This window comes from Panicum virgatum, chromosome 2N (assembly GCF_016808335.1).
Source record: "Panicum virgatum strain AP13 chromosome 2N, P.virgatum_v5, whole genome shotgun sequence".
In the NCBI taxonomy this organism is placed as follows: Eukaryota; Viridiplantae; Streptophyta; class Magnoliopsida; order Poales; family Poaceae; genus Panicum; species Panicum virgatum.
In genome coordinates, this window is record NC_053146.1 from 69,257,426 (window position 1) to 69,397,041 (window position 139,616).

Sequence of the window (139,616 nt, forward strand, 5' to 3'; positions counted from 1 at the left end):
TGGCAGGTTGGTTATCTTAGTTCCTAGATCTTGCCATGTTGGTGTATATTGAATTAAGGAATTATATTGTGGTGTTCAATATTCTACGACATTTTATTTGGAAGGTATCATCTTTGATCTTAAAATGTACCGTTTATTAACCTTTCGTATCGTACACGTGTGATTTTCCTATGAAAGTGTGAGATGAAGTACGATCTTGGATAGTATGAGTCATGTTTCTCGCGCTAGTCCGTCCCACCTAAAATTTTTGGCACCTAAAATTTTTGGCTAGCTCCGCCACTGCACGTAGGGACAGATGAAAATATAACAGTGCAATGGGATACTGCTACATAAGTACTCCCATTAACCTGGCCATCATTAAGTTCAAAAAACCTGGTCATCAATCCATCACGCGCGCGCACACTCGGATAAACAAAACCTACTCCGACAGACAGGTTAAGGTATCGCAGTAAACGGAGTCTGTTACCTGGTCCGTTACTTACGGATACGGACACGGAAACAAAATTATATTCCGAAACAAGATTAAAGGATATTTTACTTATTTTATTTTGGAATATTCTATTCTTATTTATCTTGTTTGGACTATTTTTATTTTATTCTGAAATATTAGTATCTTCAATGGATATGTGCGATGATATAACACGAAGTATATGGGATGAATAGACGCTCCCGGTTTGAGTAGATCCAATGCATTCATTTGGCTGCTCTTACAGCGAGAGCGCCGTGCCTTTGGTGCCCTACCACTACAGGTACACACACGGCCGGCCACGGCTCGTCTTTCCCAGCACCACACCCCAACATCTGATCATCCTCCGCCTCTCTTTCTTTCACCGCTTTTTCCGCGCACGCGCGGTGCCCCACATGACCTGAGCACCCCTCCGCCGAGGCAGGGCAGGGCAGGGCAGGCACCACGGTGCCCGTGCTCGTACGTAGTACGTGCCTGGTGTCCTTGTCCAGTTTCCTTGCGTCGTCTCCGATGAGCGAGCGAGCGAAGATGTGGATGTCCGAGGGAGGGAAGGCCGGATAATGCATGGAGAGCTTCCTTCAATTCGTTCCGAGGCGAGCTTGTGGTGGTTTCGTTTCGCCCGCTGCCGTCGATTCCATCGGGCGAGCTAGTTTGGCCTTGCATTTGTTGGGCCGGTCACTAGCCGCTAGCTAGGTCAGGTGCATGCACACCGTAAACGTATCGTACGCTTTCATTCATCTCGTTGTTGCGTCCACACCTTGTCGGATCATCGTCTGGGCGTCAGCGGAGGGAGCATCCAACGGATCGGATCCGGCACGCAGAGAATGATACTCTAGATTGTTGAGCCTGCCTGCCTGCCTTGCTGCTCCTACCGAGAGCTGCGGCCTTGAGCTCCAACAACGGAGAACTCATGATCGAGCGGCATGCAAACCATGCATGTTCTTCTGAACCTGCTAGCGTTTTCCTTCATAGTCGCATCGGCATCGCATGCCTGCCCAAAACAGATGAGGAGCAAACGACAGACGGGGTCTCCTCCATCGATCGTAGCACATGATTGATGTACTGTCGTATATTAAATTTGTCAGTACTCTGCTATCATGCCCATTCCCTTTGAGGCTTTGAGCGTGGTCTTTTTTTTTTCTGGAATAATGAGCATGGTCTTCAGTTGGGCTCTTCATCTATTAAATACTTATACCTTTGCTAAAAAATTTAAATAATATTGGCTAAAGTTTAGCTTATCCTATTAATATAACACTTCTGTTTAGATGAGCTAGATAGTGCTAAACTTTAGCTTTTCCAGCATTAACTTTTGGATCCGAAATGCCCCCAAAATCACCACCCGGGTTGCACTGCATATATCGTAGTACCACCAGGCAGATGATGCATGCCCCAAAATCACCTAGCTAGACAGATGGAGAGGAGAGATCGATTAGCAAGGTTAATTAGTTGTGCTGTATATATATGCTCGCCGCTGCTTAGCTTGGAGTAGTAAACGTGGGGCTGGCGAGCCCGAGTGGCCCTATGTTACCTCTCCTAGTGAAAAAAAAAAGAAAAAAGCTTGGAGTAGTAAACAAGCTAAAGCGCTTATGCGTGCGACACGGCACGTGTGGGATGGCTGCGCCATTTATGTGGCTGTTAAAGAGCGTGCAAGGACTGGTACGGTGGTGAACACAACACATGCATGCATGCTTTATGTTTAGGAGGAGGGAGCAAGCCACAGCAATGCCTCCGGCCGATATGTATCATCCTCACCCAACCCAACCCAACCCTATAAACTCAATCGCAAACACTAGAAACGTCTGAAAGCAACAGCACTGCCTATCCACTACATACTAATCACCAGGGGCTAAAAGCCTGCATATAATTAAGATGGTTTTTTAGTAGCTGGTAGCAGATGGATCATGCAGCCAGCTTTGGTCTTTGGGCCTACATGATGAATGTTGTTTTGCCTTGTCCATTCTGTTTGTTTGTGCACTTGTGCTGTGTGCCCCCCCCCCCCCCCCCCCCCCCCCACCCAAATCAGATGGTCAAAATAACAGACCAGGCAAAGTAATGTTGCCCTGACGGTCGGCTGTATCGCAATTGCAAGTTGCTGCAGGACCCCAAAGCAACACAATATGTATGATATGATGCATGCATGCGAAGTATGAATGCAACATGGCGTCTCCTCACATCGTGAGCACACCTTAACATTCTAGCACTCACTCACGACCCAAAACAACAGCATTGTCCAGCAGCGCTACAATCCTCCTACTAGCACTTAGGACAATGGGTGATTCCCACCCTCTCAACCCCGGTAAAAGGCTCAAAAGGTTTCTAGCAGGTGAAAGGGTGTTCCTACGCTCCCGCTACTTATGAAGACAAGAGGGGTTAAGCATATCTTAATTAAACAAGTGAAGCAATAAGGGAGAGTTAGCTCTAAGACAAAGAAAGAAGGGTAGCAATTTACCTTAAGTTCAAATTTTTAACAAAAGTAAATCTTAATGCAAGTGGTCCAATTTTATTTTTACCCACACCCTACTAAGCAAATTTTAGGTTCACTTTATGGAAACCTCAGCTCTGATACCCGTTGTGAGAACTGCCCAATTTGATACTATTTTAAACAAACCGCCGGTCATTATCATCCAGATGAGAGTTAACACGTGCTTGACGGAGAGCGTGCCACGTGTTATCCCACATCTAGAGACACGAATAACCGACATGTCATTCATCCAAAATAATATCAAATCCGGTAGTCCCGGTATGTGCTCCAACATACGTCCAGAATCAGCATATGCACATACCGTTTACAATTGAATACATCGCCAATAATCCACAAAGAGCAGTTTTACAAAAACAGAGTTCGAAACTTAATATTACAAGTTCAATATAGGTGGGTTTCAAGCTTCACTTACAAGCCTTGGGCTCACGAAAGTCATATTAAACAGAAATGTAAAATTTATTGCATTTACATACTCTCACGGAGCTCGATTACGATAAAGAATTACTAAAGTAATGATGCCTTGATTAAGGACATCATTACAGCCACCACGACCTACTCTTCCCCCGCATTTGGATCAGCGGGGTAGAAGTGGCCAAACACCACTTCCGGCTCACCTGCAACTAGGTTTAGAAAGCAACCTAAGTACAAAAGGTACTCGCAAGACTTACGCGATTACATATACAAGGATCATGCAATAGCTCAAGTAAAAGCTTTAAGGTTGAGTAATTATTGCAGATGCATTAGCTCTGTACACTACCACCTATCAGAATTAATTAATATTGCCCAAACCACCCAAACAATTTTAGTTGATTAAGAGAGTAATATAATCTATAACTGATCATAGCTGTAACATGAACCATTCCCATCATAATCGAAATTCTACGAGGAGTTCATGGGATAAAGAGCTTGCTCATAACCGAGAGTGCGGCAATTCGAATTGATTATAACCTTGCAAGGGTGTACTACTTTACCCACACGACGCAAGGACCATGCAACTCACCCAACCGGCCAAAGTTGGATAAGGGGGTACTCGCGTCAACCGTTTCCAACAAGGCTCAACCGTTGAGGGTACGCCCAGCTTGTGCGTGGAGACTTAGTTCCACCGGGGACATCTCTAAACTTTCCTACACATAGTTCCGCCCGGGGACACACTAAGCCTCCCTACATAGCCCTTGGCCACGTATCTGGGACCAGGCCCCAATGATCAAGTCAAAGAAGGTAATTGGCTCATCCGTACCATTATATTGGATATGTGGTAGTACGGAAAGATGCTCAAAACCGACGTCATCCACTCGGTCCTTAATCGATCCAAGTGGACTATGCCCATATGATTTCATTCTCTAGGCCCTACCATTCCTCTCGAATCTCGGTACTACTACTTCATCACCACCCAAACCGAACCAGTGCGATCAAGGATTATCGGTAAGTGTGATACTCCAAACCATTCCTTTCTAGCAAGCAATATAAGTATTCTAAGCAGGGCTAAGTATCTAGTCAAATTAAGTAGTTCATTTACTAACAAGTGACAAAGACATGGATAACAATTCAAGGAAGGATAGTGCATCAAAGTAGGTACAAGAATGCAATACATACATAATATATATAACCCAACATTACCCAGGTGAGATAACTAAGCTAGTCAAATTAGATAGGTGCAAGGAATTATGCTTAGCTGCTTGCCTTGGTTAACTTCGGGCTCGACCACGAACGGGATTCCGGGTTCAGGCTCTACGGACTCGATGGGCTCCACGGGTTCGACCTACGACGGTTCGGTCACTATAATGCATGAATGTGATGCAAGAATTAAGAAATGAACTAAACAACAAGAATAAATCATGAAATAATTTGAGCATGCCGAGAACATTTCAAAGAACTCATGAAAATTGGTTTTGCAGCAAAAGCATTTTCCTATAATTAATCATAAACATATTAGTTTTTAGCCACTCTAAACAAGGTAAATCAGAAAATGCATACAAACTTAACTAAACAAATACAAGAAAATTATCTTAGATACTAGGCATGAAAGAAAAGCTAACAAAATTAGTTTTGACATTTTATCACTTTCCATAAAGAAGTTATATATTAAACCATTTTCAGATAAAGCATAAGAAAACAAGCTAAACTTTAATAAACATCAAGGAAGAATGTGAACAAGTTGCACCACTGGAAACTACACCTCACAAGGAGTCTAACAAGATTTAGCTTGAAATTTTTAGAGCAATACTCAAATAACTAAGCATTAAACTCACTTTTGCAAAATAAAACTATAAATAAATCTACAGCAAAGTAACATGCAAAACAATATTTTTCTTGAGTAGATCTAAGCTAGAGGAATCCAACAAAATAAGTTTCATAATTTTCTGAGCTATACACAAATTTCTATGGATTTTACAAGATTGCAGACAAAATAAGCATCACAAAACCTAGCAAAATTGCTAGATCCACCCCGCAGAGCCGGCCCAGAGGCCAACAAGCGGGGCCCACGGGCCAGCGGCCCACCCAGGCAGGGTCAAGGCAAAGCCGGCCTTGACCACGGCGTGGGCGCGGCCACTGCGTCGCGTGGCGCGTCGCGCGATGCCGAGGATGGCCGGCGCGTGTCCCCAGGATGGCCGGCGACGGGGCGACGCGTGCGGTGCCGAAACAGAGCAAGGGGAGGGAAGGGGAGGCTGACGGGCGGGCCCGGCGAGGGAAAAATTTATTTCTCTTTTTTCTCTTGTGCTGTGACAGTTAATTCACTGAGCTAGGCCGTGTTTGGTTACTGTAGATGCAAAGAGAATCTTCTATGCATGATGTACGAAACGAAGTCTATTTGCAAAACCTTTTCACAGATAGATGTAATTTTGCGCGTCGAATCTAATGAGCCTAATTAATCTATGATTAGATACAGTAATACTACAGTAATACTATAGTACCAAGGTCAAATCTTTCTCTAATCGCACGGTCAAAACTCTCATAAGGTACAACTTTGCTACAGTACCCAAGGTTTTGTTGATGATTTTATAATTAGACTTTATTTAATACTACTAATTAGTGGTCAAAGATGCAAAAAGATTCACCAAATTTTTTCACCATCACAACCAAACACGGCCCTAATCAATTGGGCGGTCGGTCTGCATGCAGGAAACATCATTAACTTGCCATGAATGACGACCACAATTAAGTTGCCATGTCCGTAGACGCAGTGCATCTTGCCTGTTGGCCGTCTCTCTCTCGGTCTGGAATAGTTTATTATATATGCAACTGGGGATGATATATACTGTACTCCTACTTTGCTTGCAGCCTTGAAATCATCATGATACTAATTAATACGGAGCTTAACGATAATAACCACTGCGTGCATGCTGCACACATGTATAGTAGCTTATTGTGGACTCTGGTCGAATTATACTCCATTCATCTCTCGCTCGTTGACACAAGCAAACATTCTGTGGGCACACCCAATACTTATAATATAGTGTGCATTATTATCAGAGTTAGTAGTAGTGTTTGTGCGGCTTGCATGCATGCATTGCCAACCAAATCGATCCTGACAGCAGTCAGTTTTAGTTTAATTGATTACAAGTACACAATCTGTATATCCCTAATTAATCTCCCGCAATGCAAGGAACATGATATAGTAAGTCACAATCACAACATATTTGTATGTAATCAGCTTTGAAACTTTGATACTCCTTACAGGTGGTAATGAATCATGGTTCCAGTGGTCTCGTCACAATCCAACTTATCAATATGTTTTTAACTCAAAATTATATAAGATTAGAATCCAACTCTTTTAGAGCGCGGTCCTTAGATAATCTATTTCAAATTTTAAATTTATTTATTTACCATCCCAGCTCAACACCTTATCAATATAATCCTGAAGATGTAGACCCGACCCTGTTTGGGCGGGCTCCTTGGGCGGACCCATGCGAAGGCCTCCCAAACGGTGATTGGAAAATGGATTCGACGTCGAAGGCCCCTGAAATCCCTCTGATTGGAGCTGTATGATCGAGCTGGGCCACAAAATGTGGCTCCATCCGGCTCCTCCTCATCCCAAGTTCCTAGCAACATGCTTGCTATCTTTATCATTGGGATGGTGCAGCTAGATGGGTGGCGACGGGGCACGGCGGAGCACAAGGCGGTTGGTGGCGGGCGACAACAAGGCGCGGTGGAGTTTGAGGTGACCGGTGCCAGGCGGCGACAGGGCATGGCGGAGCTTGAGGCGGAGGCGAAGCAGCGGGAGGTATCGAATCAGAGCTGTTTTTGGAAAAGCTGCAGTCTTGCCAAACGGGTTCTTAGTACGACCTAGGACACTGCTACTTCAACAAGGCTTACTATATATGCCCTGATTGCCTCCTAACAAAGAGAAGATTTTTTTTTGGCGAGAACAAAACAAACAAACATAAGATTTGACGACTTGAGATGTCATTTAGCGACTACGAAAAACCTTTTCGTTCCCCCAACAAATAAACATCTTGTCAGTTTTATTTGTCATGATTTAATATATATATATATATATAGCAAACAGGATCCAAGTTACTAACTATTTCAGGGACGCCCCCGTACGTGATCAATTAAGCTTAGCCCTACAATGATTTTCCGCCCGTGAAATGCGCGGTATTATCAGTAGAATGACACGACCCGTACGATCGCACCTTTCTGAAAACCCAATTAGCTAGATAGCGAAAGCAGCTTTATTTCCAAGAAAAAGATGCTGCTCATCAACACAGCCAGAGCTGAACAACTCTTTGTTGATTGATACTCCTAAGTCCTAACAGTGTAGGTGTACTATAGCTGCAAGCCTGCAACGAAAATACTACACTACCAAGTATGAAGTATCAGCGCTGTGCATGTGCGTGCGTACATGGGTAGATGATCCGTATGAGTTCGTTGATGGCTGGCTAGCTGCAGGCTAGTACAGTGGTACATGGCAAAATTTCAGAGGCACCCCTGGTTGTTGAGGGATTGACGGTAGCAGACCGCGTTTGGCTGCGCCTTGTAGAGGTGACGAGACAGATTGTCCCTTGTGGGACAAGGTCCCGGTCACGGTCAGGACGGCTGCGCTGGAACCGGGGATGGGGAAGTCACAAAAAAAAAACGGGGACGGGGAAGGTGTTAGGCCCACCCGGCAGAGATACACAAGGAAATTGCCTAGTATGATACGTACCAGTGCTCCACTTTTGTTTTGAAAGAAAATACACTAATGGGATATAACACATTAAGACTAGCGGAGAAATAAAGTTCATATTTTTTGAAAACTAAATAAAAGTTTTTATGGGAGCAAGTTCTTACGTACATGTAGAGCCAGCAGGTAGTGGGACCGGTACAATAACCTTTCCCCCATTCTATGGCACAGTGAGGTCAGCTGCGAGCACGGGCTGTAATCAGAGATAGAGAGAGAGGGACAGTGGTAAATCCAAGAGGAAAACGGAGGCCGCACCGCATGGCCCCCCGGGCCCGGGATCCACATCCCGTCATGCAACCCAAGTGTGTTTAGTTGGTAAAAAAGTTTAGATTTTGGCATTGTAACATATTTCGTTGTTATTTGACAAATAATGGCTAATTATAAATTAATTAGGTTTAAAAGATTCAGCTCGTGCTAATCAGTTAGATTGTATAATTAGTTATTTTTTACAACTACATTTAATGTGTCTGAAGATTCGATGTGATGAGTACTGTGCAAAAATTGTTGGGAACTAAACATGGCCCAAAGAAAGAAGAAGAGAGGAAAAGCCGGGGAGAGCGGGCGTCAGTCAGCAAGCAGCGCAGGGGAGCGGGTGCTGTTCCTTTGGAGAGGGCCAGAGGGGTGTGACCGTGGTCCGTGGCCGAACGCCGAGCAACTCGTCGTCGTCCTCGGCTCCTCGCTTTGTTGTCGTTGCGGCTTCCCTCTCAATTGGCGCCTGCGGCACCCGTATCCAGTGCCAGTGGAGTGGGGAGTGTGGACAGCTGCAACATGGCTGCCGCGCACCCAGTGGAGTCACAGGGATGAGGGATTGATGGATCATGGATGGATCAAGATCACGGCCGATTCATCGGCATGTGACCGGTGTCAGGGGCTGCCTGCCTGTCCTGTCCTTGCCTTGCACACTCAGATCAGATGGCAATCATCCAAGTTAATGCCGTGTTGCTTCCTACTGCTAGCAATAGCAACCTATTGCTATGGCTGGCACCAACCTTACCCGGACGGGACAATTTCAGCTTCAATTTACGGCGGCGGGCGCGCGCTACCTTATCTACCTCAACGGTTAACATTCATTAGGGGAGGCTAGCTGAATATAAACATCCCTTTTTCTTAAGGAAAGAATCAAATTCATCGACAGAAAATACTATGTTTTATTGCAAGAAGGTTAGTATTTGATCCAAATGATGATGAAAACCCAACTGCATGCATAATGTGTTTGAAGTTGTGGTCGTACACGTACTGTACGCTTGCTGTTTGCAGGCTGCAATAAAAATCAAGCGGCGCTCATGGCGATCCTGACAAGCCATTGTCTGCAAATCCCAGACATTAAAACGTACGACCGTGCACGGGGGAGGCCCCATCAATGCTTTTACGACGGGTACCAAGGGGTGGAATCTGAGCCGAGCCTCGACTTTTTTCGAGCTTTCTTCGAAATCAATATATTCGTATTTATTATAGTCTCCCGCGTTGTTTGATATGTAACTTCAAATCGAGCATAACGAGCCGAGCCTGCCAAAATTGACTTTTGTTCCAAATCAACTAATCTTTATTTTAAAAAAAACGAACATAATCGGTGTAATTTTGAAACGAGCCACCGAGCCAGCTTAACGAGCTTTTTTTACCATACCATGCATGCCCATCTATCCGTCCGATTTACCACACCAGGCAGGGTGCCCGATCTCCTTGACGAGGGAATATCAATCACTTCACCCCCGTCTAATCATGCATTAAACATGTCCCTAATCCCCAGGCCATCATCTCCATCACTTGTGCACACGCCACAAATAAAGCAATGCCAATAATAATGTTTGCAACGGATCGGAGGACACCGTACGTGCTGCCCAAACTCCAAACCTTGGATTCGGGGCAGCGGAATCTATCGGGAACGGAAGACACCCATACCGTGCCGTGCCGCCGCAGCGCAGGGCATGGCGTTGCCGTGGTTCCCCAACACAGCTCGGAATTGACAACCTCCGATACGCCGGCGACAGGCCGCTTCTGTGAGCCCGTGAAGGGGAACAGGCATCTTCTTCTCTGGACAGAGGAAACAATCAATAGCACTCGGTCACCACGTAGCACGGTTTCATCCATCGATTCCCTTGAAAATCACCGGATTTGATTTTTGCTACATACTACTGTACTCATCAACGATGCACTCAGACACTACTACTGTCTCGGCCGAGAAGGCAGCCATGGCAACCCATTGCCATTGCCCTGCATGACAGCTACCAGATCGATCAACGCTATAGCTCCAAGCTATAGCGTTGCCTGTGGGTCCGTCACGGACTCGAGGTCAGGTCACTGGGGGCAGGGCAGCACGCAGCAGCAGGACATGGAGATGGGAATAGTAGGGGAACGCCCAGCCAAACCCCACCCCCTCCATCCCCATGTGGGTGGCACTTGGACTCTCGCAGCCGAAATTTTCGGGGAGAAACCACACCACCTCTGCACTGTGGACTGTGGATCTCCCAGCTGGAGTACATGCAGTGCACAAGCTAGTGCTACTGCATACGGGTCTTCTTCACTGATCGCACTATATCAAGAAAGCTACTTGGAACCAGCAGCAGCATCCATCTCAGCTCACCTGCTCCTGATCAACAAAACGTCAAGTAGTCTGTTGAAGAAAGTGCAAACGAGAAACACCGATCCTATATAAGGTTATATCTTTCTTTCTTCTTTTTTTGCAAAAGAAGAACTGATGATGATTAAACTTGGAAGGCACGAAAACTGTCAGTAAGCATTGATATACGATGGGTTAGAAATACGCTTACCTGATGCAGACAGGTTGTTGCCACCAGAGCTGTGGTCTGTGGAGGCTTTCAGGTAGAGGTGACAGTGCCTCCTTGCATCTTTCTCACCACTAAAGTAGTAATAAATCACCAGAGCGGTATGTGAATCACTCTGTTCGGCAGCTCCAGCAGTCTTCAGCCCAACAGTGTTTTCCTCTCATACCGCTCCAGCATTAGTTTCCAGCCACCAGCCAGCCAACAATATTTTTCTCTCATACCACTCCAGCCTCCAGCTCCAGCCTAGCGAACAGAGTGATTATAGTCTGACTGTCTCTCTCTGCCCTTCCTCTTTGAATAATACAGAAACAAATTAAATAGTAGGATCTGCTCAGGATCATCAGATCATATGGACCTATGTGTTCACAAATAATAATGTTGCCACTTGTTCTTGTCTTCATGCACCAGCTTTAAAAATTCATCCGAACAGGTAAAAGGATGCAAGCTTAGATGACATATGCAGACCACTAGCAGTACTAAAAAGCGGCTAATCATACTGAAAACAAATGGTAATCTGGTCTCTTATAGTATATGTTAATGCACTTGCTTTTTTCATACCTTAGTCCCAAGCTGGCAAGCATTTTGGGTTTGGATAAAGACGTTTTATCAGATTCTTTAACTGAAAAACTTGCTGTGAATTGAGATTTGAATGCTGCAACTTGGCCACACTGAGAAAGTTACCTCGGTAAAAGTAGTATATTTCTTTTTTTTTAATGGAAGTAACTCCATAAAACATTGCCCACTGTCAACCATTGCAACTGGTTTCAGGTATGCTAGTCATTTTTCTGCATCACTATCTCAAAGTGAGTGGTTAACGCTCTCTCGATAACGGTGCAAAAAGTCAAAGAGATTCAAGAATCATGAGAACAGCTGCTTTGTGTTCTGCACAGCTTTTGCTTCGACAGTGTTTTTAAATGTAGTTGTGTAAAAAGGTTCGGTCAAATAAGGTAGTCACTTTTCAACTGTATCTTGATTTCACGGCAGCCCAACTAAGCAAGCAAGAGATTAAAGACTAGTAAAGAGTAAGGTATGATGAGCTTAGATATCAATGGGCATCTTTCTATTTCCTTTGGTCAGTCTTTGTCTTTTTATCTTCCCCAGGGTAAGGTAACCTTATTTAAAGGGCCAGGATTCATGAAAAGAAAGAGGCACTCAAAATATATCTATGCGCAGGGAGTGGGTATGGCATTTCTCAAACCGTATTGCAGGAGCAAGAAGATCCTTTTGATACCCCTTTACACGTACGGGGAACTAACCGAAACAATGCAGAGATATGTAAAAGATGGTCATGTATTGTAGCTAAAAAATTGTGCATGGCAGAAAGGCATGTTTGTTCGATCACCATCCCCCCGCCCCCGGGCAAGCAAAAAGTAGATGCTACATGCAACAAAAGCGGGTCAGTGTGCATTAGTGCTACCATGAAACAAGGAGTGTATTGGTGTTCTCATATTTCTCACCTTGTTTAGTTAGTTCATGATTCATGATAGAGTTCATACATATATTAATTCGCACCTTTGGAACCTCTGTAGTTCATATATTCTGTTCCTGTATCATCTCTCCCCACCTTGTTTCGAGGACGATAGGAAGGACCAATTGGGCCATGCCAAGAAGGCCCAGGATAGTTGCGAAGATTTAACCTGAAAATAGCTAGCAACGAACACTAGCTAACCAACAAAAGATTTCCTGTTGGGCGCCAGCAGACTATGGGCCTAGGAGATGCACAGAAGTGACAGCTTACCTGTCGACAGATCGTGCTTGGAAGTTTTTCTTTTTTGAAAATCTGATCATGCTTGGAATGATGGGTCCATTTTCGTAAATTGTATGCTGTAACTGGATGGAGCTGTAGCAGCCTCATAGCCCTCATCAAGGCCCTTTTTGGTTGCTTGATAATCAAGTTTTCAGGCAATTTAGAAGTCCTGAAAAGAATGATAACAGAATGAAGAGTTAAGAACACACAGTTTCTTGATAGACAACATTTCAAAAAAAAAAGTCCTGGATACATTGTGATTTGCCCCCCTCAAACACGGGGAATTACACTGATGTGCCGTCTACAAATTCCCCCAGTATTGAAATAAATAGCTTGAAAAGGGGTAATTTCGGAACAATTCTGCTGAGAAAGTAGTAAGTACCATGAAGAAATGTTTTATAGAACATCTTGCAAATGATTATCCTCATAGAAATTGAAAAGGATACAACAGCAAGTAGTTGAACAAGCTATAGGATGGCCTCTGCTCTTTGGTATCAAATGACACAGAGCAAGCAGAGCACCGCGAAGATCTTGACATGATCGTTTTGTTTTCCAGCACCTAATAAGTTTGAAACAGGAATGGTGAAAAACATACAGACAGAGGATCGCAAAACAACTAGGTTAGTTGGACAAGATGAAAAACTGTAAATTGAGACTGAGGTACGAAGTAAGACATCTTTTAACTTCTGGATAAAGCAGGCTGAAAATAACTCAGGCGCAACATGTGACGATATTCACAATCATGGATGCATATTCTGGTACAAAACAAGCACTGATAAGGAAAAACGTAGTACAGGTTAGCTTAATCAGAATACGATGAATGTATCTCAAGTCAGCACTGCAGCAATTGATCTTTATATATTTGGAACATAATCTCTTACAACTAAAGTTTTTATTTACACTTGGCCAAGTAAATTTAAAACAAAAGCAGATAAAATTATACAGCTGAACCTGAAGCAACATGACTAAAATACAGAGTATACAGTATAGGTTGAATACTCTTCAAAGGGCCAGAAGAAGTGACTAAATAGGGTTAGCTCCATCACCCTGCATGTTACACATTGAATCAATTTGTTACACAAAGATGAAGCTAAACAACACTCCAGCACAAAAAAGGTAGAAGAATGTCAAATGACAAAAAGATTTTGTATTCTGACATGCTCCAAGGAAAAAAGAACACTTCAAATTTCCAATTTAAACCAAACTACATTTCATGTGTGCCATTGTCAGAAAGAAATACAGCTATGCTAAAGAAACAATGGTTCAGTGCCATTGTCGGACAGAAAATACAGCTATGCCAAAGAAACAATGGTTCAATGGAGTAATAGGAGTTGAAAACGATTCTGTATGTTATGTACAGGTCCAACAATGATGCTCAAGCTACCCAGGACAGGTCACAGATTATCTAAGCAGAACAACTAGGTGCCAGCTATATCCAAAATCAGATATATGCAGTAGTATTATGGTTATGTCTAGGTGCCAACTATATCCAAAATCAGATATATGCACTAGTATTATGGTTATGTCTGGTTAGATGGAAAACGCCGAAGTTTCTGCCTAGCTTTTGCCACAGCAAGTGAGGAATGCATACATTGCTTGCATAACGTATATCATGATGCTTTGATTTGCTGCATTTCAAAACAGTTTTTTTTTTTTTGGGGGGGGGGGGGGGGGGGCTCTGTTCAAGAAAACGACCAACTGTACAGTAATAGCCGATTTGATCCCTCAACTTTTGCCTCATGCTCAAATTCGTCCCTCAACTATGAAATTGTCCAATATAGTCCTCAAACTTTCTATTTGGGCTCAATTTCATCCCTAGTCCTATATGGCATGCCTAGTAGTCAACAATGGATGACCTAAATGGTTAATAGATATAAATAAACTCTTTAACCTCTGATTTTTCCTCACGTTCCATGTGTCGTAAAAAAAATAGTTTGATAGTCAATTAGAATGCACAAATAAACAAAAGAGTAACCTTTTATTCATAGGCATAAGATCAACTATAACTTATTTTTGCTATATCAAAGAATTATGGGTTAATTAGCAATTAAATTGATACCTGTGTTGAATTTGGTAACATACCAAGAACTTTACATGCACTTTGGGATGACTTGGCATGTCACGTAGGTGTGCCACATCACACCAGAGTTGAAATTGAGCTCAAATGAAAAGTTTGTGGACTAAATTGGTCTTTTTTGATAGTTGAAGCATGAATTTGAGCCTTTATAAAAAGTTGAGGGATGAAATTGCCTATTTTGCAAAAGGATATTATGGCACATGTAATCGCACATGGAGCAACGGGTTAGTTGCCCAAAGCCTTGTAGTATAGGCCTAGATTTATGTGACAACAAACTAAAGAAAACATGTAAACAGTTGTACATACTGATTTAGTTATCTGATGGTCATCTTCAGAAAGCATGTTCCAGTTGCTCTGCCAATTTGACATTCTCGTCACCATAAGACTGCTCATATACTTGCATTTCTTGAGGATAGAAAGGAGACATAAATAAGCTTGACATATCCCAGCATTCACTAGATGACAGTGTATGCTGCAAGTAAAGGTGATTGCAGAATAATTAGATTCCACAGACACATTGCATGCAAACAGTATGATTTCATCTATAAATGGAGAGAGCTCCAAAAAGTATCCATAAGATTTCATCTATAATCAAAGTCTTCAGTGAGTCTCTATAAACGGAGAGAGCTCCAAAAAGTATCCATAAGACTGCAGGTAAGATGCAAATAATCTTCAGTTTGATATAATGGAATGGCTTACACAGAAAGGATAAATAAATCACACAAGTATTGAAAATTTTCATGAAATAATCTTCAGATTTGATATAGTGGAATGGGTTACACAGAAAGCATAAATAAATCCCAACAGGTATTGAAAAATTTCACGAAATAAATTAGACATCAAATTTGGAAAATATACATAGCAATGCAAAACATATGCTGTTATCCAACTTACATTATCATATTGAGGAGTCCCTTCCATGCAAGCCTCATAGTTTCCTGGATTCAGAGACCATGAAGGCCTATAAGGTTCAAGTTGATCATGAGGCATGTACGTGTAGGGTTGTATCTCATACGAGTGTCCCAAACTCTCCAAATTATCAACATTGTTTTGGTCTTTGTATGTTGAGAAGTTCTACATCAGAATGCAAATGTAATTCAGTTCAGTATCATGAGGACTGATAAAGGTAAGATTTACTACAGATACATTGCTTCGCCTGAGAAGTATATTAATTTACCAGTCCAGACAATCCAGGAAAGTAGGAAAGTATATCCCATAAGGGATGCCAGATAACAAACCTCATAGTAATCTAACTTGTGAGAAGAAACTGTTTCCGGAGGCTCAACATGAAAATATAATGGCCGTTCACCAAAATGCTGATTGTAGCTAAGAATAGGTTGGGGCGAAGTCTTACTGTCTTCATTGCAAGACAAGAACTCCTGCATGTAATATTAAAAAGGTTCTCAGAAGCAAAGAAGTCTGCTGCAGCAGTTTGAAAGGTTCAAAAGTAATGGATCATAGGTTAAATTGTGTACAAAGTGAACTATCTAGCTCCTAAAACATAAAGAATGCTTTGTTTGTTTTGGCATTTCTTGGCTACTGTACTTCTTTTGACACGCCAAACTCTTTTATTTATTAGATAAGTAGTTTTTTCCCTATTGAAGATAGCACAAATCATGTGGTTTGGAAACAAATATGTATGTGATACTTTAAAATGGTTTTGTTAGATAGCAGGCAAGCATATGCCTAACGCGTTCAGTGACAGATGAACCAAAGTAATCAGCAGAGTATTTTGGTTGTTGTAGGTTGAGAAGTTCTACATCAGGGAGAAAATGTAATTTAGCTCATAATCATCAGGACTGATAAAGGTAAGATGTGCTACAGATACACGAGATTCGCCTCAAGAAGCATATTAATTAATCAATCAATCTAGGAGAGTAGGAAAGTTATGTCCCATAAAACCAAAATAAAACACAAAGCAATAGGTTTGACATATAACAAACCTCATAGTACTCCAACTTGTGAGAAGAAACTGTTTCTGGAGGCTCAACATGAAAATGTAGTGGTTGTTCACCAAAATGCTGATCGTAGCTAAAAATAGGTGGAGATGAAATGTTACTGTCATCATTGTAAGACAAGAACTCCTGCATGTAATGATAAAAAAAAGGTTTTCAGAAGCAAATAAGTCGTGCTGCAGAAGTTTGAACAAAAAGAATGCTTTGTTTGTTCTGGCACTTCTTGGCTACTCTTTTACACTTGAATCTCTTTTATTTATTAGACAGGACGACAGGTTACCTTTTCCGATTAAAATAGCATACATCACGCGGGGTGGAATGTGGAAACAAATGTTTGTCTGCTAGTTTAAAAATAGTTTTGCTACACAGCACTTGAATGCATAAGCCTAACTCGTTCAGTAATACTGACAGATAAATCGAACAATGTAATTGGCAGAACAGTAACACATAGTTGAGCTAAGCACCCATGCTATAAATCAAAATTACACACTCTTACTGATTACTCATGTACGATAGGTACCTGATGTTGATATTCCTCCCCTTTGTAGACCTCCTGGTAGCTCTGATTAGGAAACCAGGTTGTTTCATCCGAAACATCATAGGACTGTTCATAGGAAGGATCGTAGGAAGTGTATGTAGGCTGTGCATATGCGTATGTCCCCTCTTCTGCATTTCCATACCAAGACAACCCCTGTTTCCAAAACAAACAGAAGAGCAGAGGAAGAAGCCCTCATCCGTCAGTAACAAACTCAGGCGAGTTGAGAAAATTCAGAATGGCGTGGTGTGTAATTGCACACATTGCTCTGATAGTGCTCCTGGCTGGCGTCGTGCCACTCCACGGTTCCGGTGGCCGGCGGCGCCACCTCGACGACCACGGCGTCCTCGACGCCCCCCTTCCTGTTGGCGTAGACTGGGACCCCGAGGCAGTCCACCCCGATCCGGCGCTCCCCGTACCCGTCGGAGTGGCCGAAGAGGAAATCGAGCCCCCGCATGCACTGCCTCCAGTAGTCGCGCCCACACGTCGAGCGGCACGGCGCCCCCGGCATGAATGGCCACCCGCGGAACACCTCCGGCGTGGCGTAGATCGGCTGGTAACGCGGCGCATCCCCGTAGTCGTATGGCTTGGGCCAGTAGTACGGTTCCGCGGGAGGGGACGGCAGCGACGGAGCAGGCGCAGGCCGCTGAGGGTGTGGCGGTGGCGGCTGGGGAAGCGGAGATCGCGGCTGCGGAGCAGTGGGGGCGGGGACTGAGGCGCGCGAGGAGACGGTGTAGCACGTGGCGGGGGAAGGAGGGAGCGGGGAGCCGTAGGTGGCGAAGATGTCGTAGCCGCCGGCGTAGGGGTGCGGGTTGTAGTCGTCGAACTCATCGTCGTCTGGGTACTCGGCGGCGGTGGCGGCCATGGAGGAGGGTGGGGTGGTGGTTACGGCGGGGCGGGGTGGTGTTGAGGAGTAGGGGATCGAAGTGTGGAGAACCGAGGCTGGTGGCATGTTAACTTCGCAGCTTCGGGGGTGATGGCGACGTGCGCAGGAGGCGTAGTAGGCTGGAAGCGATTGGGGCGTCGCGGCAACGAGGCCTCCTCCCTCGCCGGGAAGGAGACGGAGGGCCACCGCCACGTCTGCCATTATTGCGCCGCCCTGCCGAGTGCGTTGTCTTTCAACTACGGATGGTGAGCAGGGTTTTTTTTCCCGACCGGTTAACCCAAACCGCCGGCCATGGGATGGATGCCGCGTGTCCACCAATTCCATCCGACGGCCAGCCTCTGGATTTGGCAAAATTTGCCCAGAGACACCGTTAAAAGCATGGCTTTGCCAAAGACCACTAAAAAATTACATCCCTACCGAGAGACACTGTAAAATCAGTTGCATTGGCTGGAAGACACCAGAACTAATATTATAATCAACTTAATTGGGAAGTGATAGGAAATGACACTTTTACCCTCCTACCTTATCCTCCTGTCCACGAGACTTCCTCCTCCCGTCCAACACAACATCGCAGGCTGCGGCCCTTCTCGCGGCCACACCAACAGGCGGACGGCCGATCTCCCCGGCGGCCGGCCCTTCGCCGGCAGCGGCCACGCCGGCGGCAGGCCTCCCCAGCACGCAGCTCTCCTCGGCACGCGCGACTCGCTCCACAGAGGCCCTCCCCCCTCCCGTAGAGTGCAGCTGCGCCACTCCGTCGCCGCCCCTTCTGAGCGGCCAAATCCGACGGCTGCCGCAAGATGGAGGCTCCACGATACCTCAGCGACATTTTCCCACAGGAGGCGGCCGGCCTTTCGTGGATTCCTGATGGGTACAGTCTTCTCTCATTTCCCTCTAGGGTTATTGCTAATTTTGAGCAATTGGACTTGTTATCGAACAGTTAGACTCATTTTTTCTAAATAAATCATATATATTGTGTGTTGATTGTACTATGGTTTGTGTCACTGTTTGTGTAGGATGGATCCCAATTCGTACTACAGGCTTGCTGTTCGTGTAGGCGCTTATGTTAAAATTAATGATGATGGCAGTCGTGAGTATTGTGAGGCTCTTAACATTGCTAAGATCTTAGACAGGGATATCTCGAATTGGGATGATATGCTAAATGAACTTGCAACAGACATTAACCTAGGGTGTAACCACAAGTTGCGTGTCACCTATTGGGACAAAATGAGTCGTAACTATGAAGAAATTACATCTGATCAGAAATTGTTGCATGCAATTGACATGTATTGGGAGATAAGAAGACTCTCATTGCAAGTGTGTGTTATCAAAAAGAATGATTCTGAATTTATGCATGATGTTGGGCGGCAGGAGAGCATGCCTTGTGTTTTACAAGGAAGCACTGATGCCCCAGCCAAACAAATTAATGCCCAACCTCCACTTGAAATTGCATCACCTCTTCTGGAGTTGCAAAATCAGAATAGTGCTGCAGTGCCTTGGGTGGATGATGATATAGAGTATGTCGGTTTGGATGATGAGGATCCTTTCAAAACTTTGCTTTCTGATTCATCCGATTCTGAAAATAATGGTGATGTGGAGTGTGTTGGCTTGGAGGACGATCTAGTTGTTGACGATGCATGGGGTTGTGAGACTATTATCCATGTGACTGACTTAGACAACCCAACAATAGCAGTTGGTATAATTTTTGGGGATGGTGATACTTTCAAAAAGGCTATTAGACAATATGCAATAAAAGGTGAATATGAAATTGCAGCTGCCTATTCTGAGTCGACAAGGTATCGTGGTTATTGCAAAGCTGAAGGGTGCAAGTGGAAGATACATGCTTCCAAGATGCAAGGTGAAAGTACATGGAAGGTACCGAAGCGCTAATTTTGTACTGTTTTTTTAATATTCCAAATCTGTGTTGATTGTATACTATTTTTTTTGTCTATTTGATGTAGATAAAGAAGATACCATTTGAACACACTTGTCACAGCACCGGAAAAGTTGAGAAGAATAGCATGGCAACCAACCACTGGGTCAGGGACAGGGTTCTTAATTGGCTTACAAAGGATCCTACAATTGGAGCTGCAGCATTGAAGAAAAGACTGGAAGAAGAGTATCACTTGCAGCTGTCATATTATGTAGTGTGGGATGGTAGAAATATGGCTTTAGAACAACTCAAAGGCAAGTGGGATGATAGTTTTGAGCATGCTTTCAGTTTCAAGGCTGAGGTGGAGACAACCAATCCAGGCAGTTTGGTGGATATTGAATATGAGCAAGTTGGAAATAAGATGAGATTTACAAGAATGTTTGTTGCCCTGAAATCTTGTGTGGATGGTTTCCTGAATGGTTGCAGGCCATTTCTCGGTGTGGATTCTACCCATTTGACTGGAAAATGGAAGGGTCAACTTGCATCCGCAACTTCTATTGATGGGCACAATTGGATGTTTCCTGTGAGTTATGGTGTATTTGGATCAGAGACAACTGAAAATTGGTTATGGTTTTTCAGCAGACTTCATCAAGCTATTGGATCACCTCCAGGTCTAGTGATCTCAACAGATGCAGGCAAAGGAATTGATTCAGCTGTTACACAAGTCTTCAAAAATGGGGTGGAACATAGAGAGTGCATGAGGCACTTAGTCGCAAATTTCCAAAAGCGATTTCGAGGTGAGGTCTTCGAGAAGCACTTATGGCCAGCATGTAGAGCTTTTCAAAGGCACAGGTTTGAAGAGCACTACGATCTGATGTATGAAGCCTGTCCTGAAGCTATGAAGTGGATACATGAAAACCATAAGCACCTTTGGACAAGGCATTTATTCTCTGAGGCAAGCAAATGTGACTATGTAACAAATAACATAGCTGAAACATTCAACAGCTGGATCAGGCAAGAAAAATCCCTACCTGTAATTGATCTTATGGATAGGATAAGACAGCTATTGATGCAGAAAATGTTCTTGAGAAGAAAAATTGCACGGAAGCTTAAAGATAAGATGTTGCCTAACATCATGAAGGATCTCAACTCAAGGAGTAGGGGGCTGAAATATATGTGGAGGTATTCACACAAAGATGGTGGTCAAAATGATGAGATGTTAGGTGAAGTCGAAGGTGTTACAAAGGATCTAGTTCATTGGAGGCATACTGTTGATCTTCAAGAGAGGAAGTGTACCTGCAGGCGTTGGCAAGTTACTGGTCTTCCATGTACACATGCCTTGTGTATTATCACCTCAATTCGAGGTTGTAATATCGAAGGCTATGTTCATGAGTACTACTCTGTTGCCAAGTTCAAGAAAGCCTATGAGAAGAGTGTGAAGCCAATGACAGATAGCAAACAATGGCCTAAAGTTGACCCTGGGTTTAAGTTGTGGCCTCCAATTCTAAAGAGGGCAGCAGGAAGACCAAGGAAGAGAAGGTACAAATCAGCTGCAGAAGGAGGAACTGTAAGAAGAACCACAAAATGCACAAGATGCAAACAGTTTGGACATATGGCAAAAACATGCAATGAATACGTATATGATTCTGATGCCCCACCACCTGCTCCTCCAAAGCCAAAGAAAAAGCGAGGCAAGAAAAGTGTCACTGTAGTACCATCTAGTGTTGTTGCCTCGCTGCAAGAACAACCATCACGTGCTGATCCATTGTGAGCTTTTTTAACTCAATCTTTTGTGAGTTTTTTACAATCCTTACATGTATCTTACATATCTAAATAACTCGCAGCGCTACACCAACTAGAGCCATCAGTTGTGCTTCTACACCAAGCCCTGTGACAAGAAGGTAGACCTTTAATTTGAATTTGAATATTCGTCTTTCTTCTCAAATCTGCAATTTCACATCTTTCTATCTTCGTGCAGCATGTCAAGGAAGTTGTTGGAACTAGAGCCATCTACACCAACTAGAGCAATCGCTACAGTTTCTACACCGAGCCCTATGACAAGGAGGTATAACTCTTCTACCCTTTATGCATTTCTATTTCTTATGTCTACTGTGTTGATATACTTTTATATCCACTTGCAGCCGCAAAAGGATACTAGAACTTGAAGACATCATAGAGCCAGTTGCTTCTCAAACCACATCTCCAGTTGCTATTGAGAAGGGAAAGGCAAAAAAATTGAAGGTTGTCAGGTCCAGGAAAAATTAGAGTGTGCTGAAAAAACATGAAGGCAATATTTTGGAGCACTATAGCTCAAATTATGTTATTTTCTATTGCTGCACTTGCTAGGGAAATGTGGCTGAAACATGTGATGTACTTGCTGTCAAATGTGGCTGAAACCATGTCATTTTGTATTGCTGAATCTGATACTTAAATATTGATGAACCATGTATTTTCTATTGTTGGATATGCTCCCGTTGCAGCTAATAGATCTATTTGAAGCGCAGGGGTATTCTTGTCCAGATTTATATGTCTTGTGACTTGTTTGAGGTGAAATTGTTATTATATGAGCCATAGTGTCTTTCAACAAAGGGATATGTATTTATAATGGCTTTGAGCAAAGACAAACATTTTTAGTGGTTTTCAGCAAAGTCGCGCTTCTAACAGTGTCCTATGGCAAATTTAGCCTCTGGATTTCCAGCGTAGAGCTAAAACAGCACCGCATCTCCCGGCTCCGAAAGCAGCCAGCGGCGAGGCTCTCGATCCCCCAGCGCAGCGTCCACCAGGCGGCGGTCCGCTCGCGAGGCCAGCGCCGCGCCGCCTCCAGCCTCCCCGTCCATCTCCTCGCTCCTCGTCCAAGCGCTGCCGCCGTACGCCGCCCCTGCGCCTCCCCGTCGGAGACGCCCCTTCGTCTCCCCATCTCCCGCATCCCGGGGCTCAAGCACGTCCGCAGCTTCTCTTCCGCCTCGGCGATCCTTCCACCGCTTCACGGTACAACGGTCTCTCCCCGATCCTCTTGCCCTGTCTCCTCCTCTAGATCGGTGTGCTTTGGTAGTTCTACTTGGTCTGGGCTAGGAACTAGGCCGAGGCGTTGAAGAAATGATGCTAGATCCACATTTTTTTTTCTATTCATAGATGACTGGGAGGTATCGTTTTCATGTAGATTTGATTGGTTTTGTTATTTATCTTGTCATGGTGCTGCGATTATGGGGATCTTAGGTCTTTGAGTGGGAATCTAGGGTGGTTCTTGGCTGCTTGCCTAGAATTAGCTAGAGAACGCCGTTAGTTACACCTTGATTACAAGCCGACTAAAATTTTGCCACATGTGCTGTCGTGGTCACCGTCCTTGTTCTATGACCATTCCTCAAATTCATATTACTGCTCATTTTTTTATGTAAACTTTCCTGTTTTAGGAATAGACGACTGGCTCATGTCCTATATATATATATGCTGGATGTGATTTGGTTTTTTTAGCAAGTGTCTTGTCTGATCATATCTTCCATGCCTTCCGCTGTGTCGGATTCGTGCAGTGAGCATCAAATTGCGAAATTCGAGCTTCATAAGACAACACATTAGATTGTTTACTGTGAGTGGTTGTGGCAAGGTATTTTGATTGGAGCTTGAAAATTTAAATGTATTCTTCTTTCAATTAGTGCATCCATTTTAAGATCCAATTGATGCATAATGATTATAATTAATTCAATAAAATAAGACTCAATGTACATTTTTTTTATAAAAACAATGGTTTGAAACAACTAGTAGTTGTAAAATGCTGAACTGTGGACCTAGTTTGTTAAATGTTTATAGGTTCAGAATCAATCAACACATTTATTATTCAGAAATTTTGTTATTACAATTTCAACATTTGAACATGGAATGTTGAACATATGTTTTTCTTTAGCAAATGATGTTGAACATATGTTAAAAAGTTGTTGAAGTAGATTACATAAATTGTTTAATCAATCATTTAAGATATTTGAAAGGTACGTATTATGGAATAACGAATTGCTGAACATATTAAAAGAAAGGTGTCTAAAAGGTAGAAGGAATAAAGGAGAAGAAATGGAAAGAATAAAGCGGAAAAAACTAATCTGATGGTTGTTGAATGAGACTTATGGGCCGTAGTCCGTGGGCCTGTTTGAAGTGGAAACTCACCCCCGACCTTTTTTCCTGCTCTTTCTAGTCTCCCACACACCGCCGGTTCTCTCTCTCCGTCTGAGCGACTGAGCCTCCTTTCCTCCCGGCGACGACAGGGCGAGCAGCCCTTTGCCATTCTCTGCGGCAACAAGCATCTGAAAGGGGTATGCCCATCCCTTCCCTTCCCTATCTGTTGTGCGAAATCAAACACCCAAACCCCTGATCTATCATCTATGTTGTTGTTTTTGGATCTGACCGTGTATTTTACGTAAGAACTTCCATTTTTTTTTTTGCAAAAAATATTGGGTGTAGTCCTACACAGGGTCCGCCCCTGACTTCTAGGTGGGATCTGTGCTACTTCCGTGTGTTTCATCAGTTGGGAAGAGTATGCCACATCAGTCACAGTCATAGAAACATTGTAGCGTCGATTTGCGCCTCTTTTCATACTTAGGGGGGGGGGGGGGTTGCAAAACAAACGGATTGTTATTTTAGTATAAAACAGCTATTTTTCATGCTGGTGCAAGAGTTTACTAATGCAAATACAATATATTCCTTTTTCCATTTCGCTCCAATAATATAATATGTTAATATTAATATTCTCATGGATAATTTCGGATTCGCAAGTCATAACTCAAACATCTGGAGACCTTTCGCCTCTTAGAAAACGACCTGCGACATATGATTTGACCAACCGTCTCACATATTTGAGCCTTTGTGCTGAGGCAGAAACTATTTGCTATTATTCCTCGTCTGTCAGATAGACAAATATATTGGTTTATGTTTTTCACCAAAGCCTGGACCTTATGTTTCTTTGTGATAATGTTTGCTGGTGCAGTAACAACAAAAGAAACCTTATGTTTCTTTTCGATAATGTCTACTGGTACTGTAATAACAAAAGAAATTTGGTTCTGCTCCATAGCAGTTTGGCAGTTAAACCATGTTAAATTTCTTGATGTTCACAAGTGGAACTTTTACATTAACTTCTGCTAGCGATCCATATATGACTACTGTTAATAGTTCTGGATGTCATCTTTCAGTCTTCAAGTTCTAGAGATTTAAAAGGTGCTCTTCTTTGGAGAATTTGTTGTTATTCTTATGCAAGGTATAGCTTGCTCTGTTGAGTTTGTCTGGGTCAGTGTTTTATTTCCTTCTCTTCTGATGACAAGCAGGAGTGAAGCTAATATGGCTGCCTTGCCACTGCCCACTGCTGAAGTATGTGATGCTAATCCTCATTTGATTATGAATGGCGAGCTTCGTGCTCTCCATCCCATCTTCCAAATCTACGGAAGGCGCCAAGTTTTTGCTGGTCCTATTGTGACGCTGAAGGTCTACGAGGACAATGTTCTGATCCGTGAGTTCCTTGAGGAGAAAGGCCACGGCAGGGTCCTTGTGGTTGATGGTGGTGGGAGTATGCGCTGTGCCATTCTGGGTGGCAACCCTGTCCAGCAGGCACAGAACAATGGGTGGGCTGGCATTGTGGTGAACGGGTGCATCAGGGATGTTGATGAGATCAATGGCTGCGACATTGGTGTGCGAGCTCTCAACTCCCACCCTATGAAGGCAAACAAGAAGGGCATTGGTGAGAAGCATGTCCCTGTGACCATCGCAGGAACTAGGATTTGCGATGGCGAATGGCTCTATGCCGATACAGATGGCATTCTTGTCTCGAGGATGGAGTTGACTGTGTAGACCCATTCCCTCTTTGTACTTGTGTATAAGAATTGGGCGCATAAAAGCAGGTCTGCTCTTGTCCTTGCCTCTTGGTGTTCTGTCTGAACTTGTAATAATGGATTGTCGTTGGGTCACACGATTTACCGGGAATCATTGATGTTACAAATTGTTGTCTATCAATTTTTGGAATCGCAAACTCTTATTCTGGTGAAGTTTCTTCTGCACGATTTACATTGGATTCCTTGTTGGTGGCGTATGTACTTCAAAGGAGTGTTGTGTGTCTTGCCAACAATTTGTATGGAGCATTTCCTTTTCCGCAGAGAGAATTCTTGTGCCTCGTGCAGGTTTGTATAGCGAATTCCAATGTATGACAAACAATACGGCATGTGCACACCGTTGTAACACCCAGTGTTACATTTTGGGTTAATCATATGCTTTAGTTGCTAATCCTCGCTTAAACATTGTCATTAGTGTTAACCTTTCTTGCTTAGTGGCATTTCATGTCAGCTGAGCTTTAATTCTTATTTTTCTATCAAATCTAAAGCTCAAATCAAGTGTTGCCCAACATCAAAGTTGTAGATTGTTTTCTTCCTCTATAACTTTTGTTTTGGCAAAAATTCAAGTTTCAATGTAAAATTTTGAGTTTTGGACGGTCAAAGTCAAAGTCGAGCTAAGTTTCGTTGAATTATTTTCTCCCTCTGTTCACTACTCCCGTCTGGCACCCATGGTCGCTTGACGCGCGGCGACCGCCTGCTCGACGTCGCCCTGTGCCTGCCCATACTGGTCGCTCGTCCTTGCGTCGTCCTCGCCCTTATCCCAAGCCGAGTGGAGTCGTGCTCAAGTCGTCCACGGCGCCGTCTGTGCGCAGAGCGCGCGACACGCGTCCCCGCCATGCCGTGCCGCCTCCTCTTCTTCTTCTGCTGCTGCTCGCCCGCTACGCGCACGCGCTCGTGCCGCCCGCCTGCGTCCATGCCACGACGTCGCCCACCCGCGTCGCCGACGCACTCGTCGTGGAGCCCCTACCCCGGGCCGCCCTCCTCCCAAACCGGTCACCCTGCTACATTTCCCTCGCTCCCAGGAAGCTCCCAGGCCCGAGCCCGCCCCGAATCGGTCGCCGGACGGCCGTCGCCGCCGCTCACTACCGCCGCCGCGCCCCTGCTTCAATGGCGAGCCCCTCTCCGGCCACCTCCCGCCGCGTCGAGCACCTCCCAAGGTAGCCCCCGACCCCCTCTAGCTCCTCCACCCCGGGCCCCTAGTCGCCGGCGAGCCCCCTCGCCGGAATCCTGCCGGCAAGAGCCGCCCCTCCTCTGTTTTCCGCCCAAGGACCTTGTGCAGGAATTGGAACAAGTCCAGGGGGCTATCTGCGAAGTTTGTGACTTAGATGAATAGTGTCGCGCTGGACCTTTTTGAAAGATTAGCTGCAAACTTGAAAAATCCATAGTAAATCACAGAAAAATCAGAAAAATGCAAAATAAAATTTGTTGGATTCCTTGTTTTAAGATCTACAACTTTACTTACAGGTTGATCTTCAGTTTCTAAATAGTTTATTCTCTAGTTTAAATGTTATTTTAAGTGGTTGCAAGCTTTGAAAATGCATATTAAATAATAGAAAAATGAGAAAAATATAAACCTAGTTGGGTTAGTTTTGTTTTGGCATGTAGAACTTTGAAAAAATATTTAACCTGCTGTTTGTTTAATGCTTCTATGATGTATTGATTTAAACATGAATAATGCTTGTTTAAACTTGTTTATTTAAGATCTGCAGTTCTAGAAGTCAAAAAATTATGAAATTTATGTAGTAGCTTACTATTTGCATGTTTAGTTCACTGTAAAAATTTCAGAATCATAAACTATGTGCATGTTTGTAAATCTATTTTTGTTCAGTTTGTCTTGTTTAGGCTAAAATAAATGCTTTATGTTATAAATAAATGTTGGTTAATTGTTTTTACGTGCCTTATCCATATATTATCATGTTGGTAAAATTTGGTTACCCGTTTATACATGCAAGTTATGTTTTTGCATTTGTTTGTTTCCTAGCTACAGGTTTCCTTTTATTAGTGTTGCTAATAAATACTCTTCTGCATGATCACATTTAGCAATTTGATTCTTGTTCCTGTGTAAATCATTTTAATCCCTCTTAGAACCAGTTTATAGGTTGCTTTTATTTAACTTGCTTAAGTTGCTTGCTAGTTAAATAAATCTTCTTAGTTGCTCCTTACTATATGTTTAGCTTAGCTTTTCCTAGATAAGTTTAGTAATGCTTTTTGTAGGAAATACTTCAGGCTAAAATAAATTGAATGAACTTTAGTAATGCATCACCAACCCCTTTGCCCTTTAAGTTTGTTTGTTGTGTTTACTCGATAAAGGTTTGTTCAGTCATCTCTTTCTTTGTAATCGCATTGAATTGCATTGCATCATCAGCACCCATGCAATTGTGACCTTATAATTGCCTTTGTATGATTTTTAAATGCATCATGTGGTGTTTCCTTAAGTTCATGCACTTGCATCATTGCATTTCCTCTAGGTATGCTAGATACACAAAGGACTGCCTAGGGTGCATGATTGAACTGGATATGCTATCAAGCTAGTGCAAAGCAAACTAACTGACTTGTGTCAAATCCCAAGTAAGCCCCGGAGCATAAACCTTAAATTTAGTATTCAAGGTTTATTATATAATTATTGTGCATTTACATTTCTAGGAGTTGATTGGAACCGTAGATGCATAATCCCTAGGTTTCCTCATTTACTCTACTAATGTGCAGGTCGTTAGTACTGTCATGCTTAATCAAGATTCGGTAGAAGTCAAGTGATTCCTGTCACTCGCGAGATATAGGTCCTGGTTTCTTATGGCAAAGTTGTTTGAGAAGGAATCAATGAGGAAAGAAAAATAAAGACCGGGCGGGGAATGATGTTGAGATGTAAGTGATGGCAATAGGACATGGTCTTGGTGTCTTAGATGGCCCCGTCTGTATCGATTGAGGACCGTACCGTTGTTGGCAATGCTGATTGAGGATTGAACAATACTAACCACATGCCGGGAGTAGGAGGTAGTCGAAACCGGTAAGCTCAGTATCATATGCGCACCGATAGGCGGACTTGATACTGTCTTCACCAGTGGAGCTAGTATATAAACTCATGGCTGACCCTTCGTTGGTATCGGTGGGGCTAGCAGTCCCGGGTCGCAGGGCAGTTCGGTTATTCGGTGTGCATATGTGAAGGGTTGGTGTGTATAGTCCGACGGGGCATATACGTACCGTGTTGGTTAGGTCCACCTTGCAAGGTTAAATCGGATTGATTCGTCGTGACTCGCGGTTATAAGAGCCTTGATCTCTTTGTCACATCGTAGTAAAGAAGTGGAATGAGAATGGAACGATGATGATATGATGATGATACTCTGGAAAGATTAATGTGATATATCATGCTTGCTATATATATATATATATATATATATATATATATATATATATATATATATATATATATATATATATGCAAACCTAGTTGGTACTGGTTACATTAAATTTGAGCTAAAATATTGAAAGTAAGGATCCACTATTAGTCGCTTTCCAGCAAAAATAAACTCCAGAGTCAAAAAACTTGCATGTCTAGATAGTGGGCTAAGTATACCCATGTCGGGTAAGTCTTGCTGAGTATTAGTATACTCAGGGTTTATTGTCACCCTATTTTCAGGTAACTGCTGCTGGCTGGAGATAACCAGAATTCACATCGGTAGGCTCGATTACACCGTTTTAAGTGCGTGATAACTTGATTAACTATTAAGATGATAGTTAGTGCATTTAAATCGATTTAATTTGGATAGTTCTGCTACAACCATATTCCTTAATTAATATAAAAAAGATGAGCATACCAGAGCTGCTCGTGATCATCTTGCCACGACAAGTCTTGTTATTGTTGGAGTTCCAGTAGATTCATAGTTGCCCCCTTCCGTGCTATCTAATGCAACCTTGGTGCCTTGATGTTATCTTTTTTTTATTTCAGCCAAACAGCCCCTGTGAAGTTGAGCGATGAGTGTGGTTTCCCATATTTAAGGGCAACTTCAAAATTCTGCTCAGAGTGTGGCACCGAGAAGTGCAGCTAGAGATGTGTCTGCATTGATCAATGTGATCAGAGTGTCGGTGTCCCGACCTGGGGCCCGGATCCCAACTAGTAAATGCCGCGTGTTTCCTCGTCTCAGATGATGATGCAAGAGACAACACAGTAACACACGGTTTATCCTGGTTCCGGCCGCGGGGCCGTACGTCTAGCAAAGGGGGTGTGCGAGGGCACTGTATTATCTTGCACCCGGAGTGCTTGTAGTAGGGGGTACAAGCGAGGCGAGAGAGGGAGGGAACCTCCCAGGTCTCTGCTCGAAGAGGAGTCGCGTATGGCGATGATCGTGAATGTAGGTGACTGCAGTAGCTGAGGCCCAGAAGCGTCTGAGCGTCCTCAGAGAGAGAGAGCGAGAGAGAGAGAGCGCGAGAGCGCCTAAAGGAAGCCCGCCTCCTCCTTTTATAGTCACAAGGAGGGGGCGGTGCACATGAGTGGGGCGTGGAAGTCGTCGTTTCCCCCCGAATCGCGGGATACAGAGGCCGAATACTGTAGGAAGTACACTGTGGGGCATGACGTCAGGCGTGGCAGTCGTCCTGGATATCGTCCTCGGTCTTGCGGAGATCGCGCCGGCGTCCCGCCAGCCCCTGCAGGCGGCTTAGTCGTCACTGTAGGGTGTACGGCCCTCAAGATGTGGCATTCCCTGGGCCCTGCAGGTCAGGGTCCTGCGTGCCCCAGCGGTGGCGAGGCACGCGGCGGTCCCGGACCCCTCTGGACAAAGTACCAGTGTGCGCACTAAGGAGGTCCGGGGGCTGTGTGGAGGTCCCGGACCCCTCGAGGGGGGAGGTCCGGGGGCTGCGTGGAGGTCCCGGACCCCTCGAGGGGGGAGGTCCGGGACTTCAGCCGCGTGTGCTGAGCATCCCTCGAAGAGGGGTACATGGCGTCGCCGGGTCCTTTCCCAAGCAGGAGGCGGGTCCGGGGCCATGCGTATGATGAGGTGGAGTCTGGTCAACCGGAGTTGGCAGAATAGTAATGGGGACTGTGCTGAGTGCGTCTTGTCCCGCGTCGTAGGTTCCACAGTGCCGCCACAGCATCCGGGATGGCGGAGCAGTGACCAGAGGTGATGGATGGGACTCCTGTCACAGCTACTGTGGGAATGGCAGCCTGACGCCGCCTGTCCTGAGCACCGTGGAAGAGTGATGGGCATTCAATGCCTCCGTATGACGAGCGGTTGGGCGGCGGGGCCGTTCGTCCCTTGTGCCGAGGGATGGTCTCGAGCGAGGCGGAGATGTCTTACCCGCTCGAGGGTAGATTCGCTACCCTCGAGCGAGGCGGAGATGCGTTGCGCGGTCGAGGGTCCCGAGGGGAGCTCTCGAGCGAGGCGGAGATGAGTGACCCGCTCGAGGGTAGATCCGCTACCCTCGAGCGAGGCGGAGATTGTCCGGCTGGCCTGAGAGGGGTGCGAATGGTCCACATGCTGGGCTTTTTTAGTCATTTCCTTTCTTCCAGATTTGGAAGGAGGCCGTGGGCCTTCGTGGGCCCAGTTGCCTTGACATGTGTTTGCGTTTTAAAGTGGTCTGAGTACCCCAATTAGGGTGTCCCTAGTTGTGGTACCCGACACAGAGTGTGTCACCAAAGAAGCTAGGGATGGCACTAGAGTATGTCTGATGAAGTTAGTTAGATGTGTAAATTGGTGATCCTAATTAAGTGCACCTCCAATCATTTTCAATTTAAATATTTGTACAACTTATCTAAAATGAGATTCTATTTTAGAAAAATAGCATAAATATTTGAAGTAAACAACATCTAATTTGCATCCCCTTCTTTAAAGTTCCGTGGAAGGCCAGGCCTATCTTTGAGATGACTGTTTTGCTAAGTGTCGGTCTCCCTCTGTAACAGGTCTAGGATCGGTGTCCAATCCGCAAATCGATCTCGTGTTACTCACGGTTTGTCATCTAAACTAATCGGCATTTTTCAGCACCGGATTTGGAACGAAACATTCGGTGGAGTAGTTCACAATCCATCATCAGTCAACATGTGTGGCAATCTAATATGTGTACATGGGACCCAAAAATTTTTCTATACTATAAAAGTTGAAACAATTGAAATCCTATCTTACCAAGATTAGGTCCACCGTACTTCTCACGGAAGTCCCACTTGTCAGCCCAAAGGTTTGACGAAAGAGGGTGTAGACCCACGAAATTGATAGAAGAAAAATGTTTCCACCAAAATCCTAATACTTTTTACACCACACACTTTTACCTACCCATCTTTATACCCACTTGTTACTTTCCATTGTATAGAGATGAGGCAACCATAATTTTTGGTAAGACATCCTAAAATCTCTCTTTTTATTTCCTTATTGTTGTGAGCTGATTAACTCTCTTTTGTTTATCTTCCTTTTATGTTGTGCGCTGGTTGATTGAGTGACAAACCTTCCATTTGTGTTGTGCGCCGTTGCACTATCGCCGGGCTGCCTTCGCGAGTGCCCACTGTAACATGCTGTCGTCGCGATGGCCGACTGCCCCAGGCAAGTGCCGACCTTCATCTTTGATCTTGAATTCATTAAATCAGTGGTGAGGATGCCACCCCCTCCCCCGTTGCACCTTTGCCATGGTGCATGTTTTCTCCATGGCGTTTAGGGATTTGTCTAGCGATGTTTGTTTTTTTGTTTTGCTAATTGTCGTCGAGATCGCTGACCTCCATCTTTGTTCTTTGTTTCATTAAATCAGGGCACTATCAGGGTCCACCTGTGTTTCCCATCAGATCCTAACCCCCAAGTTGCATGTTGTATCAAGGTATTTATTTTCTCCATGACGTAGGACATCAAGCAACATCGATCGTCTAGGGACTTTATTTAACAATGTTTGTTTTTTAATTTGCTTGTATGTGTGAGGCGATGAATTCTTAGAGCACATATCGGCAAGTTTTTTAGCACCAATCCCCATAGTATAATTTTTTTGGTGAAATTAGATGTGTAATTATATGTGCCCAAGCTGTTATCCAATATTCGTGGAGAAGTTCACTGCAGATGTGATGCCTATGAACTTAAGGGTGGTGGTGAATCGGAATGCCGTGACCAGCCGGGGTCTAGAAATAGCAATTGAGTTTGCTCTCGCTTTGGTAGAGCGTCTATATGGCAAAGAGAAGATGGAGGAGGTTGATGGACCTTTGGTAAGCTGTAAGTCATAAAACTCCTCTGTTTCTCTTTATTGTGTTATTCCATCACACAACAAATAATATTTTTAGTAGTAGTTGGATGTAATCCAATTACTTTTAAATCATTTGACTTTAAACACGTGCCTGTCGGGTGCATGTGCACTAGTCGTAGCAAACACGCGCCGGTGGCGTGGACCGAGCATGCAGTCCCTTGCAAGCCGCGCTAGAGCAGAGCAGCAGCTCCGGTGCCCGCGGCCAAACTCTGAAAGCAAAGCAGCGCGCGAGCGAGCATCTCCTTCCCCTCCCCTCCCTTGCGGGCCTCGGCGCCTTGCCCTCGCGCTCTCGCGGCAGATCCCGAGGTGGCTCGCATTTCCAGACACAGCGCCCCGACGACACGCGATCCCAACGCCAAGGGTCAACTCGAATCCACCACCACGGCACCACCCCCGCTCCCGCGCCCGCCTTAAACGCCGCCGCGTCGCGTCGCGTCGTCCACCACGACGCAGTCGCAGCCGCAGCCGGAGCAGCAGCAGATCCACCACCGACGCGCACGCGCACGCGCACGCAGGCGCGGAGCCCTGGATCCCGCGGAGCAGGAGGCGGTCAAGCCGTCGCCCACGCCCCCCGGGCGCATCCGCTACCGCACGCCCTCCTCCCCGGACCTCCTCCTCCCCACCGACGCCAAGATGCGCCCGCGCTACTCCGCGCTGCCCAACGGCCGCCAGGACACGCTCGCCGACCGCCTCCACCGCTACCGCGGCGTCCTGCTCCTCCTCCTCGCCCCGCTCGCCCTCGTCTCCCTCGTGCTCCTCCTCATGCCGCGCTCGCCCGCCGCCTCCTCCTCCGCCTCCTCCTCCAGGAGGACGGGGCCCTTGGATGCCGCCGCGGGTGCTAAGAGGTACGCCGTCATCTTCGACGCCGGGAGCTCCGGCAGCCGCGTCCACGTCTTCTGCTTCGACGCCAACCTGGATCTGGTCAACATTGGCAGCGAGATCGAGCTCTTCGTCCAGGTAAACTACCACGAACTAGTTGTGCCGGTAATGCACATCAATTGGATCTGGATCTGGATCCGGTCCATATCTCCTCACCATCTTACCGCCCTTCCACTCGCAGAAAAAACCGGGACTTAGCGCCTACGCCAGTGACCCGCGGGAGGCTGCCGAGTCGCTCGTCCCTCTCCTTGATGAAGCCAAGCGAGTGGTACCTGCGGAATTGCGCGACCAAACGCCCGTCAGAGTCGGGGTGGGTGGCACGCCGCACCCGTAGTGGATTTTGTAGTTCGTGCTTCATGATGTTCTTATTGCCTTTTTTCTCCATCCATGCGCAGGCCACCGCGGGGCTGAGGAATTTGGGAGCTCAGAAGTCTGAAGAGATCTTGCAAGCGGTAAATTTCTCTTATCGCCTTCTCTTGTGAGTGATACCATAACTGTCTTCATCAGTGGGCATAGTATTGTTTCTGTAGTTGACTTCGTTGTTTTAGTTCTATTACTATGATCGTAAGTTTTACTGACTCAATTTGATCACTGCTGAATCTGCGATTGGTGCAGGTTAGGGATCTTCTTCGTGACAAGAGTTCGTTCAAAAACCAAGCGGATTGGGTTACGGTTCTTGATGGGTCGCAGGAAGGGGCGTACGAGTGGGTATGATGCTGCCCTTATGTAACCATTGCTCTTGTGCACTACCGCCGTCCAGCTGATTCTCAGAATGTTTGGCACCATGCAATGGGGAGTAGCTCAGGTTCTGTATTGATGACATTACTTAGTGTACCTGCAATCACTTGGGACTGTTTCAGTGGGCAATCAATCTGTCAATCTTTCGAGAACTGATATCTGGCATGCTGGTATGTAGTTGTGTATAAGCCAGGGTTGAAACCAGTGTAGATTCATAAAACTTAATACGTTTAAATTCAGCAAGTTCTAATACAATAAGGTTAGCAGGTGTGATAGAGTTTTTGATATCTCCTGATCAAACAATCCATGTGAGGTCTTAGGATTTATTCACAGTTGGTGCGAAAGTGTTTAGAAATCACTTGTGTACTTCCTTTTAAATTCAGACTTTACTCTGGAGAGTCAGAAACAAGTATAACTCTTCTCTCTCCTTATAGGTCACTATCAACTATCTGTTGGGAAATTTGGGAAAGACTTATGCAGACACAGTTGGAGTGGTCGATCTTGGTGGTGGATCTGTCCAAATGGCATATGCTATCGCAGAGAAGGATGCAGAAAAGGCTCCTAAACCATCTGATGGGGAAGATTCATATGTGAAGAAACTCTTCCTGAAAGGAACCACATATTATCTTTATGTTCACAGGTCGGTGTTACAAATTATTCAGCTTTGCGTGATTGCTGCTGTTTTTTAAAAAAAACTTCTAATTTATGAATCTTGCATGTTGAAAACTAAGGATTAAAAGAACAGAAATAAACATTCCAAAACCTGTTTAATCTCTCGATTGTGTTCCAGTCCTGTAAATCCCTTTTCAACCTATTTGGATTCATAGGTTATATTTTCACCAAAAAGCATACAATGTTGTAGTTCTGATAGTGGCAACTCAAGGGAATTCTTATGTAATGACAAAAGCAGAAATAGCACAACACTTATGCCCAAGTAATCTTAAGGGCATATTACGCCATTATGTGTAAAAGGTGTGACCTAAAAACCAATACTTTAGTACTGTTTGAAGGTGTAAAGTCACGCACTAATGCTCTGTGTGCATTTTGGTGAATGTCTACTCCAAATCACATCACATGATTTTGGCTGCATTTTTTTTCCAGCTATTTGCACTATGGATTGCTGGCTGCTAGGGCAGAGGTCTTGAAAGCTGGCAATGGCAATGGTTACAGCAACTGTATGTTAGAAGGATATCAAGGTACGGTTGCTTACTTGTACTCTATTCTCTTCTATCATGCCTTTCCTTTTTGTGTAATATAATAATGATTTAGCTTCCTGCCAATGAAGTTGATGTGTCCTTATCACTGTTAGTAAAAGATGATGATGAACTTTGTTAAGTTTCTTCAGTATTTTGTACACCAAAGGGATAGCTACTCATTTTATAACAAATTCAGGTGTTTGTTTCCCTCAATTCAATTTTATATCTGTTCTTGTCTATCTTGTTGATTTTCGTTTATATGACCTTGTGGGCAAGAAATATCTGTGACTATACTCATAGACACATAACAAGTACATGGACATATAAGGGATTATGAGCCCGAATGGATATGCAATGCGAACTTTTTAAATGGCATGCTTTGTGCCACAACTTTATATGAATGATCATCTGACGTTTTACTGACTGCAGATACTGTATTTGGTTTTATCTGTCTCTGTAGGGCAATACAAATATGGTGACGAAACATTTGAAGCCTCAGCTTCACCTTCTGGTGCCAGTTATTCAAAATGCAAGGATGATGCAGTGAAAGCTCTTAAAGTGGATGAAGCATGCACCCACATGAAATGTTCTTTTGGTGGCATCTGGAATGGTGGTGGCGGTGCTGGACAGAAGAATCTCTTTGTAGCATCGTTTTTCTTTGACAGGGCTGCTGAGGTAAGGTTTTGTGCAACTGATTATAGCATTTTGTCTGAACTTCTGAACTTAATTCCAGTTCAGCACTCTCTGTTTTATCAATATTCATTTCTAATCATATCCTGGTGTTTGCTCAGGCTGGATTTGTAAACCCCAAGGCAGCTGTGGCCAAGGTTAAACCCTCAGACTTTGAACAAGCTGCCAAGCGTGCTTGTAAGTTAAGCGTGAAGGATGCCGAAGCTGCATACCCCGGTGTACAAAAGGATAACATTCCATACGTATGCTTGGATCTTGTTTACCAGTACACACTACTTGTGGATGGATTTGGTATGGTTTGATCAAATGAAAATAATCAGCTTGAAGGTTTTAAGCACAATTCTCACTTATTTTGCTTTTGTTCTCACAGGTGTTGATGCGGACCATGAGATGACCTTGGTAAAGAAGGTCCCTTACAATGGCGCATATGTAGAAGCTGCGTGGCCTCTTGGCAGTGCCATTGAGGTTGCATCTTCATAGGCAGAAAACAGTTTAGCAGGGAACATCAGAAGGCGTTGGCATCATGAAATTTTGGGTGAGGGGTTTTCATACGATCGATTGGTGTTGCGCTTGCTGAAGTCACCATTTTGTCATTCAATTCTTCGGCCTCCTATGCTATAGCTTTATACACAAGGCACTGTTGTACTTCGTTCATTGTAAGCCCTATTTTTTGTACTAATACAAGTTAGTTGAAAGCATCTATCATTCTTTTTGACCTCTACAAAGAACACAAGGATGTGCATAAACACATCATTCGCTCACTGAAAATGCATAGATGTGTTATCCATTGACTGAAGATATGACTGAGGCTTTGCCCTTTTGTAACTGAAAGACTGGCTTGCTTTATGCGGCTGTGCCTGATAGAACTACACCAGGATATATTTGTGTTCGTCGTCTCGAAGAGCTGAGCTTGAGCTAGCTGCTGGTTGCTGCGCCTGTGCACTGAGTTCTGATGCAAACGACACAGCGGCTGGTTCCGGCCGAATTAGGCTATGGTTTTGTTGGGCTTTTCGAGCAGGTGGGCTTGCTATCGTGGATTTGCAGGTGCAGTTTTGCTTATTCTGATTTGTGCAACCGGCAACTGTTGTCCTTCCTCTCTCGGTTTCAGAGGAGCAACACCATTGGTTAAAACTCCTTTTGAGTTCAGGGAATCTTTGAGTTGTGCGTCATGAGTGAGGTAAAAACAGGGACAAGTGTGAACATAAGGAGCCAATGGGGAGAAGTGCTAGCTGAATGGAACGTGGCACGCTCTAGAACAAGTACAATTCGTTCCATGATCGTGTGGAAAACTTTACATGTGGATAACCCCCGTCAAGTAAAAAAATCATTGTGTCGACCTCTCACCTGAAAATGGAGTGTCAGGTGTAAGCAAAGCTGAAACCACCACGTCACGCGAGAGGCCATCTCCGGACGTCACGCCCATGATTTGTTTGGTTTGTTTCATCGATCCGGAGATTGATTTTGATGGGACGAATGGGCCAATACTTTGTACCAGCTTCCTTGTCTGAAATGACCTAAAGGCCCTGTTTAGTTCTTCACTTGTAAACGCAAAAACGCCGTAAACGCATTATTTTACGAAGGAATCTTACTAATTTGAAGTACTAAATGAAGTCTATTTACAAACTTTTTTGCATGGATGGGCTGTAAATCGTGAGACGATTCTAATGAGTCTACTTAATCCATGATTTGCAACAGTAATGCTACAGTACCATCCGCTAGTTATTAATTAATCATGGATTAATTAGCATCATTAGATTCGTCTCGCGATTTACAACCCATCTATGCAAAAAATTTTGCAAATAAACTTCATTTAGTACTTCAAATGGCCAAGATTCCTTTGCAAATTTTTTTTGCAAAATGAACTAAACAGGCCCAAAGTATTTCTAGTACCATTTAATCTTGTACCACTAGCTCGCACATGCTTGCAGTTCTTTTTTTTTAAAAAAAACTTGAAAACCACAAACGCAGCCGCACACAGCTGACAGCCTCAAACCTTCAAGCTCACCTGGGGTGGGGGGGGGGGGGGATCAAATATACATATATTTGCCCAAGAAAAGTGAACATATATAAAAACTGAATTTGAGCTGTTTAGTGTTCTTCAGGAGTATATTCTACCCTCTGCCACTTGGAGAAGCTATCTGGAATCATACGCTTTCCTGAAGGAGCTCCTACCAGAGAATCATTTCTATCCATCCTTTTTTCCACAGCCGTCATTTTATTATTCGTAGAATTTAATTTGTAGTGCAATGGCGGCTACCACCATACTACTAGTGTACATAAAAAGTAATCGCTGAAAGGTCCAATAATCCACCACTCAACTACTGTGAAAACGGCGCGCCGTGAATTGTCATCCACAGCAAGCACCTGATTTTCATCCAGGAAATCGCAGGCAACAATGATCGATACATCCTGCCGCCAGAGGTAGGGGAAAACACCCACAGTTGTTTTATTAGTAATTCCAGTGCGTGCTGTAATGATCTTTTATTAACGGTATATTTAATTTTCAGTAAATTAAGAATCATTACTATATTGATGATCTGGCGGCTACATTTCTCGTAACTAAAAGGAGTAGTAGTATGTACATGAGATAGATCAAGCTCCAGCTGGGTTTGCACGGTGCCTGGAATGAATAGTACATGTACATATATATATATATATATATATATATATATATATATATATATATATATATATATATATATATATATATATATATATATATATATATATATATATATATATATAGGGGAGGGAAAAATCGTATGCCTACGGCGCATACTTGTTCAATACTAGTTCTAGTACAATACTACAATACTACAATACTTGTTGAATAATGCATGCGCCGCATGCAGGTGATCCGTAGATTTGACTGATGATGCCAAATTATTAAGTTAACTAAAAGTCAACTAGAATAACTGAGGGAGCCTGTGATGGTTGAGATCGCCCAGCACGGATGACGTCGCGGGCAAGGCGCTCGCCGGCTGCGGCGCGTCCAAGCACGACCCGTTGAGCCTCTTGCCCGGCGGGTGGTGGTGGCCAGCAGCAGCAGCAGTGATCGCCATCCCGGCGCACTCGTCGGGACCCATCGACGAAGTCGCCTTGCGCTTCCCGCCGGCGGCCGGGGGCGGCGAGTAGATGGAGTGCGCGCTGTCGCCGACGGCCAGGAGCTGGTTGAGGGAGGGGTGCACGGCGAGCGGGTCCTGCTCGGCCGGCACGGCGGTGCCCAAGATGTGTGCGAACGCGTACTCGTCCAAGAGCTCGGAGATGGAGGGGATCTTCGGGAGCCTCGGCAGCAGCGCCGGCTGCTGCTGCTGCTGCTGCTGAGTGAAGGCGGCGCTGCTGGTGGTGGGCGCGTAGAAGCTGCAGATGTCGTCGAAGCCGCCGGAGGAAGGGTCGTCGTGCTCGTAGTCGGCGAGCGGCGGCACCATCGGCGACGCCGCCTGGCCGGACTTGTTGTAGATCCGGCACAGCACCCAGTCGTCCAGCTGCACGCCGCACACGGCACCAAGATGAAGATTATGTCATCGCCGTACCGCGTCATGTCATGGGCATGCATGCATCGTTGTCAACAGCAAGTTAGCTAAGCTTAAGCTAGCCGCGCCTACCCAAATCGCAAACCATAGTAATTTCCTAGCTAGCTAGCTGTTGCGTGCACCGGCAAGCTGCCATTGACGGTGAGGGCGATGCTGCTATAGCTAGGTGTGGACGGAAGGGCAATTTGGTCACCGATCGAAAAATTAATTAATTAAAGCAGTGGCGACCAGCGGCGCGCGCGACGACTGGCCGGTGCAGCAACATGCATGTACACAAACAGCACGCATGCGACCGGCATGACACGCGAATGCTGTTGCACTAGTCGTTAGCTAGGAACCGATCGAATCAATGCAAATTGGTGGCCATGACCGGGACCGGTGAGCGAGCTGAGGTGACGCAACAAGCACTTAGCAGCAGCACTGCACGTACCCTCATGGAGACGTTCCTGAACTTGGAGGGCGGGCGGTAGGCGGCGGCGGCGGCGAGCGGGTTGGCGGCGGCGAGGCGGTACTCGTGCATGATCCAGTTGGTCTTGGTGCCCCTGGGCGGGCGGCCCTTGTAGAAGACGAGCGCCTTCTTGACGCCGACGCCCTCGCCGGTGGCGCTGTCGTGGATGGGCTTGTCGGTGCCGGTGGCCTTCCAGTAGCCGGACCCCGCCGCGCGGTTGGGGCGGATGCCGTTGGGGTACTTGCGGTCGCGCGGGCTGAAGAAGTAGTACTCGCCGTCGCCGTAAAGCGCCTTGGCTGCACGCACGCACACAGGTCAGCAGGTGATCGATTCGATCACATATATAATCAATCGATCAGATCAAATTGCCTTACAGGGGAGGTCCCATGGGTCGAACTTGTAGATGTCAACGTCGGCGATGATGGGGACGGGGCACGGCGCGGAGGCGGCGCGGTTGCGGAGGTAGTGCAAGATGAGCTCCTCGTCGGTGGGGTGGAACCGGAACCCCGGCGGCAGCTGCGACGTCGCCGCCTGCGACATCATCATATCCATCTCCATCTCCATCTCCATCATCATATATCGTCGCCGGCCGGCCGGCCTCGATCGGTCGATATGGACCACCAGGTAGCTAGTAGCTAGGCAGCAGCTCGATCGATGGAACCGCCGAATCGAGGACTGACTGCTCAAGCAAGAGATCGACAAGAATGAAGAAGCTCTCTCGGTCGGGGACGAAGCAGGGATGGGCCGCCGCTTATATGGTTGAGGCGTTGAGCCCGCGCTGCGCTAGCTTTGTCCGTTAGCGTGACACGGCGGGCGCTGGCATTCTCGTGATTTGCGGGCTCGTCGGAGGGCAGTACAGAATTGGGCTAGCGCGCTGTCGTTCGATTCGTTATTCCTCACGTCCGGCATGACTCGTGTGGGGCGGGCGTGTGGCGTCAGCATGCAGGCAACGGCGGCCGGTCCGGCCCAGCCGGCCTCGCTCAGATCGCTACTGCAATAGTAAACAATCAAACACCTCTTTTTTTTTATTGCCAACATACAAAAGTAATATGAATGACTGTCCAAGTTACTATTAATTTAACCCCACCTAGATCGGTAATTCACATGCTTGGAAATTGATTTGAAAACTTTAATGCACAAGAGACCTTTAATCCACATGCTTGGGAATATGCTGCATGCCTTGTTAGTTCTTATTCTAGATGCATGCTATTGGGAATCAAACAACTCTTTATCTAAGTGTGGTGGTAGGGACGCTCTCACTAGCCCATGGTTTAATTTGCACAAGTGCGAGTGGTTTATTTCAGCGGAATTACTCATAACATTCGTAGTTGTTCAGAGAGATATTAGTTTGCAATAAGCCACTAAGTAAATAATATAAGCATACACTTTTTCTTGCTTGTACATACATATAGGTCAGTACATGCGTAGTACTAGGTAGGTAGCTACGTAGTGCATAAATTAATTAGCTACCTCTTGTGTTCTTGATCGGTATGTATAATACAGTAGTTCGTACGTACGTGTGGTTTCGCAACTAGCTAGATTTAATTTCTGACCATTCGAAAATCGAACAGAGTACCTACCAGTGATGCATTTTTTTTCAAGGCTAATAAAGCTGTATGTGCAGACCTTGTGCTGGTAATAATTAATTAATAAATACTCCTACTCTAGCAGGAAATTGGGGCATCATTCGTACGGCACATCCCCCATATTGGGTCGGACGATCGACGACCTCGATCGGTAGCCAGCCATAGTCGATGAATAGGATTCAGTGCGGGCTGCTGGTCCTTAGGCCAGTTTCATCATACAGTTTTACAGTATAATTACCTAGATTGGAAACTAGATAATTGTACCAGATAAGTTTCATGCATGGTGATGAAGCTCTCTTCACATCTCATGAAACTCCATCCTTCGTTCTTTTTGTATATCAGCAAAATTGATGATATTTAATACTATGAAATCCTTCATAAAATCCCCCCGAGACTGGCCTTAGTTTGCTTGTCCATCGAAATTAATTAAGCCAAACTCTCTCTTATTAATAAGTGGAATTATATATTAAGAGTGTTTAATTTTGCGATTTTATTTGGACATTCCCAAAGGGTGAAAATACATTAGCAAAAGGAATTAATTTCCAACCAAGAAACAGTCGACCACTTTGCGATCGAGAAGATGAAAATGACTTGGGTATTTAAAAAACATTTGTAGGGATAGGTAAAAATCTATTTTTCGGGATGGATTTCACACTTGCCCCTAAAAATGATTTTTAGGAACGGGTCATGGCTTGACCCGCCCCTAAAAAGTGTTTTTTATGTGTGGGTCATAGCGTGACCCGCCCCTACAAATCGATTTTTATGGGCGTCTCTTGCTATGGCCCGCCCCTACAAATCCATGTCTGAAAAATAAAAAAAATAAAAATGTCAAAAATAGCAAAAGAAATATTCTAGGCAACTAGCCTGTCTAGCCACCACCACAAGCCCTGTAGTGTCGAGGTATCATTTTTTTATGAAATATGCACGCTTGCTTCAACTAGGATTCGAAACACCTAACACTCGTGCCTCGCACGCTCCTTCCTTACCACCACATCACACAATCACTTGTGATTTCATAGGGCACGAAACCATAATATAGGACTCACTCACTCTACTCTCTCATACAACTCAAGATTTACTTTATGATTTTCACACTCATAATCACTATGTACACTGAAATATACATTTAATATTTTTTCTAGTCCTATAGATCACAATAGGCTTATGGTAAAAATTTCACTTTTTGTATGTGTTTTGCTATTTTTTTGAATTAAACAGATTTCTAATATAAATTTGAAATTTATTTGTAGGGGCGGATCACCCCCTTACCCACCCTAAAAAAGACCCATTTTTTAGGGGCGGGTCAGTTGCTACAGTAATTCCGCTCCATTTGTAGCAGCGGATCAAATTTTGACCCGCCCTAAAAAATTCAAGGCGTCGCTACAAATTGTTTTTGTAGTAGTGAAATATTGTCTTCTATAATGTAAGCGCGCGACTCGTCGATATCATCAAGCTGTACGTACGCATATATGCATATATATGAAGTATATACCGGCTGGCCAGTTGGCATATGCAAGTAGGGGTGGTAAATGGCCCAACATTTTGAACTAAAAAATTTAAGGGCCGAGCCCTAAAAGGACCGGACTCTAATCTTATATAATTTTGAACTAAATAATTTAAGGGCTTTGTTGGGCTGTGAAGAGACCACTAGGGCCATGACCCATTACCACCCCGACATGCAAGCGGGTGAAATCATCATCAGAGAAAAACTGAATGATCGAAGCAGCAGAAACGTGGTCTCTGGATAGAACATGCATGCACCAAACATCTGTGTGGCAGCTGACTGATCGCAATCAGCTAGCACTACTCCACCAATATAATCTAGCTTAGCTCTGAAATTGTATGTTATGCCAAGCCAGCCGATCGAACTAGCCAAGAGATTTGTATGATAAGGAAAGGCTGGCCAAGCATCCGGCCGGTCGAATCCCATCTAGGTCGTCCATGGAAAGGCAGGACCCCATCTATCTTATCAAGAGAACATGATATTTATTATTCTTGGCAAGCAACGTGTTAACGTTAACGGCATGCATGGTATCTGCTTGCATTGTAGGCAAAAAAAAAAAAAGAAACTCGATTGGGGCCCGCCCGTAGCCTTAGCTTTCCGCGCAGAAGCTAGCTACTACGTATCACTGCTGATGACAAGTTTGATCGAGAGACGATCATGTCATTAGCACAGTAGGTCCCGGTGGGCGGCACACATGTACGACGACTCGTCAAAGCAGAGTGGACAGCGGCGGCTATGCATCGCCGCTCGAAGCTAATAACAACAAGTAATAAAGTAAAGCTAGCTAGCTATGGCACGCTCCGCTCCGGCGGCGGCGTCGCCGTCGCTGTAACTTGCGCTCGCGGTTAGTCATGCGTCGTCGCTGTCGCGGCGGGCACGTGTCGCCGTGCACGCGCTGCCACCTGTGTGGAGGGGGAAGGCGATGGACGGTGGCGATCAGAGGAAGAGCAACTATACAACTCTTCCTTGCCAAAATTGACATCCATCTCTGTGAGACGGACGGCGGTGACGTAGCATCGAGCTCTTCCTGTGGATCTTGCTAGCTAGTACGTATACGTCAGAAGAGGAAGAGTGACAAAAAAATCATGGCTTTTTAATTAAATTCATGATTGCTGAGAATTATTAAGCAGATAACAAAAAATAACTAGAAGCCGCAACTGTTGGTATGAGCAGCTAGTATGCATGCAGTAGTGTGTGTGTATAAAAGTTGGAAAATGATGAGAAGAGAGCAAAGGTAGGATAATAATACAGATAACTAACCATTTCCAGCCAGCATGTTTGGTACGTAGTAGCTAGTAGAGCCCATGCTGCAGGTGGATGTATATATAATGTGCAATGGATGGAGAGGGAAATTAAAAGGAAATAATGGATAAACATTGCTGCTGCTGGCGCGAACGAATAAAGTAAACTAAAGCTAGGAATGTGCGTGGGTGAGATGGAATTCAGCTGGCGGTTTGATGCTGACGACGACCCTCCCATCCAGGCATGCATGCATATTACCGGCGGCCACTTCAATTCCTTCATCTGTCATGTCTTCACCATTCGCTTCAAGCAGCTATCTCGGTGGCTGCTGCTTCAGCCGCCAGACACACAATGCAATGCAAGTAGCTGCTAGCTAGGAAAAATTAGTCGATGCATGCGTCTCGATTGGATGGATGGATATTCAGCGTGACCTGCTGCTGTACTGTCCATCAGAAAGCTAGCTTCAAGATGCTGATATGTATGTATATACCTATATTTTGCGTGAATAATGGAAAATTCAGGGACAAAGTAAATCGCACCGACAGATACACAACAGTTGCCTCGCACTTGTTCTCTTTTGGCTCGCCAGTGTTCAGTCCAGTATTAGCGTATTCAGAAGTTCAGAACTGCTTGCAGCGAACTTGGGCAGGGAGTCGACAATAAACTTGAGATGGTGGTGCTGATAACTTTGTCCCTCTCCATCATCTCTACTTTTTTGGACAGTGAGTGATCATCACACACAGCAGATAGCAGATGCATGCATGGCAGCAGCAACAAGCAGGTTGGAACCAATGGGGTGAACTAGCTTGAAGAAATAGAGAAGTGTATGCCTACAGCAGGTAGTGGACAAACAACGACTGAAACAAGCCTGCAAGCTACGAATAATCGATGCAGACAGGGCCGGATTATACTGACTGAAGAGGCCGGCCCGGCCGGCTACATACGTAGGTAGCTGGAGGATCACACAAGTCCTCGCGTGATTATCCGCATCCAAGTGCTGCGTACGTGCGCGTGTCGTTGTGGCCCACACGTGCAAGCAAGACTGGCATATCCCACTGCACATCGATCTTCCTCGCTCCTACCGGTTTACTTTGCCGCTGCCTGCACGGGTCTATCACATCTATATCCCCGATTCCCAGTGAGAACGTGTGATCGATCAGCTGCCTGCCTGAAGATACTACGTACTGTCGTCGAAAAACACAGGGTATGACGTGTGCTAATGCATGTGTGGTCGCAACTGGCGATGAACGAACTGGGAATCACTCTGATCGATCGAAAAGATGTGAGAGATGAATCGATCAGCAGGCGAGGAGAAAGCAGCAACAAATAAATGAATGACAAGTTGATATATCTGCTGCTTTTCAAAAAAAAAAGTTGCTATATCTGCTGCAGAGCTGGTTTGCGGCAGTCCTGTTCCTGGTACGGTAGATTGTGGCCCTACGTAGCAGAGGATGAATTTTTTTCATTCTTTTTTTTTTCTGGAGAGAAATGCATGCATGCCTGTACGCATGGGCAGCCAGCTCCTTTTGACAAGAAGGCAGAAGGTAGCTGGGGCCGCATGGCATGTTTGCTTCAGTGGACACGCTCCTATAGCAGTTCTGTTGCGCTCAACAGAAAAGCTTCTGATAGCTGCTTCAATTCCTCTCTCTCTCTCTCTCTCTCTCTCTCTCTCTCTCTCTCTCTCTCTCTCTCTCTCTCTCTCTCTCTCTCTCTCTCTCTCTCTCTCTCTCTCTCTCTCTCTCTCTCTCTCTCACTCTCTCCTCTTCTCTTCAACCCTCAACGTACGCTCAAGAGAGAGTAAGGGAAGAGCTAGCACATCATCAACTCAACTTGCGGATTGGACGGCCTGGCCTACCTAAGCCACAAGCTTTTACATTACATTATTTTTAGTCCTGAATCTCTGGTGTGGCCGCCATTGCTTTATCTTTCTTCCACAGTTTCAATATAGAAAATGAGCGAGGTATAGCTAGGCTGCTGCCTGAGTAGTTAAAGTAGAGGTTGACAGACAATTACATGTTGCTTCAATAATCTGCAATAAAATATCCACACTTGTCAGGAATTCTTCCAAGTCATTATCTGTGCGTATATAGTATAATTTATTAACTGTCAATTTGACATGCTACATGCCTTGGAATTCAAAAGTCAAGAGTGTCACTAGTGTGCCGGGACTACTACTAATCAGTAAGGCCAATTTCAGTGGGAGTGTTATAAGAGTGTCATGGACATTAAATTTGCTAACATATACTAATAGTACGAGTGTTGACAGCCAAAATTGGCACCAACCGGTCTGACCGGTCCAGGTAGAGTCCGAGTACAACTAGAGTTTTTCATAGATTTAGATCTGTAAACAGGATTTCTTGCTGGATAAGTCCACCTCACCCTATAAATATAAAGGGTCACGGCCGATTAGAGGATAACAATCAAACAAAAATAAATACAAACACTACTTTTTATCCTCTTCTCCAAACCCTAACTTTTCCAACCCCATCTGCTATTCTTCCTTCGTCTCCGCGATGTTTGAAGGCGTTCTAGGTGGCCTGCCGATCCTAGAACAACCCTACGTGCGCCTACCCTGACGGGTCCCTCCCGGGTTCGCGTTCGTCGGCCGTCGCCGATTCTCACCGGCGACCGGTCTGACCGGTTCCTTAGACCGGTCTGACCGCTCCACGCAGGGAGAGCTGCATCGAGCTCTTTCTCGCGCCGCACGATCTAGTGCGTTCGTGTGTTGACCGAAATTTGCGTCAACATACTTTTTGGCGACTCCGCCGGGGACAAAAGATCTTGGTTAGCAAAACCGATCTAATCTACCCTAAAGAAGATGGGCTCCAACACAGAAATCGACAAGGAGAACATCATCCCTTCGACATACGAGCATCTTCCGGAAGACGTCCGTCTGCTACTGGAGGAACGCAAGAAGAAGCGCGATGAAGAAGATCTACAAGCGGCGCTTGCAAGCATCAAGGTCGATCGACGCGGCAAAGTCACCAAGATCAAGGAGATCGACTTCGCTTCTACCTCCTCGGATGCATCTACTGAGGTAATACCTGCTACAACTGCTCCACCTTCTGGTGTTATTATGGAACAAATTTAGAAATTGCTAGCTGAGCGTGATGTTTATTGGGTTAATTGGCTTAGCTCTAAGGAAAGGGAATCGGCTGGTAAGAAACCAGAAACAGCCGATGAAGCTCCATCTGTTTCTACTTCTGAATTTTATGTTCCTCAACCATCGGCAGCATCCCCTGTGAGTCAACCTCAATATGGGATGCCAATGAATTATTTCAGTGGTCAAACTGTGACACCTACATACACTGACCCCATTATGAGTATTTCTGGTTCGGTCAACATTAGCCAACAAACGAGATTGTTCAGTACACACCACCAGAAATCTCCAGGAACTCAGTGCCACACATCGGTCCTATCTCCGACGAGATGTTCGACCGATATGTACATGTAAGCATCTAGGCCCTCAAGGTATGTTTCGGTGATTAATGACAACCATTATTGTGACTAATGAGTTTGTGCAGCTTAATAGATCATTATCGCTCATTTGGTCATATGTCAAAAGAGGCCCCTCAATTTCGGTCATTCTAAAAGGCGATCTCGGTTTTCAACTTATATATGTCAAAGCTAAGGATCTTTCTAGTCCTAAGTGTCACAAGGTTGAGAAGGACACTTAGGTTAGTATAGGTTTTATAGTTTTGTAGTGATCGCACTATTAAGAGGGGTTAAGGCTTAGTAACTTGAGCATGGACATGGTCATTTGAAAATGGATGCACACTATGGTCACTCAGGTTTCTAGAAGTTCAAATAAGTGGTTCTCAAACTATATCTCAAGAATATTTGGATTTCATTCAAGACTCAAATCAGAAAAGACAAAATCAGAAAAAGTCTATACACCGGTTTAACCGACGCTCTCAATTTTCTATACGTCGGTTAAACGAAGTCAGCAGAATCTGGACAAATTCAATACACCGGTTAAACCGACGTGTTTGAATTTAACGTCGGTGCATTAGTCCAGAGTTGGTTTTTCCAGGGCAATTCAAGTTCTATTCACCGGATTAACCGACGCTGTTTGAATCAAGACGTCGGTGCAATTGACCAGTGAGATGGTTTTTCAGTGGATTTCAAAAGTTGTACTCACCGGTTAAACCGACGATAGGTTTGAGTTAACGTCGGTGCAGTTGTCCAGAGACTTGGTTTTTCAGTTGATCAGTGGACAACTACACTCACCGGTTAAACCGATGATACGTCGGTCAATCTGCCCAAGTTGTAATGGCTAGTTTTCAGAAGAGGCAGTTTATATTCACCGGTTAAACCGACGATGACAAATGGAGGGACGTCGGATTAACCGGCGCTACGCAGTTTTCTGGCAGCTTTTCTCCAACGGCTCTATTTGTGTGAGCTGCCTATATATACCCCTCCAATGGGTCATTTCGCCCACTCTTGACACCAGGCAACATCCATACACTCATACTATAGTCAAGAGCCACATTGAGCTTCATCATTCACATACTTGTGCATTCAATCAATCAAGAAGCAAGATTAAGGACTTGAGTAGAGAGAAGCTAGTGTGCATCCGTTCTTGGTGATCGGTTCTTGCTCAAGTGAAGGCCTTAGCTTGTTACTCTTGGTGATTGGTATCACCTAGGCGATCTTGGTGATCGGGGTGTTTCTCGCGGAGCTTGCCAAGGATTGTGGGAGCCCGGAGAAGAAGATTGTACGTGGCTTGAGCTCCACCACGCCGGGATGGTGAACAGAGACTCTTAGTGAGCGCCCAAGTCTCGGTGACATGGGAGGTGATAAGACTCTTAGTGAGTGTCACAACGTGGACTAGGGGTGTGTGCCAACACATCGACACCACGGGAAAAAATCCGGTCGTCTCTTGTCCACTCTCTTTATTCAAGCATTTTCTTTCATGCAATTTACTCATGTGCTTGACTTAGAGATCATAACTTAGCTCTACCTTACTAGGCTTTACTTTGTTTTTATCTCTCTTAGCTTGTGTAGGTAGCTTAGTTATCCGGTTGGTGAATTGGTGCCCTACTAATATTGCATAGGTTAAGGTTGCTTTACCTTGTTTTAGAAATTGAAAAAGGCCCAATTCACCCCCCCCTCTTGGTCCATCGATCCTTACAGTACAGCATTGGCAAAACCGGCAGATACCGGTCAGACTGGTATACCAGTCCGGTCAGACCGGTTCCCCCCAACCGGTCCATCCGGTCAGTTTGTTTCAAACCAGCAAGAGATATCTACATCCACACAGCCAAATTCTTCAAGTAATTTTGATAAAATGGTTACTGATTATAAGAATGATTTGGCTAATCTGCTTAGAGAAAGTTTTGGAGTGGATGTTAGAAGCAAAACCCGCACATACCAAAAGCCGTATCCTACTTCGTTTGATTCAGTTGCATACCCTGCTGGTTTTAGGTTGCCTGAGTTTGTTAAATTCAGTGGGGAAGATACTAGGAGTACTTTTGAGCATATTAGTCAGTATCTTACCCAATTAGGAGAAGCTGGTTCAATAAACGAATTGAAAGTGCGTTTATTTTCTTTATCTCTAACTGGAACCGCTTTCTCATGGTTTTCATCTTTGGCACCTAATTCTATTGGCTCATGGGAACAATTAGAGCAGAAGTTCCATGAGCACTTTTTCTATGGGTATGATGAGCTTAAATTGTCTCACTTGACATCAGTTAGACAATTGCGTGATGAATCTATCAATGATTACATAAGGCGATTCCGCGATCCAAAAAACCAATGCTTTAGTGTGAATATTGCAGAAAAAGATCTAGCTAATTTGGCTTTTAATGACTTGCGCTCTCACATCAAAGAAAGATTAGAGGGCTATGATTTCTTTACCGTTACTCAGGTGCATCAAAGAGCTTTGGCTACAGAAAGCCGAAGCAAAGAGCCTCAAGAGTCTCATAGACATCATCGTTCTAGTGTGCATACTTTAGAATGTAATTCAAATTGTTCGGACGATGAGTCTAATGATGTGTATGCTGCTGAGTTTGCTTGGCCATCTCAAACTAAACCATTTACTTGTTCTGCTCTTAAGCCGATTCAGAAAAATCGGCAAGATGAACGATTTACTTTTGATGTATCCAAGTGCGAGAGAATATTTGATGAGTTATATAGAATTGAATATGTTAAGATGTCACATACTCTACCGCCGCCTGAAGAGTTGAAGCGGCGAGCATATTGCAAGTTTCATAATATTTTTTCACATGCTACTAATGATTGCAATGTGTTACGTAGACAAATTTAATCGGCCATTAATGAAGGACGATTGGTTACTCCTAATATGCAGGTTGATCATAATCCTTTCCCAGTGCATGTGTTGGAATTGAATAATCCTAAAGTGCTAGTTCGGCCGAGTCAAGCCGAATCAACCAAGGGGAAGAACGTAGTTATTGGTGAAGAAAGACCTGAAAAGAAGATGACACAGAAGATCCCTCAAGGCGCAAAAACACTGGGGGGCAAGATAAGAAGAAGAAGGCCGACAACAAGTCGACCGGTCTGACCGGCCATAGCGGCGGTCTGACCGGTTCGATCGGTCTGACCGGTCGTGGGACCGGTCTGACCGGTGCGCCCAGTAAATATGGGAACTCCTACGAAATCAAGACAAGGCCGAGTTTTAAGGAACTCTTGGCTAAATATAAGAAGGAAGGGAGTGCTCAGAGACAGAAGGGGCTACCAAGCGAAGTCAAGGATACGGGATCATCGTCAAGACATCAAGAGCAATCGAGTCAAGGTAATTATATCTCATCTAGTGGACCGATTGCTCCATGGGATTGCTGGTATCCTTACTTTATACACCTATGGATTATAGTAGGATGCATATGCAATCATATTATATTCAGTATCATCCTATGTATCCAAATCATGCATTACTACAAAGACCGATTGTTGCTAGCAATAATCCGGTCAAGCAAGATGTTGATTGCAGCAAAGAGAATGAGTAGAGCAAGGAGCAAGATTCAAAGTATTTGCAGCCGAGGTGGTGTCCCTCAGGCTTGTCTCATACTCAGAAGCAAAGGCTGCAACGTATGCGCAAGAAGGAGGCAATGGAACAACTAGTGGAGGCCGTGCCAAAGACGTCAGCGACAATGAAGAAAGTGTGGCGGCCCAAACAAGTTGTTTCTAACATCGACTTGAGCAAAATATGGCCGATAATTGCTTATCGCCTTTAGTACAAAAAATGGCCGATGTAGTGTTAATCATCGCCCTTAGACAATTTTGGCTCAGAAGAATGTTTTTTGACAAGCAAGCTTTATAAAAAAACAGGGGGCATATGTTGACAGCCAAAATTGGCACCAACCGGTCCGATCGGTCTGACCGAGCGGTCTGACCGGTCGAGGCACTGTGGCCTATCCGGCAGGGTCCGGCCGGTCTGACCGGTAGGTCCGGCCGGTCTGACCGGTCCAGGTAGAGTCCGAGTACAACTAGGGTTTTTCATAGATTTAGATCTGTAAATATGATTTCTTTCGGGATAAGTCCACCCCACCCTATAAATATAAAGGGTCACGGCCGATTAGAGGATAACAATCGAACAAAAATCAATACAAACACTACTTTTTATCCTCTTCTCCAAACCCTAGCTTTTCCAACCCCATCTGCTGTTCTTTCTTCGTCTCCGCGATGTTTGAAGGCGTTCTAGGTGGCCTGCCGATCCTAGAACAACCATACGTGCGCCTACCCTAACGGGGTCCCTCCCGGGTTCGCGTTCGTCGGCCGTCGCCGATTCTCACCGGCGACCGGTCTGATCGGTTCCTTAGACCGGTCTGACCGCTCCACGCAGGGAGAGCTGCATCGAGCTCTTTCTCGCGCCGTATGATGTAGTGCGTTCGTGTGTTGACCGAGATTTGCGTCAACAACATGGAGAGAGGAGAGAAAAGTGTCATGAAATGTGAGAGGGGTGTCATCACCATGACACTCTACTGGCACAGTTCTTAAGTTTCCAGTCTTGGTAACTATGTCGATGACACTTCTACTGAAATTGACCTAATAAGTTGAGCCATGCATACATAAATAATAAAGAAACCAATCCACTGGGCTGCATGTTGTCTGTGATGTGGTATGAGCTATACGCAGGGCAGCCGTCTGCTTTAGCTCAGACCAAGCCAAGCAAGTTGCATGAGTCTGCAATGCAACCCCCAGGAAAGAAGAAGCACGTAGTACAAAATTAAGTAGGTTTAATTTAGTGCCGACGATTACTTACTGATCAGAAATCTAGCTACTAGCTAATAACTGCCCCACTCTGATTTAACTATGTGGCATTCCTTGACTGACTGATGTGTACACATGCATGCACGACACTACTGCTAGTAGTGATGACTGCCGTTAAAGGTTAGGATTCTGATTCCGATACGGGTTGTGTCGTTGATGTTTAGTTCGTCCAAATTTTCCATCACATCGAAATCTCATCGAAACATTAAATATAGCAAATAATCCATACATAAAGTACTAAATATAAGTAAATAAAAAAACTAATTGCATAGTTTTGATGTACGTTGCCAGACGAATTTTTTGAGCATAGTTAGCCTATGATAAGACAATATTTACCACATACAAATGAAAAATACTACAGTACTTTTCGCAAATACTTTTCACGTCTTTTTTGCAACTAAACACGGCCCTGGAGTATCCAGCAGCTGTGGTTAGACGATAAGCACGAACTGAAGTGACCATGACCAGTGGTGTGCTGGGATGGGAAAACCGGCATGTGCGTGAAAACATCAGGCAGCGTCGCCGTCGTCGTCACTGGCAGTGGCAGACAGGCATACCGGCATGCATGTCAAGGCATAAAAAAACTCCATGGAAAGAGCGAGGTGAATAAATAGCTAGACCCGGCCCATACTACGTACTAATAGTTTTTTTTTTGCGAGGAACTTACTAATAGTATATATATGATGAATAATGGGTTTTTATTGGAGATATCCTTTTTTTAGGGATCCTTGAGAAGAATGTCATTATGTGCTGGGCCGGGCCTTCTTGATCCAAAGCAAGGTACGTACGGGTTAGTTCCACTTCCACGTCAGGAGCATTCTACGCGTGGTCGTCGATCTGTCAAGGTAAAAGGACGGCGGCGGCCTGCAAAAACGTGTGATGGGCTGGCGGGAATATATGCTGTTTCGGTCCGCAATTCCATTTCTTTTGATTATATGAGTGAGCACATCTTTTGGCCCAACAAGGGTCCATACTAGTTGGACGATACAATAAGAATACTTTTCTTTTTATATGCAACAATAAAATAAAAGGATCAAATCAGGTGTAAACCAATCTCTTCGTACAAACATCAATTTAGATCACCGGATCAACATCCTAAAAAATTAAAATCAAAATATTGTTAATCAGTTCTTGTATCTTAAAAAGGAATCTGAAATCCTTCCATAGAATATTTTTTTGTTATATTAAAATGGTACAATATCTAAAGGCACAGGCCGGTTGCATATTGATGAACCCTTCCATCTGCCCGTACGTACGCATGGATTCACACACGCTTTGATTATTGGCCAAGCCAAGACCGGACGAATGCCTTAGCATCGAAGAAAAACTGCAGTAGGTACTGGATCACCCACCAGACGCGGTGACGGTTATATATATTGCCATATATATATATATATATATATAAAAGAACCCGCGGGCCGGGGCGGCTCCGGCCGGCTCTCGTCGGTCGTAAAGCGGCCGCCCACCGAGCCCAAGCCCTTGCCTCATCGATCGATCGGTCACCAAGGTGCGTGACCAGGCAGGCCACAGGCATCGAGAGAGCTAAGCTAGCTAGAATTCTCGTGTCAGAGCACCGGTAGTCTAGCCGTACGTTCCCCGGCGGTGGTCTGCTGCTGCTGATAGACCGGCGATGTGGTCTCTGCTGCGACTGTCATAGAGCGAGATAGAGGCCAGCTGCTGACAGAGGCGCGTGGTCACCTCTCATTGGCTGCCTGGAGCTATAAAAACCGAGCCAGTGTGCGAGGCGGTCAGTCACACACACATCATCTACCCCCGCCCGGCCCGTCCATACGTTCCCCACCTCCCTCCGATCGAAGAAGCTTCAGCTTCTGGAAGCAGCATCATGTACGGCCACGGCCACGGGCACCACCACCACGGCCACCAGCAGCCTCCGCCGGCGCCGCACGACCAGACGCTGTTCAAGATCTTGTGCCGCGCCGACGAGGGCTACTGCGTCACCGTTCGGCACGGCGCCGTCGTGCTGGCGCCCACCAACCCCCGGGACGAGTTCCAGCACTGGTACAAGGACATGAGGCACAGCACCAAGGTGAAGGACGAGGAGGGCCACCCGGCGTTCGCGCTCGTCAACAAGGCCACCGGCCTCGCCATCAAGCACTCGCTCGGCCAGTCGCATCCCGTGCGTTCGTTATTAATTAGTTGCTTGCCTGCTTCGTTCTACTATTGTACCTCATCGATCATCATGTACGTGGTTCCATCTGCTCCATCTCGATGGCGTCGTGATTTCATTTTGCAGGTGAAGCTGGTGCCCTACAACCCGGAGTACCCGGACGAGTCAGTGCTGTGGACGGAGAGCAAGGACGTCGGCAAGGGCTTCCGCTGCATCCGCATGGTCAATAACATCCACCTCAACTTCGATGCCTTCCACGGCGACAAGGACCACGGCGGCGTCCACGACGGCACCACCATCGTGCTCTGGGAGTGGGCCAAGGGAGACAACCAGCGCTGGAAGATCCTGCCCTGGGGCGACGAGGCCTATGCGCCGCCGCAGGAGCACCCGGCGGCGTACGGCTACCCGGGTCCGGGAGGCAGCCAGCAGCAGGGGGCATATCCGCCTGCCCTGGAGCCCGGCTACGGGTACGGGTACCGCCCCCCGCCGGGCGGCCCCGGGGGCTACGCGCCGCCGCACCACCACCACCAGGAGCCTGGCTACGGCGGCTACCGCCCCCCACCGCCGGGGTACAGCAACCTGCCCCATGCGCTGGCGTCGGAGGCCACGGTGCGCGTCTACTGCAAGGCCGACGAGGGGTACAGCCTGACGGTGAGGAACGGGACCGTGTGCCTTGCACCAACCAACCCAAGGGATGACTTGCCGTACTGGGTGAAGGACATGAGGCGCAGCGCTAGCATCAAGGACGAGGAAGGCTACCCGGCCTTCGCGCTGGTGAACAGGGCGACCGGCGAAGCCATCAAGCACTCCCTGGGACAGGGCCACCCGGTACTTATTACTGTATTCATTCGATCTTGTCTGTTCCATTCATGTTAAGTCACTCTTGACACGATTTCCGTGATCTGGACAGGTGAAGCTGGTGCCCTACAACCCTGAGGAGGAGGACGCGTCGGTTCTCTGGACGGAGAGCCGCGATGTCGGAAAGGGTTTCCGCTGCATCCGCATGGTCAACAACATCTACCTCAACTTGGACGCCTTCCATGGCGACAAGGCCCACGGCGGCGTCCACGACGGCACCTCCATCGTGCTCTGGGAGTGGGCCAAGGGAGACAACCAGAGCTGGAAGATCGTGCCATGGTGTAAGTACAAGTCCACTGCAATGCAAGCTAGTATTTGCAATGACCTGGCTAGCTAGCTCTCATCTCAATCCCATTTGTTTAATTAATTATATATGCAGAGATCATCGATAAAGCCAAAAGTGAGACGTTGAGAGGACCGGATCGGAGGAACCTGCTTGCTTGCTGCTCTTGTGTCATCCACCCGCTTCTTCATGTTGATCGAGTCGTCGTTCTAGTACCTTCTTTTTCGCATCTATCATATCGGTTCTGAATAACAAACAGTAACTCCCAGCAGCGACCATGCATGTCCAGTCAGTCGCTGCTGCGCCTTTGTATGCTTGATCTTCTGGTGGACATCATTTGAGGTTGTTGATGAAGAGTTTGAGACTTTTTCCGGCCGATTCGTGTCGCCTCTATCTAATTTGTGGTGTGAGACAGACGTGAGATGGTGGTCGAGTTGTGTGCATCTTTTTGTTTCTGATGAGCAATCTACCACCATACTCCATTTGATTTTGACATTTGCTGTGGTTCGGACCATACCTTCTCCTCGCTAGATCAATTAAGCAAGTTTCAATCGAAACTTTATGGAAAGTTTTATGGTATCAAACTTCACACCACAATTTTGCTAACACTAGTCTATCAACTCGTGCTCACGCACGGACTAATTAGAATTAATATAAAAATAAGATTAATAATTAAAATTATCTATCACGCGTCCTTTTCATCCATTAAATATTCTAACACATACTTTAAATATATATTTATCATTATCTAGTTACAATAGATTTCATTTTGTATCACACCTCCATATGTATTCAATATATATTTAGTTAAATTATTTATTTATATAATATAAATAATATAGTAATAATGATAGAAATAGTATTTTAAAACTTTATATTGGTGCACTTTAATGTATTATTATAATTGCATAATTTAAATTCAGAATCATGAGTAATTCAACTTGTAATAATAATGACATAATTGGATAACTTATTTGCAAATTTAGGGGGCTATTTGTATTATTTTTATAATACCATAGGTGGGTAATTTACACAAATATTAGGGGTTACTTCAGATTTTTTTTATAATGATAGAGGTGGGTAATTTAGATACATGTTTAGGTGGTTACTTTAGTTTATTTTTATAATAGCAGAGGTGCGTACTTTATTAAGAAAGATAACAGATCCAATGTTTAGTATAATTAGAGTTGTTGGATTGATGGTTGGATGTTTTTTTATTTTTGTAAAAATTTATAGGATTTCTCTATTTTTTCAGAGTGTCCATTTAGGATCCTAGTTGGCTTCATGTGGAGGCTGCAAAAAGGAACCTCCAATTAGTAATAGTAAGATGGTGATGAAAGAGGAGGTAGTTTTATGGGATGTCAGAAAAGTTTCATCCCTATAAAACTCAACCGGCATAGTTATCTAGTTCTTAGTTTTGATAACTGTGCCATGAAACTATACATTAATGTTGCCCTTAGTATATTGCTATGATCTTAGGCTCTCTTTGGTTTTAGCCTTTCACCTAATACTGCGACTAGGTAAACAATATTCTAGTCCTACTAGATAATGTGGAGACGTTTTTTCTGATGCTGGTGGCGGTATAGGACGAACGGACTTTACCTTGTCATTTTCCATGCCGCCCAGCACGTACCATGTTGAGTCCAATTCTTAACGTAGAAGCATATCAAGTCAGCCTTGGCTGGTGGTAGCAACCACCAACAATGCAGATGCATTGGTTGTTGGTTCCAAGGTACAATTAAGTACAATTAAAATAAAACTGACCTATCGATCTGTGCAACTGCACGGGCAATTTACCTCTAATTAACACTCTCTCTGTTTTAAATTATAATTTGTTTTATTTTTATTTTAAAAAATTCATCTAATTTTGACTAAGTTTATGGAACATTTAGACAAGACATATTTTAGTCTATCTAGTGAACTTAGTTTAATATTGTAGATACCTTAACATAAAGAAGTTTATTAACTTAGAACAGAACTAAATAAATGACATATAGTTTGGAATGAAGGGATTAGACAAATAGAGTTTTTATTTATACACCATAACACATAGAATGTAAATATATTTTAAGTATTTTGCAAGTAAATATACTTTAACTTTGTATATATCCTAATTAAGACAAATGCGCTGGTAAGCACAGCTTTATCTTAGTGCCAATCATCTAGGTCAACACCATGGCATTCCGCTCATCACTAAATGATCAAATTTTGTTATAGAAAAGGATAATAGCTCTCTTGCTCATCACTAAATGATCAAATTTTGTTATAGAAAAGGATAATAGCTCTCTTTATACATAGATAGATGTGCACATATATCTAATTAACCCTTTGGGATATACTATCCGATTTAAATAAGGAGAAGAGATTAAAAAGGACAGTTTGGGTAGATGTGATGTCTACTATTTTGTATATTTAAATTTTTAAAAGAATTTAAATTAGGTTTTATCTAATTTTTCTATAATACTAGATGTGTGGGTAATTAAGATAGAGATATAGGTTCTAGGATGGATCTATTTTTTTTCTATAATGTTAGGGTAATTAAGATCTCGACAGGTACCTGCCTACCTACCAGATGATCCGCGTCCAAGCAGACGAGGGCACGTCCTTCTACCAAAGTCAAATCAGTTACGTTGGTGACGTTGAATAGCTCACCAAAACTACTACAGTACCCTGCCCTAATCAAACCAGCCAGGGCGACCAAGTTAAAAGTTCACTACCCTTGAACTTGCTCGTCTTCGCAACGTTCGCAGTGCGTCTCGATCGTTTAAAAGTACAAGTAGAAACAGGAGGAAACCGCCTGCACCAAACGTTGCTCTCCTCAGCTGGCGACGCGCCCAGATTTCAATTCACACGTCAAATCAGCCGTTCCTCTGCACAAGGCTCCAAACATTTTCAAAACTTCACTCGTGCCTGTAGCTATAGTTTGGAGTGGTTCATCTGCTCCTCAATCAGGCTGGAGCCGTGGAGAGAGAAATCATTCTCAGCTCTTGAATCCATGCATGAGGGTGGGATGGATGCACTTTCGTTTTCCACTTGGCAAATGCACCGCGCGCCGTACGTCGTTTCTGAAACTTTTTAGCAGTACTGCAAGTCCAGACGCCAGAACTAACGTGAATTCAGTAAAACGTTTTTGAGAAATTTTGCAAGTCGTTTATTACCACATCACAGCACTGGGTATTGAAATAACTGACACTACGAGGAATGTTGAGTACTCTATCCTGCCTGTGATGAGTGAATTGTCAACCGTGCGGTGTGATCGTGCGCTTGGTCTTTGGATTGCAGGTACACAGGCGTCGAGTGTCGACGGAGAGTTGCCATGGAGGAGCTCAGGCCGGGCGGCAGCTGTGGCGTCCACTCCTGGATCGAGGGCGCAAGCGACGATTGAAGGCGGGTTTCTTGGTATGCGCCACAAAACCAAGCAGCCAGACGGCGGTTGAAGACGCCAAGTCGTGGAGGCACGGACGTCGGTCTCGAGAGTGGCAGAGGTGACAGGCGTCGACGGCGTCTAGGGCCTCGCTGCGGGCGAGGAGGTGACTGGCGGCGGGCGGCGTCTAGGGCCGTCAGGAGGCCGAGGCGGGAACGGCATCTAGGGCCACGACGTGGAGGCGGGAATCTTCCCGCTCGAGGAGTTTTGGCAGTTTTCTCAAAACCGGCCATCTACCTGGGTTTTACGGACCTCCCAAAATCGTGGACCAGATCTTCATCAAGATGGCGGCATCGTGGAGAAGACTTCGTTCCGAAGAAAGAACCTCACCGTCAAATGAGATCGTGTATAAGGGGATGCTGCAGACCAACCAGCCTGACCGGTTCCTGGCACCGATCTGACCGGTCTAACCAACCGGTCTGACCGGTCTCCGCGGGTATAAATACCCCTTCATTTGTATTAGGTTAGGGCGGCTTTTGTATTCCGTCCGTGGATTGTTCTGCTCCTCCCAGGCCGCCACCCCTGTGTCTCTCTCCCCGTTCTTCTCTTTAGAATAGGATTTGCTTATGGATTTGTGAGACTTTGTATTGGATTTGATTGGAAAAGGGGGCCCTGTCCTCCTTGTGCCCTCTGGGCTTTTGAATCATTCCAATCCCGTTCCTCTTGCGCTCTTGTGTGATGGATTTTCGTTTCGTTTTTGATGCACATGTTCGCGACGGTTCGTAGAGCTCTTTGTAATGATTCACGTGCCCCTAGCCTCGTGCCAAACCCTCTGGAATCATGAGTTCCTATGGATTGAAGTTTTTGAGTTTTTGAGAAAACCCCAATCCTTCTTGATCTTCCCTTAAATTCTCAAGTTTCTTTGATCTTTTGGGAAAGATCTCTTGGGGATATGTTTGCAGGATAGTTGCGGAGGTGTCCTCCAAGTTTCGCTGGATTTGGACTCCGTTTACTCGAGATTCTTCTTGTGAAGTCTTGTTCACGGGCTTTTCTGGGTGCCACCGGTCAGACCGGACGGCAAGATCGGTCAGATCGGTCAAGTCTTGTTCAGGCTGCCACGATCAGTTAGGTAGCAGCAGCTGGGTATTTAAGTCCCCCTCACCTGTTCGTGGGGGCAGAGCCTTTTGAGCCTTTTGAGTTCTTTTCGGTTTTTCCTTCCCCTTCCCCCTGCTCCAGGTTAGGGGCAAGGTCTCCAACGCAAAGGAAGCTTAGATTATAGCTAATCTCTCCAATCTAGAGGGTGGATGATGGTGTGGTAGGCTCTAGCCATTGTATAGGTGAATTCCTCTGAGATTAATGAATGAAATTCGTTTGAGATTCACCTTTGTGTGTTGAGTTCTCGTCCTCTCCCTCCTCTCTTGTGTTTTGGGTTCGAATTCTCCTCTTTTGGTGTGTTGTGTGTTTGGATGAGACAACCCTTTGAATTCGTGCTTTGTTGTACTCTTTGTGACAATTCCTATGCATCTAGCCTAGTGCCAAACCCCCTGGAATCGCGAGTTCTCATGAATTGGAGTTTTTGTGTTCTTGAGAAAACCCCAATCCATTTTGATCTTCCCCCGAATTCTCAAGATCCTTTAATCTTTTGGGAGAGATCTCTTGGGGATATGTTCACGGGACATGTGTGAAGGTATCCGCCAAGTTTCGTTGGATTTAGACTTTGTTTGCTCGAGATTTGCCATTTGAAGCTTTGGTTGCGGGCTGTCTGGGAGCGACCGGTCTGACTGGTCTGGAATTTCAATTTCCAGCCCAACCGGTCTGACTGGTCTTAGCTAGCGGTCAGACCAGTCTGATTCAGCAGAGCTGCTGTTTGCGGAGTTTTCCCGTATTGCTTCCTTTTATCTTCCTAGGGCTTTTTGCATAGAGATAACTAGTCCATAGCTACTCTCTCATCCTAGGTTCGAGGGCTTGTGGTGATTTTCGGAATAGGCCGACGGATCGATTTCGAGAGAAATTTTGATCGGCTCCCATTCACCCCCCCTCTGGTCGCCAGTTTCGGTCCCTCAATTAGTATCAGAGCTTGGTTGAGGTTTTCAGTACCTTAACCTGTTCGAAAACCACTTGGCGACCATGGCGAGTCTTGGGAAGATCCCGGTGTTTTCCGGCGAGGACTATGCCTACTGGAAGGTTCGCATGAGAGCCTTCTTGCAGAGCACGGGAGCCGAGGTCTGGGATATTACCAGGAACCAGGCTTACGAGGTGCTTGCCGTTCGGACCACACATCTTCAGGTGTCCGAGCACGAGGCTAACGCCAAGGCTGTCAATGCCTTGTTCGCTGGCGTTTCTCGTGCGGAGTTCTCACGCGTCCAGGGTTTTCAGGAAGCCCACAAAGTTTGTACGTGCCTTGAGAACTACTACGAGGGTACACCTCAGGTGAAGGCCAGACTGTTCGAGACTCACCGGCGTGAATACGAGAACTTCACACAGGAGCCGGGTGAGAGCATTGGCGATATGTTCAGTCGTTTTCAATCGATTGTGAACAAAGTCAATGCGAACAGATCTGCTGATGCCCTTGAGTACACAGAGCATGAGAAGGCCCTCAAGCTGCTTTACGCACTTGACCGCTCTGTGTGGGATCTCAAGGTGAACACGATCATTGAGTCTGCTGGCTATGAGACTCTGACCGTGAACGAGCTTTTCAGCAAGCTCAAGGCCACGGAGGTGGATAACCAGACACGAGCCAAGCTCAATGGTGTCCCTCCTTCTAAGAGCATCGCTCTTGTGACTGGCCCAGGTGGATCGAACTCTAACGCTAACTCTGCTCTTGGCTTTTCTCTTGCCTCTTTGTCTTCTGTTACAGATGAGAAGCTGGAGACGCTGGGCGACGACGACTTGTGCCTCCTCATCAGCAAGTTCCGGCGCGTCTACCACAACAGGCAGAGGAAGAAGAACCCCGGGTGCTACAACTGCCACGATTTGAACCACTTCATCGCCGATTGCCCCAAGAAGTCCGGCGGTGGCCAGAACAACCACTTCGACTACTACCGCCATCGCCACCGCGACGAGGAGGCTCCAACAAGGAGCGTCGGCGCCACAAGCACCGCAGTTGTGACCGGGGGGACGCTTCGACAAGGAGTCGCTCAAGAAGCGCTTCTAGTACAAGACCAAGAAGCGGGAGAATGCCTTCCTGGCGCAGCTCAGCGACCTCGATAAGAGCTCTGACACCGTCTGTTCTTCTTCACCGACCTCCAACGACGATGACAAGAAGAAGAAGAAGCGGGACAAAGAAGCCACCAGCTTCATCGGCCTGTGCTTGGCGGCCGGTCGGCGCAAGGATTTCTGCACCATGGCGGGCGAAGCTGATGGTGCTCGTGCGTCTTCGGGTGGACATGCTACACCGACGCACGTCGACTCTTCTCCTGGATCCGAGAGCGATTCAGAGATAAACTCCACAATCGACCTGCTTGATACGGAGGTTAGGGAGTTGTACGCCGCTCTTAACAACCAGAAGAGGCTGCTTAAGGAAGCAGCTAGAGAGCGTAGAAAGCTTAGGGCTGAGCTGGCTTGTGCTAGGGAGAAATTTGGTGAGCATGAGTGTGCTGGCTGCATATCTCACATGAACGATCTTGTTGCTCTCCATGCCAAGCATGACGAGAATGTTGCGAACTTAGATGTTGCTAAGACTTCGCTTGCTGACGTGTCTCATGAGCTCGCTAAGGCCAAGCATGAACTTGAACTGGTTAAGGATGCTCCCATTGTTAGTGATGTGCTTGAATGTGATGAGTGTCCTATCTTTAAGGCTGATCTAGCTTCTTTATAGTCAAAGTTTGCTACTGTTGTGTGTGAACTAGAGGAGCTTAGGTCTAGGCCTGTTCTGCTTGGTGCTTGTAAGCTTTGTCCCACGCTAAGGTCGGAGCTAGATGAGAAGAACGCCTTGGTTAAGTCTTTAGGGAAGACTAAGGTCGTGGAGTCTAGCCCACCTATTGACTGCTCTGTTTGCCCTGATTTGATCTATGATTTGGATAATCTTGCGGTAGAGAAAGCCAACTTGGAGAATGATAATACCTATCTTAGGGCGATTCTTAGTTGGGTTTCTGCTAGTGAGCCGCAGTTGGGCATGATGATTAAGCAGTTCAAGCGTGGTGATGGTTTTGGGGTCGGTTACACCTACACGAAGTCAGACTTTGACAGGTTGTATGGTAAGATCGGCAAGACTGCTGGAGTTCAGAGTGCTCTAAACACTGCTAGTTCGAGCACGCAGCCTTCGCTTGTTGACCCCGTGGATGGTGTGCTGAAAGAATCATCAAAAACACCTCCACAGAAGCAGGTTTGGGTTCCAAAGCCCAATGAGCTGAGGAATCCCCTCGACACGCTCCCTGCTGCCGCAGCTCAGGTTGCCCAGAAGAAGAGTGCTCCTCCTCCCTGTCCGTAGACTAGGCCTCCGCCTTCCAAGAGAGAGGTGAGGTACCACTGCGAGTTCTGTAACAGAGAAGGTCACTTGGAGGAGTTTTGCTTCAGAAGGAAGCGAGCTGTGAGGCGTGAGCAGGAGAGACGGAACGCGGACATGTACTCTGCTCGGGTGAATGGTCCTCCTCGGCGTGGTGGTAGGCAAGATGCTAGGGCGCGCCGTGTAGGTGGAGGTCAGGGAGACTGTGGTGCTTACCGTGCTCCAGTGGGTAGTCGCTTTGCCAGTCGGGCTCCTGGTCGTTTTCAGTACGGCTATGGACCACGGGACCGAGGCTTTGGAGGAGGTTTCGAGGCACCACGCTTTCCTCGCGGTGGTGTTCGCCAGTCACGCGGTAGACGAGACGGGGGATATGCTTTGCCTGGTTTTGCTAACCCATCTGTAGAGTAAATGGCTCGACACTGGTTTGCTTCTCACTTTGCTAACCCCAGTGTTGAGACATTTGCTCACCCTTTGTCTCACTACTGATGTGCAGGTTGGAGGCTTGGAGAACAGGTGGATCATGGACTCCGGTTGTTCGCGCCACATGATCGGAAATGACAAATGGTTCTCCAGCCTCACCCCGATGTGCTCAAAGGAGTATATTGTGTTCGGGGATAATGGAAAAGGAAAGGTTCGTGAACTTGGCGCTGTTCGAGTTTTTGATTGATTTACCCTGAGAGAGGTTGCTTTGGTTTCGAACCTTGGGTTCAATGTGCTTTCTTTTTCGCAACTTCTTGATGAGGGGTTTGAGGTTCACTTCAAGGAGGGCTGTTCGCGTGTTTTGGATTTCAGAGGAGATTTAGTTTGCCGATTACACCTCGCGATCGGGTTTTATTAGTTGACTTTTCTAGAACTCCTCTTGGCCCTTCTCGTTGCTTGTTGGCTGGTCCTTCATAGGAGACTTGGACATTTGAGCTTTGATCTGTTGTCGAGACTGAGCTCATTTGACCTGATCCGAGGATTGCCCAAATTGAAGTTTGAAAAGGACCTTGTTTGCCATCCGTGCCGCCACGGGAAGATGATTTCCGCTTCTCATCCGCCTGTTAATCAGGTAATCACCCTAGAGAGTTGCTACACATGGACACAATAGGTCCTTCTCAGGTGATGTCTGTTGGTGGGAAGTGGTACGTTTTTGTGATCGTGGACGACTTCTCTCGCTATTCTTGGGTCTTTTTCATGAGAATCAAGGATGAGGCTTTCGAGTTTGTTCGAGACTTGATCTTGAGGTTGAAACACGAGCTACCCCAGGCTATGCGAGCGATTCACAGTGATAATGGCACAGAATTCAAAAACGCTCATTTTGACACCTTTTGCAGTAATCAAGGGCTTGAACACCAGTATTCTTCCCCCTACACTCCACAGCAGAATGGAGTTGTAGAACAGAAGAATCGGACGCTGGTTGAGATGGCGAGGACGATGCTCGATGAGCATAGGACTCCTCGAAAGTACTGGGCTGAGGCGATTAACACCGCTTGTTATGTGTCCAACCGCATTTTCTTGCGTGCTTTCATGCACAAGACTTCTTATGAGTTACGATTTGGACGCCAGCCCCGTGTTGATCATCTCAGAGTTTTCGGTTGCCGGTGCTTTGTGCTGAAAGATGGAAATCTTGATAAGTTTAGGTCTCGCTCGTCTAACGGCATTTTTCTCGGTTATGGTTCTCACTCCAGAGCTTACCATGTGCTGATTATTGATACTAACATCATCAGAGAGACTTGTGAGGTCACTTTCGACGAGACTGCACCGTGCAATTCTTCTGTCTTTGAAGTTGCAGGAGATGATGAGCTTGGCACCTCCATCTTTGAAGATGAGGAGGAAGAAGCTGCGGAGGGCGACGCTGAGGCTACCACGCGTGCTGTGGACCCAGCTATCTCTGCCACGAGCTCGAACGATGACGACGGCCCCGACCCGACTACGTCTACTTCCCGGGGGCCGATCGAGCAGGTGACTCAGGCTTCAACATTTGCACCTGAGGAGACACCAGATTTGGTTGAGGAGGAGGCGATTTCGACGCGGGAAGCACCTCGACACATTCAGCGTCGTCATCCACCTCAACAGATGCTAGGTGATCTCAACGAGCGAGTCACCAGGTCCAAGGTAACAAGTATCGTTGGCTTTGCTCATTCAGCATTTGTAGCCACTTTTTAGCCCAAGGATATTGGACACGCTCTTTCTGATTCTAATTGGGTCAATGCCATGCATGAGGAACTCGAAAATTTTGAAAGAAACCAAGTTTGGGTTTTAGTCGAGCCTCCACCTGCTTGTAATCCCATCGGAACGAAGTGGGTTTTCAAGAACAAGCAGGGTGAGGATGGGTTGGTTGTTCGAAACAAGTCTCGTCTTGTTGCCCAGGGGTTTTGCCAAAAAGAAGGGATTGATTTTGAGGAAACTTTTGCCCCTGTTGCTCGTTTGGAAGCGATTCGGATTTTTCTTGCATTTGCTGCTTCTAAGGGTTTTAAAGTTTTCCAAATAGATGTTAAATCTGTCTTCTTAAATGGTTTTATCGAAGAAGAGGTTTATGTGAAACAACCTCCTGGTTTCGAAAATCCCAAGTTTCCAAACCATGTTTATAAACTTCAGAAAGCACTTTATGGTTTGAAACAGGCACCTAGAGCTTGGTATGATAGACTGAAAACATTTTGCTGGCTCAGGGTTTTAAAATGGGACGTGTGGATAAAACTTTGTTCCTCATGCGGTCTGCCACAGATTTTCTATTAGTTCAGATATACGTGGATGATATTATCTTTGGTGGCTCTTCTCACGTTCTTGTCTCCAAGTTTTTTGAGCAGATGTCCAGGGAGTTCGAGATGAGCATGATGGGTGAGCTGCAGTTCTTCCTCGGACTGCAGATCAAGTAAACTCCTCAGGGCACGTTCGTCCATCAAGCCAAGTACACCAGGGATTTGCTGCGGAAGTTCGACATGAGTGACTTGTCTCCTCAGCCGACTCCGATCAGCACATCGACAATGCTTGATGAGGACTTGGATGGTGAGGCGGTGGACCAGAAGGAGTACAGGAGCATGATCGGCTCTCTCCTGTATCTGACGGCGACCCGGCCGGACATTCAGTTCGGTGTTGGCCTCTGTGCATGGTATCAGGCTTCGCCACGCACCTCCCACAGGCAGGTGGTGAAACGCATCTTCAGGTATCTGAAATTCACCCTTGAGTTTGGTCTCTGGTACTCTGCGGATTCTTCTTTGGTTTTGGTGGGCTTTTCTGATGCCGATTTCGGTGGGTGTCGGTTGGATTGCAAGTCGACATCCGGCACTTGTCAATTTCTCGGTAAATCTTTGGTGTCTTGGTCCTCTCGCAAGCAGGCTAGCATAGCGCTTTCTTCCACAGAAGCTGAGTATGTTGCCGCTACTAGCTGTTGCTCCCAAATCCTTTGGATGAGACAAACCTTGCAGGATTATGGATTGAGTTTTGGAAGGGTTCCCATCTTTATTGACAACATGTATGTCATTTGCATTGCAAAGAACCCTGTCCTACACTCCGGAACCAAACACATAGATATCCGGTTTCACTTCCTGCGAGATAACCATGAGAGAGGCCACATAGACTTGATTCATGTCCCTTCAGAGAGGCAAACCGCAGATATCCTCACCAAACCACTTGAGCAAAACACCTTTGCTCGCTTGCGAGGGGAGCTTGGGGTTTGTTACCCCTTTTGATAGCTGACTTTTCCTTGGTTAGCTTTGTAGGGTTTATTTGCTCTTCTCTTAGTTTTCTAGGTTTGGTAGTTGCATTGTGTTTATGCATTGTACATGTTTGCATTTTGCATTGCTACACTGCACTGGCATTCTTGTATACACTGTTACGATCTTCTAGTGCTTGATAGTGTAGTTTCTTAGATTCGATTATGTATATCTTGCTCCACAGTATATGTCATATCATCTGAGTTAAGCTATTTTGATTTAAAAATCCGAAAACATGGTCACCCTGTCTTGGCTACTAGCATGATAGGATGTATTAATGTGCTTTGCTATCTTATTCATGCTAGTGTGGCTTGTAATCTTTGACATGAGCTAAAATTGTTAAATTTGTTTAAAATATGTCTGAAATGGAATGAAAAGATCTAGGTGGGATTGCTTGTCGCACTGATCGAGCTTTCGGGACGGCTCACATAGCACTAGTGAGAACCCGGGCAAGGCTGTGCATGACTGAAGCGAGTGCCCTAAGCTTCTGACTGCCTTTGTCATAGGCTTGGCCTCGTTGTTAAGTAAAGCATGTCAATCTTTCAACCCCAGGCAAAATCACTTGCTTGGTAAGTTTGAGATGCAGCATTGAATCATGATAAAATATATTGGCTGCTTTGGATCACCTTGTATGAGTTTGACTAGCACTGCTTTCTTTCTCCTATTTGCTGTTGCTAGATCATGGGTGATGCTTTTATTTTTGCTGAACTGATCTTGCTAGCTCTAGAATTGATTGATATATCCTGTTGAGCTAGATTCAGTTCCTGTTTATGAAGCACACATGCCTGTCACTAGTTGATCATATCTGTGTATGCCTGAGTGTTTCATGTACACCATCTGCACGACATTCATTGCATAGCATGATTTCAGGGGGAGTTTTAGGCATCTTTTAGGCTTGATGTGTGCATGTGCCAACAAGGAGGAGAATTTTTGGGTGAAGTGATCGAACAAAGGGGAGACTTGTGCTGCACTTGTGAGAGGGATGGGGAGTGTCTGCCTTGTTTCTGGCTCCTGAGTTTTCCTCACTTTCCCTCTGCTTCCAGCATGACTGCGTCGAGCGTTACCTCTGTCTTTGAGGAGTCATGTTTTGGCTTTTGATCGATTGCGTCGAGCCGTTGCCCTTGTCTTAGGGAATCGATCTGTGCTTGAGTAAGTGACTGGTCTTGCCTTTCTTAGCTTTGTGTCACTTGCTTGAGTTCTTCACTTTCTTGCTTCTCTTTTTATCACTTCTCTGGTTTCAGGTGGTGTGTCGAAAATGCACTCATCAAGGGGGAGATTGAGGAATGTTGAGTACTCTATCCTGCCTGTGATGAGTGAATTGTCAATCGTGCGGTATGATAATGCGCTTGGTCTTTGGTTGCAGGTACACGGGCGCCGAGTGTCGACAGAGAGCTGCCGTGGAGGAGCTCAGGCCGGGTGGCAACTGTGGCATCCACTCCTGGATCGAGGGCGCAAGTGGTGACGGAAGGCGGGTTTCTTGGTTTGCGCCACAAAACCAAGCAGGCGGACGGCGGTTGAAGACGCCAAGTCGTGGAGGCACGGACTTCGGTCTCGGGACTGGCGGAGGTGACGGGCGTCGACGGCGTCTAGGGCCTCGCTGCGGGCGAGGAGGTGATGGGCGTCGGGCGGCGTCTAGGGCCGTCAGAAGGCCGAGACGGGAACGGCGTATAGGGCCACGGTGTGGAGGCGGGAATCTTCCCGCACGTGGAGTTTTGGCGGTTTTCTTAAAACTGGCCACCTACCTGGGTTTCGCGGACCCTCCAAAACCGCGGACCGGATATTCGTCAACGTGGAGGCATCACAGGGAAAACTTTGAGTCGAAGAAAGAAACTCCACCATTGATTGAGGTCGTGTATAGGGCTGCTGCAGACCCGACCGGTCTGACCGGTCCCTTGGACCGGTCTGACCAATCTGGCCGCAGCAGCTTGGTATTTAAGTCCCCCTCACGTGTTCGTGGGGGCTGAGTCTCTTGAGCCTTTTGAGTTCTTTTCGGTTTTTCCTTCCCCTTCCCCTGCTCCAGGTTAGGGCCAAGGTCTCCAACGCAAAGGAAGGTTAGATTATAGCCAATCTCTCCAATCTAGAGGGTGGATGATGGTGTGGTAGGCTCTAGCCTTTGTATAGGTGAATTCCTCTGAGATTAATGAATGAAATTCGTTTGAGATTCACCTTTGTGTGCTGAGTTCTCGTCCTCTCCCTCCTCTCTTGCGTTTTGGGTTCGAATTCTCCTCTTTTGGTGTGTTGTGTGTTTGGAGGAGACAACCCTTTGAATTCGTAATTTGTTGTACTCTTTGTGACGATTTCTATGCATCTAGCCTAGTGCCAAATCCCCTGGAATCGCGAGTTCTCACGAATTGGAGTTTTTGTGTTCTTGAGAAAACCCCCAATCCACTTTGATCTTCCCCCGAATTCTCAAGATCCTTTAATCTTTTGGGAGAGATCTCTTGGGGATATGTTCACGGGACAGGTGTGAAGGTATCCTCCAAGTTTCATTGGATTTAGACTTTGTTTGCTCGAGATTTGCCATTTGAAGCTTTGGTTGCGGGCTGTCCGGGAGCGACCGGTCTGGGTAACCGGTCTGGAATTTCAATTTCCAGCCCAACCGGTCTGACTGGTCTGAGGTAGCGGTCAGACCGGTCTGACTTAGCAGAGCTGCTGTTTGGGTAGTTTTCCCGTATTGCTTCCTTTTATCTTCCTAGGGCTTTTTCTTAGAGATAGCTAGTCCATAGCTACTCTCTCATCCTAGGTTCGAGGGCTTGTGGTGATTTTCGGGATATAGGCCGACAGATCGATTTCGAGAGAAATTTTGATCGGCTCCCATTCAACCCCCTCTGGTCGCTAGTTTCGGTCCCTCACACTACGGGACCCAGCTCGTTTGCCGCCAAAGGCTCAATCCTATGTCGTGTGCCCTAGCCTTTGTACACGGCAAAGGCCCAACCTTTGTCATATGTCTTGACTTTTGCACACGGCAAAGGATGGTCCAGCCCAGGCCCCTAATGGCCGCGTCTCGAGGCACACGACAAATGGGGCATTTGCCTTGTGCCGCACCTTTGCCGTGTGCCATGTCTCGTGGCAGTGCCGCACCTTTGCCGTGTGCCGTGTGTCTCACGGCACACGGCAAACCGTGCATTTGCCGTGTGCCCGATGGTTCGTCCACGACAAACTTTTTGGCACACGGCAAACGTACGGTTTCTGGTAGTGTGACGCGTCGGATCCTTGTTAGTGATAAGATAACACGACTACACGAGCTGGAGGTCCACATTGATTGGCACCTTTTCTGCTTCGAGACGGGACACGTTTTAGCTCGTGATTTCGAGTTTTGTACGCGGAGAACGCATTTTGGCATGCATTGTCTAGCCAGGCTTTGCATTCAGCAGACTAGAGCTAGTCCTTGAAGAAAAAAACTGTTTCTTTTCTTGGTAACCATGGGAATATCAAATATGGTATTGGTAACCAAAACCTTCACCTAATCTAATCACACCAGGACATGCACCTGGCTTAGGCCGTGCCCATTTATTGGTTACAGGACAAATTTTACCAGCTCCCACTGGTAACGTAACAGTAATGGCATCCGGCCGGAGGAAACTGCTTGGTGCTGCTTGCACCAACAACAACCAACGTTTGCTCATCTGCTGACGCCGCGCCCAGCCACAGCCGTTGTTCCTCCGCATCATGGCAAATGTTGTGAATGCTTCACCTGCTTTTGTTGGACGCGGTGCAGTGGTTGGGAAATGGACATGGTTCAAACTTCACTCCAAACGGTTCAGAGTTGGCACAAAGCAAAGCTAGTACAATACGCTCACTTCTCAATCTGTGCAGCAAGCCAGCAAAACGATGCCAAGTATTTTTTTTTTAGCATTCTGAAGCATTTCGCAGATGGTGACCCGACCCCTTATTACACGGCTAGCTGACCTGCAGCAAGATTCTTATCAGGTAAGAGCCCGTATACGCGGATGGAGAGAGAGGAGATGTGCTCATCGGAATCGAACCACTCACTGTTTTTCAATTATGAGAGGAATGCTTTCTCCCCTTTTTTTTCAGAAATGCACGAGAAATGCCATTTCTGAACCTTGTGCACGAGAAATTCAGTGGCCAGCATGCTGGGTTCCTGCCATGCCTTTATTTCACTGTCCTTTTCAACATGACAAATTACACCGTTCCAATATCAATTATCTACGTTAAGCCTGGCACATAGATCGATGTGGCCATATATACATACGGTAGAGATAAAACATAAAAGGGGCAGAAACAAGTGTCATCCATGATCAAAGTAAAGTAGCATGTTTCTAGTGTAACAGAAAGAGCAGCAGAAAATTACAAAGCACAACAACCCAACTCGCGGGGGGCGGCAGGAATCCTTGTTTTTTTGCGGGAATCATTCATACAGCGTTGCGTTCACGCTTGCATTCGCGGCCACTGGTGGGTGAAACAAATAAAGAACCTTTCTATTTGCTAATCCAAGGATTTTGAAAAGACAAGCACAGCATTTCCTTATATTGAGAAGACGCATATTTCAAAAAGAATTGTCACTGTTTCTTTGAAAGGGAAAAGTCTAATTTTTATTCTCGAACTATCGCAAAAATCTGATTTTCAACCTTCAACTACGAAACCGGACAACATAGGCCATCCAACTGTCAAAACCGAGCAAATTAGGCCCTTGGGGTGGTTTTGAATGTGGTTTTGCGATTTGCATGGTTTTGACAGTTGGATGGCCTATGTTGTCTGATTTCGTAGTTGAAGGTTGAAAATCGAACTTTTGTGATAGTTGGAGGGTGTAAACCGGACTTTCAGAATAGTTGAAGGTATGAAACCAATGGTGCAAATCAATGGAGCACAAAATTTCAGAATCTTCGGTGCAAAGCTGGCTGACAAGAAAAAAAGAACTCCAAAATTTAGAAATGCACTCCTTACACAGAAATGCGTACTTAGCCTGCAAGGAGGCCATTAATGCAGAAGGAACTACTACTAGTAACCAGACAGTGAGAATGTGATTATGCTGACCGTGTCATGAACTGTGCTCCATTGACCTGTCACATTTAGAGGCATGGCACTCCATTTGCATACAGCTATTGCGCCAAATAGCAAAAGTGCAGAGTCCTACTGGCACTACCTTGAACTGTGTGATTCACTCATCCTTTGCTTTCCCAAGAGGCGTGGCATGGCCACCCTCCTTTGCATACAACAAAACAATTTTTGTTGAGTACTGCCTGGGCTAATGACACAATCATGAGCTGTGCTCCAGCAATCCCTCACATTTAGATCAGATGCATGCATGACCCTCCAGCCAAGCCTCCTCAGCAAAACACGGTAAGTTGCCAGTACACTGATTCCCAGGTATATATCAAACGGCTAGAATGCAAAACCTGCCAAAAATTTCTTTACCAAACCATGGTAAATAGTACGCTCATCTCAAGGAATCCAACGCGGAGAGTCAGTTAGGCCTTATTTGGTCCCACTCGCCAGCGATTGCTACTACTCCGCCGGGGATGACGATCATTTCCTGGTCATCCAGGCAGCCGTTAGCGTTGGGTTGTGGGAGCCAGGCCCAGCCAGCCGTGCCGCTCGCCGGAGCTATAAAACGCGGCCGCGGGGCAGCGCCTCTCCTCGCACCGCACACAACCATTGCATCCCCTACCTCTCGAGCTCTTCACACTCTCAAGATGTCCGACGCGGATGATCTCCTATCTGTTTTGCGCAAATCTCAACGCGCCATCGTCAACCGTCCGTGGCTATGGGTAGCTACGCCTCGGGGTAGGAGATCTTTTGGCGGATTTGCTACCCCGCGGCATAGGTACCCATCCTATCGAAGCACCGTCGGATGGAACGTCAAGATTCGTGAACCATAACTGTCTTCTGCGGGGACACCTTGATATTGTGTAATTAAACAGTATAAATACGCTGACCTACGCGTTCATTATGTACGGCCATTAACGCCTGATACAGTTAGCGTACAGTACACCCCCGCCCGCCCCGCCCCCCATCTCCCTCCGGCGGCCGAAGTCCGTACCCCCACCCCCTCCCCCTGTAGTAGAAGCTCGCCGACTGCTCCGATATCAAAATCGACCATCTGCAAAAGTTAAATCCAGCTACCCCCCCGAGAATCTCGACAGCAACCGCGGATCTAGTGATGCAGATTCGATACTCCTGATTTAGTTGAGACAATAATCGACGAGACCATTCCAGAAGTAGCGCCTCCTGCAATTTCAAGATTTAATTGCAAAACTCCGCAAGAATACCAGGTTAGTCCACCTCAAACCTACCTGAATCGTGGATCTGTGCGTGCGGGATCAACTCCCCATGATTATTGAAAAAAAGCGTAATCGGCAGCAACCCTTTCAGCGGAAACTGCCCCCCCCCCCCCCCCCCTTTTTTTTTTACATCTTCAAACGAGAAGGGCTAAAAATCAGGTTAGTAGCGGCAAAAAACAGAACAACTACTTGCCAAATCAACTTGCTTCAAACCATATAGTTACCTGATACTGAAAGAACAAGTAATTTATTTTGACTTGCAAGTAGATTTGATTACGATGCAGACAACAGCCGTGTGCTATTAGAGTGCGCATGTAAAAACAATCTCACCTCTTGTTTGATTATCAATGAATTGCTGTTCAGGAACAAGCATGGACTGCTACTCTGAATGCATACTTCGTGATTTCCAACCTTTGGAGGTACGACCTAATACTGATCCTTCCGTCACTCATGGTAGCTCTATCTGTTATTGAATATTTATGAACTGAATATTGCAACTGAATATGTCTGAACATCACAACTGATTATTTCTTAACTGAATATTGCATCTTTGGAGGAACAAACTGTTATATTTTTCTGAACTGAATATTGCAACTATGGTACCGCTATCTGTAATGTGACACCTTCATAATACATACGTAACACACAAAATTAACAAATTTAAGCACTGGATAATACCAATATATACACATGACCAAAAAGCTCAGTGTCCATGAACTAAACTTCTTGTATTTCTTCCCCCGATCCCCCACCCCACTGCCCCCTTCACATGGCCAGCTATTCCCTTCAGAAAAGGCAACCAGTGGTGCAGAACCTGCTCCAGCCCAGTCATCAAGCAAGACAGAAATATCAGTTGCTTCGTCACGCTCTTCCATAAAACAATTGTACGACATTATTTCATCTTTTGATGATCATAAAAAACAGCTCGTACAATCGATCGGATTCGGTGGCCTTCTTATGTTCCCAGCATTGAGGCAAATCAACCGTAGATTTGCAGCATGGATTATGAGCCGAGTAGACCCACTATCTCAAACACTCGTTATTGAACCATCCAAACAGATAAGTTTTAATAAGGATGATGTTGAGCGGGTATTAGGAATACAAAGTCAAGGGAAAAGTGTACTGTCCTTGGGAGCACCGTCAAAGCAACTAGTAAATAAAGTGTCGGACATGTACCTGCAAGGCCGGGACAAGGACAGACGCAGTGTCAAGGTTGCCCAAGATGTAATAGAAAGAAATTACCCCGAAGGAATGACAGAGGCCGATATCAATGCTTTCAAGGTTGCATTTGTGATATATGTAATGTCAACGCTATTGAGCCCGGGATCAAAGCATGACTACATATCAATAGACTATTGGAACGCCTTGTCAGATCCAACGGCAATTACTCGGGCTGCAGGTTTGTTCTGGGGAGACACCGCCCATATATGCTACAACAATTACTCGCCAGATGCAAGCCAAGACAGAAACAGCTAGCAGTGGAAATTGGATTCGGATTCCTCTGGCAAATAGATCTCGGCTACCGTCCTAACCTAATCCTAGGAGCATGGTTGCTCAGTTGCTTTGACCCAGACAAAAAAACCCTCACCCCACAGCCAGGCCAAGAACTACTGATTACAGCTGCAGATGTAGCATCAATATTAGGAGTAAATAGAGGTGGAATGGATGCAAATTCATTCTTGGAATACAACTATGCATCAGCAAGACGAAATCTTGCAGAACTGTTGTCATCTGGGTTCCAGAAAGTCTCTTTATCCTTGACAAGAGCAAAATCAGTACTTCTCTCATTGCACAATGCAGACATATTGACAGAATCAGAGGAAAAGGCTTTCATCGCTGCACTGCTGCTATATTCAGCATCTACAAAAAAAATATTTAGGTGGGGATGTAACGATGCCATAAGTGTCATTACATGTATATGTTACCCCCGCTCGATTACTAAGAGATGCTTATTTCCTATACATATGCGTAGACACATCACAATCTGGAGGAGATCCTATTGTCAAAAGACATATTCTGAGGCAGTAATATCATGACACAGTCCGTGGGGTGTCAGCGAAAATGCTAAATCCCGTGGGGTGTCAGCGAAAATGCTAAATCTAAAGACTACATCTACTTTTCATGTATTATTTATTTATTTTTTTCTTAATTTGTTTCTTAATATGTTTTTGAAGCAATATATCAATCTAGCTGGAAGTTCACGCTGCTGGGACTATAGATGGTCATAGCTTAGTTAACAATCCATACATATCTATGTTTGCTAAATCACATGAATGTCCAGTATGGTTCCATTACAAATCATTCCAATCGCACCTCGTGCTACCAATAAAATTATCAAAAGCACAAAATTCAAACTAGATCACGAAGTAGCTTGATCTTCTTATTCGGAGGATTTTCCTCGGCGGGCCAGTCTTTCGTTAATGGATCACGTGAATCAGCACCACCGTTCTTAGACTTGCGAGCCGACTTTAACCATGCTTGTAGACCAGAACTAGGCGGACGACCTCCCTTCAAAGTTTTCTCAGGGCAAGCTGTAGGCCTTTCAGTTTTCTCACAGCCATCTAGACTTGCAACATTACTATTTTGATGTTCATGCTCAACAACCAGATTCTTCCCCGCCAGAATATCCATGGCCGCCCTAAACCTCTCTTCACCAATGGCATCTGCTCCATTGACAATCTGAAGTGTCTGGAACAACAAAGCCTTTTTCCTAACCTCGTCACTGTCATCTGGCAAGATGGAAGCCATCTGTGTAAGATTCCTATCCACTGCCTCCTTTGTCCATCGCTTAAGTATATTGCCACTGGGTATCTCATGCTTGTTCAAGTGAACCAACACCTGTTACTTAAAAGGTGCAAACAATGATGTAAATCCAAAAATAAAACCAAGCTTCACCGCATTAATGTTACAATATTTCTAAGCAGTAATGAAAAAACTATCAACATGGTCTCATGTATATATATATATATATGTCGTCATAAGTAACTTGCCTTAAGAGAATGACGACACAGCATACCAAGATGCTCATATAGCCCACAGCTGCATTTTATTGATTGATCTCCATCCAATGATACATGAAACTTCTTTTCTACCTCATCTATAGGTCTCCTCGACAGAGCAACAAAATAGGACCCGTCTTCATGAACTGATTCAATGAAGTACCTACCTGACTCAAACAACTCATCATAAAATTTCTCAAACATCGCTCTTGTGTACACAGACTCCGCATGCTCCTCAATAGGTACACCAACCCTAAGCTTCCTGCTTACCTGGAAAACAAAAAACATCATAAATAGAGATATACTATGATATATTAAATATACACAACCATGAGATTTTACTGATTTACCATCTTTGATGCATGTTGCTCTCGGCCTTCCTGGAAGGTGCGATCAACTAAAAACTCATTAAACTTGCTAACAAACAAGTGCATTGGAGCTGCTTTTTGAATATACTGCTTAATCATATGGTTAGCACTTTCACTTCTTTGCGTACTCGTCATCCCAGCGCAAAAAACACCCATAAAATACGGTTTTGCCCACTTTTCCTTATGCTTAAAGAGCCTTTTCATATACCTGCTTTTGGAAAGCTTATGATTTTTAACTAGAAGATGCCAACGAGCCTCAAACTTATCCTTATCAGTCTCATTAGTGATAATATCATAGAACTCCCTCTTGAATTTCTTACTTTTCGAACACACCTTCCCTAGTTTCTTCTTTGCACTTTTCAATACATGCCATCTGCACCACCTATGCCTAGTGTTGGGCAAAACCACCCTGATAGCTTTGGCCATAGCAGCACATTGATCTACACATAATAAAGTACTCTTAACCCAAAATGCTGATTACCAAAACAAAAAAGTACACAACTCTAGATTGAATTAGTAAATACTATAACAAAATTCAAAGCTACCCACCTGTTAACATTGTCTTTGGATGAACATTACCCATCAATTCAATGAAGTTTGAGAAAGCCCACTCAAAATCCTCTGATGTCTCATTTGTAAGCAATACACCTCCAAATATGATGGATTGAAAGTGATTATTGACACCAACAAACAACCCAAAAGGCAGGCTGTATAAGTTAGTCCTGTATGTCGTGTCAAATGTAATAGCATCACCAAAGTACTTATAATCATCCTTGTTTTTCCCAGTACACCAAAGCATCGACCTTACAGTACCACCATCATCTAGCTTGAACCTAACAGACATGTGAGGGTCCCTTGATTTCATATCATCAAGTACTTTCAACGTTTTACCAATATCATCATTCATATTTTCGCGAGATAATTTCGCGCACAAGGCTCTAATTGTCTCCTTCCGTAAATTCTGAGATGGATTTGAATTGGATGAATTCAATATGCTACACACCCTACCAATGCTTACATTATTCTCCCTGAGTTTCTTGATATAATGCTTCATACTATGATCAATGCTATTATGAGAGTTCCACTGTTTTTTTTCCACATAACCTTCGGACAATTTGTGATTGTGCACATCACAAATTCTGCTAACATACCATCCATGATCGCTGGTGCGTAACAACCTTATCATTGCCTTGCAACCAGTCCGAACTGATGCAGCATTGCTTTGTCTATCAAAACCCTACGTACATAACAATAATAGAGTCAGCCAAAACAAAAAAAAACTACCATTACTTACTAAAATACAACTTATATGGGCTCATAACACACACAACTAAAATTGCAAACTAATATTGTAATATACTGCAATAACGTCATTAATCAACTAATAATCCTAAACATTGATAAAAACATACATACTAAGTATCTGACAAGGTAACAAAAAGCAAAATAGAATGAGCAAACCTCGCATGAACAAACGATATCCTGCCTTGTTGTATACCCATTCCTATTCTTGTTACTCCTGCCGTAACGTATCCCAAATCCAATTTCCCAAGAGTAAAGATTGTAGAATTCTCTAGCTTCTTCACAACTATTAAAAGTTGTTCCTTCATAAGGATAAAATATAGCGGTACCATCAGCCTTGCATCCTCGTTTAAGCGCTGCTGTAAGAGCACTCTCTTCACTGTAAGCTACACGTGCGCTTGGGCCATCCCTAGCTGCATTCCTGTAGAATGCCAGTGTATACAACAGTAATTACTATAGGATCCATCTCGAGCCTGATAATTAAGATGGCCCAGCGCGTACAAACGAGCAACAAAAAAAGCATTTAGCATCTATAATTCCAAACTGCTTACCGTCTACTTCTAACCGGAAGTTTGATTGGATTGGCCGCGGTGGTGTCGCAACCAACTGAAGCTCCACAGCTCCCCCGATTAATATCTGTTGCATTAGATTGAGAGGAATCGGATCTCACGGCAACTTCCTCCCCCTCAACCGAAGGCAAACTAGTGAGATTCCATTGCTCCTCCTGCCTATTTCTTTGTTGAGCAGGATACTCTGCTGTCCGCGACCCCTCTGACGGATGGATAACGCCTGCATCCTCGCCGAATCGATTGCGAATCGCGGCTGCGACAGTTAAATCACAACGTGCTTCATATGGAAGATCAAACATTCTTCTGCACCCTCGAATCCTCCCGCTATCAGCTGATCCCTCCCCGCCCACCTCCTCGCCGCAAGCGAATTGCTACAGGAAATTGCACTTCGACGGATAAAAAGGAAGAAGAAGGCACTGTAGACTAAAATATCTGCTACAGTAAGTCGGTCTCACATCCCTACACGCACCCTCAGCTCTCCTGCCTGGGGTCCAACCGTATCCGTGTTGACTTCTACGTATTCGAGCTTCTAACCCGCGCAGCTTATCTGCTAAAATATGATCTCCTATCTGTTTTGCGCAAATCTCAACGCGCCATCGTCAACCGTCCGTGGCTATGGGTAGCTACGCCTCGGGGTAGGAGATCTTTTGGGTCAAGATGTCGTGGTTCGGGCACCACCACCACCAGCCGGCTCCCGCGGCGTCGGGCCCCAACCAGGTGTTCAAGATCTTCTGCCGCGCCAACGACAACTACTGCCTCGCCGTCCGCGACGGCGCCGTCGTGCTCGCCCCGGCCAACCCCAAGGACATCCACCAGCACTGGTACAAGGACATGCGCTTCAGCACCAGGGTCAAGGACGAGGAGGGCATGCCGGCCTTCGCGCTCGTCAACAAGGCCACCGGGCTCGCCATCAAGCACTCGCTGGGCCAGTCCCACCCGGTATGTATTTTGTCAGGTCTTGATTGATTGCCATCAGCATCAGGAGACTGATTGCTGCAATGGCGTTGCATGCTGCAGGTGAAGCTGGTGCCCTTCAACCCCGAGGAGGAGGACGCGTCGGTGCTGTGGACGGAGAGCAAGGACGTCGGCAAGGGCTTCCGCTGCATCCGCATGGTGAACAACACCCGCCTCGGCTTCGACGCTTTCCACGGCGACAAGGACCACGGCGGCGTGCACGACGGCACCACCGTCGTGCTCTGGGAGTGGTGCAAGGGCGAGAACCAGAGCTGGAAGATCCTGCCCTGGGGCCCCGAGGCGGACTCCCCCGCGGCGGGGCCCGGCAACGCGTCCGTCGGCGGCGTCCCCGTGCACACCGTGCGCATCTTCTGCAAGGCCGGCGAGGACTACAGCCTCACGGCGCGCAACGGCACCGCGTGCCTGGCGCCCACCAACCCCAGGGACGAGTACCAGCACTGGATCAAGGACATGAGGCACAGCAACCGGGTCCGGGACGAGGAGGGCTACCCGGCCTTCGCGCTCGTCAACAAGGTCACCGGCGAGGCCATCAAGCACTCCACCGGCCAGGGCCACCCGGTCAAGCTGGTGCCCTACAACCCGGACTACCAGGACGAGTCCGTGCTCTGGACGGAGAGCCGCGACGTCGGCAGCGGCTTCCGCTGCCTGCGCATGGTCAACAACATCTACCTCAACTTCGACGCCTTCCACGGCGACAAGGCCCACGGCGGCGTCCACGACGGCACCGAGATCGTGCTCTGGAAGTGGTGCGAGGGAGACAACCAGCGCTGGAAGATCCTCCCATGGTGTAAGTGCCCATCTGACCTGCACGAATCTGACGAGAACTGTCTTCGCCGAACTGTACTGTACTGTACAACCATGCCATTGATGGCCTGCCTTACATCCTTCGATGAATTCTGACTGATGTTTTTTCAATCGTTGCTTGCGTTTGCAGAGATGGTGACGGAGGAACCTTCTGGATTGAAAGGAGATGCTGCTACCTAATAATAAATGATTTCTGCAGCGTTCGAATAAAATAAAACCGTGGATTTCAGAGTGGTATTTGCGTCAGACCGTCAGTCACAGTGTGAGCCTGGTCTTACCATGTGAGGAGGAGCAGGGCCTCTGAACCTGCATTGCGATGTAATGAAATCCTTGTGGCTTTCTTTCGGTTCCCGGCGCCTGTACTCTGAACTCTGTATCGCATTTTGCTTACCTGCTTTGATCCTGTTTTACCAACCTTTGCGCCTTTCCTGTGATGAATGAATCGCGAAACTTTTTCCTTTCTTTGGAACAACGGACGCCTGTGCAAGAAACTCTACTTGATCGACGACACGACGGCAAGAAGAGAAGGCGAAGAAAAAATAAATTTACAAACTCAAATTGCACGGATTGACTCAAGAAACAATCAACCGAGGAACATCTAGCGGATTTTTTTACTCCCCCCTCAACGAGTTACGCGCATCAGTGTTGGAACATGTCTCGTGTAGAGGGATCGGGCCTTTTTTTCTCGAAAAATTCTTGCACTTTGGTTGATGAACCTCTACTTTCATTCTGATTTTTTTTTTTGGTTTGCGCAATGAACAAAGCTGGCTGGATGGGATCGGCCATTTTCTTATGATCGAAACAAGTTTTACCACCTCAACTTGTCATTCTGAGTCTTTGTCCACTTAACATTTTTTTTAGTATTGTTTTAGCCTTGTATGTTTACCAACTGGTCCTTTCAAAAATAAAAAGAAAAGGTTTACATACTGGAATCAGCACCGAGTAGAGAGGGAGAACTGGACAAACTGGGCCTTGGCTTTCTTTTGAGGTGAAAGTTGGGCCTTCGTGTTGGAATCACCAATGCAGCCGAGTTGTTGGCAATCGAATAGAATCCAGTAGAAAATTTGTCATCGAGTCTCTGTGGATTTAACATTTTTTTAATACTCTTGTAGCCTTTGTGGACAGTAACGAGTATGTATCGCTCGCGCTACATTTTTTAGATCCATTGCCTGAAAGACAGTTTGCGGGCCGGTGAGATTAATTTCAGCTCAATAACACTTTCGTTGCTCCACACTGTGGTTTTTTATGTTGATTTTTCATTGCATTTTTTATTAACCAATCCTGCTCCTGCATGTGAACGTTGACACACACTACTTCACATTGCATTTTACTAGTTTTCTCTAATTTATTTTTTATTTCTTTTCCTTGAGCTACTATGTATTTATTATTTATTTATTTTTCTCTTTCCCTCTTTTCATTGTAAATCTCATATACAATCAAATGTTCCGTGATGTTCCTTAACCTATTTGTTCGCTTTGTAGATTAAATTCTTTTGTGACGTTGATCTATTTGTTCACGATATTTAATATTTTGTTTGTTGTACATTATTATTTATTTATTGCTTTTATTTTTTATTCATCTTGTTGAATTATTTATTCCCAGAATTTAAAATTAATTATTTAGTGGTCATTTCATGTAGGTAAATCGGGCCTTCATGTTGAGCTGGGGTACATTGGCCCAATCGAACCGAGTTGTTGGAAATCGAATAGAATGAAATGAATCCAGTAGAAAATTTACGGCCTCGTCGTCGTCTGCGGTGGGCCTTGGCGTTCTTTTGAGGGGAAAACTGGGCCTTCATGCTGGGCCACTATTTGCTCAAGTTTGTTTTTGCAGACCTTGGCCTTCCTTGATGCGAAACAACTCAACTACGAAATGTAGACGCGAAATGGTATGTAACCTAGTGGTTATGTTATAAAAGCCTCAGTATACCTTAGTTTCTAGGTTTAACGGCGTTGTATTTTCTGGAGGCGACGTTCTGTCGGTGGTGACTTCGTCAATTTTAAAGATTTGCCGGCTCAGTCTTCGAAGATATTTACAGTGCTAGAGTTTGTGTGTGCGTTAGAGTGTCCGAATTGCACTGTGAAATTAATTAAAAAAGCTGCAAAATGTACACAGCGCAACATTGCTTGTCGCCGATCCAGAAGGTGCGTAACCAGAACAAAGTTGATAACGATTCGTGTTCATCATCATCAACGAAAAATAAATATTCGAATTCGCTGCTTAATTAATTATATTTGGATTTGGATTCCCTTTCATTTGTTATTAGCCGTCCGTTCGTCTTTCAGCCAGCATTATTACGTACGTTTTTATCTTCTGCTTAATTAGGCACAACGTACGCATTGGTTGAGCAATATGCAATATTCTCCGGCTGCCTGCTGCCTCCTCGTGGACGCCATAACTTTTCTATCGTGGCCACAGCTAGCGCAAGGATAGATTCTTGCCGAAACGACTAGAAAGAAAATGGAATCACGCACGCAAAGCAGCAGCAATCGGCTAAGCTAGTGCCGCATGCATGGCATCTATCTATCTATCTATCTATCTATCTATCTATCTATCTATCTATCTATCTATCTATCTATCTATCTATCTATCATCCATCCATCCATCCTTGCTGCTGATGTGGATGCACGCACCCTAGCTATCACCGATCACCTGGCTAGCTGCTACCACCTGGCCTATAAATCCCCCGTCGCCATGGTGCGCATTGCCGTGTGAGGGTCAGAGCTCAGAGGAACCACACGCAGACAAATAACCACCAGCAGGTAACATGGACGTGTACGGTGGTGAGCGCTACTATGGCAGTTACGGCGGCGCCGGCGGCCTGGCCACGCCCGGGTACGCGCCGCCGGTTCCGTACGGCATGTCGCAGGTGAACATCGAGGGGCACGGGTGCGGGCGTCCGCTTCCGCCGCAGCCGACGGTGAAGGTGTACTGCCGCGCCAACCCCAACTACGCCCTGACGATCCGCAACGGCAAGGTGGTGCTGGCGCCGGCGAACCCCAAGGACGACTACCAGCACTGGATCAAGGACATGCGGTGGAGCACGAGCGTCAAGGACGAGGAGGGGTACCCGGCCTTCGCGCTGGTGAACAAGGCCACCGGGGAGGCCATCAAGCACTCGCTGGGGCAGTCCCACCCGGTGCGCCTGGTGCCCTACAACCCCGACTTCCTGGACGAGTCGGTGCTCTGGACGGAGAGCCGCGACGTCGGCAACGGCTTCCGCTGCGTCCGCATGGTCAACAACATCTACCTCAACTTGGACGCCCTCCACGGCGACAAGTGGCACGGCGGCGTCCGCGACGGCACCGAGATCGTGCTCTGGAAGTGGTGCGAGGGAGACAACCAGCGCTGGAAGATCCAGCCATACTACTGATGATGATCGATCGACAAGCTACTTAATTAGCAGACTCGATCAGATGATCAGCAGCAGCAACACACATGATGCATCGTCACGTACGACTACATACGAACGAACTGCTGGATCAGATCTTAATAAAATGAATAAATAAATTGAGCCTTGTCCTGCTGCCTGCATGCATATAGAATTACAGATAGATAAAGCAGGAGACAAGAGCTTAATTACTTTACTTATGGTCATGTATGCATATGGTTGCAGCTGTGTATGTGTAATAATAAGTTGCAATACTTACCTACAGTATATAAACAGTATATACATATCGTGCGAAATACATAAAAACATTGTGATTAACTCGGACGGGCTGGGACTTGGTTCCAACTGCGGCCAACCCAATGAACGGGCAGCTATATATTGCCTAACAAAACAAGGCCCAAAGTTTCTTTTCGCCCCGGCCCATCTATCTCGCTTTGTTCCCTTTTTTTTTGGGGTCAGTTGGATCCATGCCACTACAATTTCACGATTTTTGATTTCATGTTGAAATCGATGCCATTGAGTGGCATGATTTTCAACGTGAAACCCAATTTCACGGAGTTGTGGTGGCATGAATCGAATTTTCCCTTTTTTTTTAGGGAGTGCCGGAATATCATCTGTTAAACTGCGCAGCAGTGACTGGTGAGTGTGCCTGCTGGTGGCGCGCACACCGCCGCACCGGCGAGCTAGTTGGCCGCGGCGCCTCCCATTCGACCGGCCGTCCACGAGTCAAAGCATGGCATGGCAGTAGGGCAGGGCCTGAGGCTCAAAACGCGGAGCAATCCGCGCATCAACCGGAGGACAAAAATAATTACTATAGCAATGGCGATGTATAGAATACTGTAGCAAAATACTGTAGCATGAGCGCTGTTTTATACTGCAGCGCGGAAACTGTTCATCTAGATCTAGTCGTTGATCTTGCAATAGACGGCTCTCAAGTCTACAGTGCTCGGTGAATTGCCTTCAGTAAGTCACTGAATCTCAATCCGCACCAACCTGCCCGGTAGTCCAAACCCAGTTGATAGGTGGTTAGAGAGAATCTGAATCCACAGTTGATAGGTGGCCCAAAGTTGTTCAGAAGATAGTGGACATGTTGGTGTGCTTCTCCAATTATTTATTATCTTATTATTTGGCCAACAAACGGAGTCTCCACGGTCGCACTCAAAGCCTAAAAATTCTCATGTTAATCGGAGAAAATAGAAAAATAAAAAATACCCACCACTCCCATTATGATAAAAATTAGCCTAAAATACCCTTGTGCCTAATTAAAAATCACCCACCAATACCATTATAAAAAATTAAATATAAAATATCATTTAGCTATGTATCAGTTATAAACATACAATTAATAGAAATTAAAGCTAACAACAATCAATCAAAATAAAATAAAAATAATAAAAATAATATAATATTATTAAAGCTCAACAATCAAATTGTTATTATAGGTAGATTATATTTGAATTGTTTTAACCAATAATAAGATAATTTACAATAATGAGCAGGGTGATGTATGGTAAAAATAGTACAATTTTAAGTAAGAATACAATGACATGCGAATTTTTAAATTTTCAATACTAGCCGCGCAAATGCGCGGGCTATACGCCTAGTTCTTTTTAGACAAAAATACAAAGCTTCTTCCGTTGTGTTGATCGTCTCTTTTATTTGATGTTTCTAGGCACATACAGGATTTGTAGTAAGAACAGCAGCAGATAAGGAGGATTCCACGTTGATGGCCCGGCCGATGTTTAGTTAAGATGAATGGCAGCTCACCCAAACAAATAGGGCGGGCCCTAAACAAACACGGCCTTCCTTCTCAGAAGGTTTCAGGTCGGCCCATCTCCGTTGGGAGTTGGCGTGCACCGGCATGCAGCACGACGTCCACGATCGAGTCAAACAATGTGGCACGGCGGCTGTCGCGGTGTTCCATTATATTCCAACCAAGAATTCTGCCATGCGTCCCCCGGCGGCCAGGGTCGGTGCGTGTCTGGAATCCCGGAGCGATCAGCAGGATCTTTGTCTGAAGCACACGTACACACGTCCTCCCCCAGCGATCGATCTGGAGTAGATGTTCAGAGGCAAGATCCACGGTTTTACGGGCTCTTGCTAGCTTAACCGCTTTCCAGGGCGCACGAGCACACACGGCCATGCTACTGTCAAAAATAATGCTACATTACCTTGATGACTACTCACGAGTCACGACGACTCAATACTCACTAGCCTGTCGTCTCGTCATCATCTTCTTCTCCTTGCCTTCTCGAATTGCTTGTCAGCCTGTCTTCTATTCTGTACAGTAATTACGTTGTCCGATCCTTTCACACATCTTTCCCTTTTTTTAAATCTTACAGTAAAAGAGTAAAAAGAAAGGAACCCATGTATAGGCCGGCCACCAACTACTAGCCTAGCTCTAGCATATGGTGTCACCGATATGCCACATCTAAAATAGGTGCAGTCACTACTACAGGACTGGTCATAGCAAACGGGCTATCACCAATGGTTCAAAACGAACAGGCGGTGATGCCTCATGACCGGCGGTGATGTCCATCATCACCGCCGGTTCGTAACACGAACCGGCGGTGATGAGGTCACCGACCATCACCGCCGGTTCCAGCCACGAACCGGCGGTGATTAGGCTGTACAGTACAAAATTCAAACCCCTTCTTCCTCCCGTCCTCAGATCTAGCCCACTGCAGTTCCCACCTCCCGCCGCCTCCTCAGCCCCAGCCGGCTCTCGCTCCAACTCCCGCCCTCGCCGACCGTCGTGGCTGACCCCGCCCGCCGCCTTCGCTCGCAAGCCCGACCACCCCGCAGCCGCCGCCGCCACGGGTGCGCCGGCGGCCGTCGCGCACGCGAGGGGCCCCTTAGCGGCGTCGTGGCTGCCGCCGCCAGCCGCCTTCGCGCGTAGGTCCGGGCCCTGTGACAGAACCGCCCAAATTAAACCGACTTAAGTGCGCTAACTATCATCTTAATGGTTAATCAAGTTACTGTGCACTTAAAACGGTGCAATCCGGACGTCTGTCGGTTTAAGGATCGAAAAACACTGGAAGTCTCGCACGAAGACGAGCACAGATGATTACAAGCAGACAAAGATCTCAAGGTTAAATTACAAAGCGGAGTTTTACACACAAGTTTACGTAAAATATCAGAGTTCAAAATGCAGCGGAAACTAATTAGAAGTTGAGTTTAGAAAAACAACGATTACTACGATGACGTGAGGACGTCACATCGAGCCCACCGATGTGAATCCTGGTTAGCTCCAGCCAGCAGCAGTTACCTGAAAACAGGGTGACAACAAACCCTGAGTATACTAATACTCAGCAAGACTTACCCGACTTTGGGTATACTTAGCCCATTACCTAGACATGCAAAGCTTTTTGGCATCTGGAGTTCTTTTGCTGAAAGGCTGCTAGGAGTGAATCCTTACTTTCAATATTTTAGCTCCATTTAGTATACCAAGTATTAACTAAATTCGCCTAATCATCTAGAGCACACATGGTGGAACAGATTATCTTTCAGAACTCACAAACCAGTCTTTTTCCATTTCGTTTTCAATTCACTTTCTTACTACGATGTGACGCAGTGACCAAGGTTCTCTTATCCGAGAGAGACGGCGAATCGATCCGATTTAACCTTGCAAGGTGGACCTAACTCACACGACACATGTAAGCCCCGTCGGGCCATGCGCGTCAACTGTTTCCACATTACCACGGCATCTGAACTACGCCTGCTAAAACCCAGGTGATGGGCCCCTCGCAGTGAACTCCCGGAGAACCCGGAGGCGGCATCCTATCCAACACCCGCCAACTCCCACGCCCAGCGTAGCATGACGGAATTCAAATCACCGCTGTAACGTGGTACACAGCTTACCGGTTTCGACTACCTCCTACTTCCGGTATGTGGTTAGTACTGTTCAAACTCGGTCATCAGGGCCAACAACGGTACGGTCCTCAATCGACACAGGCGGGAGTTCATTTTCTCATCTATTCCAACTCATTCCCGCCCGGTCTCCAATTCTTTTTACTCCTCAACGCAATTCCAAGCCAAAGTTAAGGTATCAAGATCCTAAACTCGCGAGTGACAGCAATCACTCGACTTCTACCGAAATCCTATTTAGCAAAGCACTTCTATCGACACCTGCATACTAGTATAGGCCCACGGTACCTAGGAAAAACATGCATACTATGGTTCCATTCAACTCCTAGAACATAAATGCACAATACTTAATTAAACATTGAATAATTTAAATTATGGTTATGCTCCGGGGCTTGCCTGGGTTTGACACAAGTCAGTTAGTTAGCTTGTAGTCTTGCACCAGCTTGACATCATCCCAGTCCAAGCATGCACTCCAGTCGGTCCTTCCGTCTTCTGGATTGGTCCACCCGTGCACCATCTTTTGGCTCGGCTTCAACATTGCCCTCCGGTTCCACATGTCGCACATTTAGCGTACCTAAATGATATGCAACGATGCAAATGCAATGCAATTAAAGGAAAGACATGACTGGGCAATCATTTATCGAGTAACACAACAAACAAACTCAAAAGGCAAAAGATTTGGTGCTGCAACATAAGAGTTCATTCAAGTATTTTAGCCTGAAGTGTTTCCTACAAGAAGTGTGATTAACTTGATTAGGAAGACTAAGTATAAACCTAGACCAAAAAGAAGTAAGCTCTGGACTTTATTTACTAACCAGCAAACACAAGCAAAGTACATAAAAACAAGCAACAAACTGGTTCTAGCATGGTTAGCATGATTACCCAGGAAACAAGAATTATCTACTGAAATTAACATGTAGGAAAAATCACCTCTTAGCAACACACAAGAGAACAACTATATCTAGGAACCAAACAAGGGCGACAACTTGACATGCAGCAAGGATCTGATAGCACAAATTAATTAGCATGATAAGATACTGATAAAGAGTGTAAAAACAATTTACCAACATTTATTGCTAACATAAAGCATTTATTTTAGCCTAAACAAGACCAACTGAACAAAAACAGATTTACACACATGCGCATATCTTTTGGACATGAAATTTTTACAGTGAACTAAGCATGACAAGAGTACACTACTGCATAAATTTCATAATTTTTCGACTTCCAAAACTGTAGATATTAAAAAGACAAGCGTAAACAAGCATTATTCATGATTAAATCAAAACATCACAGAAATATTAAACAACCAGCATTTTAAATATTTTTCCTAAGTTATTCATGTCAAAACAAAGCTATCCCAACTGGTTTTACCTTTTTACCATTTTTCTACTATTTACTATGCATTTTCAAAGCTTACAACCACTTAAACTAACATTTAAACTAGAGCAAAAACTATTTAGAAACTGAAGATCAACCTGCAAGCAAAGTTGTAGATCTTAGAACAAGGAATCCAACAAATTTTAGTTTGTATTTTTCTGATTTTTCTACAATTTTCTATGATTTTTCAAAGTTTCAGCCAATTATTACAAAACAACCCTTCGCAGCACTATTCATATGAGTCACAGACTTCGCAGAAAACCCCCTAGACTTGTTCCAATTCTTGTGTGGAGCCCCTGGTCGCGATTTTTGGAACAGAGAGGCTCGGGGAGCTTGGTACCAGCGAGAGGAGGCCATCCCGGCGGCCGGGGAGGGGTTGGGGAGCATGAGGGACACGAGAGCTACCTCTGGGTGGTCTCGGTTGATGCCGAAGTGGTCGGAGGAGGGCCGGCGACGGGAGCAGGCGGCCGGCGGCGGCGGTGAGCGGCGACGGCGAGGTTCCGGCGGCCGATTCGAGGCGGGCTCGGGCCTGGGAGTACCAGCGCGTCGGGGCAAATCCGTTTGGGGGCTCGGTGCAGCTACAGGCCTGCCGCAGGCGGCCGACGGCGCGCGGCATGGCCCAGCCATGGCAGCCGCGGCGGCGCTGCGCCTCCCCGCACGCGCGAGCAAGGGAGCAGGGGCAGGAAGGTCGGCAGGGCAGGAGGGAGTCGCGGGGTGGCTCACACGGGTGCTTGGCTTGCTGTTAGCTCACACGGGCGCTTGGTTTGCGATGGGAGCAGGCAAGTGCTAGTTTGCTTCTGGTGAAGAAACAGCAACGGGAGAGAAAAGAGCTGGCCAGCACGTGGAGACTTCTGGAGAGATGGGCAGGGGAGGAGAGAGAGTAGAGAGAAAATGATTCAACGAAACTTAGCTCGATTTTGACCGTCCAAAACTCAAAACTTCATATAGAAACTCGAAAATTTCCAAGAATGAAAGTTGTTCAAAATTTGATTTCCTCCAACTTTTATTTTAGGCAAAACTTCATTTGAAAATCAAATAATGGTTTAAAATTTGAAATGTTAAAACCAAAGCATTAATGTCCTATTCACAGCTAAATTAAAAGTTTTCTTCAAATTTTGTGCTGAAACTTGAAAAACCATAAACACGAAAGTTTTTCACCACTCCAAACTCTACAAGTTTGTTTTAGGCAAAAGTCTATTTGAGCAAGAATTTTAAAAGTTATTTTTAAAACATGTTTCATTGAATTTGAAAACTAGTTATCATTTCATGTGTTAACAACTAGCAAAAATATAATTAAAAGATTTTTATGCATGCAAGGTTAGTGCTAACAACGATATCAAATACACGATTAATCATAACTAAAGGTGATTAACACCTGGGGTGTTACAGGCCCACTGCCCCGGACCCTACCCCACCCAAGCCGCGGAGGGCCACCAGGAGGCTAGGGTTGGGCGGCGCTGCACTGGACACGTTCGCGGCCGTCCTCCGCAGGCTCGACCATGTCGAGATCCTCATGGGGCCTGCGCAGGTGTACCGCTCCTGGCGTCGCGCCGTGCGCAACGACCCCAAGCTCCTCAGCGAACAGTGAGAATGCAATCCCACACCCCTGCCTCCCAGTTCTAGGATTTTAAAGTTCTGTTCTGATTTTCCTTTGTTGCGACTATACAACATCTACTTTCCTCTGCCTGTCAGCTTTTAGGTGAAATGTCTCAAATGTAACCGATGCTTATGGCTTGCTTTGTTACTTGTTTTGAACAATTCATTTTCTACTAATTGAAATTCTGTAGGAGCAGAAGTGGATCATAGCTGTTGTTTATGGTGCCTGTATATGCCTTTGAATCTGTAAGTACAAGCTCCGCTTGTTCATATGTCTATTTGAGGTAGCGACATGCTACTAGTACTAGGTTTGTACTCAACAGTAAACTATTTTGACAAAAGGCGAAGTGTAATTTTACTGCTTCTCGAGCAAACTATGCTGGTAGAGTTGCTGATTATCTTGGCATGATAAACTGAACTTTCTTATCCTGCATTTCTATACTATAAAATCGAACATTTCTTTCAGTATGAGCATCTCTAAATCTGTCACTTATGTCTGCAAAGTTGTGCTCTGTAGTTAGCTTTGTATTGAACTAATCTGTTTAGTATAATACCAAAACATATATCACATAGGGATGAACCTGAAGTTTACTGACAGATGTTTCAACTAATTTTGTAGTCATACAAATTGTATGTCTTGCTATTACTTATGCACTCTTATGAATAGGTATATGTGAAACTTCTGTGCACTAGTTCATCACATGGCAGTTCATTTTCTGGAATGATATAAAAAGGAGCCGTTCACAATGGAGTAGCAGTTCACAATGGAGTTAGCAGTTCAAAATGCAACAGAGTTGGTGCAAAGAGTATCATGCAAGGTTACTTTTTACAATGACTATCCTCATCTTTAATTGTTTATGGGAAATACTAGCAGGGTTTCTACCCTTTCTCTCCCCTAATGACTGATGGCAGTTGGTGCCATAATTTGGCTACCCCAAGACAAATATGCAACACTATATTCAATTGTCTCACTCGTTATCATTACAGAAAGTGCTCACTGCTCTCATCTCAATATTTTTACACATCTCCATATACTTTATTATGTGTTCACTGTTTTATGTTTAACATTTAGGCAGTAACACATCTCTATATACTTATTGCAAGTTTATTTCAAATTGAGGAAGCTGAACTAAGCATTATGAATCTGTATGCTGATTCCTAATGATATATATCAAGAAGGCGTAATTGTAAGGTAATTATTTCTTCCTTTTCACCTGCATGCTTCCACCTAATATATTGTTCCATTTTCACCAATCTAATAATTTGTTTTTATGGCTTAGAGAGACATGATGGGTGCAACTTGGAGTAGCATGTGAGCTCATATGCATTGCTGAATAATCTTTTTACGTTTGTGTTAAGTAGATCAAGTCTTGTTAGATTGATTCAATAGTTTTCAACTGAGTTGATTGTAACTTGCTACTGGAATATCTATGAATATTTCTGCTCATTAAAATTATTGCATATCAGCAGCAATGTATTTGTTTTCTGTACCATATGTTGTTCATGTAATATTATTGGAAGAATAATGGTATGTTGCCGGTCACTACCTTGATCAATGGAACTTGATATGGACCGGATGTTTGATGGATGCAATTTGAATTACCTATGGATCCAACAATATTATTATCAGTAGTACTTTGATAAGCCACCAAAGTAGTCAAGGACAAAATATTCATTTGTCATAAAGAAAATTATACAAAACTCATCAACAACCTAATCCGCTTGTTTGCCGATGACCAGCTTTGTTTATTGACCTTTGCCATCCATTCATTCTTAGTGAAGTTAATGGTATTCATTATAAAGCTAAGGTATATATTATATAATCTGCCCTCTGCATGGCAACTTGATGGCATGTACATTAATTACAAAGAAATTTTTCTGTTTGGACTAGAAAGTACTGGCATATGTAGGCCGCCATATTCCGTGGCAGCAACAATGACAACTCGGAGAGAAATGTCGTATCAGTGCCAAACTGCCACGTAATGGCGTAAGCTGCATGCATCAAATTGTTTAAGATTATAAGGGGCAAGCAACGGCTGTGAATTATGAGACACAACTCCCCCTTTGTATAGTACAACCAACCTACCAGTACAAAACGTTGACCTTACGACGGTGGGGACAGGATGGAAGAAAAAGGTAGTGGCAAAAACCAACAGCACACATTGCCACATGGCACAAGTACAGCAAAAAGAACCTACGGTCCAGAGGCTTTACAAAAAAAATGTCCTTACTGTAGCTTTGAAGTGTTATACTCTCTTTTCTGGCAGATTGTGGTGGAAGATAATCCACACATTCTTGCACTATAATTTTCTGCAATAATTTATTGCTTTAAGGAAGAAAATAAAGGTACTTCCGCACAAGATCTTTTGAGTCCTGCTGCCCAATGATACTCTGATGTGGACATTCCCGTAGACTTTGGACTCCTAGACCTAGCAGCTAGCTATTAGCTCTATGCATATGCTACGTAGCTAGCTATTAGCAGATAATAATAATAATAATAATAATAATAATAATGACAATAATAATAATGATAATAATAATAATAATGATAATAATAATAATAATGATAATAATAATAATAATAATAATAATAATAATAATAATAATAATAATAATAATAATAATAATAATAATAATAATGATGATGATGATGAATGCGCGCGCGTGCATGCGTTTCTTCATTCCTTGTCTCTGGTCTCAATATATATCGGCTCGGCACGGCGGCGTCGCACCGGGCATCGCGAGACCGCCGCACCGGCGCCGTACGCGCGCGGTGGTTACGTTCCGACAAGTTCGCGCGTGCCGATAGATTATGTATTCTACCAAATGGGCCGGCCGGCCGGTTAGTAGTTGAATTTTACCATGCGGCATCAAAGGGATCGGAGGCGCGGCGCGGCTGATGAGCCTTTAATTTTGAGCACGAGGCGGCCGGCCGATCATCGGAGACGCACGCATGCAATGCAATGCAATGCCTTTTATTGAATTCCTGGCGCAATGCAAGCAAGCAGGCGTTGAATTTGAAATGGATGACAAGTCACTTGTGTCATTTTGTCAGCTGTTGGGAAAAAGTCTCAAGATACTACTACTTGCATTGGGCGCTCCAATTCCTCCTGTTGCTTTGATTTGACTAGGTCACAACTCAGAAGGAGAGAGCTGAATCCATCCAGACCAGCGCCAGCCTTATAAAAACCTACAATGGGTGTGTTTAGATACCAAAAAACCTCCCACAAAATCCAAACTTTCCATCACATCAAAATCACATCAAAACATTAAATATAACAAATAACTCATACATTGAGTACATTAATGTAGGTAATAAAAAAAACTAATTGCATAGTTTTGATGTACGTTGCGAGACGAATCTTTTGAGGCTAGTTAGATCATGGTAGGACAATATTTACCATAAACAAACGAAAAGTGCTACAATATGCTACAGTATCCGATGTGACTTTTTCTCCCACATTTTTCCAGGGATCTAAACACAGCCAATAAATAAAAGCAGATCGACGAACGACGACTTGCGCTGCTAGCTGCACGCCCTGTCCTTTTCCTCGTGCGGGGCGTGACATTCTGCATCTCCATCAATATCATCATCAGCCGTGACACCAGACCCAGGAGCTGCTGCTGTAATCCCTATGACTTTCTGGATCAAGGGTAGGGTTGGTTGGGCCCGTTGCAGGGGGGCTCTGCCCTGCCCTGCCCTGCCCTGCTTTTGCTGATTACAGTACATGGTTGATTCCTTTGGGATTGGAGCCTGCAATAATAATCTTAATTAATCTATTGGAACCTTCCCTTCCGTTGCATTGCAAGGAGGCAGCGTCATCCTTGGCTTCCAAGCACTCCTCCGCTCCCCCGGCCGGCCGCGTTTGCTCGTCGCCGAAAACGGCCTCGCATCCCGGCTCCGCCTGGGCCCCACTGCATATTTTTCTTCTAGTACTCTAAGGCTGGGGCCCACTTGCGAGGCCGGTTCGTAGGTGGGTAGCCCCACTTGGTTGGACCACTGCCCAAACCGCCTCCCTCTACATCCGACTCAACCCAGTCACACAAATCAGCTCATAAATAAATATATACTAATGTGCTTATATACAACGAGACTAATAAGAGATGCCACCTTTTTTTTGAGCAACTTTAAAAAGGCGCATGCATATAGTGGTTGCAATTCGCTGTAGCCAGAAAAGAGTTGACACATATTATGAGAAAACCGTCCCGCAAAACAAGCCGCGCAGTTTATTGCGGGGAAATCTGTGAAAAGTGTCGGCGCCACGTCTAAGATGGACAAATTGGCGTTACCCTCCTCTTGCAAATCGCAACGCTCAAATTAAAAGATGCCACTAAGATTGTAGTATGATTAGTTACATTAAAAGATGCCATTTTTTCCAATCAACATCTAGAAAAGGGGTGGGAAGTTTCCGCCGTTCTCTCTAGGAAGAAAGGAGATGACCCAGTTTATGCGGAGATTTGAACGGGTGAGCCCGAAAACCTTGCGGTCTCTATGGTCATTAAAGAAAAACCGACGAAAGATGCCAGTTATTAGCGCATTTCAAAATGGACAAAAGCAAGCCTACCTACTCGGTGTTACCCTCCTCCTGCAACTGCAATGTTAAAATTGATGAAAGATGCCACTAAGATTATAGTATGATTATTGAAGATGCCATTGTTTTCCATGCAACCTCTAGAAAAGAGTGGGAAGTTTCTGCCGTTCTCTTCCGGTAAGAAAAAGCTGATCCAGTTGTTGCGGAGATTTGAATAACTGAACCGGAAAACCTTACGGCCGCTCCGGTCATTAAAGAAAAACCGGCGAAAGATGCCAGTTACTGCATTTCAAAATAGACAAAAGAAAGCCTATGTAGTGGGCGTTACCCGCAACTTCGATATTGATGAAAGATATGTCACTAAGATTGTAGGGTGATTATGTACATTGAAATATGTTTTTTTCCCTCACCAACCTGTAGAAAAGGGTGGGAAGTTTATGCTGTTCTTTTTAGGCAAAAAAGAGCTAACCCAGTTTATGCGCAGATCTGAACAGCTCAACCTAAAAATCTTACAGTCGTTCCGATCAGTATAGAAAAACCAGCTAAAAATGCCGGTTACCGCGTCTCAAAATGGACAACAGCAAGCCCATCAAGTCCGCTCCTCTTCCAAACCAAAACGTTCGGATTGAACATTGAAATGGGCAGGAACATTCCACGTCGACGCATCAGACAAGAACAGGGGGTAAAATGTAGTACATGAAACGCGGGGCGAGTGTACACGCTTCAAACGAGCAAGGCTGACACGGATGTGTAGAGTAATGGCCAGTACTCTCCAAGGCATTTTCCATGTTTACTTTCTAAATAAGGTAAACTGGTGCCCCAACCCACGGTGATGGCAACCAGGCACACTACTAGTCTACTACCCCATATAGCTAGCCAATCCAGGGCACGTTGGAGTGTGGTGGGCGCCGCGTGCGTGCTGCGTGCCCAGGAATCTTTCTTTCGCGATCGCGAACAGCTAGCAAGGCACACCCGGCCCGGATCCCGGCCAGGTCCCGGGCTCGCCGCCGCCACCGCACCAGGGCCCCGCCGCTCCCGCCGGCCACGGAAAGGACGCGACCGTTTCTTGGGCGCCTCTGCTCCGTCGCTTTATTTTAGCCCTACCTTTAACCTTCTGCTGACGAAAGATTAAAAAGAAGAAAAAAAGGGTCTTTCTGTTTCTGTGGGCCGGCTTGCTTATCTAGCTATCTACAGGAGGCTACTGTTTGTTTCTCACCAGTGGATTACATCGGTCATGCACAAATATATATACTATAATATATGAAATGAAATTGTGTATACTACGAGGTTCCACTTGAGCATTACTACTCCCTCCGTTCCAAATTATAAGTCATTCTAAAAATTTTGGAGAGTCAAACCATCTCAAAGTTTGACCAAAATTATAGAGAGAAACACAAAAATTTATGACATCAAATAGGTATACTATGAAAATATAGCTAACAAAGAATCTAATGATACTTAATTAGTATAATAAATATTATTATTCTGTTATATAAATTTGGTCAAACTTGAAAAACTTTGACTCTCCAAGATTCTTGGAATGACTTATAATTTGGAACGGAGGGAGTACAAGATTAGTTGCACTACATCAGGCAGCATTTCTGTGGCCAATCAGTAGTACAGTCTGTCTGTTGTTCACTGACATTATTATATTCTTTTTTTTGCGAGGGCATTATTATATTCATGAAGCATTGCCTGCTGCTCCCATCTATGACATGCATCATCCTCTGAAAAAAATAAAAAAAAAAGAGGAACGATGATGGATATCCGGTCAAGATAAGCAAAGGACGGTGCAGCAGTCTTTACAAACCCGGGCCGTAGGTAGGAAGGCTTTTCCATGCGCCATATATTCCCTCTGTTCCTGCGCTTCGGGATCAAGCAAATTAATCTATCTATCCGACGATACATCGTGGCAAACCACAGAAAGATAGTAGAGAAGAGTTTTTTAAAGGGCTGGCTTTCGATTTGGAGTAAAACATTAAATTCCGCGGAATCTTCCTTGCAGTTTTCAAATCACATATTGCCAATATTCTATATATAGGCCGTGTTTGGTTGCCTCCTGTAAAATTTTTGAAAAGTCATCTTTTTACATTTGAAGTACTAAACATAGACTAATCACAAAAATAATTACAGAACTCATCTGTAAATCACGAGACGAATCTAATGAGACTAATTAATCCGCCATTAGAGGTTATTTACTGTAGCATTACTGTAGTAATTTAGCATCTAATTACAGTCTAATTAGGTTCATTAGATTCGTCTCGCCATTTACAGACAGCAGTCGCAATGCGTTTTTTATTTCGTCTAGATTTAGGTCTCCATGCAGGTGCCGGAATTTTTTTTTGGAATTTGGAATTTTGTAACTTGAAAACTTGGGCTCCAATTTATGTGTCAGACACTTTTTTTAATGGCTATGGCAGTGGGAGGTAGGTACATTGTTGCTGTCCAAGAATGACAAGGAAGACTTTCTCAAACCGATAATGTGGTGACCGGTGATAGGGACTCCATGGCCCACCATCATCCACAGATCCCATCTTGCTCTTGCACCTCCAGTACTAGTTAGGCCCTATTTGTTTCCAAACTTTTTTCATAAATCCCTATCACATAAAAAAGAATCTTACTATTTTATAGTATTAAATAAAATCTATTTATAAATGTTTTTTGACAGCTGAGTGCTTTTTCGCGAGACGAATCTAATGAGCCTAATTAATTCATAATTTGCTACAGTGATGCTACAGTAACTATTCGCTAATCGTAGATTAAGATACCTCATTAGATTCGTCTCGCAGTTTAGCCCCAGGGTTCTGCAGTTAGTTTTATAATTAACATTTATTTAATACTTCTAAATACTAAAAAGTCCCTGGGACTTTTTTTAAGTCCATGGATCCAAAACACCCCCTTATTATTGTTAGGGATTGATCTACTCCATTTGTAAAGGTGGTCGAGCAGGCTATGATTATCACAAAGACCAGTTCATCGACCATATATACACTAGTTTTGTATTTGAAAGAAATTTCTAGGTTGCATGCATGCTGCAGAACGGAAAAATTCAATATTGATTAATTCAGATACAAATTAAAAACATGCCTAATATAAAGACGATGACAAATTCTTTCTTTTACTGGCCGAAATATGAATATTTATTTTCAGTTAGTTCTAGCTAGAGAAGCTATAGCGGCTCGTCGATATGACTGAAGAAATTTCAAGGTCATTTCCTGTTCCAAACTGTCTACTAAATGCTTACTCATCATGAGTCATGACATATATTATTATCAGCAAAATTCTGATGATCCAGTCTCTAGCATGCACTTCAATCCGCGTAGGTTCTGACTGGAACTGATGTCAAATTAAGGAGCGAAGCACACCACATGCATGCTGCCAATCTGTCATGAGTGACGCATATTACAAGAATTTCGCTGCGTCACACAACAGAACAATCTAATCTCCTTAGCGCTAACTGCTGCATCTGATATTATGAGATAAGAATAATGTGCAAGTTCATGGATGCCGTTTCCCTCACAAGATTTGGTCTTTGCATAATTAAAAAAAACTTTGTTGGGTGTTTGCATTTGTTCTGTTCAGCTAGCTTGTCAACCAACCAATCAATCAGCAGTATTTTTCTCTCGTACCAAATCAGCATCAGCCACCAGTCAGCTAGCAGTACTTTTCTCTAACAATAAATCAGCACTAGCTACCAGCCACAGCCAGCCGAACAGAGGTGTGCCATAAACTAAGAAGACTTGGACGCCTAGCTAGCTTGTGGTTGATCCATGAACTAATCTCACGCAATAAAAATATAAGGCTTATATATTTCTGGATTCATATTGAAGTAGTGTCATGACATATGTCCTGGTGATAATGTATACTAAGTATATTTAAGACCCTAGGGTGGTATATATATATATATATATATATATATATATATATATATATATATATATATATATATATATATATATATGTATATGTATATATATATATATGTATATATATATATATATATATGTATATATATATATATATGTATATATATATATATATGTATATATATATATATATGTATATATATATATGAACGACATCGATCTCTCTTGGTACCTTCCCGGCTAAGCATTAAGTAGCTTCATGTATAATACTACTTATAATAAATTAAAGCATTACAACTAGAGTAGTGCCCCTAGTTATTATGTCGTGGAAATTTCATTGCAGTGCAAGTCAATTATATATATATATATATTACCTTGTATTCTCCGTATATATTTATATTCCCATTAATTGTTGCGCACGAGATTGCTATCTCTTAGAAACAGATAACTAGAAAGGCGCGCATACTATAAACAGAAATTGTAAGATATATATACGCGCGCGGAATCATAATAAACAGATAACCGCGCGCAGCTTAATTGTAATGAATTTCTATATTTTTTTCACTTGTTGGCCGGGGCAGTACTGTAGTGTCGATGATAGGAGACAAGGAGGCTAGCTTAGTAGCTTGGGGGAGAAAAGGATGTGGACTTTGGACATGAGCACATATGGCTGATGAGCGATTAGACATGAGCACGCAGAAGGGATAAAATCCAAGCCCAAAATTTCCAGGCTTGTGGTTTGGCCACATGTGGCCTCTGCCGCAAACCAGCTACACGTTAAAAACCTCGCTGTTATTGGTATCTTTCAGAGGACTGATCATCGATCGATGACGGCATCAGCTAGGCAGTGGCGGAGCAGGGGGTGCACGGGGTGCTCAAACCCCCCCCCCCCCCCCCCCCCTCTACGAAAGCCCCCTACAAATTTTGTGGAGGAAGAAGAAGGAAAGAGAAAATTTTGAGAAGGAGGAAGAAGAAGGAATGAGAGGAGAGAGGAGAAAGAAGGAAAGGAAAACCCCCTAGCTTTGGATCCTGGCTCCGCCGCTGCAGCTAGGGGATTGGAGAAAATCAGTAAAAAACGTAACCCAAATAAATAAAAATCTCGGTTAGCTGAATCATCGCCAGCGCACAAAAATAGCAACTGCCGCATGCATTCGTCGTCGAGCTAGAATATTAGCTAGTTGAGATGCAGTGACGACGCGATTTATTTGGCCAGTCATTGCAGTGAGAGGCGATTGATTATATTTGCTTGGTGTTGAATTTTTCTCGTCGGAAAGATAAGCACAAATAAACCCTGTGAAATTCAACTCCGGACAGGCAAAACTCTTTAGAAAACTAGTTCTCTACCGATCTGGCCGTGTACCTTAATTACCTGCAGGCCGCGCGCCATTTGAATATTTTTGTGAACAATTAAGGCACTTTCAAATTAACTTGCCGGGATTAGGATCTATCCAACCTAGTAGCGCTGATGCGAGGAATGTCAAACTTAAAAATTAGAGGAAAAATTATATAGATTAATTAGGAGTAATTAATTAATTAGTACTAGCATTAGGACAGCCAGGATTTACCCTGCCTAATTACACGCGGCTGCTGTAAGAACTAGCTAGTAGTAGTAGGCCCCGTTTGGATGACACTAGCACAACTAGCACAAAAAGGAATCTTGTCTGCATAAAACACTAAACGAAGTTTATTTGCAAAATCTTTTTACGGATGGGTGTAACTTTTTGCGACGAATCTAATGACGGTAATTAATTGATGATTGGCTACAGGGATACTACAGTAACCAACATCTAATCGTGCGGTCAAAGACCTCATTAGATTCGTCTCGCGAAGTAGCGCAGGGATTGTGGAGTTAGTTTTGCAAACTGTCTTTATTTAGTACCTCTAATTATTAGGGGCCGTTTAGTTCCCTGGGTGAAAATTTTTGGATGTCAAATCGACTGTTTGACCAGATGTCGGGAGGGTTTTTCGGACACTAATTAAAAAACTAATTTCAGGACTCACTTGGAAACCGCGAGACGAATCTTTTGAGGCTTTTGACCGCATCATTAGAACATGTGGGTTACTGTAGCACTTATGGCTAATCATGCAATAATTAGGCTTAAAAGATTCGTCTCGTCGTGTACATCCAAATTGTGTAATTAGTTTTGTTATTTAATTATATTTAGTGCTTCATACATGTGTTTAGAGGGGAGTTGAAAATTTTTGGGTGAAAATTTTTGGGAACTAAACGGCCCCTTAGTTAAAGTTTATGCTACTTGTGCTACTGGAGTAACCAAACAGCGCCGTAGTTAGAAGTGAGGGGGCCGGCCGGGCTTGTGTGGCAAGCTTGGCTTCCCGAGCACGGCACCGGAGCCCCTATAAATCCGACGCCTGGGGCGCCCCCTTTCCTCCTCCAAAACCCACCCCGCTCCAATTCACACCCAATCGCCATTCCAAGCAGCTCACAGCTAGCTAGCTCCCATTCCGATCCATCAAGAGCTGAAGGCGCCAAGCAGCAGCAGCAGCAGCAGCAGCCATGTCGGAGGTGTCGGTGATGAACCCGGGCGAGGAGGAGCCGCGCCTGGTGTTGCCGCCGGGGTTCCGCTTCCACCCCACCGATGCGGAGGTCGTCGTCGACTACCTCACGCCCAAGGCGCTCGACGGCAGCTTCTCCTGCGTCGTCATCTCCGACGTCGACCTCAACAAGACCGAGCCGTGGGATCTCCCGGGTAATTAATATAAGCTTAGCTTAATTAGGTTGATGAATGAATCTCTAATTCTTCAATTCCTTAGCTTCCCCCCATGGCCGAGCCGAGCTAGCTCGATCTGCAGGGATATATATAATCTCTTAACTATTTTGTTTGATTGATTTGTGCAGGCAAGGCGAAGATGGGGGAGAAGGAGTGGTACTTCTTCTGCCACAAGGACCGCAAGTACCCGACGGGGATGCGCACCAACCGGGCCACCGCCAGCGGGTACTGGAAGGCGACGGGGAAGGACAAGGAGATCTACCGCGGCCGCGGCGTCCTCGTCGGCATGAAGAAGACGCTCGTCTTCCACACGGGGCGCGCCCCGCGCGGGGAGAAGACGCCATGGGTGATGCACGAGTACCGCCTCGAGGGCAAGCTGCCGCCTAACCTCCCCCGATCCGCCAAGGTACTAGCTAATAATAATCTTGACTCTTGCTTGAGCAATGATCGATGATGATCTTGCCGCGAGGGCGGCTGGACGGCTGGACCATTTCAAGCTAGATAGCTCTCGTTCGTTTTCCTTCCCCCCTTGGCTTTGCCTGACAGAAGAAAGATGTTGTTTTCAACGGCGCGGCGTGTTGCGTGCAGGACGAATGGGCTGTCTGCCGCGTGTTCAACAAAGACTTGGCGGCCAAGCAGCCTGGCCAAATGGCGCCGGCCGCCGGCCCGGAGCCGACCATCCCCTTCGACTTGGACGACATCTTTGGTGTGCCGCCGCTCGAGGACTCGGAGTACGCCGTCGACGACCTCCTCCTCGACTTCAATTCCAGCTCCGGCGACGCCGCGGGCATGGGCGGCGGTGGCGGCTACCAAGTCATCAAGGCGGAGCAGCAGGCGCTCCAGGTGCCGGCGGCGAGCAACCCGCGCGGGGCCGCGGAGCAGGCGATACGTGCGCACTGCAAGCCGGAGGCGGCGCCGTACCTGGAGGTGGACGACCTACTGCTGGACGAGGGATTCATGGACTACTCCAACATGTGGAACTGCTAGCTAGGCGTCGCCGGCGGCCTAGCCATATACAGTAGTAGTTCGATTTGGTCACCGGCCGGCCGGCCGGTCGATTAATTATTACAGTAGTTGACTTATTACAGCTGAGGTTTGGGTTCGTGTATGTATGTATCAGCCGATCGATGGATCGAGTCTGGTAGCTGATCGATGTGGTGTTTAGGGGTGGGGAATTTGAGTTGAGACTGATAGATGGATCGGATGAGCAAGCAGCAGCTGCCGGCGGCGGCGTCGACGATGCTGCAGGTTGGTGGCTGGGTTAGTTAGACTTGTTGGATCATTAGCCTGCTAGTATATAGGAAGATTGATTTGTTAACCGCGCGCGTCTTGGTCGATGCATGCATGTGGTGTGTGTGTGTATATATATATAGATATATATATATCTATATATATATATATCTATATACACACACACACACACACACTCTCTAGTATATGTAGTACTGAGAGACGAGAGTGATGAGATAAATTAAATGCAGTTTGTTTGATTGGTTAATTAATTGTATCAGCTGAATCAATGTAAATATAATGTAGTAATGTGGTGATTTAACATAACATAATTCCCCGTCATTCGCATTCGTATTCATGTGTTTGGTCTGGACGGAGCCGATCTGTGCATGCCGGAGCCGGACCCAGCAATGATTCCAGGGCCAAGTCCCTGTCAACTGCTCGGATCCAGGTGGTGGCGCGCCACCGTGTAGCTGGCCGGCCGGCCTGTGGTTTTGGTTGGCGATTGCCAGGATCGGAAATTGCTCGGGCCGGATGATCCGGATCCATGGGGTGGAAGAAATGGAATCGCTTGCTTTCCATCATGGGGCAGGCCGGCCTTGACCGTCCGTCCGTTGTGGGTGTGGGGCGCGCATGCCTGCCCCGGCGACAGACAGCTCCTCATCTTGTTCCCATCTGGAGCCGGCTCACTTGGTTTTGGTTCTCAACCCATGATTCAGATCGTCACAGGTTCACAGTACATTCCTTTGCACCGATCCATTATCGCCTTTTTTGCTGACCTAACTAACGCATCAGTAACACACACATTCTTTTTTTTTTTGACGACTCATTCTCGGCTGATGCTTTATTATTCACATGTTATTAGTGACATACGACGCGGCCGTGAGCCAATAATTGGCTATATATATATGTTACAGGGCTCATTAATAAGGCTCGGAGATGCTTATTTGATAAATATATCAAAAATAATAAAATTACGTTTGTGTGTGGGCCGCGCAAAGCCAGTCTAGCCATGGATGCCTGCCGACACCGTACCTAAGACTCCTCTTGTCCCATGCATGCATGCATGCCACCTCTGATCTGATGGGATCGGCGGAATTGGATCGTCACATGTTCACAGTGCATTTCTTTGGCGGCACCCATCCAGCACTAGCACTTCCCCCAGCTAATGATGTGGGTCGAAATGGATATTATGGGATAGGGTTTTGATGTGGAGTGTATTTGGGTGGATCAAAATGCGTTGTATTAGATAATGGGGTGGGGTGTAGCGGGTTCTATATAAATGCGGGTTGGGATGGATTGGATGGGTTCAAGTTGATTATTTGTGCAAAACTGTGACTACGTATAAATGTCGGTGTTAAGAGTCGAATCCTAAAAATAAAAACCTCGCGTTCACACTATAAAATTTCATCGAAATCAATTGAAATTTATTGGAGATGACTCAGTATGATTGGCATCTACTCTGTGCAAAGCAGTGTGGCTAGAACTATACATGGGCCCCACATCGAGAGTAGGACCCTAGAAATAAAATCTCGTGTTCACACTATAAAATTTTATCGAAATTGACTGAAATTTGTTAGAGATGCCTCGTAATGATTGCCAGCTACTCTGTGTAGACTGGCATGTCTGATTTATATATGGCCCCCATATTGGAAGCTATATATTAAAACTAGTTGGCGAGAATTTGATCTAATAGTTTGAAACCGGTTTGAAGATTTGGGTTGAAACTATTAGTTTGGTTAATTTGCTTTGGGAGAAAGGATAAGTAGTTTGGGTTGGTTTAGGAGTGGAATAGCAAATGAGTGGAGTTGATTTGGTTTCTAAGAGCATCTCTAACAATAGCCCCTAAATCAGACTATCTAAATGTTAAATGGGGGCTGCCTCTATTTTATAGAGGCTTTTAAATTTGTTTCAACTCCAGCAATAGCCCTCAATTCCAATATATAATAGAGGTCTCCCTAGAGACCCCCTAGGAATGGAGGGTGGAGGAGGGATTTTGGAGGCCTCCACAAAATAGAGGGTGAAGTAGAGAGTGTGCTGGAGTGCATTTTTTTTTGCTTAGCTCTCTAAACTTGGGATAGGGGGCTGTTTAGAGGGTCTACTGGAGTTGCTCTAAAGTGTGCTAATAATAAAATAGTTTGGTTGATTTTGGTTTGGGTTCCAAACCATTAGCAGGGCTACTAGCACAAACATTATTTTCAGATAGGCTCACTGGTCAGACGACATTATATTGAACTAACACTGCTTTATTATTTGTAAATTGTAATTATCGCCGATTAATTAGACTAGACGATGATCGTCTATGACACAATGCTACTCAGTGGTATATATACGCATTCTTTAATTTATTAATTAACGTGTTGTTGTCCTAATTAATGACCATGCAATGCAACACCCTTAATTAGTAGCATTAATATCCCCTTTTCCTAGTTGTCCTCGATATGATGGAGCTAGCATCATCATTTGGCAATCAATAATGTGTGTGTGAATCCATCATCAGTGCCTGGCCAAGTTCAAGTACAAACAAAAATCTGTGCACCGCATCGCATCAGAGAATGGTGCGTGCGTGGTGATGGATCTGATCGATGGCTTGCCCTTGCCAGGAGCTAGGGTACGGCATGCAGCTAGAGGTGGACCCTCCGTCCCTTTGGCATGCATATGCATGATTGGCACGTTGATAGACCGCATTAATAATGCAAATTAAAGACGGTGGTGCCCTACATCTACATATGCAATGCACACGTACACCAGCAGGCAACTGACGCCTGTGGCTATATATGCTTGGCTAGCTAGTAGTACAACGTAACAGTGATATATACGATCCACTCGTTAACGACCGACCGAACCCTGAAAAGGAACCATATATGTGACAGGAAGCTACTAATTAAGCTTAATCAGAGAGCAATGGAACCGCTGCGTGCTGTGCTTGAATGTGTCACTCTCTCTCGTGACCCAGCTAGCCGATTGATCATATCTATCCTGACCTCCGCGTGTAATGTCACTGTTTGCCATTACTAGCTGGCTAAATTATCATTAACGTCAAGTGAAAGCCAGATCTCTTGAGGTTAAAACAGCGAGGAGTTGGTGGTGTCTTGAACCAGAGGATTCCGAGTACGACATGCGTGCGTGTTTCGTTCGATTCTCATCTCTCTCTTTTTTGCCGTCTGTCGTACGTCTTTCAATCTACTACTTAACCAGAACAAGTAGAAGAGTACTGAATTAGGTTCATGGATGTACCTGCTGCTACTAGTAGGACTTGAGTGCAAGGACTGACCGCTCTTCGTATCCCAGAGAGGAAAAGAAATGTGCTGCCATGCCAAGGAATCGCGGGCGTGATGATCAAGTTTAATCTATTATCTTATTATTTGGCCAACAAAGGAGCCTCCACATTCGCTTTCAATGCTTAGAAAATCTCACGTTAATCGGAGAAAAAAAAGAAAAATTAAAATTACCCACCACTGCCATTACGTACGTTAAATATTAGCCCAAAATTCCCTTAAACATAAATAAATATAACCCACCTTTGCCATTAGATAAATAATTAAATCCAAACGTTTAAAACGCAAGATTTTGACAGGAATCAGGTTCAGTTTCTGATGGATCCTTTTGGTTGATTGCACGAACAAGCAGCTGCAGGCACTGATGGATGTGGCTCACCTCGACGAAGCAGTCGTGGAAGAAGAGCCTGAGCGTGGCCGGGACCGTGACGAAGGTCTCCTTGACCTTCTTGGCCACCACCGCCCGCACGATCGCCTCGACGTCCAGGCACGTCGACCAGTAGTAGTCCGGGGACAGCTTCGCCTCGCCGGATGGAGGCAGCATTGCTGACACCAGGGCCAGCGCTACGACGACGAGCAAGTTCCCGCATCTTCTGATCCGTTTCTCCATGGGCTTCTGCATTGGAGCTCAATCCTCTATGTGTTGCGTGTGCTCTGAAGGGAAGAAGACACTGATTAGTGAAGTGACTAGCTTGGAGGACTCTGCAAATGGAGACATGATTGCTTTGGTATGCTACGAGCTACCCTTACACATAAATAAATATAACACACCATTACCATTTAATAGATACTTAAATCCAAAACATAACAACTTTGGTAAATCCAAAACATAACAACTTTGGTATATGCTACGAGCTATGAGTACCAAATAGAGAGGAAGAGATAAGAAATAGAATTATGCGATATATTTAGTGTTGTAGCGTCTTAAAAGAGAGAAAAATCCCAAAGGGAATGCCATGAGAGCTCCAACACCCATCCATGTCAAGGAGGAATATATTGATTCATAAGGCGACGCCGGAGGATGATAAGCATCAGCAATGAAATTAAAGCCGCAGTCATGGGCATCCATTGTGATGACGATGACTCTCCAAACGCAGCAAGAATCATGAGTTCATCATCTAAATACCAAGCACATAGACGTGTAGTAGAAGCACGGCCTCAAAAGTCTCGATCTTCGACCGCAACACTGCTGTATATGTAAATGTACCTATTGTCTCAAATGGACTTAAGGAGCATTAACAGATTGAGAACCTGCTGCCATGGAGATGAGCATACTTCTAAAGTCCGAGCGCTGAGTTCATCGGCATCAAAAAGGAGCAACACCATGTTGGTGGGTCGTGGACTCAAACTATATTGCACACACCATTACACCAAGCGCGACATGTCCTACAGGTCCAAAGACATCGCGAGAATGATAGTTTGGTGGAGGGCAAGCAACAACATCAAAATAGTTTGTGCAGATGATCTCCATCTTCACTCTCAGAGCTTATAAATTACTCACATTAATCGAATAAATAGAAATTACCCACTACCATTATGATAAATATTAATGTAAAATATCTTACAAAATTAATCTAAAATATCATTCATCTATGTACAAATTAGAAACATATACTATTAATTAGAAAATTAAATAATAAACAATTATTCAATTAGACTAGAAGGCAAATAAAAATATTTATATGAAGAATAGTAGTAAAACTTAATCAAGCAAGATCTTGGTATTTGGCCAACAAAAGGAGTCTCCATGATCTCTCAAGGTCTAGAAATTACCATGTTAATTATAGAAATTAGAAAAAAAATAACAACCACTAGTTTATATGGGTATGATTGAGATTGATTTATGATATTATAGCAACATAGATTATCATGTATATTTTAACGGAGTCATGATAGAATATACTATGCATTAGATATAGCGAGATAGATCATGTACATGTTTAAGTTCACCAAAACTCCAGGAGATACTGCATATTTGAATGGATCAAAATAGAAAATTATATGTATTAGATATAACGAGATAGATCATGTCATGTATTTGAATTGACCAGGAGGACTCCGGGAGATATAACAAAACATCAAACACGATAAATGATTACTTTACCATGTTGGAATAGAATCTATCAAACACTAGGTAATCATGAATCGTGATGCAAAGCAAGCATATCATAACAACAGGAAGAGCTTCCAAGGCCGGGTTCCCATGGGTCATGCAGAGAGACGCGGTCGCCATTATCCGTGCGGCCGGATCGCATCATATCAAATTTGCAGCTGCAGAAGTTGTATCGGGCAGCCAGCTTAGGCTTAAGAGGAGCAAACCATCACCCTCAAGAACTCCGGGAAGCTAACGTAGTAGCCACCTATCTATTATCTTATTATTTGGCCAAGAAATAGAGCCTCCACGTTCGCTCTCAAGGCCTAGAAATTCCCACGTTAATCGGAAAAAATAAGAGAAACTAAAATTACCGACCACTGCCATTACGATAAATATTAGTCCAAAATACCCATATATCAATCTATAAATTACACACCATTGATATTAAGTTTAATAATGAAAAGAAAATATTATATCCAACGCCCAGACCTAAGCAAGAAGGTACCTGCGGCGTCATATGACTCCATGCCCCTCCACCCCTGATGATTGGTCAGCCTACGTGCAATTAGCGATTAGGCAACAACCATAAGGGCATAGCTGAGGTAGATTATAACTTGGGCGGGCGGCCGCCGTCGGCAAAATCCGAGCCTCCGAACTGCTCAGCGTGAGCGGGCGCTCGACATGGTGGCAACACTCAAGGCCTGCCGCCAGCTCTCGGCTGTGCCACGGTGTCAGTTTGTTTGCAGCATGCCAGCACCAATAATAACGGCAAGGCATGGGCTCAACTGCACAAGGGAGATTACACAGGTATAAGGTATTGACGTAGATGAACTGTGTCTAGATGATATTGATAAATGATGATCAAAACCACATGTTAATAAATCCATGTAAATGATAGATTGCTGATCAATATTACCCGTTGATATATTGCAAAAGGCTATTGATGGTCTTATTTCCAAGCAAAGTGTTATCTAGTTGATTTTGTCAGGTGAAACAATGTCAGCTATGGATATTTTCAGCATGTGGAAGAAGTGGACTGTTATCCCAATATTTGTGACTATGGCATCGGCTGAAAGAAGTTTTTCAATGTTGTAGTTGTTGGAGAACCCATTTGAGATTTTGAGCTCTATAATTTCTCTGGAAAGGTTAAACACTTTGCCAAAATTATGCATTGACAAGAAATTATTAGTTGAGATTGGATATTGATGTCATCATCAACAACAGCTTCACATCGAAAACTATTTGAAGAAACTTTTAAGGTAATAATATAGTGTTTGCTATATATACATATTATGTTTATATACATATTATGTTTATCCTGTGTTCATCGAGGCTATCTCATATATTATACATAATGATACTCATTTTATATTATAAATACTATTATTTTCATTTAGGATAAACTCATAGGTAGGGACATATTATTAAAGGGTACCAAAGGGAATGGGTAAAACAAAAGGAGAATTTGAGTTAAGATGAGAAAAGGATTTTAGGTGGGAACAAAATTATGGAAAAAAAAGAGGACCTAGAATTTGCTTGGAAATTCAAACAGGCATACAATAAAAAAGTAATACTCCCTCTCTCGGGTTCCTAAACAAGTCCATTTGAATTTGATGGGAGAAGACCGAAGGGACCGCGCCAATGCGGAGAAACACATGTCCCTCCAAGGGAAGCATGTTGTGGTGGAAATGGGTGTGCGCACATCGTGTAGACTGGCAAGCTCGACGAAAAATGTGATCTCGCTTTCACTCCAATTAGACAGGCAGCCTATGCCGAACCGTGGATAGACAACACCAAGTTGTCATGTCCCGTGATCGATAGGAATCCAATATCAGGGACGAAAGGGATAACTAGGTGGATTCGAAATAGATGAAGGAGAAGTTGGATTAGGGAGGAGGTACGCCATTATTCTCCCCCTCGGGGTTTAAGCCGGGCTCAAGGCCAAACACAAATAAACGCACGCTTACAGATCTCAAGGCTAACACACACTACTACTCAGAGTGGTATTGGCCTAGAACTACCGCCGCACACCGCCTTGATGAGTGTCAAGTGCGGATGCGATTTATAATAGCATCCTGTATTGGCCTTTAGGCAACTGACATCTTGCTTTCAGCTATATTTTTTCTATAATTTAATTAATATTAAGAATTTATTTATAGTATAAATAAAATTTTATATATTTTCATCATAATAGAAACTAAAGATAAATAAAATAATTGCTGTCATATCATTATTTAGAGGAGATTAATAAATATAGATAATGATAGTAGAGTCATAGCAAGCAAAATTATTATGCCAGCAAAGCTAAATTTCAATTCTTTTTAATAATTTGGCACACTATGCAATAAAAAAGATGACGACATTGAGAAAAAATAAATTTACGAACAATAATGAGATGTAAAGGTGCAAGATATATTTCTAATATCAAGACTAGCCGCGCAAATGCGCGGGCTGCCTCCCTAGTTGAAAAAATATCCTGCTAGCTAACTGGAGCAATTGATAAATGCTGAGATATTTATGTCTGTACTCTGCAGCAGGCAACCCTATATCTAGTAGTGTGCAGCAAGTCGAATAACAATTCGATCAAGGCACTCCTCCTGAATCCGCCTGATGCATCCATCATCCTTGATTAATATATAATCCATCAGCAGCTACTTGATAATCAGTTGGTTTCGAAAAATACGTACGATCATTGTCATGGAGTTAACACATGACATGCACATACAACAAGCTAAGCTACCTACATCAGATAAACCGACTCTCGTACGACCAACCCCTGACAAAGTCAAGAACCCATTTCAAACACGTTCGGATATAGCTCAAACATACAACTGGGAGTTTTAAATTCAAGAGTCAAGCTAGACAACGCATTTATAGATCATAACTAAATAAAAGCGGCATTGACTAACCAATGCAAGTCGAAGCACAGACACACGGCTCTGATGCTAGCTCATCATCCATCAGTCGTCACAACAGCAACGGTAGGATCATATCGGAGGCGACGCAACGCAAGATCCAATCCGGCCGTTAGGGCCAACCAAGTTGAGGCCTCGACGACGCATCATCTATGGATGGAGAATTGGAGATGGAGAATTGGAGATGTCGCCAGCTACGCGCGCTGCCGTCACGCCACGCGTGCAGTGTCGACGACTGGACTGCAGCCACCACTAGTTTATTCCACTTCCACGTCCGCACCTATGCGTCCACGTCACCTGGAGGCCGGGGCGCGTGGAGCGGTGGGCCCGCGGGCCTATCTATTGGCTGGGCTGGTCTTCGTCTCCGACTCCGAGATTTAAAAGAATCCGACCCCAGATAGATAGTATGTACAGGAAAAGACAAGGGAATGTACTATATATCCTGCGGACAGATATGTATGTGTATGTGGATGTGGAGGGAGCCTGGCCTGTCATTCATTCCAAGACATCCGTTGGAGGGATGATGGTAGATCGCAAATTCAATTGTGTGACGTGAGTCAAACATAGCCAAAATTTTCTATCAGAAATTCTTGCAGTAGTGGACTTAGGTCATTCTCGATGTATGATTTTATCGCACAGTTACCTAGAGTAAAAACTAGGTAACCGAGCCTGATCAGAATTATAGGGATGAAATTTCTCTCACATTTCATAAAACTCTTCCTTCTCTCTCCTCATAAATATCCTACCACATGAGCAAAATTAATTGCCCATGAAACTCTCATAAAACATTTTCTCATCTTTTCAACATAAAAAATCAGAAGCTCAAACAAACAGCGAACTTTTTGATCACTATTCTCGTGTGTAATTGGTAAATGGCGTGTTTCCAGTCACAGATATCCTATCAAACTTAGCTTGTAAAAGTATGCATGCCATGATGAGTATGCATCTTACTAATGTTTGGTGGGGGTCACAACTAACTCAACTTGTACTATCATGTCCTTGACATTCCTCATCCTGATGAATAACGCTTCATGTGATCTTTTTGCAATCAATGCAAAGCAAAAAGGTGCAAGATACAGGAGAAGTACAAAGCTAGCATCGATCCAAAGATATTTGCAGTTAGTTAGAAGCTTGGACTCAATCACCAAACACATGCATGCTTGGCTTGCATGGAAGAACACCTACTAGATTGGCATGCATGCTTCACATGGCTTAATAGCAATCTAAAGCCGTACTCCACTTGACAAGCCATTAGCCATGCCGCCCCTTATCTGGCAGAAAATCAGGACCGTCCATTCGCATCACACAGTACCAAACAACATGCTCTACAGCATTAGGTAATCAGGACCAGGCCAGGACGGCATAATTTAGGGAATTTTAGAGTGTACCCAAAGTCAAGATCAAGTATTTGTCCTTCACCCTACGTACACAAAAAGGATGCCTATCTAGCTAGCTAGTATCTTGTATCTACAAGCTCTCAAGCTCGCATATGGATACGGTGGCAAAATGACCACCATTTTGGGCTTTAATTCTCTAGCTAGCTAGGTACAGAATTTGTGCATCGATCAGGGTTGGTACATCATTAACCTATGGGGGACCGAAACTGGCGACCAGAGGGGGTGAATGGGAGCCGATCAAATTTTTTTCCGAAATATGAAATGTCGGCCTATGTCCCAAAATCATCGCAAGCCCTCGAATCTAGGTCAGCGAGAATAGCTATAGACAAGCTATCTCGAAGCAAAAGACCTAGGTCGCAGCGCGGAAGCAAAGGCGAGAGAAACTTCACAAATCGCAGCACAGCACACACAGACCGGTCTGACCGGTGTACTGGACCGGTCTGACCGGTAGGCCTGGGAAATTCAAACTGCAGACCGGTCAGACCGGTTGCACAGACCGGTCAGACCGGTCGCTCCCAGATAGCCCGCCAACAAAGCTCCAAATCTCAAATCTCGAGCAAACGAAGTCTAAATCCAACCAAACCTGGTGGAAAGCTTCGTTACTACTCCGTGAACATACCCCCAAAAGATCTCACCCAAAAGATTCACGGATCATGAGAAATCGAGGAAAGATCAAAGAGGATTGGGGTTTTCCCAAGAACACGAAATCGCCAATTCATGAGAACTCTCGATTCCAGTAGGTTTAGCACTTGGCTAGAAGGATTAGAATCGTCACAAAGAGTCCATCAAACCACAAATTCAAGGGTTGGTCTCCTCCAAACAAGAAACACACCAAAAGAGGAGAATTGAACCCAAAACGTAAGAGAGAAGGGGAGGACGAGATGCTCAGCACACACAAGTGAATCACAAACAAATTTTATCCATTAATTCTCAGAGGAATTCACCTATACAACAGCTAGAGCCATCCGCCCATCATCCACCCACTAGATTGAAGAGAATAGCTATAATCTAAACTCTCTTTGCGTTGGAGTCCTTGGCCGTAACCTAGAACAGGGGCAGGAAGAAGGAAAAACCCAGAGAAAACAAAAGACTCAAGAGACTCAACCAGCCACGGGCTGGTGGGGGTATTTATACCCGGCTGCTGCGGCCAGACCGGTCAGACCGGTCCAGGGGACCGGTCAGACCGGTCCAGGGGACCGGTCAGACCGGTCGGGTCAGCAGCACCCTGCTGTACAACCTCAATCGACGGCGGAGCTTCTTTCTTCGACTCGAAGTCTTTGCTGCGATGCCGCCACGTCGACAAAGATCCGATCTGCGGTTTTGGAGGGTCCGCGAAACCCGGGTAGGTGGCCGGTTTTGAGAAAACCGCCAAAACCTCATGCGCGGGAAGATTCCCGCCTCCACGCCGTGGCCCTAGACGCCGTTCCCGCCTCAGCCTCCTGACGGCCCTAGACGCCGCCCGACGCCCGTCGCCTCCGTCAGTCCTGAGACCGACGCCCGTGCCTCCACGACCTGGCATCTTCAACCGCCGTCCGCCTCCTTGGTTTTGTGGTGCAAACCAAGAAACCCGCCTCCCGTCGCCGCTTGCGCCCTCGATCCAGGAGTGGACGCCACAGTTGCCGCTCGGTCCGAGCTTCGGTCCCGGTTGCCCTTCACCGCCATCCACCGCACGGTCCATCGGCCACAGCACCTCCACGGCAGCTCCCCGCCGACACTCGACGCCCGTGTACCTGCAATCCAAAGACCAAGCGCACGATCACACCGCACGGTTGACAATTCATTCATCACAGGCAAGATAGAGTACTCTCGTTCCTCAACCTACACCATCTCGATCTCCTGTCTTTTCCTATAGTTTGGTGTGTGCATTGGACATTGTCAGGGACTGATTAGGGTGAGAAAACCTAGTCGAGTGATACTTTTGTCTATTATAGTTGATGAGAATCACTGCAAGTCCATGGATCTAAGGACAAATTGTTTCTGTTGTCATGTCCCAATCAAAATGGCGCCCAAGTAAAAGATAGTGAAAGCGACCGAACGATGCATGGGTGTACCCTGCTCTGCTGAGATAAGATCCAAGGCTTCAAGTGGTCTTCTGAAAATTACCACTCGTAGCTAACTCGATCTTGTGCGCTGTGCCTAGAAAATTCAGGCATCGTGTCAATTTGTGTGGTGTTGAACTTAACGCTAACCACTGTAAGAGTTTCATTGAAAGACCGTCAACAATGCCTTCAACTGTCGGCACTGAATTCCGCCTCTCAATTCTTGTGCTGTAAGTTGGCTTGTGCACAAGGCACGTAGTACTGTTGCTGCGAATGAGATGAGACCATGCTGATCTATCCGATCCATCCTTTGATGTATGCGTCCTGTTCTAGAGGCTAATAATATAGGGGTAGGAGCTGAGCATCAGCAGCACAAAGGATCGATCACAGAGAGACTTTGTTTTTAGCAGTATGTCCCCCCCCCCCCCCCCCACCCAGCAGCTGATATGAACCGCTAGCTGCTAGTCGTGGATCGTATCAGGGAAAAGGCCAGGCGCAAGGAAGGAATCTTTTGATGGCGGCTCTCATCATCCAGCTAGTCGACTCTCTCTCTCTCCCTCTGGCGTACGTGCCACGTGGGACGTTGAGTGTGGCACTGGGGCACTCCTAGCCTGATGGCGCCCTCTCGTAGAAGCCTCTTTCTTGGCTGCTTGGTGAACAGGTGGCACGCACATGGATCGGACAACACATATGGGGCATGAGCACATCCGCCATGCGCATGCAGATGCAGCGCTGTCTCTCGCTCCGTGCAAATCCGATCCTTTCGAGAGTTTGAGAAGCAAGGGTTTTGATGAGTTTTTTGTTTGTTTCTTTTAGCGGGCGTACGTTGGCGAGGAAATTAAACACGCGCGGCCGGATTATATTAGGCAGGTTTGATCGATGGAGCAATAATCTATGCGCGAGAACGAGTATGCATGTGGCGTGATAAATCCCTTTCTGTAATGCAGTGTTCCGCTGGGAAACAACAAGTTAAGATTAGGATGCGGTTGCGATGACTAGCTGCACTCTGATGGTGTTAAGATTAATCTTGCGGAAATAAATGGACAGCCGTCTCAGCACCATTATATTATATCATATTATTCTTCGGACGCATGCAATGGATGGATGGATGGATGCAGTATATCCGTGAAGGGGTCCTGGAATAACCATATCGTACGTCCTGCAGGCCGACCGGTTCAGGTGAAAACACAAGCGCACGCATGCATACTTACAGAGACTGAGGATGCAAGCAACAGAGAGATCATTATCCACAAGACCACAAGTGATGACGAGCCTACAGGCACATTCTTATCAGTTGGAAGCGCAATCATCAGGTAATCAGAAAATGCAAAAGGGGATAGATAGCCCTAGCTTGCTAGGATTTCATGCACACTATATACAGCCCTAACCCTGTTGAATGCTTGCCTCAGCAGCATCCCTATATACAGCATGTCCATGTACCTTCTACCCAAAACTATCCTTAAAAAGATAGATGTAATCAGGAAAAGATTCTTCTGGCAGGGTGGCAATGTCAAAAGAAAATATCACTTGGTTAAATGGCTAAAAAATTGTCAGCTAAAGAAAAAAGGTGGTCTAGGTGTGAAGGATCTGTGGAAAATGAATATAAGCCTCATGTGCAAGTGGTGGTGGAAGTTAGAAAGAAGTGAAGGCTTATGGCAAGAAATAGTGAGGAAGAAATATGTGAAGAATGGCTGTCTCCATTCACTAAAAAAGACGCCTACTAATTCCCTTGTGTGGAACCAACTCTTGTGTATTAAGGATATTTATATTGCTGGGAGGAAAATGCTGGTGGGACAGGGAGATTCTACTAGCTTTTGGAAAGACAGCTGGATTTGTGACACCTCTCTGAAAGACAAATTCCCCCAACTTTTTGAAATTTGCAATGAGACTGAGGTTTCTGTGGCCTGGATGGCAAAACATCACTGGATGATGTCTTTCAGGAGATGGTTAAATGAGGATCTACAAATCCAACTCAGAAAGATAAGGGACCTACTGGCTTCTTTTGCAGTAAATAGTGAGAGAGATAGTCCCAGATGGCGATGGGAAAGTACTGGCCTCTTCTCTGTTAAATCTAACTATGAGCACTTGTGTTCCAATGAATATGGAACCCACTATAATTTGATCTGGAAGGCAAAGCTTCCCTTAAAGATCAAAATCTGGTTATGGCTGATTGAACACAATGCCATTCTCACTAAAGATAATTTGGCTAAGAGAAACTGGACAGGGAACATGCAGTGCACTTTCTGTAACAACCCTGAATCTATTGACCACCTCTTCTTTGAGTGTGTTACTGCCAAGTACATCTGAGTCTGGTAGCCTTTGTCCTGGGTGCAAGTCATAGACCCACCTCTTTTGGGCAGTTCTGGCAGTGGATCTCAGTCTTAATACCTCATAGGCAGTGCTAGTGTGCATACATGTGCAGGTGATGTATCGGATGAGGTGATCACAAGCACAAGTGACAGGGGAAAGAAAGCCTAGTTTTGGTGAGCTTTGATTTGCCAGTTAGTTATCCATCTTTTCGGAATCGGATTCCATCGTCGCGTTCACAGGTGACAGCAGGCCTGATAGAGATGAGTGCCCCCAAGGCCCCAGCCTAGCCTGGAGGTGGACTACTACTGCTGCTAGTGCCTGCAACGCGGAGGGATCATGATCATGTGGAGGGGAAGAAGAGCGAGGCGTCCCTCCTCATCCGGATATGCCGCCGGAGATGCATGCGAGAGTCAAAAGGGCAATGAGTCGAGTCATCGAATCGCATGCAGATGCAGGTAGGATGCCAACCCGTATTATATTCTAGGGGATCAAGTAACCGTAAAGCTAGCTAGTGAGCTCTTTTTTGCTGGGCTCAGCTGATCGAGCTCCAAATAAATCTCAATGCTAGCCTAGGCTAGTAAGGAGCTAACATCTAGCAGATAAAGGATTCAAATAGTATATGTATAGCTAGATTTTTTAGATTAAGGATAAAAGTATCCGGCCTCCACACCCATATGGTGGATGCTTACAGCCAAACACAAGTTTACCATGGTACTCAGACCACCTTACAATAAGAACATTAGAATTGAAACATATATAAAAGACTAAAGACACTAGTCTTGAATTCTATTGCTGAATTTCCATCCGAACTTGTTGAAGAGCTCCATGACTGTGATCTCCGACTTGCAGCAATTGATCTTCAAATTACTTCTCTCTTCCTCTTTAGATAGCAGCGACCAGCTTCTTGTCCAGTAAGTCCCCCTGAAAATAACCTGCATGAAGGAGTTAGGAGTGGTTCTGTTGAAAATCACTTCATTTCTATTTAACCAAATGGCCCAACACAAAGCCGATGCACCCACAAGGATTTGTTTTCTGATTTTTGAGGAATAACCATTCAGCCAAGAGCCCAACAGATCAGCAACACTAGTAGGTGGTTGGATACCGAAAGAGATAAAAAACAGTATTCCAAATAGGGATGGCAATGGGTACCCGAAACCCAAGTACCCGACGGGTTTTACCCGATAAAAAGGCGGGTATGGAATGATTTTTCTACCCGTGGGTACATTATTGGACAAAATCCTATACCCATCGGGTATGACGGGTATGGGTGTGGATTTATACTACCCATACCCGCCTACCCGCGGGTAAGGAATACCCGCAGAAAGAACATACGAGCCGAAGTGCCTAACTCATTTTAGCTCGTATGACATATGAATTTAGTTTAAATCCAATTAAACCCTCCTAGTATATATATTGTTGAACCCTTTCTAACTCATTTGAACCCATACGGCCCATTAGCTTGTTGCAATGAAGCTTGAAATGATTTATTTTTCATGTGAATGTCTAATATTTATATGTAATATTCGGGTATGATTTCGAGTGCGGGTTACCCGTCGGGTAAAAATTATCCGCGCGGGTATGGGTATGGAAGTATTTTCTTACCCATATGCGGGAACGGGTAACCCGACGGGTAAAATTTAGTCCTGGCAGGTACGGGTATGGGTAGCCACTACCCTTCTGGTATATACCTGTTGCCATCCCTAATTCCAAATGAACCTTGCCATATGGCACTCAAAAAATAAATGTTATATAGTTTCATTAGCACTACAAAAGCAACACTTGGTACTACCTTGCCATCTTCTCTTAGTTAGGTTATCCTTAGTCAAAATAATACCTTGTTTCGGATAGCACAAGAACACCTTAATTTTGAGTGGTATTTTTAATTTCCAGGATGTACATGATGTTGGTAAGCCTTCATTTCTCATTATATTATTATACATAGAACTCACCGTGAACTGCTTAGTTTTATTCAGTAGCCATACAAAAGTGTCATTTTGATCATTGAGACTATATGTCACCACTTCTGTTACAAGGAAAATCCATTTCCTTAATCTGACCCCTATCAATGCTCGTCTAAACGACACATTTAGTGGGATTGTGCTTAGCACATTGGCTATTGTATCATTTTTCATTCTTGTGATATTATACAAGGAGGGAAATCTTTTCATTAAAGTTTCACTTCCTATCCATAGATCCTCCCAAAACCTTGTTTGACTCCCGTTACCCACTTTGAATCTTCCACAAGATAGGAATTGTTCCTTAACCTCCATAAGACCTGACAAAAATTGCGAGTCACCTGGCTTCTTAGAAACCTGTGATAGTGACTTGTGTTTCAGGTTTTTTTTTCCTGAGCAAATTTTGCCATATGCCTTCCTCGTTCAAGAGTTTATAAAGCCACTTGCTTAACAACATCCTATTATGAGTCTCTAGGTTAGTAATTCCTAGACCTCCCAAAATCTTAGGTTTACATAAAATACTCCATTTTGCTAGTCTATATTTCCTTTTGTGCTCGTCACACTGCCAAAAGAAACGAGATCTATAAAAGTCTAATTTTTTCAGAACCCCTTTAGGAATTCTAAAAAAAGACATCATAAACATTGGTAAACTTGACAACACAGAGTTTATTAACACTAGCCTTCCTCCCACAGACAACATTTTACCCTTCCAACTGCTAAGTTTTTTCTGGAATCGTTCCTCAATCAAGCTCCAGTCCTTATTTGAGATCTTACGATAATTCATAGGGATGCCTAGATATTTAAAAGGAAAGGATCCCTCTTGGCAGCCAAAAAGCTGCACATATTCTCCCACCTTCTCTTTTGCTTCCCCAAAACAGAACAGTTCACTCTTATGGAAGTTGATCTTTAGGCCGGATAATTTTTCAAATGCACATAGCACTAATTTCAAATTTCTAGCATGCCCTACAGCATTTTTCCAAAAAGAGGATCGTATCATCGGCGTACTGGAGAATTGATAGCCCCCCATCTACCAAGTGGGGTACTAGACCCCTGAACTGCTCATTATCTCTAGCCCTTGTGTTTAGAGTTGCCAACATATCTGCCACCAAGTTAAAGAGAACCGGTGACATTGGATCTCCTTGTCTCAAACTCTTATTCGTTTGAAAAAAAGGTCCAGTGTCCTCATTCACCTTAACTCCCACGCTACCTCCACTAACAATATTTTCAATCCACTTGCACCACAAAGGGGAAAAACCCTTCATTCTTAAAGTTTGTTGTAAAAAAGACCAGTTCACTTTGTCATAGGCCTTCTCAAAGTCTATTTTGAGAATCAACCCACTCTGCTTTTTACTATGAAGTTCATGTATTGTTTCATGCAGTATGACCACCCCTTCCATAATATATCTTCCTGGTAAGAATGCTGTCTGAGTTGGCTTTATGATTTTATTAGCCACATTAGTCACTCTGTTAGCCACCACTTTTGTGAAAATTTTGAAACTCACGTTAAGCATGCATATCGGTCTATATTGCTGGATCATCTTTACCTCCTTCAGTTTCGGTATCAAAGTTAAGATCCCAAAATTTAGACTGAAAAGAGGAAGCTTATTGTCGTGAAAGTCCTTAAACATGGCCATTAGATCCTCCTTTGTAAGACTCCAAAACACTTGATAAAACTCAATTGGGAAACCATCAGGGCCCGGAGCTTTATTATGTTTCATTTGGAAGATAGCATCTCTAACTTATTTTTCTGAAAAATATTCAGTTAAGAACTCATTTTCAGCATGTGACACTTGAGGAATATCCTCGGTTCTGGATTCATCCATAGAGAAATTGTTCCTCTTTTGAGGTCCAAAAAGTCCCTTGTAATATTTTGTGATAAACTTCTTAAGATTCTCTTCCCCTTCTATTATTCCTTCCTCCTGCTCAAGCCGGAAAATTCCGTCACTTGTCATTTGCTACCAGCTGAAAGTACTTGGTATTATTATCTCCTTCTAACAACTTTGTGGCTAGCTAGCTAGAACGCACAAAGCTGCAGGCAGTTGCCGAGTCAAGCTCTGCATGTGGAAGGGTGGGAGCAAATCTTGCACAGTTACGCCACTAAGGCTTGCACTAATGTTGAGGTCATCAGGTGACAAGGGACGATTCACAGATGGCAAGATGATGCACAAGAGGAGGTGCAAACCGGCTGTTACGGCACTGAGACTAGCAGCTGCAAGATGATTGCTCTGCTTGGATCGTCGGTGCGTGGCACGTGACAGCACTTGTGTTCAACACCACCAATTAGTTATTGGAGCAGAGGGGAAAAAATAAATTCTTTTAGCCATCCGGAGAAGAAGCAATGTGGGCTTCCAGTAACCCAAAGGCCAATTGAGCCTAAAATAGCCGGACACAGCAGGCCCAGCCAGCAGGAGATGCACTCTCTCATCGACATCACACCTCTCTCCTACCTCTCTCCTCGCGTCTCACACACACACACCACTACAAAAACACATACACATAGATGGGCTGCACGGCCCGACACGGCACAGGCCCGGTATAGGCGTGTGTTAGGACTGGTAAGATACCCGCGTCACACGGGCTGAGCCGGCGGCCCAGACACTGCACAATGGTGGCGCCAGCCCGACCCGACTAGCCCAGCGAGCACGACCTCCGCGCGGGAGCTGCGGCCGCCAGCCTCCACCACGCTCAAGCCGGCCATCCCAATGCAGGTAGCAGTCAAGTCCAGTGGTGCCTACCAAGTACCAACAGCATGTGGAAGACTGGCTGGCCTATAGACTATAGTGGAAGACGGAAGCTAGTGGCACTGTGGCTGACTGGCGTCCGAGTCAGACCTTATCTCCAACTGCATCTCTTCTCTGCGTGTGCGTCGGTTCGCTGCGGCCCTGTTTGATTGGTTTAGCACTTGTAGCACAAAATTTTGACCAAAAATTAAGAGTACTAAATAAAGGTATTTTACAAAACTAACTCCACAGCCCTGTTCTACTTTGCGAGACGAACCTAACGAGGCCTTTGGCGCACGATTAGAGGATGGTTACTGTAGCATCACTGTAGCCAGTCATCGATTAATTACTATCATTAGATTCGTCCTGAAAATTTATACCCATCCGTGAAAAAGTTTTGTAAATAAACTTCGTTTAGTACTCCATGCATGTAAGATTTTTTCTCGAGAATTATGTGCTATGCTATGATAGGAAACCAAACAGGCCTGCATCTCTTCTCCAAGAAATGGGCCCATCGAATCCAACGGCCGGCGCCCACCGGTTCGTTCTGTGCCTGTCTGGTGCTGACGATGAGAGATGAATCTCAGGAGGCCCACCGGCAGCATGTGACGGATCGGATGCGATGCGACGACGCACCGCGGCAGCTAATCTCGGAGCCGTGTCAACTAACTTAACCGCCAGGCGGCAGCAGATACCGCAGGCAGGCAGCTAATCTACAGTTAGACTGTCCACAATGGCAAACTCAGGAGCAAAACAGACCTTTTGCTCGCGGTGGGCGGCACGAGCAAATTTATTGAGCTGCGGTGGGCGGCGTATATTTGCTTCACGGGATGCTCTTTTCGCTGTGTGAACCAGACCGAGCATTTTTATGTTTGCTCCTCCGGTTACTCGGGTCGTTGTGGACAGTCTTAGGCCATGCATGCTGTTACCAAGGTTAACCTAACCGGTGGGAACCGGTCCGGTTTGACCGGTTACCAGTCAAACCGGTCCGGTCCGGTTCCGGTTCCGGCCGGTACCCAACCGGCCAAAATTCAAATTTTAAATTTGAATTCAAAAAATGAAAAATTTCCAAAAATTTCCTAAAAATACTTCAAGGTGTGATGAATCTAATGGTGTCAAATTTTCTCAAAAATTCATTCATTTAGTATAGTTTGTGGGAATTTAAAGTTAAATCAAAAAAGAAAAAGAAAAAAATAGGCCGGCCCATGAAGGCCCACCGATCAAACCGGTCAAACCGGCCGGTAAACCGGTTAAACCGGTCGGTAAACCGGTAAAACTGGCCGGTAAACCGGTTGCACGGGAGCGTTTGAATTTCAAACCAGTCGAACCGGCCGGTAAACCGGTCGGAACCGGTTGCACGGGAAAATTTGAATTTATTTGAATTTGAATTTGAATTCAACCGGTTTCCACCGGTTACCGGCCTAACCGGTCCGGTAAACCGGTACCGGAGGGCGGCGGTAACCGGTTTCCGGTTGGGAAATAAAACCCTGGCTGTTACCCGATGCTAAACAAAGTAGAAATTTCGACCGTGCACGTGAGTTATGTGCGCTGCCTGCCTAATTTCTGCTCCACAAGAGAAACCAAAATTTGTTTGCTGTTTGTTTCATCAGAAGAATCTTGGGATCCTGTACGTAATAATTCTTCTCATCTCCGCAAATTAAACTACTCTTTCAACAAACAAATCATTTTCGCTGTAGTGGGCCCCCTCTTTGGACAGACAGACAGACAGACAAATTTGCCACGCGCCCCCGAGCCCCGCACACCCAAGACGTGGCCTGCCCCCATTCTTATCCACTCTACTATATCCACTTCATTCATTTTACCGCGCGGCGGTGCGGTAAAAAAGCGATCCACTTACCCCGCTGCCGCTGCCGCTGCCGCCATCCGCCCGTCCGTCCAGCGAATCCAACAGCCCCGCGCGCGCGAGCCTGGAATTACCGCACGCCAGAGGGGTAAAAGGCGTGCGCCTCTCTTTGACTCTTTCCCCCGTCTCTAAAAAGCCGGCGCTGCTTTTCCTCGCCGCATCTCCCCATCCGCCTCCGCCACTGATTGCCTTCCTCCGCCTCTTCCCATCCGCCTCCGCCGCGTGCTCTCTCTTCTCTTCTCTTCTCCCCACAAAGCTCCCTCGCTGCGGAAGGGTTCCATCCGCGTTACCACGATTAGGACATGGCCGAGGCGCTGTGCAACGGCGTCGTCGCGTCGCCGTGCGCCGGGGACGTCGGCGTGGCCGCCCGGCTCAGGGGCGCCGCGGCGGCGCTCGCGGAGTCCGTGCCGATCGGCGGATACAGCACCAAGAGCTCCTTCTCCGCCGGGAGGATGGCCATGACGGACCGGAAGGCGAGGCCCCTGCCTCTGACCGTCGAAGCGGCGCCTGGACAGGTTCGTTCGTCTTCGTCAGTCCAAATCCTCTTCTTTTTGCCCTCTCCAGTTTTGATTCTTGGTGCTCCTCTTGTTATTTCCTAGTTCTTGTTTCAGTTGAAAGATTCAACGGAAATATTCTTTTCTTAGATTCAGTTTCCTACTAGTGCTGGAATTTGGCCCCTTTTTCGGAGGGTACTCAGATTTTACTTTTCTTTTCTGCCTCATAATTTCATCCTGTACTAGTAAAATTTAGGCTCTTTCTTTTTGTCTGGACAGATGAACCTGTCGTTTCCCAAGGCCACGCGGTGGTGGCACAAGGGGCTGCAGCCCAACATGAGGGAGATCGAGTCCGCGCAGGACCTCGCCGACTCCCTCCTCAACGCCGGCGACAAGCTCGTCGTCGTCGACTTCTTCTCCCCAGGTTGCGGCGGCTGCCGCGCCCTCCATCCCAAGGTACGCCCAACTCACAGACCGGAAACCTGCTTGGCTCGGATCCCAACAACTTCCTAGAAAAATACTGCATTTTGCTGCGTGCTCATGAAGATTGCTCAATTCCGCCGCGCAGATTGCCCAGTTTGCCGAGAGGAACCCAGATGTCATGTTCCTGCAAGTGAACTACGAGACGCACAAGTCCATGTGCTACAGCCTCCACGTCCATGTTCTCCCTTTCTTCAGGTTCTACAGGGGAGCTGAGGGACGGGTCAGCAGCTTCAGCTGCACGAATGCAACTGTAAGCCTCCCTAAATTAGCTTTCAAGTCAGCACAAACAGAAACTGAATTTCTCCTTTTGCTAATATGCTTGTTGCATTTACGTTTTCAGATCAACAAGTTCAAGGACGCCCTCGCGAAGCACGGGCCTGAAAGGTGCAGCCTCGGCCCTGCACGGGGGCTGGAGGAGTCGGAGCTCTTGGCCTTGGCTGCAAACAAGGACCTGCAATTCACCTACGAGAAGCCGGACCTTGTCCCACTAGCAGAAGCCATTGCCAAGGAGGCTGCTGCACCAGGAGGTCCCTGGTTTCCATTGCCTGTGTCAGCGACGCAGTTGCTCACTCAGGGACCAGAGAATTCTTTGCTGTCATCTGGAAGATAGACCGTAGTTTCATCAAGATGGCTCCTTTCTGTACAGATTTATTCGTTCTTAGTCTGATGTTTGAGTGACATATTGAGACGCAGATGCGGCAGGCTTAGGCTTTTAGTTTATAAGCCCGCTGACTATTGTATCTGTGTTGTAGCATCTAGCCATTGCTCAAGCAGGAAATCCTTTGCTTGACGAACATGTCTGAATCATGTCTTTGCACCGAGAATTCGTTCCGGCATGATTGATAATATTCATGTTTGAGCCACCCTTTCCTTCCTGTTTGTCTTGCTGCGAGCTTGAGGGCTTGAGAACTTGAATTGTGAGTTGTGACCATGGTGTACCTGGACCAGAATTGTCCAACCTGTTCTTTCATCTGAACTTGGAATTGCCTCTGCATAACCTTTCTCCTTGGATAATATGCTTGTTGGCATGGATATGTGGATGCCATCGATACAAGATAATGTCTGTTTAGACGAAACGTCCAACTGTGTTGTTCTGTTCCATCAATTTGGGCATGATCTATGGTTTAATGGATAAGGTAGTCTATTGGCTCCTGTCTTTTAGTTTCTATGGGTGTGATTGGTTGTTTGTGCTAGTCTAGCCAGGCTTATGATCTTAGCCAGGTCAGTCTAAGCCTGGCTTCAACAATACAATTTGTTGTTGTTTGGTTCGCTGCTATAGATAAGCTTGTACTAGCTAGCTCATGTTTGGTTGGTTGGGTACCAGTGCTACAATACCTTGCACATGGTGAAGGTGGAGTTACCCCATCACCTCCCCCCTCGAAGCAGTCCTCAACCCGCTCGCCGTGAGGGTCGCCGGCCGCGCGGAGGAGCCGCAGCACACAAGCTTAAGCTAGCGTTGCTGGCCGCATGGGAGCTGCCGTGCGGGCGACCTCCACCGGTGTGCCGGGGTGCTGCAGCTCTGCTCGGTGCTTCGGCCCTGCCGCCACTGTGGCCCCGATGTCACTCACCGTGCGCTGGTGTGCAGAGGAGAGGCGGAACGAAGACGCGCGGGGCGAGGTCGAGCACGAACCGACAGCGATTGCGGCACCGGAGGAGGCGTCCTCCCACCTGCTCCCAGCACATCCACATCTTGGAGATCGAGAAGCTCTCCCTTCCTTCTACCACGGCCTTGGACGCCTGGTGCTACGGATTGCGGCGCGTCGAGTTGCTGTAGCGTGCAAGTCAGCACCGCCGGCCGCGGGTGCAAGCTCCGCCGGCGTACGGGCGAGCTCTGCTGGCGGCGCAGATCTGGCCAGGCGGGTGGGCTCGGCCAGCTGCAGGGGAGTGTTGCCGGGTGCGTGGGCAAGCTCGCAGGTGAGGGGCGCCGACCGTGTGTGCGAGCTCCGCCAGCTGCGGACGAGCTCCCCTTGCTGCAAGGAGCGCCGGCCGTGTCGAGCCCGTCGAGCGGGCAAGCTCCTCCGGCGGCGCGGAGCACTCCCTTCATGGCGAGTGAGGTGATTCGGGTGAGATGAGGGGACCAGCCTGGACCCACCAAACTTTGGCTAGCGGGAGCCCAATGCAGGCTGCATAACCGGAGATGCAACTCCAAACAAGGCCAAATGCATAACCGAAGCCTGGCTAAGGATGCTATTCAACCTACCAAACGAACCAGCCTGCACTATGGAAGCCTGGCTAGGCCTTAATGCAGCCTACCAATCACACCCTATATGTCCATGGGAGAAGACACCGGCTATGCCTTTCGTCCCCTCCCTCTGTTGCATTGTCTCACCTCCGTGTTGCTGCACTGTCTCGCCTCCGTCTCCGTGTATTCTTATATCTCTGGACATTGCAATGCAGGGACGAGGAAGATGGATAGGATTAGCTAGGTGAATATGTTTGATGGAAGCAATTTTAGTGGTAGCCATGATTTGGAATTTGGCGACCCTTCAAAATATAGCTGTTCCTGTTGAAAATAAACCGTCTCAAAAAGAATCACTTAAAATAAGCCTCATGGTAGTTACTTGATATGAATAAATTATAAGAGAGTTGAAGACATAAGATCAAGTATGAGAGGTCTGTTGGAATTCAATGTGAAATAGAAGAAAGAAATAGGATGCTAAAACGCTTGTACCTGCCGCTTCTTTCCGATCCGACGGTTCACGTGGTTCTAATGGACGGTAAATAAAGAGAAAAATCCCATGTCGTCCTGAGGGGAGCAAATTAATGTTCCGGTTCCAGAGTCGTCGCCTTGTTGCCGTGTCTGTATTCGTTACTGTAGTTTTCCATCTGCTTCCTGCTTGAGTTGCACTGGCATCGATACTTTTTTTGTTTTTGCAGCGGCGATGGTGAGAAAATGAAACACTGCTGGGCAAGTTGCCATTGAGCTGGGCCTAGTTAAATTTTAGACCACGCGTCACTCCCGCTCGCCGCGACAAAGGCCGGAACTTTGTAGGTGTTTTGGGCCCTCAAGAAAGGAGGAGCTTCTCGGGGTGGACAATGGACCGGCCCAGCAAAGGCGAACCTAACTTGGATTCGATCGGCGGTGGATTCCAAGTTGGCGAGCGTGACGGCAGAATTCACCGCCGATGGTGCTACGGCTTCGTCTTCCTCCGTGCTCGACCCAACCCGAGCACAAGAGAAAAGACGCCAGGAAGGAATCCACCAGCCTCCGGTGACTGATGAGATGAGATGAGGCTTCCAAGTTTCGTTCCAAAGCCAAAGCCGCGCTCTCTGCCCGGGGCCAACACCCACCTCTGTTCCGCTCTGCTTTTAGCTCTGCCTGAACAGAGCGCCGAATAAAGCCAGAGGCGTCTTGCAACAAGCATGATTGCGCTGCCTGCCTCACTTGTAGTAGTAAAATATTTGCTCCCGTTGAGAACTGAAATTGTCCACGAGGCCGGGTTTGGTTTTTCCAATTTCACTCGTAAGTCATATAGATTTATTACCAAACTAATTCCATAAGTCGTGATATAATCACAAGACGAATCCATTAGACCTAATTAGATCATAATTTGACAAGACTACTAGTAGAAAGACAGAACATGTGATGTCTCGTTTGTATGTTAGGTTTGTTAGAATGCCCAGCAGAATTCGACCCAGCCCGTTTATACCCATGAGCCAGCATCCTACCATGCCTTAGGTTCACAGGGGCACAACCAATCAAGATCTCGGATCTAACTCAACCAAAAAACTAGCCTGACGGGTGAGGACTACCCACCTTACCTAATATTGCTCCCCCACCATTAATTTCGATGTGGGACTAAATCTAACAATCTCCTCGTCACACATCGGATCCAACTGTTCCATCACATACAACTCATGTGATCTCCCGAAAAACATTCTCGGGACCTTGAGTCCAAATCTCCAGCCACACACAACTCGGCGACCATCCGAAAACGTTCACGGGCTCCCCGTCACCATATGAGCCCGGAGATATTCTAGATTTTTCAACCTTTAGCACTGATACCACTTGTTAGAGTGTCCAGCAGAATCCGACCTTGTTGGATATGTGTCGAATATGTGTACAGTTCCGTTACGATTGGAGTTGAGTTGTAATTTGGTAGGTTAGGGATAGAGTTCGGGTCGTACTTTATATCCATATGGCCCATAAATATGAGGGCACTACCGTATAATCGTGAGACAACTTGGAGGCTGGTGTGGGGAGCGGCGTTGCCGTGCTGGTGCTCGGATGCGGTGTAGCTACTGTTTATCTGAGAAAGGTTCATAGTCATGCTCAGAGGATATAGACACATCGCCGAACATCGTTAAAAAAAATAGCATACCTTCGTGTCATTCTCGTTTATATGATCTAATGATTTGATTTTGCGATTTTAGATTATCATTTCCGCGCTATTATTCTAACGAGTTGGATTGTTGGTGGTGGCAACGACTAGCGGATTGGAATGGCTAGCGGTCGCCACCTGCAGCCGGCCGGTCCAATCCATGCCGGCACATTTGCTCCGCACCTCTTCTCGCCGTCATCCAGTACGCTCACTTCGCTTTCCGTGCTTCTAGATCTGTCTGCACCCTCTCTCTCTCTCTCTCTCTCTCTCTCTCTCTCTCTCTCTCTCTCTCTCTCTCTCTCTCTCTCTCTCTCCGGGATGTTGTGCGCTTGAACATGTCGTGCGTGCAGTGCAGGCGCCGCGCGTTATCTTTGTCCTTGTCCCTCCATCATGCGGCCTCCGGGTAACGCTGCCTGTCTGTATGACTGTACCAACCATTGTCGCCCCCCGTTCACGACAACCCGAAAGGATCCATCTCCCTTCACCCGTTCGTGTCTTTTTGGCAACCAGCACCAACGCTAAGCAAGCCCAGGCAGACATGGCACCGGGCGGCCGGTCTCTCTTTTGGGGCGCACCGCACCCAACCCAAACCTTTCTACTTTCTAGGCCTCCGCGGCACACTCGCTCTCGCCTTCTGGCTTCTTGCACATTGCAGTTGCAGGCGTCGACATTGCCTCGTGCCGTGTCCCCTTGCCCAGCAATGCCCGTCGATCTGCCTTCGCTTGTTGCCTTCACGTTCTAGGTTCCTTCAATCCGACGACCCTGCAACAACGTAATGCCAGCTTTAAGGGTGTAAATTGGTGATCTTTAGATACACCTCTAGTTCTTATTTTATATATAATTCTACTACTTCTTCAAAATTGACAACACACTTGTATTAGATTCATTCGCTCTGATTTCTACAAGTTTTCTATCTGTTGAGCTGATTTTCACTTTTCCGTGCGCACGGCCGAACGCAAAACTTTGCTGGATCCTGTTTGCTGTCTTCAATTACTTAAAAAAAAAACAATCCCAAACAAAGTACTTCTTCCCCCAAATTAAAAAAGCAGTTATTAAATTGCGGCTTTAGGGCCTGCTAGCTTCTGATCAAAAAAATGTCCTAGTATAATGAATTATTGAGCTGGGCAGTTCCGCGACATCTATCGTGCGTGCACATTATATTTGAATATTTCCGATCCTACTTGTCTCCAGATGGCTTCTTATTGGCTTTGTCATGACAGTATGACACACGCGAGCGAGATGGATGCTTCTTTTTGAGTTAGTGGCCGGCTTCGGTCCTTTTTCTAACCTCAACACATGTCCAAAATGCTCAAATTTTAACAGAAAACCTATGTTTCTTAGATACCTACCTAAAAGGCACTGATTGTTCTGAATCAACATCATTATGCACCCCCAATAATGTTAAGGATGTGCATGCAAGTGACGGCCTAAAACACATTGTTTTGCTAGGTTACTAGCTACAACGAACATGAAGCCAATGCATGCTCCTCCCCGTTTTCATCCTGGCCATGCATGCACATAAGTTGGTGGCAACTCCACTACGTATTGGCGCGTCCCTCTTTACCACTAAACAAATTATTTGGTTGCTGCCTAAAAAATTAATAATATGCCATTCTTTAGATCACTGGTATATGCTTTGCAAAGTTGCAACATGTTGTTACGGCGTTAAAATATTTCGGTAATTAAGCGTTGTGCTTTGTTTTTTTATATTAGCTGATAGGGACTCGATCAAAACAAAGATGCCTCACGAAGTTGGAGTAGTTGGAACAATAGTGAAGCTCATGCATGCTACCTTTCCTACTATATGTTTTGTTTAATAGTGTTCCGCCAGGTAACCAATGATTGGGACAATGTATATAACACATACAAAAACTTAACTTTTTGTTGTTGCATGTATCATGGAAAGTCTGTGTATGTGTTCAGACGACTCAACATACTCCATCCGTCTTGAAATGTAGGGCGTTCTAGCTTTTTCATGGAAAATTAAGGAGATGAGGAAACGACGCATGTACCCCTATTTAGTGCCTTGTTGGAAGCATATTTGCATACCATTTATTCTCCCCCAACCAATAATAGTTTCCAAAATATTCTAGGATGCCTTACATTAGGGTACAAATTTCGAATGCTCTAGCGCCTTATATTTCAGGACAGAGGGAGTATATACAAAAAAAAACTTTATGTCGTTGCATATGTATATATATAGCTCCAGTTGTATTGACATGATACAATACCTGATGGGTAAGCTCTGCTGCTTAGGCACAAGGACAACCAAGGCAGTTTGAGCTTTAATTTCCAATGCAAGTTATTTTCCTTTTGAAGCTAATAAGGTACAAATTGAGAATTTGACCTAAAGGTTACAGTTGCATGGACATATCGCTGTCGTACTAGCTTGCTATACGACAAATGAGGTGGTAGATAATGTAATAAGGCTCCTGGATGTCTAGAAGCTATAGAGAATGAAGAGACATATAGGCATCACCATGTTGATCTACCTCTGGTGCCCTTGTTTTCCAGGGCCATGGTGAATAGATTATTACCACGTACCCTATCCCCAAACCCGTGGAGTAAATTAAATTGAACCTACATTTTAAATCGAGAGTGCTCTTGTTTTAGCTTATGGCGAGAGCCCCCGATCTGGAAACTGGACGAGGAGAAGATGTCTAGTCCGAGGCGGGGGGAGGGGAGAGCAACAAAGGGATGAAGGAAGTAATAACACCGAGTTAAGCTTCTCATATTCCGACGATCTCTTCCGGCTCTGGCGGGAGGTGGGCGAAGCGGTCCGCGGCGAAGAAGGATTTAGGATAGGGATTTAGAATTTTCAGGGATTGGGTTTTGGGGGTTTTCATGATCGGCAAGTTTAGAGGAAGGCCGACGGACCGACTGCGGCGATGGCACCGTTGGGTTAGTAGTGAGGGAGGTTGGTTGGGTAGTACCAGCGGCAGAGGAATCTAGACAAGGAAGGATAGGAGAGGGCTGGGTCTAGGTGGGAGGTGGAGGCGAGGCCACGAGAGGTGGTCTTCGCTAGTGGGGCGGGGGATGCTCTTTGCAAATTTGGATGCATGGGAGAGAGGGGTTGGTGTGGGGGAGGGAAAGGGGGAGAGAGGGTGACACGCCGCGGGGGAGGTTGGGACGCGGGGTGGAGTGACGCGAGGAAGACGAGACGTCGTGGAGAAAAGGGTAGGGGAGAGCGGGGAGATGATAAGTTCATGTGGGACCCACATGGGACCCTTTTCTTTAGGGTGAGAAGGAAACCCTCTTAAGTGGAGTTGGCTCCTAAATTAAATTGTACTAGAGTAGGGCGTAGTAGTAGTAGCAGCAGCAAAAAGGTGAGGACGTACGTTAGGCATGTTGCATGATTGGTATGGTTTTGTTTGAGATTGTGCATACTCAGGGGATGAGCTAATTATAAAACTAACTGATCTATCAACTCGTGCTCCCGTACGGGTTAATTAGAATTAATATAAGAATAAGATCAATAATTATAATTATCTATCTCACGTCCTTTTTCATCTATTAAATATTCAAACGCATACTTTGAAAATATATATTTATCATTATCTACTAACAATAGATTTTATTTTGCATCACACATCCATATATTTATTCAATATATGTTTAGTTGAACTATTTGTTTGTGAATAGGTATTCTTATCTTTTCCATCATACATGAATATATGGTGACATAAATAATATAATAATAATGATAGAAATAGTAATTAAAATTTTATATTGGTGTACTTTAATATATTATTATAATTATATAAGTTAGATTCAGATTTAGAAGTAATTTAGCTTGTAATAATAATGACATAATTGGATAATTTATATGCAAATTGAGGGGGTATTTGTATTATTTTTATAATGACATAGGTGGGTAATTTACACAAAGATTAGGGGGTTACTTTAGATTTTTTATAATGACGAAGGTGGGTAATTTGCATATTTAGAGGGTTATTTTAGTCCATTTTCATAATGACAGAGGTAGGTAATTTTTTAGGAAATATAACAGACTGATGGTTATATATTATATTAGAGTTGTTGGATTGATGGCTGAATGTTTCTATTTTTGTGAGAATTTATAAAAAATTCTCTATTTTTTCAGAGTGTCCACCTAGGATCCTAGGTGGCTTCATGTTGAGACTTCATAGGAGCCTCCAATTAGTAATAGTAAGATTACATAAGTTGGGGCTAATTCGCAACACGAATCTATGAGTCTAATTAATTCATCATTAGCGCATGTTTACTATAGGACAACATGATCGAATTATGGACTAATTAGGATAATGGATTCGTCTTGTAAATTAGCCTCCATTTATGCAATTAGTTTTATAATTAACCTATATAATACTTTTAATTGGCGTCCAAACATTTGTTGTGACAGGATTAAATTTTCAGTCCCGGTATCCGTTTTAGACACGATGGGGATTGGAGTGTACTCGATCCTCACTGAGCTACGCAGTGATACACCGTTACCGTTTAATCAGTTGTTTTGACCATTTAAACAATTATTTTATCCGTTTAAACATCTGTTTTACCCGAATAATGGACTCCGACTATTTATTGTTCGGCGTTTAGGGTTATAGGAACACTAGGGTGGACAGTGTGCAAGCTGCGGTGGCTGCTCGAGACGCAGTCCCTTTTTTCGGCCGCTGTGGGTCTGTCTTTTTTTTATTATTATTTATCAAGCTGTGTGTCTGTCTTGGTGGATCGGTCCAGTCCATTTCCATGTCTCCACTGAGCTCAGGAGGACGGAGTCGGCGCCGAAATCCGTCTGCCCCGATGTGATGGGTTCCGCCGGCTGCTACCCATCGACCATCGTTAGTAGTCCATTCGCTGACACGTAACCGGCGCAGGTGCTGCATGCATTACAGGAATGGCTTTATTTTTTCCTTTTTTGTTTTGCAATCATAATATCCCAATCCCAAAGCTTTGTTGGCGGGAAATTAGAGGACACGTAGTGGTTCCAGGTCGGGAGTGCGCAATGATGGAGAGCAACTAGGAGGATGCACCTGATGCAGCGCATTCGCATGTAAAGCCGTCCGTCCGTCTGAGTGTGAGAGAGCCGGCAAGAGCTAGCACAATCGATCGACCGGAAACGGCTGAACCATGGGCCAATCAGGCAAGCAACTTCTCATTCGTTCCCATCTCATCATGTACGAGCATGTAGTAGTAGGAGGAGTTGGGCGCTGCTACTTGGTTTCGTATAGTAGATAGATTCCCTTGCCTAGTTGCCTAGTGCCGCGACAGTCTAGCAGTCTGCTAGCTAGTGTCCACACAAGTCTCTTATCTGTCAGCAGCACAGGACGACGATGATGGATGGATAACAGCAGTACAGCAGGATAACAACAGATGATGCAGTGGAATGGCGTGGCGCGGTCACATGCAAGAAGAAAGAGAAACAGGCAACAAGCAGGCCCAACCGCCCAACCCAGGAATGTTGCTGGGTAGGTTACACTTGACTTGATGAATGCTATACGTCGTCGGTCGGAGCTAGCATCGGAAGAGGGATTTGTTTGTCTGGTTCTCGCACCCGCCACCGTATGTCTAATACGGGTGGCTCATCGGCAGTACCGCAGTTCTAGGATACATCGGTTAATCTAAAGGTTAGATTCTAAAAGAATCGGACTCTAATCTTATACAATTTTAAACTAAAAATATTGAAGATCAAATTAGATTGTAAAAAGAGCATTAGAATCACAGTGTATTACCACCCCTGCATCCGACAGCTGACGCTCGCCACGTTCGGGTGCCGCCTACGCCGGCAGCTGGCGCTGTCTGCTCTGGTTTCCGGTGCACGCCGACGACCGGCCCCCGGAAGCGGCGACGATTGATTAGATTATATATATATATGTATATATATATGTATATATATGTGTGTATATATATATGCGGCAAATATATAAAGGAAAGAAAAAGCTGTGCTTGTCCCTTCTCCTGCGGGTGCGGCCAAAGGTGAACGGAAGTAGGCCAAACCGTGGGGCACCTGTGTTCCCTTCCCCCGGCCGCCTCTTCCTTGCATTGGCCCTTCCTTGCATTGGCTTCTTCTACCACCGCCCGCCGCATCATGTGCCTTGCTTGGACGCTCTCTTTCTTCTTCTTCTTCTTCTACGGTTCTAATTAACTGCACCACCTGCACTGCACTGTGCGCACGTCCATGGCCTACTGTGGAGGGAGGAGCACCTCCACCCTAAGCAACCAAGAGGAATGATCGATCGGTGTCAGGTCGCGACAAAAGCCTTATCTTGCTGCCCTCTGTTTCTGAAAACAAAGCAGAGCAGGCTCATCGATCGTCTACATATACATAGTGAAGTGTTGTGTTGTGTTGTGTTGTGTGTGGGAACGTACGAAACAAACCGGCCATGATCACGTCATCACCCATATAATAGAGACAGATGCTACTGTACTTTCTGTCACTCAAAAAAAAAAACAACCATGCATGCTACAAAGTAGCTAGGAGTAAACCTTAGCATGACCAGAAAAATAAAATTCCTCTGAAAAGGGACATTAGTTGTATTCCATTGCAGCACTTGGTGCCTCCTCCAAGAGGCTAGCTACGCCCCTTGCTGCATTGGCTCCTTTCCTATAAGTAGGAGAGTTTCCCACTCACAGTCTCGTCGCAGCAACACACATTAGCTAGTGTGGAAACAGCACGCAAGCAATTCAGTCTTCTCTCACTCCCTGCTTGCTTGCATCACATTCACATTCACATTCAATTCATATAGAGCAGCAGGTAGGACATGGATGCAGGCGGCCTGAGCCCCGCGCGGCACGCGGCGGCGGAGCCGGTGCGGTCGCGGTGGACGCCCAAGCCGGAGCAGATACTCATCCTCGAGTCCATCTTCAACAGCGGGATGGTCAACCCGCCCAAGAACGAGACCGTCCGCATCCGCAAGCTGCTCGAGCGCTTCGGCGCCGTCGGCGACGCCAACGTCTTCTACTGGTTCCAGAACCGCCGCTCCCGCTCCCGCCGGCGCCAGCGCCAGCTGCAGGCGGCCGCGGCAGCAGGCTCCTCGTCCTCGTCGGGCGGCGCCGGCCTCGCGCCGGCCTCAGCGGCCTCGTCATCGACGGGGATGTTCGCCCACGGCGCGGCGTACGGCTCGTCGTCCGAGTCCGTGTCGTGGCCGCCGCCGTCCGCGGGGATGATGGGGGACCTGGACAGCGGGGGCGGTGACGACCTCTTCGCCATATCGCGGCAGATGGGCTATGCGAACGGCGGTGGCTCCGGCTCGGCGGCCATGACGTCGCAGCAGCAGCGGCAGCGGCAGCTTTACTACTCGTGCCAGCCAGGTGAGCGCCGTGCATGCATGTTTTCAGGGGCGGAGCCAGGAATCCGTTTTTTTCATTGTTGGGAGGCCAACCATATAAATTTCTATAAAATTTTAATCAAAATTTAAATTTATAGTGTAAATTTGGTGCTCATGGGCGGGGAGAGCCCCTGCCCGCCCCCCCCCTCTCTCCGCCCCTGCATGTTTTGCCACTCAATTATTAATCCCCGTGCTGGATGGATGCTTGGTTTTCATCGAGTTTGCAAGGAGGATTCAATTCGATCTTTGAATTCGGATCTGTTTTGCATGCAAAAGGCATGATCGATCGAGATCATCATATATATATGCTGTATGCAGCAGGGAGCATGACGACGGTGTTCATCAATGGCGTGGCGACGGAGGTGGCCCGGGGCCCGATCGACCTGCGGTCCATGTTCGGGCAGGATGTGATGCTGGTCCACTCCACCGGCGGCATCCTCCCCGTCAACGAGTATGGAATCCTCATGCAGAGCCTGCAAATGGGCGAGAGCTACTTCCTGGTTGGTACATACTCCTATATATATTTACTACTACTCTGATGATGATTTTGTATCTTGTTTCGGGTTTATTTCATAACCAATATATATGATCTCTCGACAGGTGACGAGGGGCTAGCTAGCGCTACCACTGCATGCATGCACATTCTTAGTATGATCGAGAGGCTATATGTATAGAGAGGAATTCAGGCATGAATATAATGATAGATACGGGCAGTTATTAGTACTACTCTATACAAGGATGGGTACTGTAGCAGCAGCAGGGATGACGACATGCATGATACAGAGTTAAGCATGCAAGAGTAGCGTAGTATAAATATATATACGCACATTATTTATTGGGAACATATCTGGTGCAAACCACAACTTCGTGAAAATCCGTACAAATCACAGCAAAAAAGTCGTCTAAATTCACCAAAAAAATCACACATTTAGATGATATGATGATATATAATCTTGTAAAATATCTTGTCCAAACTCGACTTCGTTTGTGAGATATAAAAATAACAAATTTCAAGCCAGAAAGCTGTCCAGATGATTTGTTAGAAATTTCTTATTTTTATATCTTACAAACGAAGTGGAGTTTGGACAAGATATTTTACAAGGTTGTGTATCATCATATCATCTATATGTGTGATTTTTTGGGTGAATTTAGACGATTTTTTTGTCGTGGTTTGCACGAGTTTTCACGAAAACTGTGGTTTGCACTAGATACGTTCCCTTATTTATTTCCATCCATACTCAGCTCCTGTAATCAATCATATATATATGAGTGCGTGTATCATTGCAACATTGTATTTATCGGACTTGCTTGTTCCTTAATTATTATATATATATGGTACTACTATACTTGGCTTGCTTCTGCTTCTTCCTTGTCAACATGAACGAATGTATCGGCCGGGTAGCTAGCTAAGCAACACGCATCGGCCTCGGCCCGGCGGTCGGCGCCACCGGCCGGATCGGACGTGTCGAGCGCACTCGGCCGCAAGTGGCGAGCTCACCGCCGCCGCCCACCAAAAGGAGCGCACCGCGTGTCCTGCATTTTTTTTTTTGCCGCTTGCCCTGCCTTACCGACCCCGGCCGCTACCTTCACCAATCAGCTGCCCCTGCCCCTGCTGCCCCCGTCGTAGGCCGCCGTAGCACTCCTCGTCAGTTCCCGGCTGGGAATGGGATTAGATTAGCACATGTGATGGAATGATTTAATTTGGTTTCTTTTCTGCCGTTACAAGAACGTAAAGGCACGCCCTGCCTCTCTGCAATCTCTGCATCCTCTCCCCTGGTTAATATAATCCTGCACCTTTCTGCCTAACAGTTGAGGACCACAGCAAATAAAACTAACTGCTGATCCAGTGAGTGATCCCTGCCTAAACTGTACTTGCGAATTTAAAAACCGTGCGCTGACGATGCGACGCTCTATCTGGTGCCAAACAAGTACTAACTTCTTCAGAGAGATCGACTTCTTTAGGGAACATCCACAACCAGCCTTTTTGGTTAAAGGCAGGCAAACACCGTCTTTGCCGGAGAGTTCAGTATCTGCAACTGCATTGCATTGCAGAAGAAGCAAGCAAGCATTTTTAATTTCTACGAGCCGAGGTGCTCTAATGAGCTCAAAGCCAGACGATCCATTTTGGGTGGTCATCAGTGGCAGAGCAGCAGCTCATGTAATGTAAACCCTAGCCTAGCACAAAAGATGGTGGAGCGTGACGGAGCACGCATACAAGGGGCACGGCATTCGCTGCACCCAGTCACTTTGTCACGTCTGCAAAGACGACGGTACTGAATCACAAAGGTAGCTTTACGACTTGAGACTTCAGAGTCACAGATGTTGATATAAAGGCGCCGGAAATAGCATAATGGAGCAAAGGCAGGGGCATGGCATCCCAACTGGCAACTAATCCCCACACAAGTCTCAAAAAGGCAACGGAAGCCTTAGTAGTTCTAGACGACCTGGGCTGGGCAGGGCAGGGCAGCATCTTTTCTGATGGTTATTCAGTGCTCATCACAGCCTTCTAGGCACAAGCCCAAATATAAGAAGAAGAAGAAATGGAGGAAACAACAATACACAATTACACATCAAAGTACAGTCTAAAGCACGGAACGGCTAACCATATTTCTTCAGAGTTAAATCTCGTGTCAGGGAGAGCGTTCTTCTCAATACTGCTCCTAAACAGGAAATATACCATGGCCATATACTGCACTGCTGCAGGATCAGCAGTAACATAATGATTCTGGGGAAGCTATTAA

At 45.4% G+C, this 139,616-nt stretch overlaps 13 protein-coding genes, 3 long non-coding RNA genes and 1 pseudogene across 24 annotated transcripts in view; 11 read left to right on the forward strand and 6 right to left on the reverse strand.

Annotated features, from left to right (window-relative positions):
* Nucleotides 1–140, forward strand: part of LOC120659050 — a 676-nt gene extending 536 nt beyond the window's left edge. The window contains exon 2 of the long non-coding RNA XR_005668914.1: nucleotides 7–140. This is a non-coding gene — a long non-coding RNA (uncharacterized LOC120659050). The remainder of the gene's footprint in view (nucleotides 1–6) is intronic.
* Nucleotides 141–10,182: 10,042 nt separating this feature from the next.
* Nucleotides 10,183–12,627, reverse strand: LOC120662195. Its single transcript, XR_005670203.1, has 2 exons — nucleotides 10,881–12,627; nucleotides 10,183–10,699 (listed from the first exon to the last, which is right to left on the reverse strand). It is a non-coding gene; the product is annotated as an uncharacterized LOC120662195 (long non-coding RNA).
* Nucleotides 12,628–13,367: 740 nt separating this feature from the next.
* On the reverse strand, nucleotides 13,368–18,317 carry LOC120662194 (annotated as a pseudogene).
* A 200-nt stretch (nucleotides 18,318–18,517) lies between these two features.
* Nucleotides 18,518–22,465, forward strand: LOC120662196. 2 transcript variants are annotated; one of them, XM_039941320.1, is made up of 6 exons: nucleotides 18,518–18,963; nucleotides 19,867–19,967; nucleotides 20,054–21,732; nucleotides 21,810–21,866; nucleotides 21,944–22,030; nucleotides 22,107–22,465. In XM_039941320.1, exons 1-6 carry the CDS (start codon nucleotides 18,597–18,599, stop codon nucleotides 22,228–22,230), a joined length of 2,415 nt encoding a protein of 804 aa, XP_039797254.1. In that variant the 5' UTR covers nucleotides 18,518–18,596; the 3' UTR covers nucleotides 22,231–22,465. The 2 variants fall into 2 exon arrangements, with proteins under 2 accessions (XP_039797254.1, XP_039797253.1); XM_039941319.1 differs by having other exon boundaries at nucleotides 18,859–19,967.
* Nucleotides 22,466–22,659: 194 nt separating this feature from the next.
* LOC120662199 (putative 4-hydroxy-4-methyl-2-oxoglutarate aldolase 2) lies at nucleotides 22,660–25,982 on the forward strand. 6 transcript variants are annotated; one of them, XM_039941325.1, is made up of 4 exons: nucleotides 22,691–22,953; nucleotides 23,493–23,566; nucleotides 24,146–24,263; nucleotides 25,269–25,982. In XM_039941325.1, exon 4 carries the CDS (start codon nucleotides 25,282–25,284, stop codon nucleotides 25,786–25,788), a length of 507 nt encoding a protein of 168 aa, XP_039797259.1. In that variant the 5' UTR covers nucleotides 22,691–22,953; nucleotides 23,493–23,566; nucleotides 24,146–24,263; nucleotides 25,269–25,281; the 3' UTR covers nucleotides 25,789–25,982. The 6 variants fall into 6 exon arrangements, with proteins under 6 accessions (XP_039797261.1, XP_039797257.1, XP_039797258.1 ...); XM_039941324.1 differs by lacking the exon at nucleotides 23,493–23,566 and having other exon boundaries at nucleotides 22,685–22,953; XM_039941326.1 differs by lacking the exon at nucleotides 23,493–23,566 and having other exon boundaries at nucleotides 22,746–22,961.
* Nucleotides 25,983–26,494: 512 nt separating this feature from the next.
* LOC120662972 lies at nucleotides 26,495–28,647 on the forward strand. Its single transcript, XM_039942013.1, has 3 exons — nucleotides 26,495–26,500; nucleotides 26,592–26,983; nucleotides 28,295–28,647. Exons 1-3 carry the CDS (start codon nucleotides 26,495–26,497, stop codon nucleotides 28,356–28,358), a joined length of 462 nt encoding a protein of 153 aa, XP_039797947.1. The 3' UTR covers nucleotides 28,359–28,647.
* Nucleotides 28,648–33,200: 4,553 nt separating this feature from the next.
* Nucleotides 33,201–37,328, forward strand: LOC120662197 (probable apyrase 2). The gene is made up of 9 exons (XM_039941321.1): nucleotides 33,201–33,986; nucleotides 34,090–34,218; nucleotides 34,304–34,360; nucleotides 34,524–34,616; nucleotides 35,081–35,286; nucleotides 35,748–35,842; nucleotides 36,303–36,517; nucleotides 36,634–36,823; nucleotides 36,903–37,328. Exons 1-9 carry the CDS (start codon nucleotides 33,663–33,665, stop codon nucleotides 37,010–37,012), a joined length of 1,419 nt encoding a protein of 472 aa, XP_039797255.1. The 5' UTR covers nucleotides 33,201–33,662; the 3' UTR covers nucleotides 37,013–37,328.
* Nucleotides 37,329–39,355: 2,027 nt separating this feature from the next.
* Nucleotides 39,356–41,253, reverse strand: LOC120662198 (NAC domain-containing protein 2-like). Its single transcript, XM_039941322.1, has 3 exons — nucleotides 40,888–41,253; nucleotides 40,496–40,809; nucleotides 39,356–40,017 (listed from the first exon to the last, which is right to left on the reverse strand). Exons 1-3 carry the CDS (start codon nucleotides 41,087–41,089, stop codon nucleotides 39,439–39,441), a joined length of 1,095 nt encoding a protein of 364 aa, XP_039797256.1. The 5' UTR covers nucleotides 41,090–41,253; the 3' UTR covers nucleotides 39,356–39,438.
* A 13,277-nt stretch (nucleotides 41,254–54,530) lies between these two features.
* LOC120662200 (ricin B-like lectin R40G2) lies at nucleotides 54,531–56,736 on the forward strand. The gene is made up of 4 exons (XM_039941330.1): nucleotides 54,531–55,211; nucleotides 55,329–56,030; nucleotides 56,113–56,341; nucleotides 56,440–56,736. Coding segments are annotated over exons 1-4 (1,227 nt in total). The 5' UTR covers nucleotides 54,531–54,917; the 3' UTR covers nucleotides 56,442–56,736.
* Nucleotides 56,737–73,344: 16,608 nt separating this feature from the next.
* On the forward strand, nucleotides 73,345–84,785 carry LOC120662973 (ricin B-like lectin R40G2). Its single transcript, XM_039942014.1, has 4 exons — nucleotides 73,345–73,503; nucleotides 79,987–80,268; nucleotides 80,347–81,091; nucleotides 83,862–84,785. Exons 2-4 carry the CDS (start codon nucleotides 79,987–79,989, stop codon nucleotides 84,479–84,481), a joined length of 1,647 nt encoding a protein of 548 aa, XP_039797948.1. The 5' UTR covers nucleotides 73,345–73,503; the 3' UTR covers nucleotides 84,482–84,785.
* Nucleotides 75,821–79,947, reverse strand: LOC120662201 (protein FAR1-RELATED SEQUENCE 12-like). The gene is made up of 6 exons (XM_039941331.1): nucleotides 79,312–79,947; nucleotides 78,920–79,181; nucleotides 78,008–78,695; nucleotides 77,441–77,898; nucleotides 77,082–77,360; nucleotides 75,821–76,929 (listed from the first exon to the last, which is right to left on the reverse strand). Exons 1-6 carry the CDS (start codon nucleotides 79,626–79,628, stop codon nucleotides 76,441–76,443), a joined length of 2,493 nt encoding a protein of 830 aa, XP_039797265.1. The 5' UTR covers nucleotides 79,629–79,947; the 3' UTR covers nucleotides 75,821–76,440.
* A 6,844-nt stretch (nucleotides 84,786–91,629) lies between the features above and the next one.
* Nucleotides 91,630–92,832, forward strand: LOC120662202. Of its 2 annotated transcripts, XR_005670205.1 has the most exons (3): nucleotides 91,630–92,160; nucleotides 92,415–92,534; nucleotides 92,623–92,832. It is a non-coding gene; the product is annotated as an uncharacterized LOC120662202 (long non-coding RNA). The 2 variants fall into 2 exon arrangements; XR_005670204.1 differs by having other exon boundaries at nucleotides 92,447–92,832.
* Nucleotides 92,833–102,116: 9,284 nt separating this feature from the next.
* On the forward strand, nucleotides 102,117–103,787 carry LOC120662203 (NAC domain-containing protein 87-like). The gene is made up of 3 exons (XM_039941332.1): nucleotides 102,117–102,448; nucleotides 102,598–102,875; nucleotides 103,058–103,787. Exons 1-3 carry the CDS (start codon nucleotides 102,256–102,258, stop codon nucleotides 103,454–103,456), a joined length of 870 nt encoding a protein of 289 aa, XP_039797266.1. The 5' UTR covers nucleotides 102,117–102,255; the 3' UTR covers nucleotides 103,457–103,787.
* Nucleotides 103,788–107,254: 3,467 nt separating this feature from the next.
* Nucleotides 107,255–107,599, reverse strand: LOC120662974 (peroxidase 73-like). The gene has a single exon (XM_039942015.1). The coding sequence runs from the start codon at nucleotides 107,597–107,599 to the stop codon at nucleotides 107,255–107,257; it is 345 nt and encodes a 114-aa protein (XP_039797949.1).
* Nucleotides 107,600–124,429: 16,830 nt separating this feature from the next.
* On the forward strand, nucleotides 124,430–126,124 carry LOC120662204 (thioredoxin-like 1-1, chloroplastic). Its single transcript, XM_039941333.1, has 4 exons — nucleotides 124,430–124,787; nucleotides 125,046–125,222; nucleotides 125,335–125,499; nucleotides 125,590–126,124. The coding sequence occupies exons 1-4, from the start codon at nucleotides 124,575–124,577 to the stop codon at nucleotides 125,857–125,859; spliced, it is 825 nt and encodes a 274-aa protein (XP_039797267.1). The 5' UTR covers nucleotides 124,430–124,574; the 3' UTR covers nucleotides 125,860–126,124.
* Nucleotides 126,125–136,027: 9,903 nt separating this feature from the next.
* Nucleotides 136,028–137,883, forward strand: LOC120662205 (WUSCHEL-related homeobox 11-like). Of its 2 annotated transcripts, none has more exons than XM_039941335.1 (3): nucleotides 136,028–136,858; nucleotides 137,197–137,375; nucleotides 137,476–137,883. In XM_039941335.1, the coding sequence occupies exons 1-3, from the start codon at nucleotides 136,309–136,311 to the stop codon at nucleotides 137,488–137,490; spliced, it is 744 nt and encodes a 247-aa protein (XP_039797269.1). In that variant the 5' UTR covers nucleotides 136,028–136,308; the 3' UTR covers nucleotides 137,491–137,883. The 2 variants fall into 2 exon arrangements, with proteins under 2 accessions (XP_039797269.1, XP_039797268.1); XM_039941334.1 differs by having other exon boundaries at nucleotides 137,194–137,375; nucleotides 137,476–137,881.
* Nucleotides 137,884–139,467: 1,584 nt separating this feature from the next.
* LOC120662207 (cyclic dof factor 2-like) overlaps nucleotides 139,468–139,616 on the reverse strand; it is a 4,163-nt gene continuing 4,014 nt past the window's right edge. Inside the window, exon 2 of the mRNA XM_039941336.1 lies at nucleotides 139,468–139,616. This exon is cut by the window's right edge and continues 1,599 nt beyond it. The gene's annotated coding sequence lies outside the window, so the exon portion shown is untranslated.

What these genes read in the sequence shown, in the direction of transcription:
- LOC120662204 (XM_039941333.1), top strand. Translation starts at nt 124,575, where the DNA reads ATGGCCGAGGCGCTGTGCAACGGCGTCGTCGCGTCGCCGTGCGCCGGG. An exon ending in TCGAAGCGGCGCCTGGACAG is followed by an intron (nt 124,788 to 125,045) that starts GTTCGTTCGTCT and finishes TTGTCTGGACAG; the next exon opens with ATGAACCTGTCGTTTCCCAA. An exon ending in TCAGCTGCACGAATGCAACT is followed by an intron (nt 125,500 to 125,589) that starts GTAAGCCTCCCT and finishes TTACGTTTTCAG; the next exon opens with ATCAACAAGTTCAAGGACGC.
- LOC120662199 (XM_039941327.1), top strand. Translation starts at nt 25,282, where the DNA reads ATGGCTGCCTTGCCACTGCCCACTGCTGAAGTATGTGATGCTAATCCT.
- LOC120662973 (XM_039942014.1), top strand. Translation starts at nt 79,987, where the DNA reads ATGTCGTGGTTCGGGCACCACCACCACCAGCCGGCTCCCGCGGCGTCG. An exon ending in CGCTGGGCCAGTCCCACCCG is followed by an intron (nt 80,269 to 80,346) that starts GTATGTATTTTG and finishes TGCATGCTGCAG; the next exon opens with GTGAAGCTGGTGCCCTTCAA. An exon ending in CTGGAAGATCCTCCCATGGT is followed by an intron (nt 81,092 to 83,861) that starts GTAAGTGCCCAT and finishes CAGACAAATAAC; the next exon opens with CACCAGCAGGTAACATGGAC.
- LOC120662198 (XM_039941322.1), bottom strand. Translation starts at nt 41,089, where the DNA reads ATGATGATGGAGATGGAGATGGAGATGGATATGATGATGTCGCAGGCG. An exon ending in CGACCCATGGGACCTCCCCT is followed by an intron (nt 40,810 to 40,887) that starts GTAAGGCAATTT and finishes GCGTGCGTGCAG; the next exon opens with CCAAGGCGCTTTACGGCGAC. An exon ending in TCAGGAACGTCTCCATGAGG is followed by an intron (nt 40,018 to 40,495) that starts GTACGTGCAGTG and finishes TGCGGCGTGCAG; the next exon opens with CTGGACGACTGGGTGCTGTG.
- LOC120662972 (XM_039942013.1), top strand. An exon ending in CGCGTCGAGCACCTCCCAAG is followed by an intron (nt 26,984 to 28,294) that starts GTAGCCCCCGAC and finishes CATTTCCTCTAG; the next exon opens with GTATGCTAGATACACAAAGG.
- LOC120662197 (XM_039941321.1), top strand. Translation starts at nt 33,663, where the DNA reads ATGCGCCCGCGCTACTCCGCGCTGCCCAACGGCCGCCAGGACACGCTC. An exon ending in AGATCGAGCTCTTCGTCCAG is followed by an intron (nt 33,987 to 34,089) that starts GTAAACTACCAC and finishes TTCCACTCGCAG; the next exon opens with AAAAAACCGGGACTTAGCGC. An exon ending in TCTTTGACAGGGCTGCTGAG is followed by an intron (nt 36,518 to 36,633) that starts GTAAGGTTTTGT and finishes GTGTTTGCTCAG; the next exon opens with GCTGGATTTGTAAACCCCAA.
- LOC120662201 (XM_039941331.1), bottom strand. Translation starts at nt 79,628, where the DNA reads ATGTTTGATCTTCCATATGAAGCACGTTGTGATTTAACTGTCGCAGCC. An exon ending in ATATCGTTTGTTCATGCGAG is followed by an intron (nt 78,696 to 78,919) that starts GTTTGCTCATTC and finishes TTATGTACGTAG; the next exon opens with GGTTTTGATAGACAAAGCAA. An exon ending in AGCAACATGCATCAAAGATG is followed by an intron (nt 77,361 to 77,440) that starts GTAAATCAGTAA and finishes TTTGTTTTCCAG; the next exon opens with GTAAGCAGGAAGCTTAGGGT.
- LOC120662974 (XM_039942015.1), bottom strand. Translation starts at nt 107,599, where the DNA reads ATGCAGAAGCCCATGGAGAAACGGATCAGAAGATGCGGGAACTTGCTC.
- LOC120662205 (XM_039941334.1), top strand. Translation starts at nt 136,309, where the DNA reads ATGGATGCAGGCGGCCTGAGCCCCGCGCGGCACGCGGCGGCGGAGCCG. An exon ending in TTACTACTCGTGCCAGCCAG is followed by an intron (nt 136,859 to 137,193) that starts GTGAGCGCCGTG and finishes TGCTGTATGCAG; the next exon opens with CAGGGAGCATGACGACGGTG.
- LOC120662196 (XM_039941319.1), top strand. Translation starts at nt 19,110, where the DNA reads ATGGATCCCAATTCGTACTACAGGCTTGCTGTTCGTGTAGGCGCTTAT. An exon ending in CCAAGCCCTGTGACAAGAAG is followed by an intron (nt 21,867 to 21,943) that starts GTAGACCTTTAA and finishes ATCTTCGTGCAG; the next exon opens with CATGTCAAGGAAGTTGTTGG. An exon ending in CCGAGCCCTATGACAAGGAG is followed by an intron (nt 22,031 to 22,106) that starts GTATAACTCTTC and finishes ATCCACTTGCAG; the next exon opens with CCGCAAAAGGATACTAGAAC.
- LOC120662200 (XM_039941330.1), top strand. Translation starts at nt 54,918, where the DNA reads ATGTACGGCCACGGCCACGGGCACCACCACCACGGCCACCAGCAGCCT. An exon ending in CGCTCGGCCAGTCGCATCCC is followed by an intron (nt 55,212 to 55,328) that starts GTGCGTTCGTTA and finishes TTCATTTTGCAG; the next exon opens with GTGAAGCTGGTGCCCTACAA. An exon ending in CCCTGGGACAGGGCCACCCG is followed by an intron (nt 56,031 to 56,112) that starts GTACTTATTACT and finishes TGATCTGGACAG; the next exon opens with GTGAAGCTGGTGCCCTACAA.
- LOC120662203 (XM_039941332.1), top strand. Translation starts at nt 102,256, where the DNA reads ATGTCGGAGGTGTCGGTGATGAACCCGGGCGAGGAGGAGCCGCGCCTG. An exon ending in CGAGCCGTGGGATCTCCCGG is followed by an intron (nt 102,449 to 102,597) that starts GTAATTAATATA and finishes TGATTTGTGCAG; the next exon opens with GCAAGGCGAAGATGGGGGAG. An exon ending in ACCTCCCCCGATCCGCCAAG is followed by an intron (nt 102,876 to 103,057) that starts GTACTAGCTAAT and finishes TGTTGCGTGCAG; the next exon opens with GACGAATGGGCTGTCTGCCG.